Below are 120,185 nucleotides of genomic sequence, written 5' to 3' on the forward strand. Positions count from 1 at the left end.
TCAGCGTTAACAACACTTGTTGGAGAGATATTGCAAATCCTAATCGCCCATCGTCTTATCTTTAGCTTGTAGTTTCCTTGTTTCTTCTAGTGACATGCTCAGAATAATTGTTGATTAAGGCCCATTAAACTGAAAAATATTGGAAAGGAAAAATACTTCTAACATGAATCTGTTCCCATACAATAGTCAGAAATTCTTGACGATATCTAGCTGGAACAACCTGCTCTTCCTGAATACCTTGATTCAAGGATAAAGAATTTCCTGCTGCTATCATATAATATTCATCTCTATTTGGTTCTCTCTTTTTTTTCTTTTGCTTTCTCAGCAGATATTTCATAAAACGGACTCTCTACAGATCCCCACAAGTGATCAATTTTCGCATGAATTGCTAGGCCCATTTGGCGCTCGGACCGACCCCGGTTTTCGCCGGTTTACATGAAAATCGCCAGTCTGACCGGAGAAATTCCGGTTCACTTGCCCGCCCGGTCCAATGCGCTTAAGAGACTTGCCAGGCCTCCGGTTCTGGTTTTTTCCTGTTCAACCACCGGTCCGGTCCGGTTTTCAAAACTAGGGGTCCAACACCCGCATCTCCTGCCGGTGTGGGGAAGCACAATGCCTGGGTCTCACCCTATCGCGTAGAGTCTTGCACAACCATGGACATGTTAGGGTTTCACACCCCACGATTATCTTGCGCTCCAGCCGACGGCTTGCGAGTTGCGACGAAACACCAGAAACAGGAGGGTCTCAGGGAGGTTGCTGACGAAGAGAGAGAGGATAGAGCGAGGGGGAAGAGAAGGGAAAGGAGTTGGGGGAGAAGTTGTCAGATGGAAAGGGAAACGAGGAAGCGGGGAAGACGTTCTCAGAAGTCGTCCGATTGGCATGAACGCTGTTAGAAGTGATTTTGGTTATTTTTCTAAACTTGGACATATGTGAGTTAAAGTTTCCGAGGACAACGTCGCAGCTCGGGCAACATTGAAGTGAGAGAGAGAGAAGGAAAGTTGTTGAGCCCCGAAGAAGCCACCGCACCCGCATGTTGCTTTTGCATGCCGCGTGTCCGCACCCAGGACACTTGTCTTCTCCCCATAAACACACCAGCAAGCGGACCTAAGAAACCACATGGAAAGTGCGGAGAAGGAGCATCGAGAATAGAACGATAAGTACTGTACTCTGGAAGCCTCCTCCGTTCCCCAACACTCCTTGCCAGGCTTCCCGGCCCTTCTTAACCCCGTCGCCCAAGGAGAGACGCGCTGCCTCATTCACAAGAGCCCGGCCACCGACTCGATCGCTGAGGTATACCATCCCTCTCCTCCTCCCCCCCCCCCCTTGAGTCGGTCCTTGTTGGAGAAGACCGCTGCGGTTTCCAGATTTGTATATACTTTTTCCGTAAGTTAAGTTCTTGCAATTCTTATTAGTTTCCCAATCTGGGCCAGAGATTAGACGGTTTCTATTTATATACTGCTTGATTGGGTTGTGATTTGTATCGGATGCTTTCCGTTCCCTGGTGATGCCACCTCCGGCCTTCCCTTTCTGTGGGCGTCACGGTGCCAGTTGGTATGAAACTTTGAGTCTTTATTGCTGCATTCCTATAAATCGTTCTTGAAGCAATACTTGTGGTCTGAGCTGTTGAGACTTGGGATTTGGGGGAAGAAAAGCTTGTGCTGATTTCTTGTTCGGCTAGTGGCATTCTAGTTTTTCGTGCCTTACCGTGTTGAAGTGAGTTCGATCTTGTGTTTTTAGTTTGCAAGGATGAAATGTTTGTACTTGGTTGGAACTTCCCGGGTATTCTTCCTTTTCAGTTTAAATCATTTGCCATATTTCTGTCTAGCAATGCTATAGGCACATAGACCATCATTCTTTTCTTTGTTCCTTTGACTTGATGAGTAAAAGGCCAAAGCTGAAACTTCTTTGAACTTTTTCTCTCTGCTCCTGTCACCATTTGTTTGGTCTGTATGATCTGATAAGCGAAAAAACAATTTGTCTGACCGTTTTAGGGACAGGCTTCCCTCGTCTTGGGTGGTTGGGAAGGAGGAAACTAGTAGTGCTCAAGAGCAAGCCATGGAGGACTGCACCGATCGGAACCTTGCACAGAGGAGGATTATCCCCACTGGATTCTTCGGGGTCCCTGGCCTCTTCGTGAGGCTAAGCAGCAAAGGCCTGAATGAAGTGGACCCTAATTCAGTCTGCATCCCAACCTCTCCACTGGATTTCAAAAACCTGCCATCAAATAATGCGGTGCGCACCAATCTCAAGCCCCCTCGATTGCAGGGTATCGAGGCTGATCTAAAGCTCAGAATGAGCCCCCCGAGAGTAGGCCTCGGCCTTGTCAATGCACTCACAGCCCATGAGAGCAAGTTGCACTCCGGATTCAAGAACCCCTTTCTTGCGCTTGGGTTGCCAAGGGTGACCACTGATGCATCACCCCAGAATAATGGCTCCATTGGTATCACCATGAACGGGATTATAGACTTTGCTCTGTCTGAAGAGTACACCTGTGTCATCCACCACGGTCCGAACCCAAAGACGACGCACATTCTCGGAGGCGAGACTCTGGAGGTGTACAAGGGTGTCCAGGATGGTTCCAAGAGGCCTATTTTCACCATCAAGCCCACTGGTGAGCAGTCATGGCTGCCCTCGCTGGCTGGAGTTGCTTCTGGTTTGTGCTCCTGCTGCCGGAAGAGGCTGCGAAAGGACAGGGACATATACATGCATGTGTGAGTACTCAACTTACCTATGTGTTACATGAATGTTGTGTTCAGTCCTTGAGTTCTGTGTTGCTTCTTGGAATGCAGGGGTGAGAAGACGTTCTGCAGCAACGAGTGCAGGAAGACTGAGGAGGCGAAGCTGACGTACGCTGGATGCTGGCAGCTCCTGTGCTCTTTATTGGTGAAGCTTGTAGTGGTTGCAAGGAAATGTTTCCCACAAGTGTATCGTCTTGTTTTGTTTGGCCTAAAAGGCTGAAACTTGGGACCCAGTAGGAAGGAAGGAGAGCACTTCCTGTTCTAGTTTTATCTGAATGGAGGAGAGGTTTTGAGTTAGCCAGTTTCAGTCATAGCGCTATGGCTAAACCATTTTCATGGATTGTTGGCCTTTTTGGCTGTAAGACTAAATATGCTGTGCCAGCAATATATGATCCCATTATATTATAAGTTGTTTTTAACTCATTTCCCCTGATTTTGAATTTTTGATCTGTTCTAAATCTTCATCAGACCTGCTTACGATTATCCATCATACCAACTCGGCCGATACTAGTGAAATGGGTACCAGTTGCTCCAGAGTGGTAATAAGCTCTGCTGCTCAGAAGCAAATGCTCTTCCGAAAAGGTCAAAAGAAAACTACGATGCTCTGATGAATCGCCTGAGGCACTAACAGCAGCAATGCAATTATGAACTCCATTCCTTTGTGCTGTAGCTTGCCGAGACCCTGTTGAGCTACAGTAGCATGTAACCCTAGCTTCCGAACCAAGGCTTATTTGACCAAGACTTTGACCATGATTAGTTTATTAGTGTTTTTTATGAAACAACCATCAACAGATTAGTATGTGATTTAAATTGATATCATTATATCTTATTCATGTACAGAAGTACTTCCTTACTATTATGATTTGGATTGTCCCATGTTGATAAGAGTAATTTTTGTCAATAGGCCTTACGTCGAAGGAGTTTGCATGAACGCACTGCTAGATCAGCGTTAGGCACTCGGGTCAAGGATATCCAATGTGGAGAGGAGGCACTTCCTGCTCTTGCTCGATTGATCAATCGCGAGTGCTGAGGATGACCGTTGCACCAGTGTTTAGATGGTGCTCTCGTCTCCCAGATCAGACAATATTTCTTAGTTCGTAATTCTTTTTCTAGATTCTATGAATGCTAACTCCAAGCTAGTGTTTTTTTTTCTCAGCGTTTATCTTTTGTAAAAAAAGACACTGACACCTATCGGATAAAAGAACAAAACCAAGAAATCAAACCGCGCGCTCGCAAATTTTCGCTTTAGCATCATACCCAGTTTACCTCTTCACCCACTTCGAGCACATGGATCAATTTAGCAAAACCGTCTATAAATTGTGTTCGTGGTAAAGCGGAGGTCTTTTTGACGTCTACACCTATCAATGTATTTCTACTTGTGTTATTTAATAATTTTAGAAAAAAGGTACTGATAGATAAAAATGTAAGAACATTTTAAAATTCGTGCAAAATTATGGTTCAGTGTACAGTAAAAAGAACAAATTAATGGTATTATCCCGTTAACAAATAGTACTCCTTCCGTTCCGTATTAAATGACTCAAATTTGTCCAAATATGGACGCACTTATATATTAAAATACGTTTAGATACATGTAATATTTCAGCACTTAATATGGGACAAAGAGAGTATGCATTTTGTTTTTCTATGGGATGATGTAATGTTAAATTTACAAAAAAAAAATCATGCACTTTTATATTCACATGTTATACTGCTATCGTGGTATAATGTTAGAGCAACTAGCACATATACCATATTTTGTATGATGCTTTTCTATCTATCAGTAAACCGGAGATAGAAAGGTCTCAGCGGTGTACATACTAGTAACCATGCTTTGTCAATGCTAAAAAATAAAACTGGAGAACTCTGATAGCCGGTTTGGCTTCCACCATTTGACCCTAGAATGCGACAACTTGTTTTGGATATAAAAAAACCAACTTGCTTGGCTGGCATGAAATTGGGTACCACAATTCAATCTGAAATTTAATGTGATCACATCTATACTTAACCCCAATTCTTCTAGAGAAGACACCATTTCTCTGAATTTGTCTCTCGTTCTACAAATCCGTGTGGCAGACTGCAGACAAACATGATTTTTGAGCCCTTAATTCAAATTTGACCAATTGAAATCTTATCAAAAATCAGACTTCGATGTAAGGATGGTTGGCAAACGAGCTGTAACACGATCATACCAAATTACCATGAGAATACGCAGGGCTTGAATCGACTCAGGAGAGGGTTACACTTTGAACAATAGAAGAAACGGGGCAAAAAGACCCCGGAGACACAACCAAGAACAACAGCTAATAATAGAGAGCACAGACGAAAAATCTAGGGATCCGTGGCACACAATCCCAGTGAATTCCTACTGCCGGAGAGCCCTCAGCAACCTCAAGAAAGGTAACATAGGTGCCAGCTGCAGAACGTCAATCCTCTCGAGGCTTCACTACTTCAAATTTGCCGGGTGTTGTATGACTTGCAATTCTGGCACTTATGCGCAATCAAGTGGAACTGCACTTCTGATACTGCCCCACAATCATTGCATAATATACGGACCTACAACAGGGAGAGTTTAATAACTAGCGACCAACAAATTTAGCACTTAAGCAGTGAGGACAGATTAACAGGACCAATATCGTGTCGAAAAACTAAGTATATTGCCCCAGTTGGTGTTTGACGCATTAGAACAAGAGAATACAACAGTTGGAGAAATGCTGACGATGCTCTAAGCCTCTAACATCCCAAGTGTGTCACGCCTATTTTTACTGACATCGCCGTTGTTACTAATCATCTGAGACTAGAGTCATACCAGTAAATAACACACAAAGAAGAGAACATTACCATTTTATTGTCACAGGAGTCTGACAGGCTCGCTAGTTCCATGTCTAGTCTCTCCCATGCCTTTGACATGTCACACACTGACTTGGAGCAGAGCGGGCATGAAAACCTAAAATTCATATTTAGGCATATCTTTCATAAGGCTAGTACTGCATATGATAAACATGTATACAAAAAGGCAAATTTAACTTACTGGCAATGTTCCTCCATTTCTTTCAAGCAGTTTTCATGAATCGTGTGACCGCACGGCAAGACAGATACATCATTTGTCGACTCAAATAAGTACTGACAATCATGACAAAGGATCAAGATAATTTGAAATCAGAATTTAAAGGACATTATCCTCAATATGCTGCAGATCGAAAAGAGCAACTGAACACCAACCTCAAAGCAGATTGGACAGTCATGATGCATCGCTCCTTCAACACATGAATGACTATTCTTTAACACTGTAGAATAACAGCATCCTACATGAGAGTTAAACAAAGGAGAGTTAAACCAATCAAACAAATGACAAGTGATTATAGTTAACAAAACTATTTTATAATCATAAAAATAACCGAAGTTTAGTTAAAGTGAGGTTTTCTAAAACAGTAATACCAAATAGTACATTGTACACTAAAATGTACTCCCTCCGTTCCATAATTCTTGTCTCAAATTTGCCCCAAAATGGATATATCTATTTCTAAAAAGCGTCTAGATACATGTAATATTTCGACAAGAATTATGGAACGGAGGTAGTAGCTCAGAATGATGAAGACTCGAGAAGTAGACCCTTGAATTTTTTAAATTTTTTTGTAGATTTTGGAGTTGAAACTACTAGAGAGTATTATTGTCCAGAAATTTACAAATTATAACAGAATGGAAAGTGTATCTTAGAAAGCACTATTCCTATTTTCTAGCACAAGTCACCTGCAAGCCACGCATCATGGTATAGCCTAAGAAGAAAAATACTTGTCCAAACATCTTGCAGCAAGCCCAAATGACATCATACTAGTATACTACATTATACTTTAATACTGCAAATTTTAGACACAAGAGTGACGCATTACCACATTTTGAGCAGTGAAAAAAATTCTCCCTGCCACCAATTCTGTAAAGATAAGATTAAAAATTTAAATACTATTGCAATAAAAACCAGACTTCAAAGAGATCATGTCCATACAATTCCCAGATTGGAAAACTTCACAAGAAGAATTGTTTACCTACATATTCCACAACCATGGCAGTGGTACTGCTGTTTTGAGACCTGAAATCGCAAAGTGTTAGCACTATTCCTACATAATATACTTGATACAAGCAGACAAGATCATGGAACTGTAAACTCTGCCTACTCACATCATCATCAAAGAGTTTGCAAACTTCGCAGAAATACTTCCCCATGCATACACCACAATTGATGCATATTTGCCGTACCTGGCAGCAGACAAGTAGAAGGCACCATTGGTGACACTAGACAGGAAAAAACATACTGCTATAAAGCAATGAAATCATTCCAGTGCACGAACCTCTTGTTCAGTGCCACACAGGGAGCATATGACCTGCTTACAGATCAATGGCACACTTTAAACTCAGTAGAACTGCCAAAGTAACTCAGATGGCAAAGTAGTGGAAGACCTAGACAAAACTAACCTGCTGCACTTCATGGCGTGGAATTTCATGTCGCCTCATTGTATCAATTCCAATCGAATTCTGTCAATGCACAGTATATAAGTTTTCCACATTTCAATAAATCGTTCCTGGACAAAAATGAGCGCCGGTACAATAACAGTGTGCGAAAAATTGTGTTTATGAAAACCCTCTCTATGTGATATAAACCAAAGTACAAAGGTATATGCATCCAAATACAAACAAGCACCAAGAAACAGAACAAGGGTTGACCTTTTTTAGGAAAAGATTTTGACTACTCCCTCCGTCCAACAAAAGATGTCTCAAGTTTATCAAAATTTGGATGTATCTAGACATGACTTAGTGTATAGATGCATTCAAATTTGGTCAAAGTTGAGACATCCTTTATTGAACGGAGGGAGTACATGATTTGTCATTCTTAAACGTGAAGGGTGCCTGACATATCACAGGAAATTTCAGCCGCTAGCATGCAATTAGTATGAACTGGCACGGTGTTCCACGCAATTGTGCGTGAAACATCTTGAATCATCTTTACTATTTCATCACACATAGATATGTATTGATATACTATTTGAAAGAAAACCAAATCAATGATAAGCGTGTGTCATTTATAAGTGATATTAAACATATATAAGAAATTAAAACTCAGGTCACACCAGGCCTCTTGGCCGTTTGTAAGAGCTGACACAAGTGTTTTTACATGATTTTAGAGCAATAAACTCAAATAAAAATTGGATCAAGAGCATGATTAGTAGTTCAAAAGGCATAATGAATCAACCCTACTACACCTAGAAAATTAAAACTAACTGATCCCACTATATCTGGAAGTACAAAAGTATATCGAGTCAAGTAATGCTTTGAACATGAGTCGACCTTTCATCTGTATGCCATTTAAGATCATAATACAGAATCAAATTTCAGATCGAGCGTCTGATCGATAAATGTTTGCATCGGAACTGAATGATCGTTTGTAGGTGATATTAGCTTATTATCTAAAATTAAAGTTCAGATCACCTGCCAGCCGTTGATTTCTACCTGAGACAACTAATCATGCATGATACGTCATCATAATACAAGATTAAAGTTTTAAGTGATTATTCCATTGATACTCAGTTCAAAGTTTAGATCGCGAGCTAGTTGTTTGTTTTTGACTTCTTAGCGATATCTGGTCAGTGTGTGTTTGGTTCGCTAGCCAGTCGATCGCTTGTACATGATGTCGAACTACTTAATATTCTCATGAATTGTGAAGAAAAGGAACGAGGTAGTGACATACTGATCACCTAATGGAGTATGTTGCATTTGGCAGCATGCGAACAAATAATACCTTACCACTAACCCTAACATGTTGCCCTATGTGGGCCTCAAACCGATGTTTCCCAATTAACCATCAAATATATCTCTTCATTACATCTTGACTGTTTAAGATATAATGGTCTAAATAATTTGGATGATGTGGATTGATGTGATATCTTGTCTTGTTAACCTGTATTGTGCTTGTTAGTACATGTTGAATACATTGTGCCCTGGTATCAGCTCTTAAGTCTTAACAAGTAGTAAATCAGATTATTGTTTCAAATAAGATGGCAACTGATTAGAGATTTTGGTCAGAATTAATATGTGCGACAGACATGAATAAACTTATGATGAACAGCATATTGCAGAGAGCAAGCTAGTGGTCCAGAGCTAACAAAAACTATGTCCCCTCTTTCACAACCCAACTATCTATAGCTTCTTTAAAATTGTATCCAACTGTCAAACAAATGACTGCAACATCCCAAGTAAAACAGTTCTGCGTTGTCTATTTCTTCTAGGCATGGAGAAATACTGTGTGCCGTGGTGGGTAAAGCACGAGGTAACAAGTTTGAGCCCTACCAAACTATCTTGATTAAGAATAGGGTCATTAAAGAAATCTAGAATTTTTATGCTTGTAAGATTCAAACATCAGTGTTAAACAAAACCCCATCTAAAACTTATCACCAGTTCTAGTTTCTGTATTAAAAATCACTGAGAACAAAAATTCTGAAATTGTACCTTCGCTTCATTGTGGCAGTGACGGCAATCAAAAATCTCATTACAGCATGGTGCCCGTATACGGCATCTCCTTCGGTAATGCGCACACCTGCAGTAGCACATACTTGTTAGTTCTTACAACAAGAGTTATCACGAAATCCATTACAATCAGGTGATTTTGAGAGGAAAGTAACTCAAAAGCTAACAGAAGGACATACCCATACTTCATTGATCCTTTCTCAAACCTCTCACGATCATCAGTGTTAAAACCATTGATCTTCTGTGCTGTATGATTCCCGTCGAATAACAAAGAGCCTTGGGCAAGTACCTCCACATTTAGCTTAGCAACAGACTCAAGCTGCACGTCCATGGCACCCATGCACAATGTTTTGTACTGCTAAATATATCACGTCGCGGACACAACAGAAATACCTGCAAGCAGTATGCATTTAGCAGGATGGTTCTCAATACAGAATGCAGCCACAGCTCCTATAAAAGGAGGAAACCACTGCATGCAGTTCTGAGTTGCTGTATACTGCTGAAGATCAGGTGTATCAACACAAGACCATAGCAACGCCGAACAGCTCCAATCAGCAAAATCCCCATAGTTTGATCACCAAACAATAACAGGTAGCACAAACTAGCTGGACAGTGAGCTGTGAAAAAAGAAAGTACACAACTGATATCCATCCAGAGAAGAGTTTCCAAGCAATTTGTACACAGTGATCCATCTGCATCAACTCTACAGTGGTGCCGGCCCCCATTCTGTGGCAAGAGGAACACGTAATAGGATCAAATGCCAGGAAACAAAGGTGAAAGGGGTGGGATGGTTTCGTGATAAGGTTTTGACGTGTTAGCTAGTACCGTCCGTGTATGTTTTATAAAACTGAAAGGTTCCTTAAGACGTTAGATTACAAGGAAGCCTACCTCCAGCGGCAACTGGCTTCATCTTCAGTAGAAGAAACTTGTCCAGACTTTGGTTAAAACAATATCCATAAATAAATCCATAAATAAACTAAACTTCCTTTAATTCCCCAATCAGGAACATCTGGAGAAAGCCAGTGTTCTACTTAAGACTTCACTGGTTTGTACCTGAAATGTAGCCAAACCTACCTACACTTTCCTTATGAACAAGGATCGTCTCAGTCTCGAACTAGTGACGTGAGACCCTTGACAGAACCTGCATAAGAGAAACACTTCCACAACTCTATGCTAAGGAGTAAAGAAGATTAGTAACCAACGAGCGCAACCAATAAATTTCTGTCTTCTCCAATCTCCCCTCTGTAGCTAGGATGCCTAAAGGTACTTGTCAGGACGAGTGATGATTTTCCTACAGTACGCTGTCACAATATATCCATTGTTTTCTTTAATTCGGAAGAAAATTCCTTCTCTGCCTTTGGCACAATAAGAGTTGAATCAAAACGGGGGCACCGTTTCTGGCACAAGGAGACGAAGCAAATGCAGTGTATTCAGTGTCCAGAGCAGTTTTGATTAGTCAGGAAAGCACAGAATGTGATGAAGAGGGGCATAAGTTGCGAGAAACAGATGACGTATGAACAGGGAAATCCAGAAATAACATGAGCCCATTGCACAGTGAATGCTTCCTCATCGTCCGGATGTATATAGACCACTGATATGGTTTGTTGAAATGATGATCCCCATGCTTCAGTAACTGGAACCGAGGAAACATCACAACTAGAAAGGGAGATGCAACTCTAACCCCTAAAACAGGGCTTGAATCAAATACATGCAGCACTTGAATCGAATTGTGGATATTGAAATCCTCTAGTTTCCCCTATCAAACAGTAACCACCAGTCTACCAATTGACGAGCAAGCCAAACTGAACCAAAAAATTACGTCACCACAACCAAATCAAGCAATTGGTCGACACAACCAAACAAGGCAATCAATCAACATAACCAAAATCAAAGCGGTTAGTAATAATCATCATATGCGTACACGCGTAACCAACCAGAAGAACCCACATACCTACACAGATCGAGCGAGCTAACTAAGATTTAGAGTGGTAAACGGGGCACAGGAAAACAGAACATGAACGAAAAATCACGAGGCGTATGACGAACTTCCTAGCGCACACACGACCGAATCGAGTGAGCAGCACGAGCGGCGCGGCGCGGCGCGGTCGCCTTGGCGAGCCGTTCGCCGATCGAATCGAGGCTGAATCCTTGAATGCGGCTGTGGATTTGGGAATTGGGAATGGGCGGAGGGACTTCGGACGGGACGAAAGCTGCGAGAGGTCTTTTTTGTGGTGTGTTGTGTGTGCCTGTGCGGGGAGGATATTTAAACAGCTTCCGTAGACACACGGTTTCCAGACAATTCGGGTGACGTGGACGGTGGATTTGGACCGCAGACCCCGCCGTAGGTTTTGGCCTTATCCTTCGTCGTGCGTTTTGTGTGAGCCAACGAAATACGGAGTATACCTTAAAAAAACTTTTGTGTTAGCCCACAAAATATATCTTAAAAAAACTAGTACAAGTTGTACTAAGTCTGAAATATTTATTATGTTTTGGAGGGAGTACTCCGTATTACATTGCAGCTTTGTGCCAGTTTTACCAACTAACAATATATTATGATGGATTTGATAAAACTAATTTAGAATCGTAAGTGCTAGAGTATGATTAGGACAACTTTTTATATTTACGGACAAAAGAAGTAGTATCAAGCACATAAGTTTATTTGAACAATAAAAGGGTTAAGACGTATAATCATGTGAAAACCATAAAGAACCGTACAAAAAGAGGTAAACAACACTTGAGAAAAAGTTGTTTTAAAGATTTGCATGAAGGACCGTGTGAAAAAAAAGTACCCATTATCATTGCCCGCAAACAATCTTTGGCGCCATCTAAAAAAAAAACTTTGGCCCTAGGGGAAACTGATCTTCGCTACTAACATCTCTCGAGGACTCTCCTAACATAGGACTAGACCTACTCAACGAGCCAGCTGAATCTATTCGATAAACACCAATGTGTCAACTCATGGAGTGTACAATGACCTAATAAGGTCAGCATATGTGCCCAACTAACACCTCAAAACCTGGGGAATTAACCCTAACTCAAGTGTTGTTAGAGAACGACAATAATTAAGAACAATAAAAAAGTATGGTAAAGAGATGTATACAACAGAGAACAATAAAAGAATTTGAGTAGGCAACTACACATACCACAGATACAAAAGGTCACGTAAGGATATCCACATGGGAATAAGTTTTGAAGACCTTGTTGCAGCAAAGACAACAGTAAAAATGGATTTTGATTTGGACGCTCATGGCAACCTTGAACTTTGATTCGGTTCAAATTACCAACAAACTCTAAAAACCATTCACGGTCACTCCAATTTCTCTCTCTGTGTGCTCTCGGCCAAGTTCACGCTTTTCTCTTTCCTCACACCTGAACTAAAACAACATATTTCTATGGAACTGTATGTCAATTTAATATAAAAATATACCAAATTGGTGCTGGATTTTCTTTAAAAAAATGTGTTACTCCTATTTGAATTCTGAATTGAACTTGAAACTAAATCTGCATAGGAAAATTCAAGCAGCATATTTTTTAATAAACCCCCCTGTAAATCAAGAATAGTTTAGTGACCATCTTGGTAAGAATTTACACGCCCCTAGAAGACCTAGCTTTTCCCTTCCACATAAATTACACGGCCAAGAAATCTCGTTCTGTAAGACCGAACGTTAGGAAGTTAGCTTTTCCCTAAATACGAACGTAGGAAATATCAAGAAAAATGCCACGCACTCTCAGGTCTCCCCGGGCACGCCGGGATCGAGGAGCAGTACCGTGCCGTCACGCGAGGAACTGGCCGACCTGACCAACTCGAAGAGTGTTGAATCCGACCAACGTCACCAAGCGTGGACTGGATACCCGTTTCCAAGAATGCAAAAGAGAAGATGACAGGATACGTGGATATATATTCGTTCGTCCCTATCTCCACTCGGGCGGCGTTGTGTTTAGATCGATGCATGATGTGCACGGGAGGAGGATGACGCGTCGACGCACGCACGTCGGCACGCGACCGGCGGGCGCGGTCAAACCAAATTCTGCTCATCAATCCACCGCCGGCAAACTGCGAGGGGCCTCCATTTGGGTCGTGACGTGTTCCCTGTGGTCCTGTGTGGAACACCAGAACATGAGATACGTGTATGGGAGCGAGTGCATGTACGTACACCGTTGCTGCGTGCGGATTTGTATTCTGGGAAATGATTGCTGCTAATGGTTCCGGCCCAGCGTACAATCTAATCCAGCTAACGTGTTTGACTCGGCTACATCGGCGATCGGATCAGCTCGGCACGTAATTGATATCTGAGTGTTCGAGTGTTCGAGTCACGTGGATTATTTGATGGATTCGGCTTTTCGTGTCTAGATGAGCATTTTCGATGCCATGCCAACTTGCCAACACACAACACTGTAATTTGACGTGAGCAAAATCATTGGTCTCCGTCATTAATGGAGGGCTTTGATTGCTGCCTTTTCTGTTCCTAATTAATTGACGCCTTTACTGTCAAAAAAATTTGACGCCAGCCTTTTTGAGAAACTTCTGTAAATCTTCGAAATAAATCTACCGTCCGAGCTGAATTCAACAGATAATCTAGGAAGGAAATAAAAAAGAATTCGGAGGCGATGCCCTCGCCGGAGCCCGAGCCCGGAAGCTTCGAGGCAATTGGGAATTGGGGTTTCGAGTTTGATTCGGGATCGCCGGATTGGGGTTTTCTCTTGCCTGGGAAACGAACGGGCACGGTCGTGGAGAGGAGAGGACCGGGACGGAAGGAGGCGCGGCGAGAGGTCGATCAGTTTCAGCGTGTATCGATTCGCCAATCGCCAGGAGAGAGAGAACCAAGCCCAACCATCCAGGCCCAAATAACAGTTCGACTAAGAGGCCCAGGAAAAGAGAAGGGGAGACAAACGTGCTGTGGGCTATGGCCCAGGCCGGACAGAAAAATCTGTTCGGCAGTTCGGCGTCTTCGGGGGCACAGCAGGTTCCAGAGCGCTCCGGCCTTCGCCATAGCTCACCGGAGCTCCGGCAGAGGCGGCGCAGAGCCCTGGCACGTGCCCGTTGTGCCCCCACCCCCACGGTGGCTCCGCTCCTGAATAAGCGTAAACAAGATTTACTTAGTTATTGCAACCGCACTTGATTTTAGCCATCAGTTTCACCTTCCAAGCCCATGCGTTACAGATGCAGGTGTATACAGTAAACAGCACACTAGGAAACAGAGTCGCGTTCTCCTGCACTGCAGGCGGCATGTAAGCATGATATTCTCTGTACTTTGACTACTAGTCAAGACACAACACTCAGCACGTACTCATTGTTAAAGCTAGCTGTAAATGTTGAGTTAAGTATGAAATCTTTTTGTATGGGTGATTGAATTCGTGATGAGTTAGGTAGTAGAATATTTCAGTACTTTGCCGGCTCTGACTTCTGACGTACATATTATTCCCAGCAACTAAAGAAGCAAAATAAAAGGTTGAACTTATTATGGAAATCGACCGACTGGTCAAATTCACGTGCGTGTCCAGAGAATTTGGTCCCGGATCGCACAGTTCGCTTTATAACTGTGTCTGTATCTATCTGGCTGGACAAAGCGCAATACATGGATTAGGAAACTCAAGCTGCAACCATTTTTTTTTTCTCAAACACGGCGAGCAGTTTTATTAAGAAGAAGGCGCACGAAGCACAAATATAAACGGGCAACAAAGGAGCCCAAGGGGGCTCGAAAACAAGAAAGAAAAAAAATGAAAAAAACAAGGCAAAAAACTACTATACAGAGAGGGCGATAAAGGCAACATTGGGGGACGCACATGAAGAGGGTCAAGCTGCAACTATTAATAGTTGAGCTAATAGTTTGGTTCTGCGGTTTAGAAGTGGCATGTTTAAAAAGCAGCAAATCATCAATTAGACATGTGTGTACCAAGCACGGTGCTTCGGCAGAGAGAGATTTCGCTAAACTTATCCATCCCAAGTCGATCGTCAACATATACGTGTCGTCATGCATGACCGATGAAAAGGGTATTTACAGCCTCGTGTGGTCTTCACAAACTTCAGACCTTCAGTTCGTTCACCTGAGGAAGGTATCATTCACAGCGGTGGCTGATGACTATACATTGCACTACTAGACATGTGAAAAATCCAACTCTCGGGTGTCTTCATGGACCGAGTAAGTCAGATTCGAGGTAAAGTGCAGCCTCTCTTTTGGCATGATTGGCTCGATCCTCCTGCTGGAGAAGACGAATCCACCCGTGTGTTTCAGAATTCCTCCTTATTCGGCACGGTTGTTAGAAAGCAGGAGTAGGAAGTCGCAAATCGTGAATGTTTGTAACAATAGCTAGTTTAGTAAGATTTGGTGGAAAGTAAAAAAGAGATTCTGAACTCTATCATCAACGTAGAGTCTCCTCCCAATATTAAGTTGGAATATGTAACATGTATTTCAGGACTTGGATGAGATGGAGATTTGAGAACAGAATTCTGGTATATCGTCAATAATACTAGAGCGTACCACTGGAGGATCTGGAAAGAGAGGAACTCTAGAGTTTTTCAGCAGGAAGCTAACTCATCGACGACCTACAGGTCTGGAGAACAGCAGGCTGCATCACCTCTCCGTGAGTTTGCTATGGATGTTATCCTCTGTACTGTGGTCTCTTTGCGTTAACATGTGGGCTTGTTTTATTTCTCCTGGCACTGCCTGTGCCTTGTAACCTCCTTCTTGTACTCTCTTTTTCTATCTTAATAAAGTTCGGCCACCGGCCCTTCGAATACTAGAGCGTACCCAGCAGAATGTATATTCTAGCCAACACTTGATGCATTTAAAAGTAAGTGCATGTCATGAACATTTTCTGTCAATGAAATGTGTCGCAGTGGCACCAACACGCATACCTTTTTGTTGGTGTTCTTCGTAGTGTTGCATGACGAGCGAAATCGCGTAGGGAAAAGAAACTATTTGGCAAGTACTAAATGACTCTATTTGGCATGAGAGGACACGACAAAAGAAACTGGGCATCCTTTCCATTCGGTTTGCCAGCTCCTTGCCCCTCCGAAGAGTTTGTTCTCCCGTCGTAAACAATGACTTTACGTGGCACGAGAGGTCAGATTATTCAGGTTTATGTCCCACAAGAAAGAAAATTATTCAGGTTGATGAGGAATGCCATTATGTGATGAAGATTCAGGAGGATATTACACGTGCTTATTTTCTACTTCTAGACATATAGTGCGCACTACAACGGCAGTGGTCAAGTTGAGACTCTGTTTCCCTGGATTAATCTGAACATAATTGGGGTTCAGCAGTGAAAATTCTGACGACATTCTTCAAAATAGGACAGTCATGCAGTTAGTGCAGTGCATGCCAATAATTCATGTATGCTTCGTAGCACATGCATGCGTGGATGAGTCATGACATCTGGATTGTGACTAGAAGTTGGACGTATGTGCTTCGCGCGAGCGGCAATGAAGAACCTAATTTTGTCCTGAAAGAACCATTGGCAGTTATGTTCATTATTTAAAGTCGGAAACGCCGGAGCACGTACATCAATGGCTTGCTGAAATGGCCTGATTGAAAACTGCACACGGTTGATCTGATGTCCGAACCACGTAGCTCTCCAGCGTCCTCTTTCGGATGTGATGTGTGTAGGCAGGGGCAAGAACCATCACAGCTAACATGGCTGCATGGACTCCTCCGCTCCAATTCATCAGCCTTCCACGATCCACCATCGTATTCAATTCTGTCGCCAAATCCGTATTGATTAAGCCAGGATACATTTAGATTGGGGACTCGGGATATCCTTCTTGTTCACCACGCGGTAAAAGCGAAGATCGAATTGATGGATTTGTGTCCGTGTATGCACCATGCATCGATGGTGATATGTCGTAGTCGAACGTGGCTTTGGCTTTGGTGTACACCGTGCGCAGGCTGAGGCCTGCCTCTGTAAATCACTTCCCCGGATACGGGCGCTATCGTGGTGGCATTGGCGTAGCAGCCGGTGTGGGCAGTACGTGGTGCCGACGTGCCGCGCCCGTGCATTTGGTGGTGCTGGTGGTGGCTGGTGGGGCTGTGGAGCCCGAATCCAACACGGCCAAGAGCCCAGCGCCTTTACGACTCGCCCCTGCCCACGTAAGTGCCTACTAGCCCGACCCGGGACATGCATGCCATGCTCGATCTTTGGCTGGTTCCAGTCTTCCAGACAGGTTTATATGTTTTGCTATCCGGATGTTCCCAAAGCAGTCGATGCGCGCCATGCATCCTGCAGTACCTATTGCGCATTTCATCTTGTCGCTGTAGAAGATGAGCAGGCAGCAGCGCTGGAAAGGAGCTCCATTGGTACACGACGGGTTCAAGGAATCTAATTTTAGGAGGCACGTACGTGCATAAGAGGGAGGTCAAGACGGATTTTTCCTGGCTAATCTCTTGCAACTTTGGAAGGCACCTTTCGACGAAACACGAAATGGATAGGCACCTCTGGCTACATATATACGGAGCAGAGCTAGCACACGTACGTCCGGACTCCGGACTGAAAGGCACCTTTCATTTCGTCGCAAATCGAAATGCGGGGTTCTTAATTTCCTGGTACATTACCAGAGAGTTGGAATTGTGTTGGGATCTAACAACTGATCAGTAACGAATGCCATTATCCAGCAAATTTATCACCTTTATTTCGTTGTCAGCGTACGCTAAGAGTTCCGAGCATAGGTATCCAGCTACTGATGCATCCTGTTGCCGACAAAAAGAACTTGAACGTGCAAGCATGAAAATGGAACGACACGTAACCTTTTCAGCTGAACCATGCATTATACTGGAATCACACATAACTCAAGTTTTTCAGTTGCATGCAGTTTGTTCACTTTGGACCACCTTTAAGAGAAAGAGTGTGTAACATATTGATTTTAAATCATGTTTTCTGAAATCAATAACGACCATATGTATCTGCACGGAAAAAAAAAGCACGCATGCTGAGTTTGAAATGTATGTTTGTTTGGTTTTATACTTTTTGATCAAAATCTAAAAAGTCTGACTTAAGGCAAACCTAGAACATTCTACAGTAAAAAACGGAGGTCTTCCACGATTTCTCATCCATTTTGTTTTCATTTTATCTTTCTACGAAGAATTAAAATTCAAACATTCATGGCTTGCACGCTAAACATAATGCATTGTTCCGCCCACATCATCATTAGCGGTATTGCAGTTGTGTTTTTCTATTTACACACCTTGACAAGACTGGACACTACCACTAATAAGAGTTTTGACAGCAGCCACAAATAAGAGTTGGGCTCTAGCAGACGTACTCCTCTGTCCCCACATTTGGTTCATCGAAACGAAGATCCGTGCGTCCATCGCAAACCTGGTACACGCGCACATGCGGAAAATTCTTGGTGTACGTTCGTGGGTGTAACACCGGCCGTGTCAGCATCAGCAGTCGCTTTTCGGTTTTTGCACAGTTACTTGCACAACTTGTTTTTTTACTGGAAATCAAATGGGGTGGTCCATTGGGTAAAAAAAAAACTTGTTTTTTAAACAAAAAGACCTGCTGCAACACATATGCGTGATTGCTAAAAAAAATAATACATATACGTGCGCACCACCGTATGCCTGCATTAACACATCAACTTAACAAAATTATCATATTATCATGGGTAAATTTCACAAAACCATAATTTTTGGACCAATCGTGTCACTGAACCACAGTTAACTAAAAACCGTCCGCAAAATCACATTTGTTAAGTCAGGTTGTCTCAGTTAACTCGAAAGCGGGTGTTTATAGGCGGTTTTACTTGAAATCTTTATAGGTGGGGCTCACCCGTCGGACGCCACGTCAGACCTGAAAACTTGCGGGAGTGAGAAGGAGGCTGTAAGGTTTAATCGCGGGCTAACAGGGCAGATCGGGTTGAGGCCGACGTGGTGTCCGACAGGTGGGCCCCACTTCTTAGAAATCAGGCAAAAACAACCACTCGCTTTCAGGCTGACTGAGTCAACTTGATTCAAGAAGTGTGGTTCTGCGGACGGTTTTCCGTTAACTGTGGTTCAACGACATGACCGCCCTAAAAACTATGGTTTCGTGAAATTTACTATATGTATTATCAGCCACGATATTAAACCTTTGGGGTGTGCCTATTTTTTGGTTGCCTGATGTTTTGTCAAAAATGTATTAAGTCTAAGTTGACAAATCAGATCCGTTGAATTAAGATATCAGGGTCATCCCTTTCTCCTCTCCCACATGACATCGTTGGATTAATATCCGACGGTCGAGCACGTCGACTGATCTCTAATTAAGAATCAGTCAACTTCTACATAGCAAAACCGTAAACCTTGAGGTAAAGGGTCTAGAATTTGAACAAATTATGGATTTTTGGTTGTTTTGGAGGAAGCAATTTTCTTTGCACCGGATCCAAATAAATTCATATTCGGTTAAAGATCATCATAATCTCATGAAATCTTTAAAATGGTTGGGAAACATTTTCCAGATTTGTCGTACCAGTGGGCCACGGGGTCCCACTGATACGGGACGCGTGGGTCGCCAGTGACGAAACCCCATCAGGAAGGACTCCCGGGAAGCGACGAGCCCGGGAAACCTGCCTCGAGGAGACGACCCCTAGTGAAGCTAAATCTAAGGGCCGAGTACAAGATGCTCCTGGGAACCCCGGTCCCGAAAAGCCGAAAGAACGCCTCCCGGCAACTAGCCGGTGCGCTAGCCGGGAAGGTGCACCCCAGCAACCCGCGCTCGGGCATGCAGGCGGGACCCGCAGAACAGTGAAGACAGGACAAGACGGCGGGCGCAGTGCATTTAATGCACCGACAGGACTTATCGGCAGACCTAGTCTTGCTTAGCAAGGCTAGAGCGGCTACCCTAAGAACCATTTTTTCTACCGTGTAGGGTGGACCGGGCGCTGCATGGCGTCTAGCATGGATGAGCAAAAGTGTATTCCGTGTGGCTGTGACACGCGTCTAGGCAACGTGTCACGCTGCATGCATTGGCATCTGTGGTATCCCCTTGTCTATAAAAGGAGGGCCATTGCCACCGGTCAAAGGGTTCAGCTCAGTTCGAACCCGAGTAAGTAGAACATAGCACAACGTTCACCTAAGTAGCCAACCCGGGAACTCCCCGGGTGATCTGTACGCACTCAAACTTGTGAATACAACTCAAAGCAGGACGTAGGGTATTACACCTCCGGGTGGCCCAAACCTGGGTAAAACTCTTGTGTGTACACTTCGTGTCTATCGCCACGCCGGCGATCGCCGGAGCGATCACCTCGCCCTCCACCAAACCAAAAAGGGGGTGCCCGGCATCCCCGGTGCCGGAGACCGTGCTCCGACATCTGGTGCGCCAGGGAGGGGGGGCGTGCAGAAACTTCGGTTGACCACCGGCGTCATTGTCATCCACACCGGCTTCTTGGTCCGCGACATCTTCAACGACTAGCTCGCCATGTCGCCCAAAAAGGCAGACGAGCCTCGGGTCGACTTGCGCGACACTGTCGCCATGCGCACTCGGTCCCATGACGCCGTGCGCGCGTCACAAGCACAAGGCGATCAGGGGTCTCCTCCACGGCAGCAGCAGCAGTCACAGCTGCCACCTCCACCTCCTCGGCCGTCGGTAGACAATCGGCCGACTGGGCCTGCGGCCACAATGCCGCACCCACCAGCCAGCGAGTCCACCCGCGGGCCGAAGACGCGCAGCGGTAGCTATGCCATGAGCACAGCGCGTCGCGTGCGACGCTGACGGAGTCTCGCCCCACTCACCTGAGGGCACCGGGTGACAGGGCAGAGGGCAGCCTCCCGCCCAGACCCCGGCGGAAGCCATCATAGCCACGCGTGTCATGGTGCGTTATGAGCCACCGCAAGGCACACCGGCGCACGAAGCATGGAGTGCGGAGCTAGACGCGCTCCTTGCACTCGCCACCCAGCAGCCGCAAGGCGAGGGTGCCCCGGCTGGTTCATGCCGGAAGCAGAACCCGAGACGCGGAGACGCGCCCCGCGTCTCAAGGCACGGAGAACACCCTCCCCCACTGGGAGGGCAAAGAGGCGAGGATCCCGTGGGATCCTTGGATTCGTCACCGACCGTTACACGGGGTGACGCGCGAGGCATCTTGAACGTCCGCCAGCAGGAAGACCTCCGCCAGCGCTTGGAGCATCGGCACCGGCATGAGGTAGAACGCCCGCGCCCAGAGGAGCAGGAGGATGCTCCGTGGGCGCCGAGGACGGCTGCGCCGCGTTTACTCGTGAGCTGCGCCGGGTGATGTGGCCCCGCAAGTTCCGAGCGCCGACGCTCGGGACGTACAACGGGACCGTGAACCCCAAGGATTTTCTCCTGACCTACACGTTGGGCATGCACGCCATTGGCACCGACGACAAGATCAGGGCCAACTGATTCCCGATGGTCCTTAAAGGATCAGCGAGGACTTGGTTGCTCAACCTGCCTACCGGGTCCATAGCCTCCTGGGCTGATCTGTGCGAGCAGTTCGTGAACGTGTTCCAGGGCGGCTACAAGTGCCCGGAAACCATGGCAGAACTGCACACGGTCGTGCAGAAATCGGGGGAGACATTGCGGGACTTCACCAACAGGTTCTTCAACCTCTCCTACTCCATCCCTGAGGCGGAAGCGGCCGCGATCATCAACACGTACGCCATCAACGTCCGCGACCCGAAGGTGCGTGAGAAGCTCAACACGCACCGGATCCGGACCACAAGGGATCTCTACGCTCTCGCACACAAGTGCGCGATGGCCGAGGAAGGGCGCTTGGCACCCGAGCTTGCCGCCAAAGCAGCGGCAAAACCACCGGAGGGCTTCGGGAAGAAGAGCTCCCAGAAACGCGGCGGGAAGCAAGTGCTTGCCGCGGAGCCGGGCGCTCCCCCGAGGCCCGCCAAGAAGGCGGCGTCGGCAGGCGCATCGCACCGCAAGACGGCAACGGCCGCGCGCTGCCCCATCCACACCAACGCCACCCACGACGCACAGGACTGCCGCACTCTCCAGACCATCAAGGAGAAGCGCGAGCAGCGACACGAGGAGCGCCGCGCTGCCGGGGCTTGCTTCAACTGCGGGGACATCGGGCACCTCTCCCAGGACTGCCCGAACAACCCCCGCGGTGGAGCAGGCCGGGGCGCAGCCGGTGGCGACAAAGGAGAACTCGCGGGGGGTCGCGGTCAGGCCCGCAGCGGCAAGGACCGGCCTCCCTGGGGACGCGACAAGCCTCGCGCTGAGCAGCACGGGGATGTCTGCAACGACGACGACGTCGACGATCCCGGCTTCCAGGAGCCTCGCAACATCGCCTGCATCCACGGGGGAAGCGTATGTTCTCACGTCTCACGCCGCCCTGAAGCGGCTCACGCGTGAGGTCTGCGCCCTCCTCCCTAGCGTGGAGGCGCAGCGGCCGTTGAGGTGGTCGCATGTGCCGATCACCTTCAACTCGGACGATCATCCGATCCGTCCCTTGGGTTCAGGGGTGCTCCCCCTCGTAGTGTCGTCGATCATAAACAACGTGACGGTGACCAAGGTACTGGTGGACAGCGGGGCAAGCCTCAACCTACTGTCCGCCAAGCTGGTGGAAAAGTTTCAGCTCTCCCTGGAGCAGATGAAGCCCACCGACCCGTTCCGTGGGATCAACCCCGGCGTGGTGCAGCCCATGGGGCGAATCACGCTCCCGGTGACCTTCGGTTCTCGGGAAGCGTTCCGGACTGAGCACATCATTTTCGATGTGGCTCACACCCTGTTGCCGTACAACGGGATCATTGGTCGGCCAGCGCTGATCAAGTTCATGACGGCAACGCATTGCGCCTACGGCGTGATGAAGATGCCTCAACATACAGAGTTCTCTCCATCAAGTGCGACCTGAAGGATGCTGCTTGGTGCGTGGGCGAGGTCGTGAAGACCTCCGCAGTGGCGGATCCCGGCGATTACGACGTTGCCGGGAGTGAGGATCCACTTGTGGGTGAACAACCCGCACAGAAGAAGGCGCGAGCCGCTCCCGGGCAGGATGCCAGGGGCAGCTCCAGCTCCAGCCCGTGCGTAAGCAAGGGTACGAAGCTGAAGGAGGAGGGCACCAAGGTCAAGAAGGTGCCCCTGCATGTCGGCAACGAGGCACGCACCGTCTCCATCGGTGCGAGCCTCGGCGACAAATAGGAAAGCGCCCTCGTCGCCTTCCTCTGGGAGAACTCTAACGTGTTCGCTTGGGAGCCGTCAGATCTTCCCGGAATCCTTATGGAGGTGATCGAGTATCGGCTGGCAGTGCGGCCAGACGCGCGGCCCGTCAAGCAGAAGGCTTGCCAGCAAGCACAAGAACGCAAGGACTTCATCCAGCAGGAAGTGCAGAAGCTCAAGAACGCCGAGGCGATCAGGGAAGTGTTGTACTCTACTTGGTTAGCAAACCCTGTTGTAATCCCTAAAGCTGGAAATAAATTGCGCATGTGTGTAGATTTTACTGATCTTAACCGTGCATGTCCTAAGGACCCCTTCCATGTACCCCGTATTGATCAAATAGTAGATTCTACAGCGGGTTGCGAGTCTTTGTGCTTCCCCAGACGCCTTCTCCGGCTACCATCAGATCAAGATGGCATTCGAAGATGAGGAGAAAACAACGTTCATCACTCCGGTTGGCTGCTACTGTTACACGTGCATGCCTTTCGGGTTGAAGAAGGCGGGCTCGACATTTCAGCGCGCCCTGCGCGAGTGTCTGGGACCCCAGCTAGGCCGGAACATCGAGGCCTACATGGACAATATCGTCGTCAAGTCGCGACGTAGGGACTCGCTCGTCGGCGACCTGCAGGAGACATTTGACAACCTCCACAGGATCAAGCTCAAGCTTAACCCCGAAAAGTGCACGTTCAGCGTGGACTCGAGACACTTGATGGGCTTCTTGGTCTCTCACAGGGGAATCGAAGTCAACCCACAGAAGATCGAAGCGATCGAAAAGATGGAGACACCCCGCAAGGTTAGAGACGTCCAGCGGCTCAACGGGTGCGTTGCGGCGCTCGGGCGTTTCATCTCAAGGTTGGGCGAGCAAGCCATGCCTTTCTTCAAGGTGATGAAGAAGAAGGGTCCAATCAATTGGACTCTCGAGGCGGAAGCGGCGTTCCAGGACTTGAAAAGGTACCTGAAGTAGCCGCCGATCCTCATCGCCCCCAAGTCGGGAGAGCCGTTGCTGTTGTACCTGGCAGCGACGGACCAGGTGGTGAACTCCGTGCTTGTTGCCGAAAGAGAAGAGCAAGTTCCGGGGGCTGAGAAGGAAGGGCCAGGGGCTCCCGGCGAGCCGGAGGAACCCCCAGCTACCTCCTCTGCCCCTGGATCCGGGGGACAGCCCCCGGAGGCTGCCCCCCGCAAGTGGCTAGTACAGCATCCCGTGTACTTCGTTAGCACGGTGCTGCGCGATGTCCGGGTATGGTACCCGCAGGTCCAGAAGCTTCTGCTTGGGATCCTGCTCGCTTCAAGGAAGCTGTGCCACTACTTTCAGGCGCACAACATCACGGTGGTGTCGGGGTTCTGCTTGGAGAGGGCCCTCACCAACCATGAAGCCACCGGAAGTGTGGCCGAGCGGAGAATGGAGCTGGCGGAGTTCGGGCTGCGTTTCGCAAACACCAAGAGCATCAAAAGCACTGCTCTCGCTGACTTCGTCGTGGAGTGAACGTCGACAGGCATAGGGGAAGAAGAGCCGGAAGCAAGCCTTCCCGGTAGATTGGACGAAGGGTATTGGGTCATGTACTTCGACGGCGCCTTCTGCTTGAAGGGCACCGGCGCCGGAGTGGTGATCAAGTCGCCCACTGGAGACTAGCTCAAGTTTGTGATACAGCTCGACTTCACCAACTCCACCAACAACACGGCATAGTACGAGGAACTACTTGTCGGGCTACGCGCGGTGATCGCCCTCGACATCAAGCGCTTGGTTGTTCGCGGAAACTCTCAACTCGTGATCAACCAGGTAAACAAGGATTATGACTGCCCCCACATGGCAGCGTACGTGGAGGAAGTGCGAAAATTGGAGTCCAAGTTCGAAGGACTTCGATTTGAGCACGTAAAGTGCAAGGACAACTTTGTTGCGGATGAATTGTCCAAGTGGGCAGCGGAACGCTGCAAGGTGCCTCCTGGGGTGTTCGTGCAGAGGCAGTCGAAGCCTCTGTCGACCCCAAGGCAGTTGCCGGGGAAGCCCCTCCGGTAACTCAAGGTGACTCTGCAGTTGTAGGGGACTATGCCGCCAAATTGGTGGCATATACTAGCCGGGAGCCACCACCTTGGGGGACGGATATTATTCGCTACCTCAAGGACGGGACTCTCCTGGAGGAAGACATTGCCGCGGAGCGAGTAGCCCGGCAAACTAAAATGTACGCCCTGGTGGACGAAAAACTCTAACGGAGTTATGCTCCTCTGCGTGCCCCAGGAGGAAGGGCGCGCGTTGCTGGAAGATATACATCGAGGCACATGCTCACCCTATGTGGCCTCCAGGGCACTAGCTGGGAAAGCATTCCGGCACGGCTTCTACTGGCCGAGAGCACTAGGCGATGCCGAACAATTAGTCAAGACCTGTGAAGCATGCCAGTTTCACGCCAAGAAGAGCAACCAACCAGCGCAAGCCCTGCAAGTCATCCCGTCATCGTGGCCGTTCGCGGTCTGGGGGCTGGACATCGTCGGCAAACTACCGAGAGCTGTTGGCGGCTACGAGTACCTACTTGTGGCCATCGACAAGTTCTCGAAGTGGGTCGAGGTGGAGCCTGTCCAAGCCGTCATGGCGCAGGCAGCCATCAAGTTCTTCAAGGGCCTTGTGTGCCGGTTTGGTGTGCCTAACGGCATCATCACCGACGACGGCACACAATTCACTAGTGCGGTGTTCCGAGCTTACTACGAGGACATGGGCACTAAGATTCACTTTGCCTCTGTTGCTCATTCGAGGAGCAATGGGCAAGTTCAGCGAGCCAACGCAGAGGTGCTGCGGGGGCTCAAGACGAGAACCTTTGACAAGCTCAAAGGCCACGGGAAACATTGGGTTGAAGAACTCCAGCCCGTGCTGTGGTCACTGCGGACCACGCCGAGTCGGGCGACGGGTCAAACTCCATTTGCCCTCGTCTACGGGGCAGAAGCTGTGCTGCCCCTCGAGCTCAAGTATGGGTCACCTCGGGTACGTGCGTACGGCGACAAGAGCCAACACACGCAGAGGATTGATGACCTTACCTTCATCGAGGAGATTCGATGCCGGACTGCTGTACGAGCTGCAAGCTACTAGCAGGGACTCTGTCGTTATCATGACAGGAGAGTCCGTCCCCGGGGGCTCGAGGTTGGAGACCTCGTCCTGCGCCGGATACAAGGAACGAAGGCCGGGAACAAGTTGACTCCAATCTAGGAAGGCCCTTTCTGGCTGGTGCAGGTGACCAGACCGGGGGCTGTCCGGCTAGAAACCGAAGAAGACTTGCCGGTGCCCAATAGTTGGAACATTGAGCACCTACGCAAGTTCTACTCGTGAAACGGTGACGCCTTACCAACGGGTGACGCTGCTGCAGCGTGCCTCTTTAAGCTAGTGTAGCCGGGCAAGGCCCGATTGTAATCCGCTAGCACAAAGTTGAATAAAGATAAGTGTTGCATTGGTAAATATTGTGCTTTGCTGTCTGCGAATGCTTCTGTCTCCTGCTCCAGGTGCACAGAATTGTCTCCTCATCCTTGGCTGTGAGTAGGGGGTTGCCGGAACCCCGAAAACCAAGCTCGTTGCCGGGACGCCCCGGAACAAGGCCTAGCAGTTGCCGGACCCGTCCGCTGCTACGTGCTAGAGAGGCACCGTGGAAATGTAGAGATGCTCACACCTAGGTCTGAGGTCGACTCTTCTGTGCCCGGGGGTTGGGAGGCAGGAGGTTCTCCAGCTTATATTGTTTTTCGTACATTTCGAATTTTTTTGCTATGTACTTTGGGCACTGCAGGAATCTGACATGCAGGATAGGGATGAGGCGAAGGCACAGTATGACGCTCGTGGGGCGGTCACGAGTGTCGTCGTCTTGCGAGTAAGTTGTACATATATGGCAATTACTTCGAGGCTTGGTGCAGGAAACCGAGACAGGGCCAGTGCCTCCACGCGGCGACTGGTGGTCCCGGGCGTGTGGAGGCAAGAACAGCGCTTTGGCTATTTAAGGAGACCAGGTCAAGTGCAACACTAGCAATGGGCAAGAAAACAAGAGATGTCACAGAGAGGCGATGGTGGTGCATCCCTCTGCGCTTGTCGCTGAGGGTGTTCCCACGATCGCGGCCCAGCCGCATCTGTTATGGAGCGACACCAGAAATGGCGATGCAGTGGGCGAGGGGCGTCGCGAAGACGCTGTGGTGGTGCATGTCTCCGTGCATGTCGCTGGAGGGTGCACTGCCACAGCGTCCTTGCCACGGCTCTCAGCAAGGTGCTACAAGTCCAAAGGGAATGGGAAGCTAAGTATCTCATTTTGGGTCCTTGGTTTTTCCCCTTTAGTAACGTTGGCTTGCTGAGGTAAGCTCGGTCCCCGTGTAGCCGGAGTGTAGGAAGGACGCATGCGGGGGGCATCCCCCCGCACGTGGCGCATGGGTCCGTCTCGGAGGCGTGCGCGCTGGGGTAGTTAACCCGCAGGCGGAGTGATTAGCCGTTGTTGTTTGGTCCTAGGTCGGCACCGCGGGTCCGTCCCGGGTCCCTAGTCTGGCCAAGCATGAGGTTGGAGAGTCCCCGGCTACGCAAGGCTAAAACACGAGAAAGACAGAGGCCCTCCCCGACAAGCTAGTCTTAGGCAAAGAAGCCAGTAAAAGTAGCATTGGATATATATCAAAGCTTGGGCAAAACAAATTGACGAGTAACACTGATAATGACAAGGGAAAGCTAACATAAAAAGTTCTGAAGCGCCACGCGCCATTTGCACTTGCAGGGAAATTAAAAACAAAAGAGAAGGAAGGGAACTACGCGGGAGGTGCTCCCGGGGCGGCTGCGTTGGTGTCAGGGGCATCCTCGGCATCGGGGGCTTCTCCGGCAACCTCCTCAGCAACGGCTTCGTCTTCGTCGGCCTTGCCCTGCATTCGGCCACCATCTCGTCCACGACGCCCTACACCGCCTCCCGGTGGGTCTTGGCCTCTTCCTCGTTCGACCAGGCGTCGAAGACCGACTCGAACGGAAAGTCGGGGTGGGCGGAGTGGACCCGGGTGAGAATCTGCCCAACGAGGCCGACTTGCCGGTCCCCAAAGGCCGTGACACAGCTCTGTAGGCCGCTCAGCCGGCCGACGAAGTCTGTGAAGAACGAAGTGAAGCTCCCCATGTCTGCCCCATCGAAGGAAGTCACAGGGATGTCGAACCCCTGCCGCGCCTCCACCGCCGAGTCGGCTAGCTTCTTTAGCCTGTCCACCTCCCCTGTCCTGCGGGCCCGCAGCTCAGTGCACGCACCGCGAGCCTCCTGGGGCTGCTGCTTGTGCTCGTGGCACTCGGACTTCAGCCTACCGATCTCCGACGCCTTCTTGGTGTTGTCGTCGTCGATCAGCTGGAGTTCCTGCCGCACCATGTCGAGCTCACCCTGAAGGGACGAGCTTGCATCTTGGGCGGCCTTGAGCTGCCCCGCAAGCTCGCGCTCCCAAGAGAGGGCCTGGTCCTGCAGCTCCTTCTGTTGCTATTGCGGCCGCCGTCTCCAGCTCTCCGACCTCGCGGCGGAGGCGCTGCATCTCCAGGGAGTAGATGGATAGTAAGTCCGTCTTCTCCCGAAGACGCCCTTGGAACGAGTCCAGAGCCGCCTGGTGCTCCTCCTCACTCTTGGCGTGTGTGGCCTTCACCAGCTCGAGCTCCCGTTGGTGCTCTTGCTGGAGATCCCACAGCTGCTGGACGACCTGCGCCTCCGGCACCCCTTGCACAGCAGGCGTTGCCTCAGCTTGCCGCGCCTGCTGGAGCTCTTCCCGGAGCCGTTGCAGCTCGGTGCGCCGCTCCTTCGCCTCCCGTCGCGCTACGCCCAGTTCCGCCACGACACGGGCGTGGTGCTGCTGGGACACGCTGGGGTCGAAGGCTGTCCGGCGAGCTCCCCTGCTCCCAGGCTGAAGGCGGCTCCGGCGGAGGAGGAGGACCCCGCCGCGACCGTCTACGACCCCGAGGGCGCGTCGGGATTTGATGGCGCGCCCCCGGCATGGCCGAGCCCCGCTGCGCCCTGCTCATCCGAAGGGGTGAGCTGGGGGCTCAGGGGCTTCTCCAGGGCACCATCGCCCGCCCCGGCTGGCGGAGGCTGCTCTGTGTCACCCGCCTCAGATGGCGCCCCTAGCGTGGCGTCACCTGTGGCAGCAGTCACGGCCCCGGCAGGCGCCTTGACCGATTGCTGAAGGGCTCCGACGGAGGCAACCTCCACCGGAGCATCATCGTCGACCTCGCCAGTAAGGTCGATGACCTGCACATCTGTAGGCGCGGGTGCAACCGGAGCTGCCCCTCCGGCAGCTGCACGAACGGCACCTGCGTCAAGCATGGGGATTGGTGCGAACAGGTAAAGGAAGTGTTCGAACTTGCACGTACCTGCCGCCGGGCCGGTCCCTAAGGGCCGCTGCCGTCGTCGCAACCGCTGCGTCAGCAGCGTCTTGGTCGCCGCCGCCCGATGCCGGGCGAGGCTTCTTGGTTGGCGCTGCCGGCGACACGCCGGCCTTCCCCCTCTTCCTCGACGAACTGGAAAACACAAAAATGGATTAGTTAGGCAGAAAATAGTTTCGCGAAATCAAAGCTGTTCTGGACAACATTGGACTTACCCCGCCGGCTTGAGCTTGAGCACCCTGTCCGCCAGGATGCTCCTCGCCGGAGGGCCGCTTCACGCGGGGGGAGCTGTCGGAGTTGTCGGGATGGTCGGGGCGGCTGCTGCAGCCGCGCCACTGTCGTCGGAGGCCCCAGCCCCCACGTCACCATGTGGCTCCTGGAGCTGTGGGCTGGCCTCCCGCTTGCCCGCCCGCTCCGCCTCGGACCGCCTCACCAGGGGGACGTCATCTTCCTCGTCGTCCTCCTCTGGCACGACTTCGCCAGCTACCGGGGGAACGTCGTCGTCGCCGTCGTCATCGTTGAGGTCTCTTCCGACGCCCAGTGAGGAGTCGTCGGAGTCCGAGCCCTCCGCCTTGACGGAGGCCTGGCCTTGGCCCCCTTTCCCCGAGTCGGCAGCCGGCTCCTTGCCCTTTCGGGACCTGGGCTGCGGGGCTGAGGGTTGCGCCGAGGGGTCCTCCACGATCCCCCACTCGTCGCAGAGTGGGAGATCCCGGGCTCCCGGGTTCGGGATCCCGGCGTGGAGCGAGTGCGCTCTAGGCGGGAGCAGCTGGTAAGGTTCGTCCTCGCCGGTGATACTCTTCACCCAGAACTACACTTCCCCCGGGAGGAGGTCCGTGCGCGGCAGCCGGGTCCGGTCGCCGGCCCCGGTGTACATCCACGCCGGATGCGAGCGCCGCTGCAGCGGGGCCCCGCGCCTCCCGATGAAGTGGCGCGCCACATCCGTGTCGTCCTTGATCTTCGCACAGATTGGGGCCAGCTCCTCGTCCTTCTGGTCGCGGAGCGTCTAGTCGTCAGAGCCCTTCGGAGGTCCGAGGGGCTCCTCGTGGAACTCCTGGAGCTCGTCGGTGTCCCAGCACCAGTCGCGGCATCACTCGTGCTCGATCTTTTTCTTCCCCAGCTCAATGAATTCCGATTTGATCCTTTCGCAGAATCGGAACACTACCCCCGAGGACAGGGGAGCCTTCTTCTCCACCCTCGGGTAGTAGTAGTGGCGGAATAGCGCCACCGACGACATCACCCCCACGAATGCTTCATAGAGGTGTTGGAAAACAGCCAATGTGAAGAACAATGTGGGGTGAAGCTGCGCCATGATGAACCCGTAGGTCTCCATGATGGCTGAGAGGAAGTAGGCGTGCGGAGGCACGAACCTGGCAAGGATGAACCTCCCGAAGATCCGGAAGTAGTGCCCGTCGTGCTCCGCGCCGACGGGGAGGACCCGCGTTGGCCCGTGCTCGTTGTGCTTGGTGGCCAACGCCAGGACCAGCTTGTCGACTCCCTCGCTGTTGTACCCGGAGGAGAAGAAAGCGAACTTGGCTCGCATTTCGTCATCCTTTCGGGCTCTGTCCGATAGCTCCTTCTTGCCGGTCTTTTCGCGCTTTTCCCCTTTGCTGGTGCTCCCCTTGGGACGGTTTTGGCCCTTGGAAGACATCGGCGGAGGTGGGGAGGAGATTTGGTCGGAGTTGGGGCGGGAGGAGGCAATGGCAGGAGTGAGAGACAATGGGGAATGTCCGCCGCCGGCCTTGAGTATTTATCGGGGCTGGCGGACTGCAACGGACACCCCCACGATCGGCAATAAAGAGCCTTGAAAATCGGAGATTAAGAGGGGGGTGCGCGACATGGCCTTAACTCTCTGGTGATTAAGGGGGATAAGGCATGAAATCGTACGCCCGACCGTTTCGCTCGGAGAAGTGGAACTATAAATGCGGTCCACGAGACCAGGTGCCAGAAGGTTCCCCTTGGGACCCACGCGTCGGATAGGGCGTAGCCCGGTAACCGACCGAGGATAGCACTTGTTCGAAGCTTCAAGGCTGCCGGCCCACACTTGGAGGCTACTGTCGTACCAGTGGCCCACGGGGTCCCACTGATACGGGACGCGTGGGTCGCCAGTGACGAAGCCCCATTTGGAAGGACTCCCGGGAAGCGACGAGCCCGGGAAGTCTGCTTCGAGGAGACGACCCCTAGTGAAACTAAAGCTAAGGGCCGAGTACAAGATGCTCCCGGGAACCCTGGTCCCGGGAAGCCGAAGGAACGCCTCCCGGTAATTAATCGGTGCGCTAGCCGGGAAGGTGCACCCAGCAACCCGCGCTCGGGCATGCAGGCAGGACCCGCAAAACAGTGAAGACAGGACAAGACGGCAGGCGCAGTGCATTTAATGCACCGACAGGAGTCTTATCGGCAGGCCTAGTCTTGCTTAGCAAGGATAGAGCGGCTACCCTGAGAACCATTTTTTCTGCCGTGTACGGTGGACCGGGCGCTGCATGGCCTCCAGCATGGATGAGCAAAAGTGTATTCCGTGTGGCTGTGTCACGCGTTTAGGCAACGTGTCACGCTGCATGCATTGGCATCTGTGGTATCCTCTTGTCTATAAAAGGAGGGCCATTGCCACCGGTCAAAGGGTTCAGCTCAGTTCGAACCCGAGTGGGTAGAACATAGCACAACGTTCACCTAAATAGCCAATCCGGGAACTCTCCGGGTGATCTGTACACACTCAAACTTGTGAATACAACTCAAAGCAGGACATAGGGTAGTACATCTCCGGATGGCCCGAACCTGGGTAAAAGTTCTTGTGTCTACACTTTGTGTCTATCGTTACGCCGGCGATCGCCGGAGCGATCACCTAGTCCTTCATGGAACCAAAAAAGGGGTGTTCGGCATCCCCGGTGCCAGGACCGTGCTCCGACAAGATTCTATTCATTTCAGTGAAGAGCAAAGTTTTTTGTTTCGAATATTTTGGCAGCCTTGATTCGAATCTGGTCGGTAGGAGATGTAAACTACTCCGGACAATCCACTCAACTTCTCGCCTGGGCTACTTCTACAAGATGAATAGCCTTGACCGTACACCTCGGATTTGAATCTGTTTTTTTGTTTTGTTTCAGTAACGCCTAAACGGATAATAGAAGTATGTGTCCTCGTATGCACGCCACCAGATTGCACTCCAGCGTCAGCAATCTCGTCACATTCACGCCTCACCGCCCTATGTGCCGGTCCCCTATGTGCCGGCCCCCTATGTGCCAGGTACAGCAGTTCCATTCCATCCAACCGCCCCTACAAAACTGCCGCGCGCATCCCACGTCTTGGGTACGTCTTCTCTCGCTACTAGGACCGCGATCCGTCGTCTATATATATGCCGCAATGCGCTCGACGAGTCGATCCTGACACGCTGCACAACCGCCCGCGCGCGCACACGCACTCACTCGATCGTCTTCGTCTGCTTGCCCCGCCGCTAACACAAGCCATAATTAGGCTTGAGAAGATATTAACCACACAAAGCCAAGAGCACTGCGCCCGAGTCGATCGCGTCTGGTTCCCCATCGTCCTCGATCGGCAACTGACTGCTGCTTTGCAACCGGGCGAATCCTCCGGCCGGCCGGATCGAGAATTCGAGATCATCTATCTATCGGGTACGTTGTTCCATGGGGTCGGCGGCCGGCGACGGCGACCGCCAGTACGCGATGCACCACGGCTCCGCGGCGGCGGATCAGCGGGTGAACCTCGCGGCGCGGCGGCCGTTCGTCGAGGCGCTGCGCTCGGGCCTCGCGGAGACCTTCTTCCCCGACGACCCGTTTCGCGGCTTCGGGGCGCTCCCGCCGGCGAAGCGGGCGTGGGGCGCGCTCAAGTACTTCGTGCCGGCGCTGGAGTGGGCGCCGCAGTACGGGCTCGGCAAGTTCAAGTACGACCTCCTCGCCGGCATCACCATCGCCAGCCTCGCCATCCCGCAGGGCATCAGCTACGCGCGCCTCGCCAACCTCCCGCCCATCATCGGCCTCTGTACGTTCTCTCCTTGTTTCTTCGATCCATCGTTTCTTCGCTGGTTTGGAATTTTTGGATTCGCGTGCATGCGCAACGGCCGGCATATTAATCATCCCCGACTCTGGATTTGTGTTCCCAGATTCGAGCTTCGTGCCGCCGCTGCTGTACGCGGTGTTCGGGAGCTCCAACAACCTGGCCGTGGGCACCGTGGCGGCGGCGTCGCTGATGCTGGCGTCCATCGTCGAGGACGAGGTGAATCCGGACGACAACCCGGAGCTGTACCTCCGGCTCTTCTACACCTCCGCCTTCTTCACCGGCATTTTCCAGACCGCCTTAGGCGTCTTCAGGTATGTATTAATTTTAATTGAACTCCCTTCTCTCTGATCCGTTTTAAATTGATCCCACATCATTAGTAAAAATTATGTTTCCTCTCGCCGTTATGATTTTGGTTAACATTGGCAAGTCTTGTTGTTTTTTACTAACTCTGGATTTTGGTTGGTGAAGATTAGGGCTGATAGTTGATTTCCTGTCGCGGTCGACGATCACCGGGTTCATGGGCGGCACGGCCATGATCATCATAATGCAGCAGCTCAAGGGGATGCTGGGGATGAAGCACTTCACCCCCAAGACTGATGTCATCTCCGTCGTCGGCTCCATCTTCCGTTACAGACATGAGGTGCCTATTACCGCCCCCTTTTTTTTTGCGCATCTTCCTCTGCTGGCATGCAGTGGTACTGGACAACGATGACTACTCGTTCTTTGCATCTCCACTATTTCTCCTGCTTTACTGGCGCCGTTCTAGATTTTCTGTTCCAGTTTTACCGCTCATGTTTCTTGATGCCCAATGAATCTATTAACTGCTATGAGTAGCATGCAACCGCACGACACAGAAACTTGGAAGGTGAAAGGAGTTACCGTAACTGCTCCTACCACTTCTCTGAAGAATCCAAGGAATAACCGTCTAGGAAGAATGAAAATTTTCACCCCACATATATTTTCCTCTAGCAAAGGTGAAAGGACTTGATTTATTTTGAGCTTCTCTTCCAGCAAAGACTTTTTTTGTATTGAAATAGCTGGATCGTCCGAGAGTCAATTAACATATTGGGAACAAAACAGGTGTCATGACATACGTTTTTTCCTTTCTGTTTTGACTGAAAGGTGACAAACATACAAATAGTGCTTTGCGTCACTGTATTTTGTCGGTATAATAAAAGACCCACCTGTTAGTGGGGACTTTACTTATGCGGCTACAAGTTGTGTACGTAGGACGTAAGTTGCATATGCGTCATCAAGGAAATGTCGTTTCAGTTTGGACAGACCTGTGACTGTTCAAGGTCGTCACAGGTACTGTGATCCATGCCGTTTGTGCTTGTGCACATGAGAATACGACGTGTAGCAGCAGTACTGCATCTTAATTTTGATATGAAACGATTTCTGATGGTAATTACAGTGAAATTCTTTATAAAATGGAGGTCTAATCATTGCAGTGGTGATATTCTGAACACTATGTGTCTCCCTTTTCGCAGTGGAAATGGCAGAGTGCGATTCTCGGCATATGCTTCGTTTTGTTCTTGCTCTCAAGTAAGCACCTGGTAAGTGGTAAATTTATTAACGAGCGAATCTAGTCAAATTACATGAGACTCCATTCCTGATTTATTTTTTCAAGTTTTATGGGTAATAGCTGATTTGCAAAACTTTCAGAGGAAGAAAATGCCAAATTTGTTCTGGGTGTCGGCCATTGCGCCTTTCATGGTTGTCATCATCGGAGGCGTCTTCGCTTTCCTTGTCAAGGGAGATGAGCATGGCATTCCAATTGTAAGCGAAACCCATCTCCCCCTGTCAAGATGTCCATTTACTTTTGTGGTCTTCACACTTCGGAGCCACGTTTAATACTAGTTCCTGACCACATGTTGTCGTTTGCTGCATGCAACAGGTTGGTGACCTGAAGAAAGGGCTTAATCCTCTCTCCATTTCACAGTTAACTTTCGAGGCTAAGCACGTAGAGATAGCTGTGAAAGCAGGTCTCATGTCTGGGATCCTAGCACTCGCTGTACGGCCGGGGTTTCGGCTCTCCTCTCATCACGATTTTTTTTTTCAGTCTTTCTCATCGCGTGGCAAGCGTTCCTCATGACGTGCATGTATATATGTGTCGATTGTCCTTGTCAGGAAGGAATAGCCGTGGGACGAAGCTTGGCCATGATCAAGAACGAACAGATCGACGGTAACAAGGAGATGATTGCGTTCGGTATGATGAACATCATCGGCTCTTTCACCTCCTGTTACCTCACAACAGGTATACAGATAAACTGCAGATTTTGTTAAATAAAGTCTTTTCCTATCTTTGATGGCTGGCATTTTAACGCGCGCTGGCTTTATGTTTCAGGGCCGTTCTCAAAATCGGCAGTGAACTTCCACGCCGGTTGCAAGACGCCTATGTCGAACGTGGTGATGTCCGTGTGCATCATGCTAGTGCTGCTGTTCCTGGCTCCTCTCTTCAAGTACACCCCGCTAGTGGCGCTCTCTTCCATCATCGTCGTCGCCATGATCGGGCTGATCAAGGTGAAGGAGTTCATCCACCTCTACAAGATCGACAAGTTCGACTTCTGCATCTGCATGGTCGCTTTCTTGGGCGTCGTCTTCTTCACCATGGTCATAGGCCTAAGCGCATCAGTAAGCATCTCGCATATATTGACGTTTAAGCTATAGTGTCCATGTTTCTATGGGGAATGTTCATGTGCGAAATTTCCACGCGTTTACAGGTAGGTTTGTCAGTACTCAGGACATTGTTGTACGTGGCCAGGCCGGCAACTTGCAAGCTCGGAAGCATAGCCGGGACAGAGATCTTCCGCGATGTAAAGCAATACCCATATGCCAAGAGCTTCCTCAACATCCTCGTCTTGCAGCTGGGTTCTCCCATTTATTTCATCAACGCAGGCTACTTGCGAGAAAGGTTAGCACCAAAACGTGCTGTTACCGCAATTCATTTGCCACCAATCTGAATCATGAGATGCTAATTACTACATTGCTTTATACGGCCGGAGTAGGATTTTGAGATGGGTGGAAGATGAGGAAAACATTTGCAAGGTGCACGGGCAAGATTTGCAGCACCTGATTCTTGATCTTGGTGGTAATTCCAAATTAATCTTTAGCCCTCCCTTTTCAGCTCTTTTCTTCAGTCTCGTGACTGGTTCGATGGAGTCCAGTTCACCAATCCTTAACTACATATATGTGACCAATGTAGGTGTGACTTCAATTGACAACACGGGGATCGGGATGCTAGTAGAAATTCACAAGAGTTTGGACAGGAAAGGCATAAGGGTAAACCAATCTATCGACATGACAGAATTTGACATATCTGAACTACTCATTTCTCAATGTTTATCTGCAGAATTTGACCCCGTGTCGTTTATCATTTCAGATAGTCCTGGCAAACCCCAGGCTACAGGTGACAGAGAAGCTGGTCCTATCTGGGTACATCAAGGACACCGTAGGGGAGGAGAGCGTGTTCCTGACCGTCAAGGACGCCATCGCGTCGTGCCGGTACGCGCTGCAGACGTCCAGAAGCAAGGAGGGAGAAAGTGAAGTATAGCGATTTCCTGTTTAGGAGGCATGGGAGGATGTAGATATCGTGGTGTGGCAGGCAGGAAGAAGATGCATGCGCGTCCCACTTAGCGACATGTAGAAGATTCATCAGAGCTGCAAACAATGAAAGACGATTCGGTCGCACAGATTGGGTTGGATGCCTGGATGGTCTCTGCATGTGCTGAACTGTATCAGGATTAATTAAGGGTAGTTTTCAGGATCCTTGTAAGGGGAAGGAAATAGCGGTGCAGGCAAAAGTAATGTTCTCTTGTGTATAACAGTTTAGATATTGTTATTTTTCTGGGGTCATAGTGAACCTTACAGATTTGCTTGTATCAGGTTGACGTTATAGAATGCGTAAGAACAATGCTCAGTTGCTGGATGAATAAAGCGTATTCATCTGCAAATGATAAGAGTATTTTTACTGCATCAACGTGAGAAACTAAATTCTTGTTGTTGTTTTACTTCAAATTAGGATCTTGTTGTTTTACTTCAAATTAGGATCGGAGGTAGATTTCTGTGTATTCCTCCGATCCTAAACTCTTGTGGTGGTTTTAGTTCAAATTTATACTAAAACAATTACAAGAATTTAGGATTGGAGGGAGTATAATTTTGTTGGTTTCGTTTATAGCTACCGTTGTTTGTTTTCGGTTCGTAAAAATGGGTGTGGCTATTTTCCAGTCACCTGTTTTTAAGGAAAAGCTCTTAAATCTCAGTCTACATACTTCCTCCGTCCAACAAAAGGTGTCTCAAGTTTGTTAAAATTTGGATGTATGTAGATGTGATTTAGTGTATAGATGCATTTAAATTTAATCAAAGTTGAGACATCATTTGTTGGACGGAGAGAGTATCAGTTTCGTTGGATTGAGATCTGACGCTCAACTTTACTCTCTCATTTCTCTTGTGCTATCATTAGACTAAGATCGGACGATGAAACGCGTGACAGATCTCTATTTAAAATACAGTCGACTTCTCAATAACAAAATAGTAAAAATAAAGTAATATACAATATTTACGTGCACATACGAAACCAAGTACACGGATGACATGTAATAGGACTGACAGAACCCATGTGCAAATTTCTTACCATGGGCCTGCGGCCCACATGTCGGCCTCCTGACGACCTAGGATTTGAACAACCCCAGTGGTTTTGCATAGTGGCGTTGCTAATGATCTCCTCTTTCCCCAGACAAAAGAAGCTGATCGAGCCAGTGCGCGGAACCAGAACAGCACGGAGGTCGAGAAGGCTCTGCGAAGCTGCCTCTCAAACCTCCCGAATTCCCTCAAACCCTAGCTTAAGCCCTAGCATTCGCTCCCAATTGGGGCGGAAACTCATCTCGGTGGCACCCATGGCTGAAAAGGAGAAGGCGGCGGCGGAAGCGGAGGAGGAGTACGCGAGCGACGTCGACGACGCGCCTCTCCCGGCGGTGAGGCGTCGCGCGATGATGACGAGGAGGAAGAGGACGGCGGCGGTGGTGGCGCGGGTTCGCCGCTACCGTCGAGGGTGGTTGGGTCCGATTTCGACTCCGACAGACAGGGCGGCGCCGAGGTGTACGACGAAGATGAGGGTTCTGAGGAACGCGAGGTGGTGCACAAGGAGTTCGACGCAGCAGGTTGTGGTGGTGGAGAGGCCAAGGAAGTGGCGTATGAGGCTCAATAGTATAGCTCTCAGTGGCAGTACACGCTAGTTAGCGAAGATGTGCTTCAGATTTCTCATTCAGTTGTAGCCAAGATTTTCAATCAAATTAACCCTCTTACGTAAAAATGGTGAAGTATCATAGTGGAGCACCTATATGTAGTAGAGTAAGTGAGTTTGTTTAGGACTGAAGAGAAGAATGTAACTCTATCAAGAAAAGAAAAGAATGTAGAATAAGGCGTGTACTCAGAGGGAACTTTCTGTAACACTGTATAGCTGGAACATGGATATTAAAAAGGACTCCTTGAACAGATAAACTTCAATATTTGTATCTAGTTCCATTGTTATTCACTGTCATCGACTGCTTCACTAGTACAGTTTCCCAAGAATTGGCAGAGTTTGAAGTTTGCTCTGTTATCTACACCTATTTTTATCTATATTCACCACCAATTTTGGCTCATCTTTAGTGCATGCCTCATGTATCCATGTTATTAATGTAGGGAGTTTTTCAGTGGCCAAAAGTTATGGTATCCTAAAGATGATCGAGTATGGATGCATGACCGATTTGATGAGATCAGTATCCATAATGTTCAGCATGACAATGTGAGTATTACACCTCTGTTCCCCTATGGTTTTAGGTGTCTATTATAGTTTCTCTCTGACTTTCTTGCTTTGCTTTGCACTGATGTTGTACTTTTAGACACGGAGGCCAATAGGCCCATTTGGAGCATGGGCTGGCGGTTGAACTCATGGTGCTGACCATGGTTATCTAGAACGAACCAAGTCCACATCATACTATCATGATGACAGAGCAGACTATAAAACCCCATCATACTATCATGATAACGCAACAGAGTACAAGTATACCCCACCGGAGTTCTTTACTCACTATAGTACCAAAAACTACCATCGTTTTCCAAGAGAACCCAACACTTCCTATGACAATGCCAAGAACTACAGAAATGTTCCAAGAAGATTCCAATCTTACTATGATGACAAGAACTTCAGTAATGCCCGAAGAGAATCTCGTATCCATCATTGCAATTCTAAAGATTACAACGGTGCACCAAATGTTTACAGAGGGAAACCCTCTAGGCCCTACCAATCTCACTGGAACAATACTTCTGACGTCTCTTCAGTGCACAATGGGTAAGTCGTAAGTGGGAATCTATTTTCTCCATTTGCAGATATTGCTAGCTGAATTTACCACTAACGATGTTGTTGCCTATGCTTCATAGAACATATTACAGATCACAGAATGAAGATGCTCGTCGGCATGAACAAGAGTTTCCTAGGAGGCAAGAACTCCCCTTTATTCAAAGAAGGAAAGTGCGGCCTGATATCTTTAGTAAACTTTTCTCGTCCTCCGTTCGTATGGCACATAGTTCTATGAAACCCCAATCTCGTCCCATATCAAGAGTGAAGGGTCTTTTTCCATTCTCTAGGCATAGAAATGTTGTTGATTCTCTTACTACAGTTTATAAAGAGGGCATGCACAGGCATGGTTTGCATTCATCTCTATCAACATCGAACCATTCCGATCAATATTCAAAATCCAGGGATCAAGGAAGAGGTCTCAAAATTAACGAGCCCACAAAAAACAAACCTTCTTCAACTAGTCAAGCAACTAGATCTTATACTGAGTCCAATCATGCAATCTGTCAGCAAAGATCAATTCAACAACCTCTCCTGTCAACACCAAGGGCATCTACTCAGATATTTCATCAAACAATTTCCAGCACCGACAAAATTGAATCTGATCCACAAACTACAGAGACAATTCCAACTGAAGATGAAGAGACCAGTCCACCTCCTGGATCAAACAATTATGTAGCACCGTGTGTGGTAATAGGGAAAAATGATAAGGAGGAACGAGTGAATGCCTCTTTTTTTCATGGTGGAGGTCTTGTTCTTGGTGTTTCAGGAGCAATAGGCCTTGCTCTTGGTGACCAAGGTTTTGCTTGCACTCCAGCAGTTCTGCCAGGTGTGCATTTACTTAGGATACACGAGTTTAATCATAATATGCATTCAGTAGAGCAATCAAACAATTTATGAAGGTTTTTTCTTACACGGTACATAAACTTTTCATCGAGGGGAGAAATAGCAATGAGATTCGTATTATTCTGTCTGTCAGTGGAGCATGTCTATCAATGAAGAAACTTCTTAAACATTCGAACATCAATTTGATAACTCAATATTTCTTTTGATTTCGAACTCTAGAAGTGGATGTGTGCCAAGTTAATTGCCCCTAGCGTAGTTATAAAGAACTTCAGGGGAATATTACTTTATGGTCATCCAGAATCAAAATAAGGATTAGATCTAGGTGCCATGGTACTTGCAGAGTTGCAGGGTCATACCGAGTCTTGGTTTTTGTTGTGCGGTATTATCCTCTCTTTGTTTTCTCATTGTCTGCACTGTTATACGAAATATATATAATTCCATAGTCTCCTTTACTTGTCCTTTTCTTCTGATGAAGTGTGTGTATTACTCTTTGGCACATCCTTTTTTTCTGATGCAGTATGTGTATTTGAGGCTGTAGCCCTGCATATTCTAAGTTACCCTAACTTCTCATTGTGTTTCCTCTATAGTTGTGCAGTTCAGTGGCCAGCGCCAACATCTTAGAGGACCTCATAACCCTTTCCCTTCCCATGGCATGGCATTGCCAGGAACTTTGATTCACCACCCCGGCGGCAATTCTGAGATTAGTCAAATGATTTGGTATGTACGGAGTTGGACTTAATTTTCTTATAAAGCTTTTGGGATAAATATTTCTTCCTTGTTCTGATTGGTATCTTTAAAGGACATTGAAGAGTGTACTCCATTTTGAAATTCGCATGAAAATTATGCTAATTTCTTCATGAGCACTATAACTAGTTTGATTCTTGTTGCTAGTGGTGCACTCAGCAGGGTGCAAAAAGATGTTGCGTGCTTAGTACTGTTATATGGGCCAAGCTTCTGCACAACATGTCCTCGACGTGTCCATACCATGCCCTAAATGGATTTTTTTGCTCACACTGATATAATCTGACACTGACACACAGCCAATACTTATCCCTATAGAACTGATTGATTCTAGGGTGGTTATGGGATAGCTAGTGAATCTGAAATTAGTGTGATCACTTTGTAGGATCCTCACAGGTGTTGTTAAGATTGGTAGAATGTATTTGGTGGCACTATTATGTTGTCATCTGACTTGATCATTTCCTTCACACAATTCTCTGAAGTTTACCCAGTCCAAAAAAGTGGGAGTATATAAAACTGTGCATGTCTGATCTACAATGTGATAGCACCAGGTATGGTGTCTTATCTGCAGTTGGCCAGTGTTTTATTCAGGATAAAATCTGTTGCATGAAATGTAACTTCTGGGCACTTCCTGTCCATTTTGCCCAAAATGAGGTTACGTTTTGGGGTACTGATATTGAAGACCACCATATTTTGACGTGCCACATTCCTCTTGTGTAGGTGACGTGGCGTGAGTGTGGCAATCGTGGCTGTGTGCATCGACCTTGTATTCTCTGAACCCGTATTTGATCCCCATATTGGTGCTTTCTAGATCCCTTGTACTGGAGCTAGACCTGCATTTGATCCTGATTTGACTCTTTTTTTAATGAAATTAGGCTGCCAATATTGACTGCTGCAACTGGGGCTCTTGGGGCAACATTCAGTCCTCATTTAGACAGTTATGATCCCCAACCTTCTGAACTTCCATCTTCATCAGTATCCCCAAGGTAAAATTCAAGCTTCGTTTTCATTTATATTACAGGGTTTTAGATTTCATATTGGAGAAAAGGCTTTTTTTCCCAGCTTGTATTGAAAGCCATATCACAAGTTGCTGAGGTTAGACCATTCACAGTGCCGAACTGATTCAAAGAAAAATTTGGCAGGGTTTGGAATCTCTTCCATTTCACTCTAGTGTTGAAAAATTGTAATCACTTTCCATGTGGAGTTGCAACTTATTCATGTACCATCCAGCCTTAGTTTTCTCTTTCCATATGGGCCAACCATCTTTACTCTTGAGTCCTGACACATTGATTTGTCTGAACCAAAGCAACAATTTAGTTTGCTTCCTGCTTTGACACACTAATTCATCAATCTCCAATGAACCGACTCAAGCAAGGCTTCAAACCACTTCTCCACCACACTGTGAATGGTCTTACCAGTTAGCAGCTTGAAATTTTGGTAGCATAATGCCTGTAAACTTGGATCTAAATAAGTCACAAGCAAGCAAAATATGCATATAGCTTCCGAAGGAGAGCAATATCACCCCAGAGCCCCCCTCACCCCCATAGAGCCAAGCCTCAGCTCAGTCCTCATCATCACAACATCGATCCTACTGCAAACCAAGATTCAAATGAATCTTAGCCAGTAAATGGTACAATTGCCACATATAACATTGAAACTGTATAGGTGAAGGTCTCAAGAGCTCGCCTGCTGTTTCCCTTCCTCGGGATTACCTCACTTCTAGTCATCTACTTCGCGATGAGAAAATCTAGACAGTAGTTGTAGTTACATCAGATTGTTTCTAAAGATTTTGGCTGTTTTCAGTGCAATCAGGATAACAATATTTTGGATTATTGATGCACCTAAACACCTTAGGGCCTCTTTGATTCGCATGATTTTGAAAATGTAGGAATAGGAAAAACACAGGAATATGATAGGAATGCATGTGCAAAACAGAGGATCGAAAAACACAGGGATTTTATAGACTTTGATGTTTGATTCACAGGAATAGGAAAAACACAGGAATCCTAATAAACATGGTCAATTTAGGTCAAACCATTAACAAAAGTAAATGATTAGTGTTCATATCCCACTAAATACCATTGTCCTGTTGTTTGTGCAAAGGAATTCAAAAAAGAGGTCTAGGTGGATTGTAGAAGTCCTGTGTTTTTCCTTTGAAAATGGGGTGAACGGAAACTTTTCCAGTGTTTTTCCTATACTAATTCCTTTGAATCAAATGGTGAATACTCTCACTAAAGGAAAACTTTCCTATTCCTGTGGTTTTCCTATGAATCAAAGAGGCCTTTAACCTTAGAGCTAAGTTTTTCTATTTATTTTTCACAAAAAAAGACGTCAATTCTTTTGGTTACACTTAATTTAATGGCTGGTTTAAAAACTTACAAGTTTCTTAACTAGTCTTTCTATGTACTTCTGTGTTCCCTGTGCAAGTCTTAGTCTTGCTTTAGCTGTCTTCTTGGGAACTCTAGTACTCGTATAATAGTCTTTTGACTGTCAAAAGATGTTTACGCATGCACAGTGAGTATACTGTTGCCTGGATAATGGAGGCAGGACGTGCAAGGTTTTTTCCTTGTTTTACCACTTGTTCCATTGATTTTTATATGCGTCAACTCAACGCCTTGCACTCATGAATTTGTGCAAATTTATAATTATGTTTCTGGGTGTGTATTTCCTTTCTTGATTCTAGCTAGTTCGTTTCAGATTCTAGTTTTTCTATCCATGTGGCCAACGGTCTAACTATTTAAATTTAGATTCTATGACTTTTTTTTGCGGCGAATATTCTTTGACTTGTTGCTTGTTGAACTTGCATTGTTCTTGCTCTCTTTACAAACAATAACTATTGTGCAGTAGGACAAAGGTTATCCATTGATTTATCTTAATTCTTTGTTTCCCTGCAGAAACCTGGGTGCAACTGAAGTTCCTCGCTGAACTCCGAAGAAATACCAGGTGAAACCACTACTCAATTACTTTTGTGTTTTTTTTTCTTTTAGTGTTGACTGATTTTTAAATGGTTTTCATTTCCCTGATATTATTCTAAAAGTATACGAGTTATTTGTGTTATTTTTCATACCTTTTTGGCCGAGGTTGTAGGTCATGAATTTGGTCAGCGCAAGAACAGAACTCGCAGGTAAGTTCAGACCGTGGGGATTCATTAGGTCTATGCTTTGTGTGTTGAAGTATATGCATTGACATCAGTTACATTTTTGGTTAGATACTCGGAGATGAACTTTACTTCATCATGATGAGTTTGGTCACTGACAAAGTGGACTCGTGGAACCAGCTTTCAGTCTCTACAGAACTAGCACAATCTATTGTTAGAGTGGTCAATTATATTGGCGTACATGTCAGTACTTTCTTAAGACCCAAGTCCTGAGCCCCTGTATTTTGCTCTGAAACATTCCATTCAGCAGGTATGCACATTTCTTTTGCAGTTTTCGAGTAGTTGTGATCGTAGAATCCGATACTCGTACCTTCTCCATTATTTACTGCAGTTGCCTTGATTGCATTGAGATGTGAATCTGTACGGTTTTGTTATAGTACTCGTATTCTCTAGCAGTTCAGCAATCACTAGGAATGCTAACCAATCTGTATTCCGAAGTATATGTATTGCGATCGTGCATTGTTTCTTCAGCTATTTACTCCCGTGTATGCTTGATGTAATGCCCGAAATCAGTGGATAGGTTCACCAGTGTAAATCTGTAATATCGCTGCTCATTGCACCCTTGCCAGGTTGGACTTTTCAAGTAATACAAGACCTTGCTGTAGTCATGGGTGCTGGCCTGCGGCCTGCCTCTTCTTCCGGGCTTCGGGTTGTTAGGTAAGATCTCTGTGGTATATACGATAAGCTATGTTGATTTTTCATGGGCTTGCTTTTATTGATTGCTTATGACCTTAGCAGTTGTCTCGCCATGAACATGAAGAACCAAGGTGGCAGTTACGATTGGTAAACTCTTGCTCATGGTCAAGAGGAGAGCCTTTGTTTCTGCTCTGCTCTTGTCTTCTACAGTAAAATTTTAGTTGATCTGGTCGTTTTCTCAGCACAGTCCATGTTTGATATTTCATATAATCAGAACCTTGCACGGGCCACGCAATATATACCATATCGTTTGTCACTAGCAATTACAGTAGCATGCTTGGCTCATAGTTACCTGTTATCAGCGCGCATACGTCATTGTTTCGAGTCTTTTGGCGAAAAACATGTCAACTTATTTGTACCTGATGCTTATGCTTTCTTTGTTTCTGACATAGCTCGTGGAAGTCCAGTCTCCAGGTCAGGGAAAAGAAGTTGCCCGCTGTGACCGCTGTCCGCTGGCAACCAAAATCTTTTGGCTAGCCAAATTTCTGGTGAGACAGGCTTAGGCTAAAACTAAACAGACCCTTGATACAAATCATTTGCTGCCCCACCCACAGGCCACAGCAACTACAAACACGGACACGTCGTATCTGGCCTAGGACATGGCAAAGAGCGGTGCCTACTTCCTAGCTGGACATCTCTGCTGCAATTGGTGCTCACTTGACAATGGCGGCAACGAATCCAGGGCACCATCATGCTTATCTCGGAGCTCACATCTGGTTATGGTTGCCCCACCTGATTGCTTGAAGAGACGGAACGATGGCTTTTCCCGTGATTATGATGGATACTCCCCCAACAAAAAACTCACCAGATAGTGCCACTCAAGTGGCCCTACTTTTTTAATGCCCTCTTCTCCTCCTCAGGTAAGTACACGTGTTGGGATCCTAGCCGTTCACAGACCACAAGACACAGATGCTCGCATAGTCGCACTGTCTTAGCTCATCGCGTGCCGTTCCGGACTTCCGGTGTACCAAGACTGACTTCTTGCATCTATCTGTTATATGCTAAAAACAATACGTTGATCCACGTCACATCAATTATTCTAGCCATTGGATCTTACATCTAACGGTTCAGATTTAATGAGTGGGTATATTTGATGGGCAACTCTAAACATTAAAGTGGTTTCAGGCCCAAGTAGGCCCACTTTGTAGAATTAGCGATAATTAGAGGTATATCGGATGGGCTATAATAAACATTAAAATGATTTCAGGCCCAAATAGACACAATATGTTATAATCGGTGGTAGTTAAGTTAAATTTGTTTTTTAAGGTGCCCAATTAAACATAACATACTTGTTACGCGACGACATTTCAACATTATTTTTCATTGTTTTTCTTCACGGGTCATGAAAATATTTAACAATAAAATAAGTATATTAGTCATAATCTATATCTATATTTTTTCAAGATAATTTAACCGTTGGATGACATCTAATGGCCCTTATTTAATGAGAGGGTATATTTGATGGGCTACCAATAAACAATAAAGTGATTTCAGGTCAAGTAGGCCCAATTTGTGAGCTACTAACAAAACATTAAAATATATTAAAATCCACTAAGGTCCAATACGAATTAATATGTGTCCAATATGGACACACGATTATTGATTCCTGGACCTCTCATTGGTTTCCTCTGCCGTATGATACAAAACAAATAAATCAGATGGTTCGGTTAAGAAAAAGAATCCCTTAAAAATAGATTAAGAAAAAAATTAGGGAACCGAGGGAATACGCCACATTGATCCACATCACCTGAATTATATATATTGGCCATCGGATCTTATATTTAACGGTTAAGATTTAATGAGAAGAATATGTTGTTTGGGCTACGAACTTGTTATATACTAAAAACAATATGAGGGGTACCGAGGAAGGCCTCATGTTGATCCACATCACCTCAATTATTTTGATCGTTGGATCTGAGAGTTGTTGACACATGATCGTTAGATCTACGTCCATGATGAAAAATGTCTCCGAGTGATCGTCGAGGCCACGTCCATGATGAAAAATTTCTATGGATTTGCCTGAACAAGGTTGCGTTGCAGTAATTCATCAAGACCAAATAAACAAATTAGTACTATTGCAAAGTCTTATGCACTTTTAGTGTCTTATCATTATTAACTGATTTTTTTTACATTCGGTGGTAATTAGCAATTTAACGAAGTGGCATCTAAGAGTTTGGTGGTAATTAGTGGTCTAATCTTCGCCTCCACGCTGGCGACCGATGCAAGTTCTTGAAGCGTTGCCGCACGGCAGCCTTGCAGCTTGCACGCTCGCTGTGATCAGCCGTCCCAGCGCCATCGGTCGCTGCTGCCGTAATCCGTCGTCGTCGAGACACCATTAGGTCCCTCGTGCTGTGATCCACGGCTGCCACAACGCTCCATCAGCCGCCGTCGGACGCCACCTTGCTCACTCGTTGCACTGCGTGCTCGCTCGCAAGGAATCCGTCCAAAATAATAATTTAATACTAAAATATATAAGTCTGTGATCGACATCTAAAAGAAATTTTACAAATTATATAAAATAATATCGCACAAAGTAAAATGTAGCAAACACATAAGTTCCTTATTCAAGGTCAATGCTTTTATATTGCGGATAATGTTAATAAAATACAAATCTGTTGCTAAAAAATATAATGACAACCTAATCTATAATATAATGTGTTATTGAATCAATCTAATGATGCAGAATATTCCATCTTATCATTTCAGAAGATTTGTCTTCACAGAAAACATATGAAAAAGCTATACATATTTTTGTTAAGTAAAATATATAAGAAACCGAAAAAATTGATTATACAAGTCTAACCGCGCAATCTGCACGGGTCACCCAATTATTTCCTGCCGTTAGATATGAGATATCTGAGTCCTACAAGCAATATGAGGGGTGCCGAAGGAGCCTCCATGTTGATCCAGATCACCCCAATTATTTCTAACCGTTAGATAGATCTATGAGTCCTAAAAATCATTCTTTTGATGTTATGTTCAGCTGAACCTCTAAAAAGGAACATCGAGTCCAAACTAACAGTAGGAAGCGGTGGCGGGAGACGCCAAGAAGAGCAGCAACGGAGCGACAGACAAGGGTGGGAGTACTATGGCGACTGTGGTCTTGGCACCTAGGGGATTTGGGGAATGAGAGGCTCACGGGAGGGATTTCACAATTTAGGTACGGAACTATATCACTTAGATCCTTCACATTGGCGCTGGACAACGGGGGAGGTAGTGCAGGGGTGCGCGTGGAGGGGTGGAGGCGCTGTTGAGCGAGCGCAGCGTAGGGGCAGTAGCGGAGACGGTGCAGGGCATGCGTAGGAGGGGCGGAGGTGGTGCAGAGCGCGCGAGATGGAGGAGCAGGGCAGGGCCGCGAGCGGAGGTGGTGAAGTGGGGCGCTGGCGGAGTTGGGGTCTGAGGATTTGATGGAAAAGTGAGGTTGGGGAAGAAGAAAAGATAAGGGAAATAAGTAATTCTTTCTTTCTTTTGTGGCTCCCATCTACGTGCAGGTTTGACATTATCTGCACTGCATGAAAACTAAAATTTAGCATCAAATTTGGTTTCACCGGAGAATAAGAAGTTTGGCTTTTGGACCTATGTGGCAAATTTGGATTTTGACACGTCATGAAAGCCCTTAGGTATACAAATTTCATGTCTTCGATTTTAGAATTAAAAACATGATGAATAGGCACGTATCGGACAAAATCTAATATCAGTGAATTATACTCGCTCCATCCGGATTTATAAGACCTGCATTGAATTTTGTGCCAAACTTTGACGAACAAATATACAGAAAATGTAGGTATATAAACGTTATACTGTTTATTGGGTTTTCCAATACAGATACAACGATATCTCTTTTGTGTCGCAATAACGTCGTATTATCAAGTAATGTTTCGTCAAAATCCGTTATAAAATCCCGTGCGTGCCTTATAAGCCCGACTAGAGAGAATATATTAGTGTGACAGGAATCAAAAGAGGTACAAAGTAAAAAAAATCATCAGCACACGTAAAAAAAAAATACAACAACGGTCTTGCCTTAAAGAAAAGACTTGCATTTCATTTCGCACGAAACATATGGGCATGGCTCACAATCGCAAAGAGTGTTGGTGGCCCTGAAAGACCTGGCAGAAGATACTGAAACTTGTCATGGATTGTGTTTGTGTTTGCTTCATAAATTGAGGGATCGAAACACGGTACAACCAGTCCCTCTCGAGCAAGCGTACGGCCTTACCTGCTCTACCTGGACAGCCAATAATTCCGTGCCGTGAGGGGCCTGAGGCCCCGCCGGTCATGTACCCCTCGGGCCAATGGCCACCACCCATGAACCTTTCAGATAGTAGATGCACACATTAGCGTGTCAAAAAAATCGCGGTGGCCCACCAATAGATTCCGTCCGGCCACCGTTCACCGAAGATGGAAGCGATTAGCTACGGACATGACGGATTAATCAATCAATTGCAGTTCCCATGTCCTAACCGGATGGACCCCTATCGGGATCTTGTCAAACCTAGTCGATGCGCATTATGCTAGCTTTCGGCAAGTAGAAAGGTGACGACAACACACGATGGTAGCGATGGTAGTTTTACTTTTTAGTTTCATGCACTAGCCTGAAGCTGGCAAGGAAATGTGAACTTGCGAAGCATCTGCAGACTGGGATTTTCATTTGGAGAATGTCGAAGGATTATTTTGTAAAGTCTTTTTTTATCATAGGATTCAAATCTACAGGTTCCTATGAAATGCATTCCTTCACCCTCAGTTTCACATGGGAACTCAACATGAGCTCAAAAACTCATTTTATGTTGCGAAATTAGGTGTTGGACACTCCAACATCATCGCAGATAATACTCCCCGTTCGGTAATAGATAATGATGAGACGATGTTAATGACGGAGCTCGACCGAAGCCTACATCTCCGGGAGCCGTTGTTCCTCCCTTTTGTATTAAATCAACATAATACAAGCACATCAACAAATCCGCCGAGGACTCTAACAACGTCTCTGCGATCGTGCCTCGTAGCGCCGGTCTACATGAGCAAACTGATATATGATTTGTCAAATTTGCATAGGTATAGAATTATACATGCAATTGGCAAGGGTTCGGTCCTAAAAGGACGAGAGCCGCTGTGGCAAGCGTCAATTGAAGGTGACCTGAGCGCGTTTTATATTAATTCTCTAGCCTTGTTTAAACATTGAGTTGTCCTTTCGTCGGCGCAAGGGAAAAGCTAACGGATATGGTTTTATATGGTAATAATAGTCGCCGCCTTGCTTGTATACGCCATTCTCCAGCTTACGTTGACACACACACATATTCCCCACCGGAGGAAAAGGAATGAATATGTACCGGTCACTGTTGTACACAAGTGAAGACACGTATATGTGGCAATCTGTAAATCTTGTCGTCTATCTTGCCACTTTTCCATGTTTTGAGTTGCTTGTATATGCATACTAGTTAAGCACTAACCAAAGGCCGGCCTCTGGTTGGCATGTATGATTGGTTGTGTTCTATTCTATGGTTATGCTTTCAGCTCAAGGTGTGTGTATCCATCCATGCATGGCCATCGCGATGTGTGTTATCAACTGAATGATTCCACGAGGGCTGGCACCAATAGGCAAGCACATTGTCACATGGAGAGCTTACCAGCTTATTGTCTCCTTGTCAAACCGGTGCATGACTCTGTCTTGCACCCAAACAAAAGCTACAATTGTATTTCTCGGGAGTTGCTTCAGACTTTTGAGCAATAGCTAGCTCACTTCAATACTATATATTCTCCTCCGTTGCCTCATTCCAAGTGCTTTTGGTAGGTCTATTAGCTCACCTCGCGTACTTGTCTCTTCTCACGCAAAGCTAAAAGGTAGCGCCTTCCTTTTCCATATGCTCTTCTTCTTGAAAGGGTGTTTGCACTTTGCAGTGTGCTTTTAATCTTCAGAGGACCTTCACTTCAGAGTTCAGAGAGTGTCCAGAGAGTCCAGAGGGAGTTCAGAGGGACATGGGGAGGATGCTAGGCCTGGACAAGGTCCTGGATTGCTTCCCCCTTGCCCTGTGTGCGAACACTTGTGTGTGCATACATTCCGTTGAAGATGAGGATGAGGAGAACGAGGGCAGGGCCTTGGTGAGCGCTCAGCTGGATGAGCTGGTGAAGCTCAAGGATTTCGCCGGTGGGGCCAAGACTCTTGCCTTCCATCTAGAGCCAAAGGTAAATATAATTAACACCCGTTAATTCTCTGCGAGACCTCTGGCAAGGCTGCGGAACATGTGGGCACACTGTTACCCGGCCACTCCCATAATATCCATCTCTGTTGAATCGTGATGCAGACAGTGGAGCTCAGGGTGTCCATGCACTGTTATGGGTGTGCCAGGAAAGTTCAGAAACACATCTCCAAGATGGAAGGTACGTACGTATGAGAACCGATCCTTCCTTTAAATCCTTTTGGGGGCGGTGTTCAGATTCTTTTGATAGTGCCTAGTGCTAAAAGTATACGTACAATCATGCTGCGCCACTGGTTATCATGATAAAGTTCATGTTCTTTTACTGCCAAGCATCAAATTGCATCACTTATCCTTTCCTTGATTATCTCATTCTATTGCTTGTGAACTCAGACGAAACACAACAATTCTTCTTCTTATTCTAGGCTAGAACAACAATAGTTCTTCTTACCTTAGTACAGTATATAGTTTTCTCTGGGGTTGCGGGATATGGTACTGACGGGAAAAGCTGAAATGGTGGTTCTTTCTTCTCTTCAGCATCTCCTCAACCTGTTAATACTTCACGCATATCCAAGTTTGCATTTCTTATTAATTATTTATACAGAAAACAGGGAGTCTGTATTCCTTACTGTGTTATAGTTAAGCGGAGCATTAGTATCTCTAGGATCTCGAAGTGATCAACGACTGTCAAGTGGCACGAATCTATGGAATGGATAATTTTTCAACGTAGAGTAGAGTAGCCACCACATGCGCGTCCTCCTGGGGATGCGAGCATCGCATCGTCTCAGAGAGGCCAGAAAGTCCAGAAGCATTTGGAGCAGAGATAAGACACGCCCTGTCACTCTGTCAGACATAGGAAGAAAAAAAAAATGCGCCAAGGCATGTTGACCTCTGCGCACCCCCGACCATTTTCAAAGTTTCAGTATACTCACCCCCAAAGACCTGTACTGCTAGCTCTTGTACCCTCGTTGCTGGGTTAATGTCGATCAGTAAACGCGGCCACGGAGTATTACTGTTGTGCCGGCATCTTACAGGTCATTGTAGCAGCGCCGGTGGGCATCGATCCTGAATTCCTGATCTGCTCTTGTGAGTTGGCTCTCGTGTCGTTTTGGTCCCGCTGGTAGGCAACCAGCTGAAGCTGATACATGGATCGCATTCTCGTTTTTGCATGCATGCTTCGGCACATCCGCACATGTTCGTACCGAGCACATGTGCAGGGGCAAGGGCTGCCTGCCTTTTCTGGAAACATGTTTAGGTGGCATAGCCAGTCGGTGGCCAAGATTTGGTCGATAATTGAGTTTGCCGAGCATTAGTACCACCACATTCATCTTACGTACGGCGCATTGTCGCAGCAAGAAAAGGAGCAAAAGAAAATGATTTCGTTGCACTGTTACTCCCAGTGGTAGGGCGCTCCCACATGCAACGAACACAGATTTGAGCGTTTCTTAGAAAATGTCATCCACACACACTCTCCTCTGGCTTGCTCTATTACTACTCTTAGAGCAAGCTAGAAAATTGAGTAGCGAGTAACTATACTAGCTTAGAGAGCACAACTTCTGCATGGCGCATTTGCCATTTTTCTCCAAGTAATTAGTTCAGTGACAATTCTTCTAACCCAGGAGTCGTGCAATCATCATAATCCTTTATTTCTTTCTTGTGTGTGTGCAGGCGTTTTGTCGTTCGAGGTAGATTTGGAGAACAAGAAGGTGGTTGTGACCGGGGACATCACGCCCTACGAGGTGCTGCAGAGCGTCTCCAAGGTGACCAAGTTTGCAGAGCTGCTGGTGGCTCCCAAATCCTCCCCAACTCCAAGTAGATGATGGCAGGCCGATTGTTGATAGGTGGATGACATCTCCCCAACTCCGGCTGCTGATTGGGGTCTTGGATCACGCGCAAGGCAGACATGCCTAGCTAGCGGCATCACAAGCACGGGAAGGGAAAAAACTGCAACTAGTGGGAAGCAGGGGAGGGAGATCGAAGGGATGGATGGCTGTCTAGTCTGTCGTTCAGCCTGCCCATCTATACGTGCGTGCGTGCAAATACGATAGATCGAGTATGGGGCCGGTATGTTTTGACGCTTGTACTAGTACACAACCAAACATGTCACCTTGGATTCTCATTCTATGCGGAGATCAGTCAAACAAAGTGTACGGCGAATAAAATACACGCACGGTCCCTTAACTTGAAGACCACGTGCCATTTGGTTCTCGAACTTAGATTTTGTGTGTTTTCAGGAACTAAAGTACCTTAAGTGACTACTATACGATCCTTTTATACACCTATACGCGTGCTAAGGGGTATCTTTTAATCTGAACCATCAATTAACCAACGGCTTAGATCTGCCCGTGCTTCTTTCTCTCTGACAGCCGGGGCCCACCTGTCAGTCGTCTTCCACCTCCAACATCCAGTAGCGTGTCTTCTATGCCTCCTGTGCGTGGAGCCATGGAGAGCGGTGGTTTGGTTCGGTTCGGCAAAGAGGAGTGGAGTGGCTGGAGAAGAAGGCTGCGACCATCCCAGGCATCGTCGGCAAAGAGGAGGCATCCCAGGCACACGGGCGGCCAGAGGCGCGGCCAGAGACGCGGGTGGCCAGGGGCGCGGGCGGCGGCGCGTGGCCAGAGACGCGGGAAGCTAGGGGCGCAAGCGGGCGGCGCCGCGCGGCTAGGGGCGTGCAGCCACAGGCGCGGGTGGGCGGCCACCATGGAGTCCGACGAGCTCCGGCTAGGGCCGGAGGGGGCGCGGGAGAAGGGATGGCCACGGGCGGGCGGCGGCGAGCGGCCAGGGGCGCGGGCTAGCGGGGGCGAGCGGCGGCGTGGCCTGTGGAGGTCGGCCAGGGCTCGGCCAAGAGGAAGGGCGGCCTCCTGACAGGCGGACCCCGTGTGTCAGAGAGAGAAACGCAGGCAGATCTAAACCGTTGGTTAATTGACGGTCCAGATTAGAAGATACCACTTCGCGCAGGGTATAGAGGTAACTTTAATTCCTAAAAACGTCCAAAATCTAAGTTAGAGGACCAAATAGCACATGCTCTTCAAGTTAAAGGACCGCGGATGCATTTTACTCGTGTATGGTGCCCGAACACAGAGAGCTGGTGGGGCCAGCAACCTTCGTGCTCACGACAAATCGCGCCCATCCTGGTATAGAGCGACGCACAGCCCACGAAGCCCAGTTGATCCGTTCGAGCATGCGAAAGAAGCTCGTGCGTCTGCATCGGGTTCTTTCGCTTCATTGGTGTGAGTTCGCTCGCTGCCTGATATGGACATGATCACCATGGATACGACCATTACAACCCTAATTGTTGGAGTATTCAATAACAATTATAATCAGGTGAATTCAATTATTAAATGTGTTCAATATATTATTTGCAAAGAGGCGGAGCTACTATCTTGTTTGATCTTATTATGTAGGCATCTTAATGAACTCTAAAGTCCAAAGTGAAAATGAAGTGTGATAGCCTGCAAAGAGAGATTCAAAGGGAAGCCTATCAAGTCTACTTTCCAACAAATTGAAGCGACCGCCCCCGTACACGGGTTCGATCTCTATGCTTTTAGTGCTAGTCCTTGGATCAACTCGCTAGCACACACGGTTTCAAGATGTAATATTATAGAACAAAGGTCTCAATATTACAACGCATCATCCAGAAATTAAAAGTACTTACAAACTCGCATAACCTCATGGGTTAGCTGGAAATAAAACAATTGTTTAGCAGCGGAAAACGGAAGATACAAGGGCTACATCAACACCACAGTGAGAGCGTGTTGGAATATAGGTCCGTAACCCAAACAAGCAGAACGTACTCTTACTCTTCGTTGGAGCTTCCTGCATCATTAAACGATGCAGCCACTAGGGTCAATATATTGAATGTATTGGCAAGATCACTAGGAGTTATATCAGAAACTACCAAGTATATGCATAATGTGGCATAGTGGGGTTCAAGGCTATTTGCATATAAGCTTAATTGTTTAATCCTATCTTTTAATCAAATAGAATTTTATTACTATTGGACATGGGGTAGACACACCCATACTCCTATTAAACTAAGGACATTAGTAGACACATCAATGTTCCTAAACCCAAGTTTAAACCATTCATTTTATTAAGAAATTAGAATGATTGAGACTTTCCTTACAGCTCCACATCCGGTTGCTCAAAATTTGTCCATTACCGGGGACACGGCTAAGTACTTAGTTTTGAAACTCTCGAAAGTTTGTACACATTCCCCACACGAAACCGACAGGTTAATCCCTTGCTGTCCTCAGGTTAGAGTAGCAACAGCGTCGATTACGAGATTTCCAGAGGTAATTCCCTAAACCACGAGAGAATCACGCTTCCCCTACACATTCTACCTCAGTACAATTTCTCAGGTCTAGGTTCATACAACTTACTCTTGTCTCGCCAGAGCCCATATAGCATTGTGGTTGTACTGGAAGCTACTAAATAGGAAATTAGTCCAGTCTCGGTTACCCCAGGTGGCATTCCACAGTTGCAACGTAGGCGCTCCCCGAATCCACGGGAGAGACGTCCATGGACGATCCCTTCCCGAATCCACGGAAAGTCGACTCAGAGGGACCCATAGAAATGGACCTGACGCCGCTAATCCTCAAAATCCTCAAAGCAGCCCACTCAGGATGGTTCATTGAATTAATTGTTTTGCCTTATTTTAATAAAACATTTCATATCTCCATAGGCATAACAATAACATAATGTAGTAATTTCCCCCACGATACTACCATAGCCTAGCATTCAACTACAATCGATGGCAATTTGGTAGCAAGGTAATGGAGAGGGTAAACTATACTGCCTGGGATTTTATAGCTAGCATAGAGGTACGAGTAATATTCCTAATGCATCTAATAAAACAACTAGTGCATAGTAAAAATTATTTGGGAAATGATCAAAGTGAACTTGCCTTGTCCAAGGTTGTGGTTGTTCTCGCACTCTTCGCAACAACAAGGTTCACAATCCAAACAGTCTAAAATAAAAAAATGCACACACACAATAAACATGCCATTCAATACAAAAACATGCTATGAAAAGCTTCTCAAAATATTTGTTTAGTTTCTGTCTTGAAAAGCTTCTCAAAATATTTGGACAGATTAATCCAATAATAAGGAGGTAATTACTATGCATGAAACAAGAATGGGCTTTAATTAAAAACCTATTTGATTTTTTGTAAAGCATAGAGCAAGGTTAAATTTGTGTGGCATTATCATTTGCAAAATAATTTCCCTTCTGGTCCAATGGACAGAGAGCATACTCAAATAATTTTTCAGCAAGCTAACATGCTCAAAACTAGTTTGAAATAATTCGTTTGAATAATAAACCATAATTAAGCATTCTGTAATTTTCTTCTGGTTAAGTTGTTCAAAGTTAAAATTAAACTATGCCAAAAGATTCTACAGGTTGCGAGGATTTCATAAAGGTATAAAACTTCAAATTTGGTCAAACGGTTTAAAAGATATGATGGTTTGAAGTTTCAGGGGCTTTTCTGCAAAGTTGCTTTTTAATTCGGCCGAGAAATATGATTAAAATTTATTTGACACGTGGCAAGATCTCATAGGACGGTACCAGTTCGTTAGGGTTTTAACGTGGGCCGTTGGATTGAGATCCGACGGTGAAGAGAGGGGAGGGCTCACTGGCGGTGCACTCACCTGAGATGAGGAAGATGGCGGCGGCGGCGGCTCGGGCGGCTTCGGCGCGGCGGCGACGGAGCTTGGTTCGGCTCGGGGAAGAAGGGAATCGGGGCGGCTCGGCGAGGCGCTTCCGGCGCTGGCGGCGGCTTCTCCCGGGGACGCGCGGACACGTGGCTAGGACGAGGTTGAGCGGCGGCCGGCGACGACGGGCTCGGGCGGCGACGGCGTCCGGTCTGCGGTCGTCCAAAACCGAAAGCAAGCGTGTCACAAGGTGCGGGAGAGAGAGAGAGAGAGAGAGAGAGAGAGAGGAGGATGCGGGGGTCGGTGGCGCGAGAATCTCACCGGAGCGGCGGCAGAAACCGATTCCGGCGAGATGGATGCGAAATCGGGCGTGGATGTTGGGGAAAAAGAGAGAGAGAGGGGTATGGGTTTCGGGGTGATGCGCTCAAGTGCGAGAGTGGGGCTTCATGCGCGGAGAAATCGCGAGGAATTCGTGGCCGTTTCGGACGCGCGCGTGGCCGGAAGAAACGGGGCAGTTGTTGAGGAAGACGATGACTGACAATGCGGGGCCCGCATGGCAGAGACAGGGCGACTCGAGCGCGCGGCCGGGCTGGCTCGGTCCGGTTCGGTCGCGCGGCCGGTTAACAGCCCGGTTCGGCCCATTTGGCCGGGCCGGCCTGGGTTCTTTTTTTCTTCTTTTCCTTTTTCTTTTTCCATTTTCTGTTTTTGAACACCAAAATTGATTCAAAGTTCCAAATCACTCCAAATAAATTTTCACAAAAATTGTAAAATCATATTTTCATATGATCTATATTTTGGGACAAGAATTCTCTCAAAATAAAATATTTAAAAATACCTTTACCTATAAAATTATCCTTTAAGGCCTTTTAGACTATCAAAATAATTTGTTTTTTCAAAACAATTTTAAAAGCCAAATTATGGGATAGCTATATATATGCATTAAATCCCTTTTTATGCCAAAACCCTCATGGGTCAAAATGCAATTTACCAAAAGCAAGAAAAGAGCCAGATTCAAATAAAGCACTTTTGCTAAAGGGGTTTCTAGGTTAACTTTAGGGTTTTAAGTGTAATTAAATGCAAGGATGGCACGATGATTATGAAATGCAATACACATGGAGAGTTTGAAAATTTGAAATGTTACGCAAATCAAACGACACATGATTCGGAGCTTGCTAGAGAAACATATCACGAATTAAAGTTGAATCCGATTCGGGTCCGAGCTGTCAGGAGACCCGAATTTGTTTTAATCACCCAGGCCGCATCCAGAGTCTAAATCAAGCAAATAAGTACTTGTTGGAAAGGTAATTATAATACCTTTCCAACGGATCCGGCCCCACAAGGATATTCGACGCGTGCTGACCGTGACGGACAAAACAAACTGACGGATCTGTTTTTCTGTTTCCTAAAGAGTTGTAGTTTGTTAGGAAAGTTAGAAATAGAGTTGGATTTCGGCCTCCTTACTTAAGGTGGAAGAAAATCTCTCTCCCTACTCCTTTATATACCCCACGAGCCCCCCCTAAGGAGCCTTGGGTTTTGTTTAGTTAAAAGTTAGCCATCTCTGCAACTTCGTGTAATCGTGTGTGTTGGCTAGACCACCTGCTTTACCGCTTTCGGAACCCCAACTTATCGTCCCGTTGAGACATTGGTTCGATATAGTATATTCGCAATTTTAGATTGCATCTGCTATTTATCTTGTTCTTACTTGTTCTTCGATCGCTTGCAGAAATAAGGACCTTCGTGGTCAGGTTGATCGTGCCCCCGCGTGATCAATAACCCTCTGAAGTTGGTGTATCGATTGTTAAGGCGCTGCCTCCTAGGCCGTAGTCGGATCGTCAACGTCATCTCGTACCCAAATCGAGAGTTACCAATCTCATCGAAAGATCGGACCACCCCGGACTCATATCACCGCCATTGTGCAGAAAAAAGCTCGCATTTTTCCCTAAAAAAGACTATTATTTTAGTTTAACCAAATAAAGAACGTCAGCTCGTTATAATTTAGGTAAAACCTATGGGCTAGATAACGGGCAGCTGTCAGATCCAACCAGTGAGTGAAGACCAAATCGTATGTTTTCACCCTAAACAAAATGGTGTTCAAGCTGCATGCCATCCACCGCATGACTCATGGTCCAGCTTGGAACCCCCCACAGTGTCCTTCAGAACTAGCCACCTATGGCCATCTTCGAAACTCATCCCGAGTATGCACCAACGCATGCAAGTTCAACCTCCGATCGTACAAGATCGATGGTCTTTCACCTCGCGAGAGTTACGTGCCACGGGCTGCCATCGGGATCCATTGATCGGGATTTACTCGTGGACGCACCATCAACGTGTCGTGGGTCGCTAAGAGCAATTCCAAGAGACCCCTAAATTTCATCCCCAAATCTCAACTCTTTTTAGCAGATTTCTCAAATCCAGGCTCGTACACCGGCCAGCAGGGGCAGGCTGGTCGACGGAACAGGCCCCCCCCAAAATACTTAAGTACTAGGAATACTAATAGTTTCCTTAATTAATTTCTCTCCTTAATACTCCACTGAATGAATAGAAGGCCCAATGGCTCATGTAAGCAGGCAGGAAAAGAAAAATGGTCACACGACAGATCAATTAGCCCACTACATGTATTGCACGCTCCTAGCCTTGTAGTATGTATGCTGGCGCCCGACGTTTCGGTTCCAACTTCTGTGCTCCCAATCCAAGGCAATCGCCAATTGATTCATCTCCTTCCTGGTGTCTAACCTCTTCCGCTGCTTGCGAGCAGTACTACTCCGTAGTATATGGTTTAGTACTAACTGTCGCAATAAGTAGTAGCATATCTGGAAGTCGTATAATTAAATGAAAATTCATTTTTTTGTTATCGGTAAACAAAATTTTAGGGCCTCATTTTAGATTTCGCACAGGGGCCTCAATCTAGGTGTGGCCCTGCCCAAATCTCATCCTCTATAATTCACTTGTCTATATTATATTCATATCTTCCAGCCGATTTCCTAAACTTAAAAATATTTCAAATGAGTTGATTTGAAATCGTATATTTGAAACGCATATAATTGAAATAAAAATGTTTTATTTTATTCATAATTAATTATTTAAGTACACAAATAACATAAATAGTATACAAATATGATTAATGCAATTTCATCAATGGTATACAAATATCATTTCTATTTGTACAGAATTTTGCTGCAATTTGCAATGTCATATGCAAGAATGATAAAAATTGCACTGCATTCTCATCTCTTCGTCTCATTTTCCCAATCCCAACACGGCCGCACCACCTATTTCTCACAATCCCCTGCCCGAGCACCATGCCCAGTCTCCAGCGCCGCCGGGCACCTGCGCCCCCCTTGCGCACTGCCTCTGGCCGACCCGGGCACCCGGTCGACTCCTCCCCTCTGCATCCCGGCCGGCCACCTGCGCCCCTCTTCCCTCCTCCCCTGCGCCTCTCTCCGCCATGCCCAGCACTCAGCGCCGCTGCTCGCCCCAGCCCAACACCCCGTCGCCAGCCCCCACTCGCCCCAGCCAGCGCCGCCGGCCCCTTCCCACTTCTCTCAGATCCGGGTGCCTCTCCACTCGTGCAAAGCAGACAGAGGAGGCGGAGGAAGAAGATGGCGCATGTACATGGACGGAGGGGACGAATGCAGGGGACGGAGATCTCCGGCTCGGTAGTTGGGGATGGGAGAAGTCAAATGTTTTGATATTTTACAAAGGTCATAAAAAAAAATGCTAATATCTATAATATCAAAATAATACGAAGATATATATATAATGATGATTCAATAAAGCTTATTTGAAGTTGCAGACAATTAGTAGGATAAATTTTCAGGGACTGGTAATTGCACGCGCCCGTCTCTACGCGTGAAATGGGAGAAATCTGTGCGGGAGCCGGGAGAAGCCAGTGAGAGAGACGCAAAGGGATCTCTCATCTCTCTGCGTGTGAGCGTTCCTGCCGTGAGTGCCCCGTGCGGCCGTGCCAGCAGGGAGTGGACACCCGCCGCGGAAGAGGACCCTCGAAGATTTTCCAGCTGCTTTGTAATAATACAGGAGCCTACCCGTCAGTGTGCAGTGTTTACTGCTCTCCGACTAATCCTTAAATCCACGAGGCAACCAAATCCACACAACCAACGGCCCAAAACGACCACTCCCTTGCACACGCCCCTCGCCGGCGGAGAAGGCGGCAATGCGGACCCTCCACGCCGCGCCCGCCTCCTTCATCGTGCCGCCCGCTCACCACCTCGTCTCCTCGACTCCAACCCCAAGAGGTCGCTCTCCTTTCCCGTGGTTCGATGGATGGTGTCTAGGTTCTGGCGAAGCGTACCCGGTCGAGCTCTCGTGGGTGGGCAGCTAACTCTATCCCGTTCTTCCATGCAGGTGCGCTGCCTTCTGCCGAGGCGACTATCCAGTCCCATGCCCGGTTCCCCTTGTCGCCCCGCGTGGCACGGCGCCGGCGGTGCGCGAGAGCCGCGTTGCCCAGCGGTAACTCCAAATCCTCCCGCGAATTCATGTTCAGCACTCAGCAGCGTCAGAAACTCAGAATCCATGGGGACTATGAATTTATGGACCGCCCTGTGCTTATTGCTGGGTCTAATTATGATTGCTGCCATAGTAACTATGTGTGTGTTTGTGTGTTGCCGTCTGTTAATTTCCCTAGCTGGTACGGCGGCGGCGACAGTGGACGATGCAAAGAGGGACGTGCTCATAGCGCTCTCCCAGATTATCGATCCTGACTTCGGGACAGACATCGTCTCGTGTGGGTTTGTCAAGGATTTGGAGATCAGCGAGGCGTTAGAGGAGGTACGTAAAGGCTAGCACTTGATCGAATGAGATGCGATCCAGATTAACTGCCATTGCCTGAATTTTATCATTACTTGGACTGTGCCTCAGGTCTCGTTTCGTCTGGAACTGACGACCCCTGCGTGCCCAGTCAAGGACATGGTGAGCGCTGTTACTCTGTTCAGTTATCTCTGCAGAATTATTTGCTCTCTGATCATTTTATGGCAAGAGAGGAGCTTAAAAGTTTTTCCTAGATGAGAGCTAAAAAGATTTAACAATACTCATGTAAGCTATGCTTCTATTGCGATGGATCATGGATGGGTAGAGGTGGAATTTTTAAAAAAAAACTGTGTATCTGTTATCTAAAAGCATTGTGCTCTACAATTACAAACAAGATCTTTTGTTGTTGCGTGTAACAACATTGATTGCATTATCATTTCCAACCAGTGACTTTGGCAACACCCTGAATTTCTGTTGTGCAGTTTGAAGAAAAGGCAAATGAGGTTGTTGCAGCCCTTCCATGGGTCAAGAAGGTCAATGTTACAATGTCTGCACAACCCGCACAACCGGTATATGCAGGGGATCTCCCAGAAGGACTACAGAAAATTTCAAACATCATAGCAGTTTCAAGCTGCAAGGCAAGACTTGATACTCATGTACATGTATCACAGGATATTTAAGTCCTTTTAGGTACTAACTTTACATTTCTAGGGAGGAGTTGGAAAATCTACAGTTGCTGTAAATCTTGCTTATACCTTAGCTGGTATGGGGGCCAGGGTTGGAATTTTCGATGCTGATGTCTTCGGTCCAAGCTTGCCAACTATGGTTTCTCCTGAGAATCGGCTGCTAGTGGTGGTAAGCCTGGTTGATGAATCTTATGTTAACATGGAATTTAGTGTTTGCACTAATAATGGTAAACAGACTTACCCTTTAGAACCCAGAAAGCAAAAGTATTCTTCCGACCGAGTATTTGGGCGTCAAATTGGTGTCCTTTGGCTTTGCCGGGCAAGGAAGAGCGATCATGCGGGGTCCAATGGTTTCAGGAGTCATTAATCAGCTGTTGACCACCACTGACTGGTATGTGGTATGCAAAGCTAATAGTTGATGCCTGTCTAAAGCCATCAGATGCACATAATAAGATGGCATGTTAATCAGTTACAACTATATTCCCAATAGTTTTCTTGCTTATCTGGTGATAAAAGAGCTTGACATGTTGTTTATTGCGTAAAGGGGTGAACTGGACTACCTTGTCATTGATATGCCTCCTGGAACAGGGGATATACACTTAACACTCTGTCAGGTGGTTCTTCTTTGCTGTGCAATGTAAAGTGAATCATACTTGAAATTTGAAAGCATCTCAAAGTATAACATGTCTGAAACACCAGGTAGCTCCGCTGACTGCAGCTGTAATTGTTACCACCCCTCAGAAGCTGGCTTTCATTGATGTTGCAAAGGGTGTCAGGATGTTTTCCAAGCTGAAGGTGTATAGTCTTGCACAAGATGATACATGAATTGTCTAATCTGCCAGAGTGCCAAGTCTTCTTGTATCGACTTATTTATGTGTACTCTTTTGTTGTCAAGGTTCCATGTGTTGCAGTTGTTGAGAACATGTGCTACTTTGATGCTGACGAAAAACGCTACTACCCATTTGGGCAAGGTTCTGGAGCTCAGGCAAGAAAAAAATCACATTTTTCGCATTGACTAATATTTTATAGAAAATTTCTCTTGGATAGCTATTGAGTTTCAAGGATGCAATCACACTCTCAGGTTGTGCAGCAGTTTGGAATACCTCACCTCTTTGATTTGCCAATAAGGCCAACTGTAAGTTAAAAAAAAATCCTATCTGCTTACACTTTGCTAAACACAGAGTGGAAATTACAGTTTGGTAGTTTTACAGCTTTCAGCTTCTGGAGATACTGGAATTCCTGAAGTAGTGGCTGATCCCCAAGGAGATGTTGCCAAGACATTTCAGAATCTTGGAGTATGTGTTGTTCAACAATGTGCTAAAATTAGGCAACAAGGTAGTTAACAGCTCCCAACTTATAGCCTAAACTTCTATAAAAAAAACTTATAGCCGGAAAGATGAAAGAAGTATTTGGAAGTGAAATAATATACTCATGTATTTGCACTAACTTGACATGGAAAAGAAAGCATAAGAAATTGTTGGTGCAGCTTTGTTCTGCATATACATTGCAGAAAAAACATGTTTCTCCTTTAGTAGTGCTAAAATTCTTGTTTTCCTTTTGTCAGTTTCAACAGCAGTGTCCTACGATAGATCAATTAGAGCAATCAGAGTGAAAGTACCAGATTCCGAGGAAGAGTTCTTGTTGCACCCAGCAACAGTCAGACGGAACGACCGATCTGCTCAAAGTGTGGTGTGTATTCCTTTCATTATGCAATATGTAGATATATAGTTCTAACACCAGTTCTTAAGTATCTCAATCAAAGTGTCTGTGTATTCATGTCATGAATGGTACCTACTTGTAAGCTTGACCATTGTTCACAGAACGATGACTCAGAGTCCATTGTTCTCTTTTCAGAAAACTAAGTCATGCATGGCGTTTTTCTTCTCCTCCGGAGACCTTTTTCCCATGCATACTAAGTAGTTCTTGTCTGCAGGACGAATGGACTGGTGAGCAGAAAGTACAATATGGCGATATACCAGAAGACATCGAGCCGGAAGAGATACGGCCGATGGGAAATTATGCAGTTTCTATAACTTGGCCTGATGGATTTAGTCAGGTATTCTGACACAATAATGTAGATTCATCCCCTCTTAATGCTACACTGAAAATACAAGATTCATCTAGATGATACTTAACATATTTCTGAAGAAAATGGCAAACATGCAAGACCTAAAATGCATATGCATCTGATGCTTTGCAGATAGCACCTTATGATCAACTGGATATGCTTGAGCGGTTAGTGGATGTTCCTCGTCCAGCAACACCTGCAGTAGTCTCTTCATGATACAAGTAGAGGTAATGTTCGCCATCAAGGAACAAGAAAAAAGGACTTCAGACACAATATGCTGAAGGAGTTTCTAGGCCTACAGAGAATTTTGTGTGATTACTGTAACAATGTACAAAGTGCAAGGGTTATTCAAATAAACACACTTCTTCTTACCTTCAGATCACTTGTGTGCTCTGAAATCTCAAACAATGTGTTCAACATATGCTGCTCTGTCCATTACAGTTCTTTTTTCCTTGGTAAGGAAATGCAGGACCGCTCACTACTTTTTAAACTAGTAAATAAAGTTTGGCCAAGGGCCAAGACCACTAAAACCCAATCAACATGCAGACTAATCCCAAAAACACGACCCTGAGCTGTCTGCCAACACCAGGTTAAAAATAAAAAGTTCGGCACCTCCTTGTAGGTTAGTCCGTTTTCCCGTGAAGACGAAGCGGTTTCTCTCCTTTCAAATGTTTCCACACAACTTAGATTAAGTGGCCGCTATGGAAGTGAGGTGTGACATTGGAAGACAAAGGACGGGGTGTTAGAATATGCAATACTTTTACTTTGACACATTATCATCTCTCTCAGCTCTCGATCCAGAGCTTTTAAAAGAAGAAACAATGATTTAGCACATCATTATGTGACCACCAGCACCTTTCAAGACCTTCGAACAGTATGAGTTCTAAAAGGAATCGAAGCTGTAAATCCTCATGGTTATTGTAAGGGAAATGTAAACAATAGAGGATAGAAAGTAGAAACAATGATGACAAAGGATAGAAGGGGAAATAAAAAGGTGTCATCACCGCCCTCACCAATGTGTGTGCGCGTGATTGTGAGCGTTTGCGTCTGGACTGTGTTTCCTAAAAAGTAAATAAAAATGTGCAGTTATTTTGCTTCACGAAAACATTAATTGTTCACCGTCAGCAAGATGTCTCTTCCCATAATTTGAGTATTTCTTAAAATAACCAGTCCAAAAATTTGCAGCCTACCATTAATTGTACTCACATAAATGAGGCGCAAGCTATGCGAAAACATTAATTGTAGTACTCACCTACTTGCTGTTTCAGGGATAATAAGACGCAAATGAAGCTAATGTTGTGCAAATCTGCGTGAGATGTAGTGTGTGCCTTATTATTTAAGCAACTTGTACTACGACCCCCCGTACAGAGGGAAAGACTTCATGCTCCTCCTCAGGTCTTCTCCCCACCTCTTCTTCAAGTGCCATTTCTTAACTTCTCCAGCCTGAGTCAGCCACAACAAAAATATTACCCAGATCCTGCAGCTGTAGCGACCATCGGTTAGATGCTCAAGTTTATCGCCCAATCAATCTTTTTAAACTATTTCAGAATCTTATTCCTTCTTTGCAGACTTGAAAGTTGTATGTTGACGTTGACAAATTTGGCTAATTGCAGCAGTATGACAGAGTATGAAATCCATTTCAGAGTGCAAAGTGCAATAAGGAAGAGGGTGTCACAGAGCAGGATCTGATGTTGAAGAATAGCGAAATATGTTGAAGAAGGAATTTCTTTGGTAATCTTCTAGCTCCTTCCATTTTGACACCGTTTCTCACACTTTGGTTCCACTGAAATCTGTTTGCTGTATCATGGATTCATGTCGCACTTTCAAATCTCGGATCCAGTGTTGACCATGAGACATGAGTTGACGGTTTACATGCATATTTCTCCAATTTGTTGTGTAGAGCAACCTTCTGGCAGATTAATCGCGGGACAGGGAAAAAAGATGGGCAAAATGTCGTCACAGAAGGACCTCTTTGAGGTTTCAGGACCAAACTATTTGACATATGTGAACTGGTAAGTTATCGACTCATCTTTCTAGTTGATTTGAATCTAGAATTCTCTGTACCGATTGGCACTCAGATTAGTTTTCCACTTTCTGATTTCTATTCCATGGCTGAAAGCAACTAGGCATAAAAGGTTCATGATTTTGCTATGGTTTATGAGACGAGCCAATCAAGAGAAAACGGGAACCAGCAGTGACAATTGGAACTGATCACTACCTTTGCTGTTTGATGCTTTGCTCCGGGCAGGAACTGCCCGCACCACCGGCGATCCGTCATGGCGAGCCTAGTCCAAGGCGTCTACGTCCTGGAGCGCGACCGGCAGTGGAACCGGCAGGGCCCCGACGCCCGCGCGCCGGCATGGTGGAAGTTCTTCCACTTCGAGCTGCGGGAGGCGCTCGTGGACGCCGCCGATTCCTCCATCTTCGGCGCGGTCTACGCGTTCCAGCCGCCGTACCACCTCGCCGACCCCGCGGCGACGGCCGGCGCGCCGCACTACGTCGTCGCCTTTCGAGGAACCATCACCAAGAAGGGGTCGGCGTACAGGGACCTCGAGCTCGACCTCCAGCTCGTCCGCAACGGCCTCGAGCACACCTCCCGCTTCCGCGCCGCGATGCAGACCATCCACAACGTCGTGGCGTGGGCGGGCGCTGGGCATGGCCGGGTCTGGCTTGCCGGCCACTCGTTGGGGTCCGCCATCTCGACCCTCGGCGGCAAGGCCATGGCCAGGGCAGGCGTCGTCCTCACCACGTTCCTCTTCAACGCGCCGTTCCTGTCGGCGCCGGTGGAGAAGATCCCGCACAAGGGGATGAAGCAGGGGATCCGCATCGCGAAAAGCTTCGTGACCGCCGGGGTGGCCACCGTCCTGCAGAAGGGGACCGGCGGCGGCGAGGACGCCTTCGCGGCGTTGGCGCGGTGGGTGCCGCACGTGCTGGTGAACCCAGCGGATCCCATCAGCGCGGAGTACGTGGGGTACTTTGGCCACCGGAAGAAGATGGAGGACATCGGCGCGGGCGCCGTCGGGAGGCTGGCGACGAGGAACTCGGTCAGGGACCTGCTGCTGGGCATCGGCAAGGCGGGTGGCTGCGAGCCGCTCCACCTATTCCCTTCGGCCGTCCTGACGGTGAACCGCGGCCCGTCGCCGGACTTCAAGACGGCGCATGGGATCCACCAGTGGTGGAGTCCGGACTTGGCCCTGGAGTGCAGCGCCTATTCCTACGCTTGATCAGTAGATCATCGATATGGGGTGGAACGGCGAAAATTCTTTTCAGGTCTCGTGGAACGCTCGAACTTAGGTATCCAAATAATTGCTTGCCAAGATCTTAATAGAAGTAGAGAAAATATCTTAATTAAATATTTCACATTTCTGTTTTATTAAATACAGTTTTGATATATCTATTTTTTCTGATTTTTAGTTAAAACTAAGTTGATTTCTCAATCATCGGATTTGGTTTGTGTTTTAAGATTCCGGACAGATGATGAAAATAGGGAGACTGAGACGCTAATCGGGAAAGTGTAGGGAGCGGACGTTCGATCCTTAGACTTACGACGCGACGGAGCAAAGTTGCCACCCTCGTAGAACTAAAGTTGTTGTCGCCGCCACCGATTAAAGTTGTTATCCTCGTAGAACTAAAGTTGTTACTTAAAAAGGGATAAGTTGCCATTGCTGCTCCATTAAAGTTACGTGCGGAACATGGTTATTACGATTATATATATGTCACCATGTTTTATGAGAGATGTTACCGATGAACACATGCCTCATTTACCGACATTGAAAAACTTATGCATTTTTTCTTCGAAATACTGTAAAGGAAACTCTTACAACATAATTGTGATCATCAGGATTTGAACCCTGATGGATGGAGTCATACACTCACAACTCCACCATCACACCAAGAGATGTATGTCAAAAAAAAACTTATGCAATTGCAAGTTTGTAACCTCGTGTTTTGTTCTTCTAAGATTGCTTAAGCGGAACTACCATCAACCTATATAACCTTGAGTCACCCCTTGAGAAAACATTGTCGTCTATAATTATCTACATTTGGAGGCAAACAAAATTTTAACTTGCTAGTGGACGTCATCAGGTCAGGTAAATTATAGCCTAACCAGTTGAGTCAAGACATCATCCTATATAATCTACCATGGTCCCTCGAAAAGAAATCCACTATCTTCCGGTCATCATGCCATATACACTATTAGGGTGACACTGTCACACCGAAGTTCATATCCCTGTCGTTGCAACGATGTGAAACACATGTGTGATGAAAGGAGAGACAAAACCGAGTGTTGGCAACTAGGTGTCGTGTGAATTAGTTCTATGATGCAAGGACCATGGTCGGTTTATGTGTCGTTGGTGCTTTGTCACGGTTCAGGCCCAACGGCGTGGCATGCATGTGAGTTTAAGAGGTTGTGTCTTGGGGCGGTCTTCAGATTTAGATGTTGGGTGGTGATGTGCGGTCAGGACATACAACCCTGATAATGACTACTCATTCATCAGCTTGTAGGTATATTGTGATGGCTTCTGGTCGTTTGATCGATGTATTCGGTTTATCAGACTTTTTGAATAATGAATAAATTGATAAAAAATATTATGTGCATTATGTTGATGCAGAGGCCAGGGTTTCAAACTTTTTTCCGAAACAACACTTTTACTAACGGAATTAGTAAAACAGATTAGGTACACACTTGGTTCTGTCTACACCTATCGCCGTACGCATATTTATAGTACCCAAATAGTTCTAAAAGAAAATCATGATATAGTTCAAAACTGAGACACTTGTAAGATATACTCCCTCCGTTCTTTGCACTAAAACCATGACAAGTATTGAGGTGCACTAAAATCATGACAAGTATTTAGGAACGGAGAGAGTAGAAGTTATTTCTTTTATTTTAAAAACAGCATACGGCAAATAACTAATTTTCTCCTCTGGAGAGGAATAACCCATCTTTCTCTCTGCTCTGCTCTGCTTTCGCCGTTTCGCGTCTCCTTTCTTCTATCCCACACCCCTCCTGAAACCCACCCAACACCGGGAGCTCCCAACCCGATCCCCTTGCTGCTTGCTCTCCCTGGGATCGGGTTTGCCACACGCCGCCGACGCGTCGGTCCCCGCCGCCACCCCGCCCCCGTGCGCACTTTCCCGCGGTCGACTGTGACCAATGACTTGTGAGGTACGAGGTTGTTTTTATCCCGCGATTAGCTAGTTAAATCCAACCTTCACAATTTCTTCTGCGCGGCTAGTTCAGTGCTTCCTCTGGTTGATTTCCGATTGGGGAGCGTGGAATAGCAGCCGGTTGTCTGATATTTTATACTAGTTAACTCTAACAAAAAGTTGTTGTTATTCTTTACTACGGAATATGCTTAAACTCTATTGATCCAGAGTTAAATTAGTTGAAACTTTGCAGATTTATTTTATACAGAGATGCAAATACAAATTCACGCAAACAAATGTACATCTAACAAAGATTTAATAATTTGTCTTAGAATTAATTTGAATAGCTAACAATTTGATGCATGGTTACAATACCTAACATGAGTTACAGTACCTAACATGAGTTTGTCATTCTTTCGTCTATCATGTATTTCTTAAATAATATCACTAATCCCAGTTTAATACATTGTTCTTGCGTTTTATAAACTTGTGGACCAGGGTTCAAAAAAGCACTAAGCGAGCGGTGAGGCACCGCTGAGAGGAATTGAATCTTAAGCGTTCCGTACAGACTCTGTTTCTGAGAAGTTGGCGGGGTTCTTGGAGAAATTCAAGGGGAATTGGAGAATTTGAGAGACATTGTTGCTCGCTCAGGAAAAATTGGCGGGATTCTGTTGCTCGCCTAAATTGACGGAATCCTTAGAGGAAAAAGACGAATTGGAAAAATTGGAGAGATTCTTGGAGGAAATCAGGCGGGAGAGAGAGAGAAGCCGTCCCTGCCGGCTGAACGAGCCTTATCAATCATGAAGTAGTCGCTTAGGGCCTAAGGTCCTGTTTGGTTGGGTTTAAAACTGTTTTTTTTTCTTTTGGCTTATAAGTCACGGAAACACCTATTTAGGTGTTTTTCCTATTTAGGTGATTTTGACTTGGTTTTTACTTATACTATCGTCTAAAAATATTAAGTAAAATGTGAAAACCCAAAACATAGATACTTTTGTGGCTTAAAAATCAAAAGTCAAAAAACGGTTTTAAGTCCAACCAAATAAGATCTAAGCGATGCGTTTTCCGACCGATGAGAACTTTTGCGCGCTTAAGTGATGCTTATAAACCACGTTCATGCTGTGGACTGAACTGTTAATTTACGTTTACTCCTTCCTCTGGCCCTCTGCCTCGTCGGTAGTTGGCTGCTGTACCCCTCGGCCCCTCCCTCCCTCTGCCGAGCGATCCAGTCCCCTCGCTCCTGGATGTTCTTCCTCCTCGGCCGAGCGCCGCCACCCATCACGCTGCCGAGCGCCCATCGTCTTCCTCCTCGCGCGAGCGCCTCCACCGCAGGTTGATCTCCCCTTCGATTCTCTCGCTCCCGACCGTTTCTCCTCCCATCACACCACGAACGGATTCCGCCCTTTAGCTCCCCGTTTCATAATCTTCCCCAATCCGTAACTGAGGCAAAAATCAAGGTAGGGCAGCCGCCCTACCTTGCCCTACTGGGTCCTCCGCCCATGCAAAGCGCACCTTCGAATCATCGTAGTGCTGACGGAGGTTTCCCATTGGCTGCAAGCATGAGATCTCTACTGTGTCTAGAAGATGTTAGATTAATCCAGAAAGCGTCGTTTCAGCAGCTGTAATTCAGGTTAAGAGATGACTAGGCATGACATTTTTTTTTCAAAGAACTGTGAGGTCAAGATATTATGGCTAAAAGAAGGATAAGAAATATTTCAGTGATCGTGATTCCGTAACTCAAAAGAACATCTTTTAACCACTATTTATGATATTATGATGTGTTGGAATCCTTTTTTACACGTGTTAAAAAAATTCAACGCGAAGATGGGTTCTTAATGTATGTATTGACAATTTTAGCCTTTGATAGATCATTTTTATGTAACGAATTGAAAGAAGGAGTACAGAGAAGAAAAGAAGAAAAAGGGACACCTAGGAAGCTGTCTATCCTTGGTGGAGATCAATCGATCCGCGGAACAGTAAAAGGGTAGACTTGTCTTTTTATAAGGTTATTTGCTCCGTATATTTAAAAAGACCTTTGGAAATATATCATCAAACTGGACAATTGACTTAAAGTATATTGTGAAAGGATCACCATCTTTGGATATTACCAAAGACTAACCAACTTATTTTCTCTAGATTTTTCAGAGGCAGAATTGGTAAAGCTCTCCTTCTTACTTACAAGTTTAGTTAATGACATGCTTATAGATTACACGTTGAGAAAAGTCCAAAACCTTCTGTTATGCCTATTGAAACGGATAATCATTGTAAAGTGTAAACTTGTTTCAAAGCTTCTCAATTTGGTGTTAATTCTATAGTAGCGGTAGCAACTATTAAGGTTGAGAGAATCTTTTCTCTAATGAATTATAGAACAAGCTATGAAACAAAACAGGGGAACAATACTTTGATGGTTGCGTGGTTACAATGTTTTGAGTGAGATTTCCTTGTGCAAATAAAGGGTGATGATACCATTTCTCGCTTCCAAGTCATGGTGAACTATAATTGTGCGTTGTAAATTTCTTCATATTTTGTAATTTCTCTATATTATTCGACACATTGTCACTATTATGATAATTTGTACATTATTTTTTACTGCATCTAGCTCTTGTGCGTCTCCGTGCTTTTTAGTCAGGTATTCTCATTTGTTGCTGTTATTTCTAATCTATAGGGTTCATTTGTGGGCTCTTCTGTGACCAAAAGCTAAGCTTCTGCCTCTGATCAGTGATGTCGATGCAAATGGATGCTGATGTCCAACCAATTGGAGAGCAGGAAGAGATGGATAATCTGGTATTGCATCCATTCCCTTTGCACAGCGAAGCTTGATCCATTGCTTTAATATTTTGTCTTTATTGTTGTGCTAAAATCAAGTACTTTCTGGTACTATTACTAATTGAGTTGAGGGAATGAAACTCAACGCAATGATGCATCAAAGATACTCGTGATCTGGAAGTTTCTGTACCCTCTTTCATACATAATTTTTTAACAGTTATTTCTTGCATGGCCTGGTCCTATGGTAGTCTTGAAGTAAGTAACGATAGTGCTCCTGTGGTTACACCTCTTCGCATATAGTAGGATAAACCTTTTGAATTATTAGAAATTTCCCAAATTTCTTAGTTAGAAATGGTTTTCGAGAGATGAGAATAGGAAGACACTGATAATGGAGGTTTCTTATTACATGGGATTCCATTTTCCTCCTGTCTTCCCATCTCTGTGCTATAATATGATTTTTTTTCCGTTCACCAACTTTGCTAGATGGGTGTGATGTCAAGTGGTGTTGTTTAGGTGGGATTCATAGTCATAAGTAGATACTAACTGCTTGAACTTAAAAGAAAGATCCTATTACCGAATTGTAGTCAAGCATAACAAAGTATCTTTTCAGTAGTAAAGAATAATTACATAAAATCAGTATAGTAGTTATGTGTGTTTGTCTTTTATTTTTTGTGATGATAGCACCTCTAGTCCTTGTTTCCTAGCATAATTATGTTTGTCCTTTAATTTTCTGTACGAACTGCATTTTGCAGGAAAAATATGCATCTGCTATTGAAGTTTGCGGCATTTGTAGAGATATTGTCATCAATAGAGGAGTTTTGGATTGTTGCCAACACTGGTAGGGGTTCGAATCATGGATCTATAACTATCCAGCATTTCTGAATTTGTTCCATCACTTCCCTAACATTTGTGCAGAACTGCATATTTCATTAAGGTCTTGAGGGTCAAACTTGTGCGTCTAGGGAATTTCCTTGGTTACAATATGTATATTTCTAATTTCTTGTAAGTATGTTTACTAAGCCTTTGAAGTGTGAATGCATATAGCTTTAAAACACAGTCAAAGTCATCCTCACGATAACTTGATACTCTAGTCCATCATTACTTGCGTATTCACTGCAAATGATTTTCACAGGTTACTGCTTGATTTGTTCAAAACTCTGACTTGATAAATACATAATTGGGTTCCATATAACAGGTTTTGCTATACATGCATAGACAACTGGGCTGCCATCACAAATCGCTGCCCTCTCTGCAAATGTGAATTTCAACATATAACATCAACTCCAGTAAGTACAGCATATCTTTAGTGCTGGCAATCTTGAAAAAATCACTTGTGGCAGAAATTCAATGGAAAAGCCTTGGCTCAATGCCTCTAGAGGTAAAAATGCATTGGAGTATAATAGTTTATTTTGTGTTTGTACTGAAGGTATATGATGACACTGGAGCTAGTACTGAAGACGAATACCCTTTAACCAGGTAAGGTCACAAGACCATTTGCTCTCAGTTTGTACCATATGGTTTGTACGTATCTCAGCTCAAGATTTCTGTGCGGTTATTTGTTTATGTTGTTTACTCTCATACTCTGTAATGCCCGCGTTTCCTCGTGAGGTAAATTCTTGAATTCTTGTTACCATCAGTTTGGGGCCTTTCATCTTCTGAGTTGTATATCCATTGTCAGCTTAAGTAGAGAAATACTCTTGGTCATTAAATCATAGTGCCTCTGAAAGCCCTTTTTTTCGGTCAGGCATACTAAGCAAAAGCTGATAATTGGATCATCTGACCACGTTGGGCAGGAAATGTTGCTGCTGTACTTGTATGCTTGTGCACAATCATTTATTTGCCTGTAAAAGTATGTGCCATATATTTGGTCTGTGAATATTATGATCATGCATTTCTTCTCTTACACTCCCTTTAATTAGATTTAAATTTATGTTGCACAAAGAAGTAAATAAAATGAAGAACAATATCATCACTTCTCCTGTTGTGTTTCTTATTGTGCAGTGGTGATGATGATTGGTATTCGCAAGGGGAAAACAGCACACTTTCTTTCCCATCATTTTATATTGATGCAGAAGTAATAATATTCATATAGCACTCATCATTTCCTTTCCAAACCATCATACTCCCTCCGATCCATAATAAGTGTCTCAGACTTGTTCAATTTTGTACTAAGTTAGTACAAAATCTGAGACACTTATTATGGATCGGAGGGAGTACTTCACTATCTCCTGAAGTTGATCTGTTGCTTGCTAATTTCCCAGGCCGTAGTTTGTTTGGATGGTGGTGATTGCATGATTCGGAGTGGAATTGTGGCACCTGAGGATGATTTGACTTTAGATACATCGATTGCTTGTGATTCCTGTGATCTATGGTATTTATAACTGTACTATTATGCTATATGAAATTGTCAACTGTTAGTTGAGACTCGGAAACGATTTGTGTTTTCTGATTACTATGATCCTTAAGCCAGGTATCATGCTATATGTGTGGGTTTTAATCCAGAAATGACATCTGAAGATTCATGGTTGTGCCCAAGGTAATTTGATAGTTCCTAACTCTTCTCTTTGATCAGTCCTTGCTAGCAGGACTGTAGTATGCATGTTTTTTTTTGCTCTGTGTTTGCGACTATGAAATTATCGATTTCATTTTGTAGGTGTGTATCTACTGAAGTAAAAAACAAGTCAGATGTTATCTTGAAGCAAAACTTCAGTGGGGATTGCGTAACTGATTCTGATAGGACAACTGCTGATGCATCATTTTCTGAAAGAGTGTCAGTATCTGTTGCCGATGACGGTGAAACTGCCATTGTTGTCTCAATGGTTGGTGTAAATTCTCGTTTTTCAGAAGGTTCACTAGGCTCAGAGACAGGGCAAGCGTACAGCAATTCATATCCAAGTTATTCCAAAGATGATTCATCACATGATGCTGTTGCAAACGCACATATCCTGAGGGACAAAGATAATTCCTGTGGATCACCTAATAAATCTTCAGGAATTAATCTTGTTCACATGGTTTCTTCTGAGCCAACACAAAGGTCATCAGAACTTTCACCAATACGTGAGTCAGCAACTACCTTATTTAGCTCAGAGCATGGTAACATTTCAAATGAACAATTGGAAGAACCACAAGATGTGTCATCTTATTTCTTATTACATAGAAGTAAGGAGGCTGGAAATACAGGAGAGGAGAATGCGGTCCCTAGAAACAATAATGAAACATTTCCTGCCATCAAATCTCCACAACTTTTTTCAGCAGGTATGTTGGGCAATTTGCATATTCCAGCATACTACTTGAAAGCCTCATACTTCTAGCTTATTAGAGATTAGTATGTTTTCAATGCCTGCCTGTTCTTCAATCAGCATATCGAATGTTCAGTACATCATCTGCTGTTTTAGTTGTATATATCTGGAAGTTTGTTGAATTATTTTTTAGCACTGCAAGTTTGTTGATTTAATAGTGTGAAAAGGATATTGCTACGTACTGCAGATCATGTATATTTAAATAGCTTAGTTTACATGGATATGCGATGTTTATGATCACTGTGTTGCCTATTGCTTTTCATACGGGCTCTGTCTTGTTCAATTATACTGCATTAGTTTCTGTTCACAGGGTCTTGTGGTCATCACATTATGCACCCAGCATGACTTCTTCCCTTTTTATAAATGCAGCTAGTAAGACGGCAATATCGAGTGACATTAATATGACCAACACAGATGCAGTTCAGCAGATGAAAAGTGATGACGACACGCAGTTGCCACCCATGTGAGAATCTTTCACTTAATACTCGCTTGCAAGAACTACTCGTAGTCACACACTCACATGGGAGTTGCATAGATGCACAATTTCATTTCAGTAATCATGGTTTTTTTCAGGCAGGGTGAACATAATACTAATGACATGGAATCAGGAAATGAAACTGGCCATCCTGCGAAGAAAGCAAAATTGGGAGTACCAGATCACGAAATGCATCTCATTACAAACTCTGGTGTTTCTTCAACTGACTGTCATACTACTATTGCAGCCAAAGTTGTTGTCAGTGATACGGCAAAAATTGTCGAACAGAATAAACATGTTCCTGATATAATGAGTATAGTTGAAGGAGAGGGCTATATGAGAGATCCTGGCAGGGAGCTGGCAAAGCCTGTAGGAAGAAGATCAGGAGATAAGCCTGGTCTTCGAATGAAGAAGATTTTCCACAAGGAAGGAAAACAATCATCTGTCGTAGTTCAAAAGTTACAACAAGAGATAAGGGATGTAGTTAGAGATAATGGTGTTAGTATACTCGAGAAGGATAACGCTTTTGATGAAAAACTTTTGACTGCATTCCGTGCAGCAATTGGGAAGTCAATGGATGGACCAGCCAAAAGAACTAACCTCTCACTAAGTACAAGGAAGTCATTGCTTCAAAAGGGCAAGATACGTGAGAATCTGACCAAAAAGTTGTACGGAACATCCACAGGAAGGAGACGAAGTGCATGGCACCGTGATTGGGAAGTTGACTTCTGGAAACATCGTTGCTCCCCAGGGATAAATCCTGAAAAGATCGAGACACTGCAATCAGTACTTCAGCTACTCAAGAAATCCTCAGACACTGGCATGCGCAAAGAAAGTGCTGAAGAGAAAAAGGCCTTCTTGTCGAGGTTATATTTGGCTGATGCATCAGTTGTTCCCAGAAAGGATGATATAAAACCTCTCTCTGCCCTCAAAGGATTCCCACTAGTAGATAAAAATAGCCAAATTAAAGCTAAGGATAGCAAATCAACTAGCATACCTGCACCAGGGACTGAGACAAGCAAAACCAATTCGCCCAACAGCATATCGAGTTCTTCGAGTCTGAATAAAGAAGCATCAAGCAGAAGAGAAAACATAAATGGTCAGCCACCACTGAATCAACAAAATCAATCTGATGGTGATATCAAGCATGACAAAAGAAAATGGGCTCTTGAGGTTCTAGCAAGAAAAAATGCCAGCTCTCTTGCAAGCAAGGATAAAAATGAAGGCACTGATGATCTCAATGGGAACTACCCTCTATTAGTACGTGCCAGCTTATTAAAAATAATAATCCAAAAAGATGTTCATTGATGACTCCTCTATAAACACTAACATCTTTGGTTTTCTTAGGCCAAACTTCCTGTGGATATGAGGCCGCAGCTCACAACTGACCGCCATAATAAAGTTCCCATGTCTGTTAGGCAGGTAATCAATCACCCAGCGAGTCCTTTATTGTGCTCAAACATTGCTGTTCTCATTATTTCTTAATCGGCCCCATTTCAACATATTCTAATTATAGATTGCAAGTATAACTGTACTTGTCTTATCCAATGTTCAATTTATCAACCAAACTTATGTATCTCAGGCACAACTTTATCGCATCGCTGAGCACTATCTGCAGAAAGCAAATTTGGATGTCATTCGCAGATGTGCAGATACTGAATTGGCTATTGCTGATGCTGTCAATGTAGAAAAGGATATTTACGGGAAGTCCAGTAGCAAGTCAGTTTATGTGAATCTTTGCTCCCAGGCTACTCGCCAGCCTGCCAAGGCAAAATCTGAGAATAATGCTTCAACTCTAGGCGAAAAGACTGAATTAGGCAGTGATTTGATAATGCAGCAGGTTAGAACTGAAAATACCAACACTAGTAGCAGTGATGTGGAAGAAGCTATAAGCAGTGCGTGCCTTTTGGATCTTCCTGTTACCACACGAAAAACTGAAAAGGGTGAACTAGGTGGTGTGCCCGAGCAAAATGCAAATGAACATGTTGTTAGTTTCAACAGTGTGGAAGAAGCACTAAAAAGGGCAGGCCTCTTTGATTCCCCTCCTAATAGTCCCGAGAGAAAAACTACCACAACTGAATATAATCCCAGTACAGTTTCCAGTTTTCCAAAAATTTCACAACAAAAATGTGCTAGTGTAAAGGATACTTCGTTGGTGAATGCAGGAGAACACTGCCATAGTTTGCCGTCAACTTCTGATTCTAGGATGAGGGATGCATCCACACTTAAAGATGACGTTGATTTATCCGTACAAGTTGATCTTGCTGATGCAAATAGTCAAATCCTCTATACGGGAATGTCTTGTGAGCAACCAAAATGTAATTCAGAGGAGGATCAGAAATTGGTACACAACAATAAAACTACAGATTCAACAGAAAATAAAACGTTCTCAGTGAACTTGACCGAAGATGACAGATATTCTGTGCAATGCAAAAATACAGGTGGGGCCGATAAGGAAATTGTAGTTGACACGCCTGATGAAGTTACTTGGCATGTGGGGGACACAAAAGAAATGGACATAGCAGCAAGCGTTGTGCACAATCAATCTTGTCATGGGAATACTTTGTTGAAAGAAGGTGAAGTAACCAGCAAACCAAAAAAAATGGAGTCCACTAGAGAGAAATCTTCCAGTGACAATCATGGGTTGAGCAGCAAACATTCTAAAGGAGACAGTTTGTCCCCCCATCCAGCAGCAAGGGCAGACAATTTAAAGAAAGATCCAGGCAACAACAACACATCAGATTCATCCAGTTCTGTATACAAGAAGGTAATTCACCTCTATGTTCCACTGGACTTCTGTTTTAATTTCTATCTCCCTGTATCTCTCATTCGTTGTACATGTATAGCTAGCCTGATTAAACTGCTAAGATTCTGAATACATCTAGGTGTTGCACGGGTGTGTTACGTACACCCATCTGAGCCTTTTTGTTTCAATGTCTGTAGGTTGAAGTGTTTGTGAAAGAGAACATCAGGCCACTTTGCAAGAGTGGTGTAATAACCACCGAGCAATACAGGTGGGCTGTCGCCAAAACAGCAGAAAAGGTTATGAAGCACCACTCTGAGGCTAAAAATGCAAACTTTCTGATCAAGGAGGGGGACAAGGTGAAAAGGCTTGCTCTGCAGTATGTTGAGGCAGCTCAGCAAAAGATTAATTGACTCGGAAGAAGTCTGGTCATCGTTGGAATGCTGATGCAATATATACGCCAGGTGTGCTGGCTCTATGGTCATGCTGACCATTCCTGGCAGGTCTAAGTTTTTTCTCAAAAGAGCTTTTATTTCAGAACTTTGGTCCTGAATGTGGGTTTTTGCGAAGTACGCTGCCACTTCATGACGGTCCAAAAGTCCAACAATTTTCATCCTTGAGTTTACGTATATGATTGGGAAGGAGACAAATTTTCATCCTTGAGTAGTATGCTTTTTTTTTGTAAACTTCCTGCATATATTAATTCATGGTAAGATCAAACGATCTTACAGCAAAGATACAGGCTACATTCTGGACTATCAGAAGAAACACAAAGATTACATCATAGTCCTTGGAGAAGTCCAAGATTACTGCACAGACCCTTGGAGATACAACTTTTACATCAAGGTCCTTAGACACATGTAGAGCAGAAGCTGTGAGCGTGTCGATTCTCACCGCTTGGACCACGAAGCTTCTCGGCCTTGTCTCTGCCAACCACCGGAATTCAAGCCGGCATCTCTGCAAACTGAGCTCCGGGCACCACTGAAGAAGCAGAGGAGTCACCGAGATGATGGCCTCCGAGCGATCATAAGATCCGGAGGAAAAGATCCACGCCGATGCCAACAAATAATGGAGGAGACCACACATCGGAGTGAAGAACCAAACCTGGAACGGATGGTGATGGTACTGAACTCGCCGTTCCGGTCGAATAAGGGCCCTAGAGATGGCCGGAGCTGTCAGAGCAGGCAAGGAATTGTCCTTGACTTTGACAAAAAAAAATTGCTTTCTGAGACCGCAAAGCGGGCCTCCGCAGTGGAGGTTGAAGGGAAGAACAACATCTCCTCGTCGAAATCTTGGACGGAAATCAGCCTCAAGAAGATGCATAAGATGTCCTAAAGAAAACACATCTCCCCAAGAGAGATCCGGAGCCAACGAATTGAAAAAGAAAGCATGCTCCAGATCCAAACTGACCCTCCTGTCTAGTCCTTGAGCTGGATTAGAATAAACTCTAATAGATCGTCGTTTATTGAACATGTAGTTGAAGCACATCAACGAATCAGATCTAACCATAACCAAGATGCAGGATTTATTAGGATAAGTAGGGGGGAGGCAAGTTGTCCCAGCAAGAACAAAATCCAACACCCTTCCCAGAAATTTCACTACCGTCAAGGAGTGAGAGATCCCGGAAGAGCTTGGATCAGCGGAGGAGACAACAGCCAAGAGAAAAACCAGAAAAAGATACGGCATAACGCCAAAGGCCTCTAAGGCAACTAACCTAGCGTAATATACATAAGGGGGCCGAACCCTCCTCCCTTTCCCACTCCTGCCGGCAGTGCCGGTGGAGAAGAAAGGGAGGAGAGCCGGAGACACAAAGGAAAAGAAGACTGTCAGGAGGAAGAAGACGGGGTGTGGAAGGAGAGAAAGGAGTCTCACTTGAGTAGGATGCGGAGTGTGATGACCTTTTTCGAAAGATAGTATGCAGAGCACGAGGAAATGAGCTCAGGCTTACATTTGTTACGTTAGTCTAGTATGACCGCGGAAACCCATTTTGGCTTCCGAGATCCAGTGCTCCCTGTAGTTCAAACTTCATGAAAATCAGTTTCAAAAAAATCTGAATTTTTATTGTAGTGTTAGCATAGATGTCGGAAACCCACTTTGACTCCTGAGATCCAGTGCTTTCTATAGTTCAAACTTCATGAAAATCAATTTCAACAAAAATCTGTACGTCTTATACTACTCACTCCGTCCCTAACTGACCGAGACGGAGGGAGTAGTTTTGTAGTGGTTGCATTTAACACCTGAATCAAACCCGATAAACAACTTATGGCCGCAGATTTACACTCTCGATCTCGATCGATCGTGCGTGAGGATAAAACAAACTGTATTGCTCGTGCTTGAGATCAAATAATTCAGCAGCCGTTCGGCTCGAATCCGACTCGTTCATTCTCGACGTCAAACACGACACGAAACCGCTGCTGCAGGACGTTGCCGATGACGCTGAGCCCGTCGTGGCCCGCCGCCTCCAGCGCGAAGCAGTGGTACCTCCCGCTTTCCTCGGGGACGAGGTAGTTCTCCGGCGGCAGCGCCACGTCCGCGCCGCCGGCGAAGTGCAGCACGACCCCTGGCGCGTCTGCAACGGCGACGCCCCGGAGGTCGTAGCACGCGTCGAACACCGAGATGCCCCTGCCCACCTTCCGCATCCCTACCTTTGCCGCGCGCGCGTCGAAGGCGTCCCGCAGCGCCCCGTAGGCGTCCCTGGCGAACCGCGTGATGGACGTGCCGGAGTCCACCACGACGCCGCCACGCCCGGTCGCCGGGTCGAGCGAGAGGCTGGCGTTGGAGAACCCGGTGACCGGCTCGCCGCCCACGCTGAACCCAACCATGTCCACGTAGTAGAGGCTCGGGCGCCGCGGGTTGGACCGCAGCGGGGTGAACACCGAGGACGGCGGCTCCGGCGCCGTGCGGCCGAAGACGAGGTACGACGAGCTGCTGCCGCTCCGCGTGCGGTCGCCGAGGCAGTAGGCGAAGTATCGGCCGTAGGAGTCGGCCACCTGCGTGGCGAAGGAGTTGTTGCCCCGGGCGACGCCGAGCAGACCGGCAGCCGACCCGAACAGCCCCTCGTTGTCGTGGCCGCACCCGAGGGTGACGTTGCCGACGGACGTGTCGTTGGAGAAGACGAGACGGTCGGTGGCGAGGTTGCCGCTGGTGGAGGAGGCGTCGCCGTAGACGATCCTGTACCCGCAGCCTCCGGTGGTGCCGTCGCAGGTCTGGGGGTTGCGGCACTGCGGCGGCGAGCAAGGGGTCTGCGCGTAGGTGCTGGAGCCTCTCGGGTCGTAGAGCGGGCTCAGCTGGCGGTAGCAGTGCACGCAGGGCTTGCACTGGAGCCACACGACGTCGCTCCCGGTGTCGATGACCAGCAGCGCCGGGGTGGGCGGGGTGCCGACGCCCACGGACGCGAAGTACTCGCCGCTCGCGAAGGGGAGCCCGGAGATGACGGGGGAATGGAGATGGTCGTCGTCGTGCGCGGTCAAGCTGCCGATGATCAGGGACGCCACGAGCGCCGCGTAGCGTGCGGCGTCGGCGGCGAGGCGGCGGCTTAGGAGGCTTACACACTTGACGTCGTCAGGCGGTGGCGGGAAGACCGTGTCGCGGTGGAAGACGGGGACGTGGAGAGTTGTTGGTGGCTGCAGTGTGGCATGGGAGGAGGAGAAGACGAGGAGCCCGAGGAGGGCGAGAGCATGTTTGAGATGTGCCATGGTACGCATGGGCGGAGGACCGGCCGCCCTACGTTGATTTTTGCCTCGGTTTCGAACTCGGGGGAGATTCATGGCTTCGGTTACGAATTGGGGGAATTAAGGAGATGAAACGAGGAACTAGAGAGCAGAATCGGTTCGTGGGGTGATGGGAAATAATTTTGATGCTTCAATTTAGGGAGAAACGGTCGGGAGCGAGAGATTTGGAGATGAACCGGCTGCGGTGGCGCTTGCGCTGCTGGAGTCCAGGGTGCGCGAGGAGAAAGACGAGCCAAGGGGGCTTGGGCGCTCGGCAAGGGAGAGGGGTCTGCGTGCCCAGAAAGGGAAAAAAATAACGCGAGGGGTTACGGACTTGCGGTTCTGGCACGGTGGTCTGTGCGTCGAACTGTCCGATCCATGTAAGCATGCAAAGACTTCAAAACAAAAAAAAGTCGATTACAAATATAAGTGAAATGCCCAATTGCACTTTGAAGAAATCCTTACACAACGAAGTTTATCAAGGTATATTACAATATGTAAAGCAAAACCAGTTCCAGCACTGGTCTGTCCATTGATCTGGAACCAACAAGTACACGAGCCCCATGCTCAACAGGACAACCCGCCCGGGTATACATCCTCCCAGGCACAACAGTAAGTTATGTAAATCCGAGCACAAGGCCCTTCTTATTCCAGTTGACGAGCAGGTAGAAAACAAAACAATATCATTTGTCATAACAAGCAAGAATAGAAATAGCACTTCACTTGGTCCACCAGTGAAGGAAATCCTTGCGCCTGTTTATCTTCTTTTGGAGCTGGAGAACACCATACAGTAGGGCTTCGGCAGTTGGGGGGCATCCAGGGACGTAGATGTCCACAGGAACAATACGGTCGCATCCACGCACAACAGAGTAGGAGTAGTGGTAGTATCCACCACCGTTGGCACAGCTACCCATCGAAATGACCCATCGGGGCTCAGGCATCTGGTCATAAACCCTGCAGAGGAAGTTATCAATGACAGGAGAATTAGAGAACAATGGGCTATTAAGAAAGATTCCAAGATCTTAAACCAAATCATTTCCAAATATCAACTAGTGCAGTCAAACAATATTCATAAGTTCTATACATGTCTCCAAAAAGAAAAGAAAACCATTACAGAAGCAACCAAGCTTATGGCAGATCACTATAACCCATTCTTCTTCACTGAGGATAAACCACAGTGTTTTCGTAACAAAGCCAGTCACAAATCACAGCGATATTAAGTATAGAACTTGCAATGTGTTGCAACAGCACATCAGTCAGCCATAAAAGTAATCCAAACTGTACTCTTTTTTATGTTCCTATCTTGACTGAGCAAATTCATGCCTATGCAAAGCAGGCACTGCATATTTTCATGGTTTTCTACCATTGTGTGGGCATATAGCACTTTATGGATATATGGAGCACTACATTATTCAATGAAATATGACATCGAAACTTAGCAAGCCTAAGTAACCTATGTAAGTATACACTCTAATTAACATTTTAGCAAATCCTTCTCCACTTGTACGATTGGGTAATCAAAGTGCAAGAGATATCAAAGTATCTTCTGAAATCCCTTCTTTTTTTCTGGAAGGTCTGAAATCCCTTCAGTCATACAGGAAAGTACGCAAATTATGGTGCTCCTGGTGGGCTTTGCAGTTTTGGTGATATGCATTCATAATGAACATGCTTTCAATGATTCCAGAAAGCCTCCTACACAGCTAACCACATGGTGCAGTCGAACCGCAGAACACGTCCCAGAGGACCCCACCAAGCAAGCGGTCTGATCTGTTTCCATGAATCGATTACCACCTATCTCTTCTGTCTCCAAGAATATCTCTCGTCCTCATACATATCCTCTCCATCGAAGAATCACCATAGCGCCTGGCCACCGCTGATGCACACTTGGCATTGGGGTCATCGCCGCTGCACCTTGGGTTGGGAGCCGCCACCAATGCGTCGAAAGGAGAATATCGCACTATCGCGCCGGTTGTAGGAAGCCGCTGTTTATGCTCGTGCTGGACAGTGGAGGCTGCATTACGACAGCTGTGGGAGGCTGCATTGTGCTATCACGGGAAGCTGCGTCAAGGGAGGTTGTGGTTGCTGTTTGTGACTTTGTGTTGCCACCCACCCACGTAGGCTACGGCTGCAGCTGCTGCAGGGCCTCTGCCGTCTCTGTTGCAGCACGCCACACCCATTTTTTATTTTTCCCGTTTTTTGTCAATTTTGAAAGCTGGTGAAATTTTCCAAATATTTTTCCCATACGAATTGGTTTAGTTTAAAAAATTGAACCCAAAAAAAGGGGAAGTTCATCAGTTTTTTGAAAGTTCAGCAAAACAAAAGGAAGTTCATTAAAAAAAATCAAAAGTTCATCCCATTTTTTTGGCAAAGCATAATAGAACTATTTTTTCTTCTGAAATTGGTAGTTCAGAGCAGAAAAGTGAAAGTTTATGTGAGAAAAGTCATAAGTTCATGGGGCAAAACATGAGAGGTGACAAAGGAGGTTGAGCAGTCATCCCTACATATGCCTCTGACAGGGGATAATGGGCTGGTTGGAATTCGTCCGTCCGTGAACTAGCACTCCCCCAATGATTCAATCATGATTAATTGGTACTAGTAGTACTTAGCATTATGGATCCTGGAATGTATAGGGAATTTCTGTGTTTCAGCCCCTGTAGTGATCCATGTATGCTACCTATACATTTCAAAGATTATAGTTCGTGGTGTTTGCAGCAGACCTTCTAAACAAATACTCCCTCCGATCCATAATAAGTGTCTCAAATTTAGTACAAAGTTGCACCAAGTCTGAGACACTTATTATGGATCTGAGGAAGTACATAAATGGGGTATTGTAAGAGCTGATGTTGGATTTGTGGCAGGTCTTGGCATTAAATTTAAAAAATGGGAAATAAGAACTTCGCACACCATTTTTACCATAGCCTAACAACATATTGGATGTCTGTGCCGGTGGGAAGACCCCTACAAACAGCAATTTCAACCAAAACTGAAGCAAAAACTTCTGACCCAAACCGATTGCTTCATACCTAGATCCTTTCCGAGATCTAAGCAGGCTCTACACCTAATTGCCAAACGGGATACACACTTGCAAAATCTGAGCAGTAACAGAGGAGGGAGTTGGTACCGACTTGCGGAGGGCGGGCGCCATCTTGTTGGTGAGCGTTCCGGCGACGATCATGCAGTCGGATTGGCGGGGGGATGGGCGGAAGATGACGCCGAAGCGGTCGAAGTCGTAACGAGCCGCGCCGGCGTGCATCATCTCGACAGCGCAGCAGGCGAGCCCGAAAGTCATCGGCCAGATCGACCCCCGGCGCGCCCAGTTCATGAGATCGTCTACCTTGGAGACCACGAATTCCGCCGCCTTCGACCCCGCCGCCGGTGGAGGCACGCCCCCGTACGGCGCGGGTGGAGCCGGCGAGGCGCCTGCGGCCGCCGCAGCGGAGTAGGTCCGCGGCGCGGAGAGGAGGGCCAGGCGCGCCGTGCGCGGGAGCAACGCCATGGTCGTGGTGCCGGTCGCTAGCGCTAGGGTTTCCTTACCTCGTGGAGGGGGAGGTAGAAGCGTGGGCGATTGGGCGTTGGCTTCTCCTAGCTCTGGGCAGGCGGAAGCGCCTCGCGGGGTCGGGGTTCGTGCCGGGCACACGATTGGAGTGTGGATCGCCCAAGCCCAACTCCTTGACGACCGTGGGCCAGTAGTTGTTTTACCTATGTATTCTCTTGTTAGACAACGCGAAGGCCCAGTGGTAAGGTTCCGAGCCCATTAATGCTACATCGTCCATATTTCACCCTTAACATTAGGTCGGTAAACAAATAACCTGTCTGAACATATCTGATTTAAAAAAACTCTAAATACATATTTGTTTGATCTTGAGTTTGAAATCTCTTAAGACCGGGTAAAACCTCTTGAGTAGTTTTAGCACTTGTGGGGCAGATTGACGAAGTTTTTGATGCTGATTAGGCGGCGGACCAAATTTTGACTGATTGATTTGGTGAGATGGTAGTATCTTCAAATGGCGGTGACAGCACAACAAGTAACCCTCACTCTTCCCTCGATTTTTAGCTTTGCCAATTTAGGGATTGGGGATTTTGGCATACGATTTGGTGAAGCTGAAGAACTGAACATGGCCTACAATCAAGTTCGCTACCGTCGATGGATGAAATATCGTTGCCTTGTAACGGTAAGGTAGTTGTGTGTGATTTGTATAGATGTGTGGATATACTAGTGTATCGACGGATCTAACACTCTTGCCTGATTGTATCATATCGGGATCACAAGGTACAACGCCTTTTACAACAGGGATACCCAATAAGTTAGGAGAACTCGATGGGTTAGGTTTTGTGTCTGCCGTAGGCTTCTATAATCATCTGATTGCTTCTCCTCTCATGTGAACCCTTGGCCACCTTTATATCCACGTGGTATGGCAGTTGTATACCCGACTCCAAGCAGAACTCCATGAAGCGTCGGGCTGGTGTCCTGGTTGTGTAACGGGTAGAACCTATGTTACTCCTTTTCCAAACAACCCGCAAGATTTCCTTCGAAAACCCGGGATATCTCCGTATAGGTTGTAGAACCCCCGATGGGTCCCGTTTAGGGTATGTGTATCCGCATGGCCACTAAGCCTGCTTACACGGCACATTCTTCGACACTCACCGACTCTTGTTTTCATTCGTTGATGCAGGTAGCGTGATTTGGAATAAGCACATGAAGGTGACGTTTTGGAGGACAACAAGATTGGAGCATCTTTTCATGGTTTTTTTTTTTGACGGCAAGCATCAGTGAAGAGGACGAATTTTGATGCACTTGTCCTTAGCGGTAACAGCTTCGGAGCTCGCGACTCATAATTGGGCAAGCGAGCGTGCCACGACGGCGTAGAGACACTTGGCTACGGCATCGGGCATGTATGGCAAGACGGTCAAATGTTGTAACTTTGATGTCTTCCTCGATGGCGTTGAAGATGTTCTCTGTTCAAAAATAGCAATGCATATTTGAGAATATTTTGAAACACTCTGAATAATTGGAGAGTGTTGGGAATTAGTTATGCATATTTGAGAAGATTTTAGAATACTTTGGATAATTGGAGGAGAAGATATTTACAAGAAGCCTTCTAGTGAATATGAGAAGATTGGAATATTCTAGAAGGCTTGAGAGGTTGCTTGAAGAGGGTTGCTATTTACCATGTAAAGGTCTTAGGGTAACTTTCAAGAATAAGTGGAAATTCTCTAGAACTAAGTACATGTAGAGTATTCTAGAGAATTGTAGTAAGATGTACCACATGCTCTTGTAGAACTATAAATAAGGGTGATCCCCCTCCCCATGAGTTGTACCACAAGCATCACAACAAGTAGTGTACCACATTAAGAAAAGTGTGAGTTACCAATAAAAAGTAGTATGGTTGTGTAGTAATAAGATAGCCACTAAATTAAGGAGTGTTGTACCAATATTATGAGAGTAAATAAAGTTTTGGGTTCCCTTCTAGTGAGTGTGGTATCCCAAGTAGCGTAGGTGTGCAAAGGTCCTAAGAGTGGGTGTTAGGGTCCCCGCCCATAAAATCTCTGCAGTTGGTATCAAAGCAGGTTGGTTGGGACCATTTGGGGAGGAGTCATCAGCCGGTGCAGTGGTAAGCGTAGGGTGCTTACATAGCTCAGTGTGTCACTGAGAGGCGCTAAGGGAGATTCTGCCGGAGCACAGTCTGGGACTGTGGAGATCACTGGTCTGGGACCAAGTGAAGTGGACGCAGGGCGTCAATCGAGATGGCGGATCTCATGATCGCAGGAAATGGCATGTGGAGGCTTAAAAGGCATAGTTTAACTATGGCTATTGGCAGACCTGCATGGAGTCCTATCTTCAAGGTCATGACCTATGGAAGGTCATTGCGGGCACCGAGACAACTTCTCCGGAGAATGCAGAAGCTTTGCAGAAGTGGCGCATCAAGGTAGGCAAAGCTATGTTCGTGCTGAAGACAACGATTGAGGAGGACCTAGTGGAGCACATCAGAGATGCAAAGACACCGAAGGAGGCTTGGGACACATTGGCGAAGCTGTTCTCAAGGAAGAACGAAGCACGACTTCACCTCCTAGAAAATGAGCTTACAGGTATCTCACAAGGCACTTTAACTATTGGACAATACTTTACAAAAGTGAAAAATATTTGTCATGAGATATCCCAACTTGCCCCGGATGAGAAGGTGAGTGAGGCTCGGATGAGGAGAATCATCATCCATGGTCTTATACCGAATACAATGGGTTCATGGCTGCGGTGATGGGATGGCCTACTCAACCTTCAGTAGTGGAGCTGGAGAATTTATTGGCTAATCAAGAGGAGCTAGCCAAGCAGATGGGCAGTATCACCTTTAAAGAAAGAGATGGAGAGGATGCCAAGAATCGGTGAAGGAGAAGTGGACGAAAGATGAGAAGTGGTGCCCAAGGGAGAGCAGCTATTTAGGGGGAGCTCAAAGAAGAAAAGAAGATCAGCGGGAGCTGATATATGAAAGGAGAAAGAAAGGTGAGTGTTTTAATTGTGGCAAGAGTGGTCATCTTGCTAGGGATTGTCAGAGTCCAAAGAAGCACTCGGAGAAAGAAGTGGTGACTATGGCGGATGTGGTCTTAGAAGAGGAAGAGTGGGATGCTCAAGAAGGATTAAGCATGATGGAAGACGGAGTCTATTTTGTTGAAGACCTAACTGAACGTAAGCATCCATCAATCCAAGGTGTGGCTCTAGAAGAATTTAGAGAGGAAGAGAATGAGGAGGAAGAGGAATGGGATGCTGAAGGTGGCTCCTTCATAGAGGATCTAGAAAAATCCAGAGAAGAGAATGATAAAGAAGAAGAATGGAATGCTGAAGGTGGCTTCTTCATGGAGGATCTAGAAGAATCCAGAGAAGAGGAGAATGATGATGATGAAGAATGTGATATAGAAAATGGCTTTTCCACCGATGTGAGAAATCTAGAACCCATGCATGAGCTTCCAGTGTTTGGATATGACAGTGACGATGGAGACTTGGAGGATCATGAGGATAAGCCAAAGAAATCTAAGTATAACGGAGATGGTGATGGAGCATTAGTCTTGCAAGATGATCCATCAATGAAGGTAATGGAGAAAAATTGTATGGATCAACATAGAGTCAAGGAACCCCAACGGAGTCAACAGGAGGTCAAGAAACATGAAGTATGGAGGACAAAGCTACCAGATCTGAGGTATGTCCGTGGTTCCCTTTCTCAAGTTTCTTCATACATGGAAATAGCAAAAGAAAATAGCAAAAGGTCAAGTTTGGATAAGGACAAAGAAGAGAACTGAGCTGCGAAAATGCAATGAGGTTAAGAAGAACTCAATGCAAGAAGAAAAGAAGAAAGTTCGCAATGGAAGAGCTCAGAAGATCCAAGGACATTATTAAAGAGATGATTGGGAGTCAAGTATGCATTGAGGGGGAGTGTTCAGAAATAGCAATGCATACTTGAGAATATTCTGGAACACTTTGGATAATTGGAGAGTGTTGGGAATTAGTTATGCATATTTGAGAAGATTTTAGAATACTTTGGATAATTGGAGAAGAAGATATTTACAAGGAGCCTTCTAGTGAATATGAGAATATTGGAATATTCTAGAAGGCTTGAGAGGTTGCTTGAAGAGGGTTGCTATTTACCATGTAAAGGTCTTAGGGTAACTTTCAAGAATAAGTGGGAATTCTTTAGAACTAAGTACATGTAGAGTATTCTAGAAAATTGTAGTAAGATGTACCACATGCTCTTGTAGAACTATAAATAAGGGTGATCCCCCTCCCCATGAGTTGTACCACAAGCACCACAACAAGTAGTGTACCACACTAAGAAAAGTGTGAGTTACCAAGAAGAAGTAGTATGGTTCTGTAGTAATAAGGTAGCCACTAAATTAAGAAGTGTTGTACCAATATTATGAGAGTAAATAAAGTTTTGGGTTCCCTTCTAGTGAGTGTGGTATCCCAAGTAGCGTAGGTGTGCAAAGGTCCTAATAGTGGGTGTTAGGGTCCCCGCCCATAAAATCTCTACATTCTCCTCATATCTAGGAAAGAACCAACCAAATTGTCCATAGGTGACTGCTTGTGTCGTGGACTCGTGGGTAACATCTAGATGGCCCATCAAACTCATTTTATCGGTTAACCCCCGTCAAAAGTCTACCATAGTCATGCAAGCATCATCGATTTAACCACAACTTGCCACGTCTCCTAGTCAAAAGTCGGTCTACATAGCCTAGTCATCATAAAAACGCATTAAATCTAGCACATCAGTATTGACACCACTCATGAGGTGATTTGCCCAGTTTTAGAGATTTTACGGTCAAAGTCAGACCAAAATTGAGTTCATAGTGTTATTTATCCACGGGCTTAAACTTTTAGTGTCAAATATGTAGTTAAAAAAAGTAGAGTTGAAGCCGAACCAAACTTTAATTTGGACTAGTGGGCTTCATTGTGGACTCGTGGTCGCCAACAGTCCCCTGACAGTCAGAACCAACGTGTTTACACGACCACCTTGCAGTTTGTGCCTCCATTGGAATAGCTTTCCGGACTTTCCCCTGGAACCTTTGGATGGACGAGACGCCAGAGTGTGCGTGAGAGAGGGATATGTGCCTAAATTTCGGTGAAACGCAACCTGCGTGAACTTGCCCAACTTGCTGTGGCCATGCGATAGCGTCATTTCCCAAAACGAGATTTGTAACAGGCGCGGTGTCGATTGGCGAGCCAGCCTTTCAAATTGTGGGAGAAAACACCATGGTTGCTTGAAAGTCTGAAACGATGGACGTGAACTGTGCATTGAAGGATGTTTTGAACTGTGCACGGAAGTGAACAGTTCTGTATCCATGTGTATAAATAGACATGTTGTAGTAAAATAAAACCCTTATATGGGCCGGGCAGTAAATCCTACGTGACGACGACCAAGTCAACATTTCGCAAGCACGAGTCAAAGATGTCTATGTGGCGCGATCAATCCTACGTGGCAAAGGAAGACTAGTCAAGGGTAGCCTTGGTCTTTTGTCATGGACCCCTAGGCTATAAATAACCCCCCATGGGGGCATGTATCATTCACTCTCAACTTGAATAAACTCAAGTGGAGAGAGCCAGAGTCTCTTGCAAAGAGCTCTAGTTTCGAGATCCGGGAAGACGCGTTCAGCCTCGGGCCAGACTCGAAGGGGAAGGGGTTGGGTTAGAGTTCCGAGGGTATCCTAACCTCGATACTTCGAAAGACGCGTTCGGTCCAAGTACGAGGCGGCCCCGACGAACCTCTCGCCAAAAGGTGTCTTGGGAAGATCCGCTCGGCCCAAGCCCTTGGCTAACAGCCTCCTCGAAACCTTTCCTAACATAGGATTAAGTCGCACCCGCAGGATCGACCGAACCTATTCAAAAAATATCGATGTGTCAACTTGTCCAAGTGTACGACGACTTTCGCTATAAGGCCGGCGTACACGCCCTACATTTATACCCGTACTTGTGCCATCGAGCATTGACACCCCTTATTTTAATTGTTGTCGATAACAACAACAAGACAGATATAAATATGCAAATCTACGAAATAAATTACGCTTTTGCTAATGGACAGGCGCCTGCTTTTCTGTTGAAAACCAGGCGATTGGTGGACCGTCCATCCATGCTTCAAGATTCGTATTAACTTTTCCTTGGCAGTCTTCTTTTCTTTTTCCTCTGACTGCTCCCTCGAAGGCTCGCACTGGTTTTCTCCCCATTTTGCTCGTCGGTCGCACGGCGCGACGGCGCGGACGAGCGGGGCGCACCGGCCCACGGGGAGACACGCAGCAGCGGGGATCGTCTCCGGCTCGAGACCGCGGGCGTCGGGGCGTGCTTCTTCTCCGATCTGCAAGCTCTCGCGGTGAACCTCCTCAGCGGCGAGGATTTCTGGGCGAGGAGGAGAGAGCAAGTGCCCGCACTCGATCCTCCTGAGCGGCGTCGATTTCTGGGCGAGGGGGCAGCAGTGGGGCGGACTCTGTGCTCCCATCACCGTGGCCACGATGTGTCAAGGCGAAGGCAGCAGAGGCGGGTGCCTCGGCTTGTCTGGGGCGGAGTTGCTTGCTTCCTCTCGGTGAATCCCTTCCCCTTTTATTTTTGTCGATTTTATGATGATATCGTGGTGCTTTCGCTGCTGATTTCCGTGGGATTTGGTTGTCCGTGGGCCTTGTGTTTGTAGTTTTAGGTGGTGATTTTTACTGTCTTCATCGTTGGAATGAGCTAGGTTGGGGGCGTTTTTGAGGTAGTACTCGAATATAAATTGATGCAAAAAATCACAGTGAAATGGATCTCGTTTTTGCTGTTCATAGGCCCAAAGTTAAGTGTGGTATATGCCCAATGTAATTGCAACTGTAGATGTTTTTTTTTAATATCTTTTCCTTTTCTTTTTGGTATTTGCCTCACCACACTCTAACCTGATGTTGATGTCTTATGATGTTAGATGTATGGTGGCAACATCTTGTGTGAGCTTGCTCGAGATGATGCCGATTTTGAGTTTTTTGGTCATTGAATCTTTGCCAATTGTGCCGTCCCACGAAATTTGGTGAGTTTTTGCTCTGTGATTACGCTTTTTGATTAACTCAATTTAGATGCTGGGCATGGTAACTGCAGGTGTTGTTTTGTTAGTTTAGTTGTTCAGCATTTCAGTTGTTGATTTGCTCGCGTTTTGCCACTGATTTTGCTTCCATTTTTTCTTAGGATGTGGGTAGGCGAAGACAGCAAGGGCAAGGGCAAGGCCAAGGCCATCTCCATCTGCTATCCTTTGGCGGTGTGGTCTCGCTTCGTGGCATGTGGTGAGTTGTTCCCATCAAAATGGTTACGCTAGTTTGTTGTACTTGCGGGCTGCGCTGATTTTTGCTCGGCCTTTTTGTTCGGCGCAAATGTGGCTACATTTTCAGTTTCAGTGAGTGTTTGTCCTTAATCTTTAGCCTTAATTTTCAGTTTTCAGTCATTTCTTTGTCCGATTAAAAAGAATAGTGAATTCTTTGTCCTTAATCTTCAGTCTTATGTTTTATCAGTCGTTTGTTTGTCCGATTAAGGCGCAGGGAGCCGCAGCAGCAGGTGAGATTGCTACTTCTGGCTACTATTATTGAACTAGAATCACTCTATTGTATTGTGTTGGGCTGTGATTGTGTTTTTGTGTATCACCACTATATGGCTTGAGTGATGCAAATGTCAATTCAGTCAAGACAAGATTTTCAAAATTTGTGAGCTGAAGCGTAGCTCAGTTTTGTGATCAGTTTGGGAATTACAAGTGCTTGTTTGTAGTATTTTTTCCTTGATGTATGTATCGGTGTATAACTGGATCGTGCCTTTTGTTTACACTCTGCTTCAAACAGGAAAGTAAATTATTCAGTTTGGTGGCCCATCTGGTTTCTGCTTCTGTTGCCGCTCATTTTCTGAATAACATTCTGTTGTAGTAGTCTTGCAGGTGATGACCAACCACTGAAAAAATTTAGTTGTTATGTTATGTTTGGACTGCCAACTTGCTATATTGTACGTCTTTAAAATTAGCAGAAGCTTTGCCATTTTCAGTTACTGTTGGGATAGAGTTTCATATGTACAACCTTCCATTGGACAGGGCCATTAAGGCAGTAGTATGGATAGGATTTTGAATGGACTATCAGCTCATTGTTCTGAAGATTATATGCCATGTCATTATCAGTATACAATACATCTCATTTTAAGTCTCAGTTTAAAGTTGTAGTAGTCGAAGTTTAGATTAGTCTAAGTTCCAATATTTGATTTTTGTAATGTGTTTTGTTCCCAATAAACATCTGTATAACAGGTTTAATTTTTTTGTTCCCAATAAACCATAGGTACTTGCCATAGCATAATTTGCTGCTACTTTGTTCTATTTTTTCTGAATAAATATTTTTTCCATTATTACAATTTTGTACCGTAATATGACTGGACTTTGCTGCTATCTCCTTGAACTAAGGCTTGCCCTCTCTTATCTGCTCCCCCAAAGCTTGCCATCATTATCTTCTCCTGGAGCTTCTCCTCTCTTATCTTATTATAAAGCTTGTGCTCTCTTATCTCTTGCTAATTCTCTGCTCAAATCTCATTTCATTGCTGCTTGATTCCTAGCTGCAAACAAAAAATGTCCATTTAATCTTTACACTAGTAGGAGATAAGAACTAACATGATGACACATACTATGATGCTGGTTGTTCCAACTGTACATGACTCTGTCTTCTTGCGGATGAGTCATTTGTTCTTTATCCCTGAAATTAATAGAAGCATTGACATCTAGGTTTCTCTTTTGTCCCGCGTCTTGAGATATTTGCTGAGCCTGGGGTGTGTTGGGAGAGCAAGGTTCCAACACAAGGGCAAATAGGAGAGTGAACTGCGAAGACCAACCTTGGTGCACATCGATCCAGGTTAGCATTCATGCTCTCATCAACCTTTTTCTCCTTTATCTCTCTTAATCTGGGGTTTAATCTTACTTTTGGGTGGGTTTTGATTGACCGATCAGTTGGATTTGCTTCCTCTCTTCCCCATTTCAGTCGTCATGACTCATGAGACATTAACCACACATTAATCCCATCTCGAGTTCTCATAAATTCAAGTTTAGAAACCCATCTCCTCATCTGACGTCCCACCTAATGAGTCTGTGGCCTGTCCACGATGCTATACTCTGTCCCATACTTACTTTTTTCAAATTTTGTTGAAATTGATATTCTGTGGTGTGTTATGTGAGGTGGCTCTTTTTTCTCAATCCAATTGCACTGATTTGTAGTTGTAGATGCACTTAAACTATAAACTTATTTGCACTCCTTTTTGCAGTTAATTGCAGTTACTCTTTTTCTTTGTGGTCAGTGCAATTTTTCTAGTGACCTGCTGCAGTTGTGTAGTATCCTAATTATGATAAAGTTTTTCAGTCCAATTGCACCTCTTACTGCTGTTAGTTGCAGTTGCAATTTTTCTTTTAACCAGCTGCAATTGCACCTCTTAATGCAGTCAGTTGCATTTGCAAATTTTAATTGCATTCCAGTTTGTTGTTCCTTACCCGTTGATTCTGAATTTTGCTAACAAGATAGCTACAAAGGTCAATTGCATGTAATTTAATTGGTGCAATCTTGCATATAATCAAATGCAATTGCAGTTGTTCCCTTTTTGAATTGCATTCCAGTGTTCCTTACCTGTAGATTATGAATTTTGTTCAGAACAAAGATGCAAATTAATGTCAATTGTATGTATTTTACTTTGCGCAATCTGGCGTATAATCAAATGCAATTGCACGCGCTGGTGTGCGTCGGCGAGGAGTACGGGCCCGTAGAGGCTGGGCGGGTCAGTTTGCTTGTCGGCGTCGGAGTTTGCTCGCTCCCTTCCGGTGAATGTTTACCCCCTATTCTGCTTTGGTTAGCCTTGTTTCTTCAAGATTTTGCCTCTGATTTTTGCTAATCTTAATGTGGCTAGGAGAATTCAGGAAGGGCAAGACCATCTCTATCCTCTTCGGCATGTGTTTTTGGTTGCTTCCTTTGTACCCTTGCCGAAATGGGTGCTTTGGTTGCTGTAGTGATGTGTGTTGTACTCTTGTACTAGGTGTGATTGTGTGTTTTGAAGGCTGGCTTAGATGCAGTAGTGTAAATTTTAGGTTAGATTCATGTTTGCTGCTGAATTTGTTAAAGTCTGTCCAATCTGGACTGCCTTTCAATTTAAATTTGCACCCTTCAGTGCTGCTTCTTTGTGTACTGATTTTAATTTAATTGCAGTGCTCTTAATATAGATTGCACCCTCTAAAAATACTGCAATTCTAGGGTCCATGCATTGCAATTGAATTGAATTCATGCTCTTTTGTTAGCTACTGAAATTTTTGAATATGTCCAAACTGGACTACCTTTTTCAATAACAATTTGTACACACTAGTGCATCTTTAAATTCAACTATAGCCTTTTCATAATTGGAAAATGCACCGTCTAGTTCCTGTAGCACCTCGGTATACCTTCTGTTTTTGTCTATTTGTCGTTATCTCAATTGGTTCATCTTGTTTCAAAGAATGTCTCTCTTTTGAATTTTTGGTTTCTCATTTCCGTCACAGGTTCAATATTTTGATTCTGTCTAATTTGGTGAGCTTACCCCTGAAAATCCTGTCAAAGGGTCTTGCAATTTTATAGTGACAGCTGAAAATATCGATACCCACCGTGATTTAAATGCCCCAGCTGCCTCGGTGGCCTCTACAGGGTTCCATACTGAAATTAACACATGTAAGACCCACTTTAGTTAACTCTCTTTTCAATCCCTTTTAAAATTGCACAGTTTCACTTGTGCAATTCCAGCACCCTAGTTAACTTCTTTTCGAAGTTTTTTGCACGCCCTGGCTAGTTTTTTTTGCATGTTTTGCAAAGGGGTAATTATATCATGCAGTTAGTGTAATTTTCAGCTTTTAGTCATTTTCTATTGTCTCAGTTTTAGTATTCGTAGTAGTCATTGATCTCAGTCGTTTGCTTTTGCCTTTCTCAGTTTTCTCGGTTGATTATCAGTAAAATTCCCAGTTTATCTCAGGAGTTGTGTCCCTATTTTTGCCTTGCTGTTAGTTTCAGTCTCGAGACACATAAGATTTTTCAGTGGTCATTTTTCAGCCTTTTGATTTACTCAGAGCCATGTCTTTAGTATCAGCATCTAATTTTGATCTACCTCCAGCCACAAGTATGCAGAATTTTGAGTCTCAGCCATTATCAATCTCAGGCCTCAGCTCTGTGTTTTTCGTCTAATTTCTTTTGTCTTATTTATAATCATTAATGTCTCTATGTGGGCTTCCTGTCCAATCCAGAAGAATTACTGTAGAGTTAGTATCAGTTTTCTAAATTTTTGGTCATAGGAAGTGTGGGTTAGGAAATGTATAAACTACAGCCTTCTATGCCGAGGGTCATGCGCCTGTAACTTGTACTAATTTCCCTGTTCCAATTGTAGCTATACACAATTTGCATTTACATATCGATCTGCTATATGGGATCGTTTCTTCTAGATTTTTCTGACCGATACCCTTTTCTGATAGTTCTGTGCAATCAGACGGTAGCCCAGTGCAAAAGAGTACCAGAAGCAGGCCCAGAACAAAGTCACAGGAACAGAAGTTCTAAATTTCTGGAGGGAAATACACAATAGTCTTGGCTCTATTTCTGTCCCCTAGATGTAAGATGCGACGCATACAAAAAAGTGACTGCTTTTTTGTCTCAAACCAGACGACTGGATTTTACATAAATAACAGGCGACCGATTTAAAGCCCAAAACCAGGCGTCGCTAGACAGACCCAATAAATTATAGCAGCTGGAATAAAACGCACAAGTTCTCCGTTGACCGAGACGACGACAAGTTATTGCTTTTGTTGCAAATTCCAATCCGTTCCACGTTCTAAGAGAAGGCTGGTAGTACGATGTTTAATTGCATACTGTATATATATCAAGGAAAGAAATACAGATGGTGCACAGGAGTACTCCGTACGACGCGCTTGTTCGGGAAGCTAGACACTTTCAATCGGTTGGAAAATGACTTTCGTCACACAAACTCATGTATTCTTTTCGTCAATAGGAGTAAGATCGATGAGATACAACGAGCCTTTACCGACTGCTAGGATCCATCCACAACGACACACAATGTCACACACAAATTAGTCAATATTACTGCAAGCCTCGCACATTATTCGACCTCGCCATTGGCGCTCGAACAGAACACCTCAACTCGATACTTGTTTCCTCCGACATCCTACGAAACAAACTCATACACACCACCAGATCGAGGACGGCAAGCAAATCAGATCAATTAGAGAATGAATCCCCACCAAATTTATCAGCATAATAGACCGACGATGGATATCAGACGTTCTTGACGCCGAGCGGCATGGGCATGCCGTCCTGGACGGCGGCGACCGGCAGCGACTCGAGCTTGCAGCAGTCGAGCGGCAACAGCCTGCTCTCCTCGACGAGCACCTTCCTGACGAGCCGCAGCAGCGTCTCCTCCATGTCCCCGCCGTCGCTCCATGGGTGCACCTCCGCCTGCAGCAGGCCCGGGTTCTCGCAGATGAGGTCCCACACGGGGAACCCCCTGCGCGGCATCACGAAGTCGTCCCTCCCGAGCCGCAGCGACGGGCAGTAGTCCCCGCGCCCGTCGCCCAGGTAGATGACCCGCTTGCCGACAGACGAGGCGCGGATGCGGTCGAGCACCTGGCCCTTGCACATGTTGGGCGGGCACGTGCCGACGCCGCACCCGTGGGGCGTCGCGTGGTACGGGCCGATCCGGAGGCGGCCGTCGGCGTCCACGAGGCTCGGGTTGGTGTTGATCTCGGAGAAGCAGCCGCGGAGGCCGTGGTGGTCGAGGATGGTCTCGATGAAGAAGCCGTTGGCGTCGCTGAGGACCCGGAGGTCGCAGCCGAGGCCGTAGGCGGCCTTGATGGCGGCCCCGACGCGCGGGTCGATCGGGGCCGACCTGAGCACCTCGGCCACGTCGTGGACGGTCTTGCCACGCGCGTGGAGCTCCCCCATCATCGTGTCGATGAGGGCGTTCCACGGCATGGTGGGGAGGAGCCGGTCGAACAGCTCCGTGGCGCCGAGGCTGTCGACGACCCAGTTGTCGCTGTCCACGTCGATGATCGTCTTGTCGAAGTCGAACACCACCACGACGCCGGCCATCTCGTCGATCGGGTGTGTGCAGACGGATTTGCAGTGGGTTTTGTGTCTGTGTGTGTGCGCACGAGAACGGTGTCTGAGCTCCTGACGAGGAAACGATCTGGGCACGGGGGGGTGTTTATATCTGCGTGCCCCGGGAGGCCGGAAGATGCCGAGGGAATATTACGAGACGATGCCTAACAATAGTAGTAGGCGTCGGAATTACTGTGCGCGTTTCGGCGCGTTGGGAGATCCCATCTTAATTAGCTGCCTTTTTCCGGAAGCCGCGCGACGAATCGGTTTTGATTTCGGGCTCCGGTTTTTGATGCCTTCGCATATGCGGGCGGGGGGTTGTGTTGCCTCGCGACGCATCGCACCAGTGGGTCGGCTAGCCTAGCACCGTGTGCCTCGCGCGGGGAGAATACGCGAGGAAGGAAGGAAGGACGGATCCGGAGGGGTTTCTGCATGTGCGAGGGGAATATCCTCTCTCGTGCCGTAGTGGAGTCACTTTCGCCGCGCGCATCCGGCTGCTGCTAGTCTCGCTCGTCCACACGCACCGAGGAATACTCCTTGCCGCGCATATCGGATATTGCTCTGATTCGAACGCGCAGTCTTTGCTTTGCTTGGTTGTGTGCTAGTTCCAGAGAGTTAATGAGCAATATGCACGATAATTTCGCTGTTGTTTTTCTAAAAGAATAAGAACAGGACAGGGAGTTCTGCAGCAATGGGTGGTACCAAATGACATGTGACAAAAAGACTGATAGATTTCGTACGTGGGGCATCTCCCTAGTGGATATTCGATGGATGCGGAGAATCTCCCGTGAGGAGGCCAGCAACCATTGGGGCGGCCCGCCCTGCTCCTTCCTGCCACTTTTGAACCACCATAAACGTGACTACGTGATGGAGTTTTCTTTTGCTCTTCGTCTTCTGGTTTCGTGGTCAATTTCACACACTGTTTTCGTTCATCACAAAAAAATGAGACGAGTTATCCGATTATCTTATGTGGGTCTAGCCCCTATTGCCCAGCGGCGTGACCGCGCGAGCCATATATATGTTCACAGTTATTTTATTCTCGTATAAAATAATCTCTAATTGTACTGACAGGACAATGAGCAAGTACAAAAGTACACTACTTTTACACTGAACATCGTAGACAGACGAGGTGCTGCCATCAACTCCAGAAACTAAGGAATTAAAGGTATCAAATGCTCCACCGTTCATAATAAGTGTCGCTGATCTGGTACGTATAAAGTTGTACTTTCTCTGTCCGTTTTAGCACACGTATAATTTTTTGCACATTTCTCAAAAGGACCCACGACAGCCTACTCACGTGACATGCGGCCGCGGCCAGTCGATACAACCCGGGCAGAGTGGCTTGCCATTTGGGCCAGTAAAGTTCCGCCCCTAGAAAAAAAACGGACAGAGGGAGTACTACTAAATCTTATCATGAATTAGAAGGAATAATTTTTATATTTTTGGCCTTTGGCTCCCTACCTTACAAAAGCAGCATTGTTCGTCAGGGAAAAAAAACCGAAGTTGTACTTCCTCCGTTCAACAAAAGATGTCTCAGGTTTGCCAAAATTTGGATGTATCTAGACATGACTTAGAGTAAAGATGCATTCAAATTTAATCAAAGTTGAGATATTGTTGGACGGAGAAAGTACTAGGAATGATGTCGCTGTCTAGAGCAGGCGCTGTCATCCAAGCGTAACACGAGAAAACCACCATGTCCGCCTAAATTCTACTCTCGTCCAAAAAAAATATAAGGCCACTTTGCTTTGCTGAGTAATTTGCTGGAGCAGTATATATTTTCATGCATCCCTGTCACGAAAAATTCATATCTCAATTGTTGATTTATGTGCACACATTGATAACTTAGTTACTTCTAGTTTTACAAGAGAAATTCTCACGATTCTCTTGGCTAAACCAGAAATCTAAAATATCCTAAGGGCAACTCCAGCCACGCGACCCATTTGGGGCGGATGGGTCTGTTCGGACCGAAACAAACAAAACACGCCCCCAGCGGGGCAACCCATTTTGGCCACCATCCGCTTTTCGGTCCGTCGCGACCCATTTCCGACCCAAATTTTGTCCAGGTTTGGATCGGTCGGACAACATCTTTGCACTGTGTTTGTCCTCCCTTTGATCATTTTTTCTCTCTAGCCCCGCATGTCTATGACCAATAAAACGGACCAAATGGGTGGCCGCGTTTGGGACAATGATTGACCCAAACGGACGATTTTGGCCACGGATTTGGGTCGCGTGGCTGGAATTGCCCTAACTACCACACGCTACTTAGGATTTTTTTTAATTGTTTTCATGATTCTCTGAATAGGCTTTACAGTTTGGATGGTGGGATGTGAAAAAAAAGGACACTCCGAAGAAGAAGAAAACTAGAAAATTGAATAAAAATATGAAATTGAGAAAAAAATGTTTCGCTATAATAATTGTCACCTCCCTCTTAGCGGGTAGTATTCGATCGCCTGATTCTGCATTTGGAATTCTTGGTTTTCACAATTCTTCTGTTGTGGTAATTCAAATACTACTCTCTCTGTTTTCCCATATATCTTTACATTTGGACTCTCTAAGCATATGATTAATCACTGTTGAATCAACTATATGTGTATTTTTTTTCTAGTCAAACAATTTTAATGTTGTCATTGTATTGGGTTAAGAAAGGTGGAGACGACAAGAGATTGGAGGAGTGTAAATGAATGATAAAATTAATTGCGCAAGGAATGTAGGAAGACTAAACGCCAGTTTGTTCCTCTAACGGTCTAACCTATTTGGTCTGAAAAAAAGTTGCATGTGCAAATATTAAGAAGTGGATGGAGTACATTTGATATTTTGGCTGAGTGACTACAAATGACATGATAGTAATCAGGCGACTTGTTTGAAAAATCACTGGTAATAAGATCTAACATAAGACAAAATAAATGAAGGCAATAGAAGACGATTAAAATAACTGGAGAAAACAATGTATTGTGATTTTCCATTGGTTCTCTTGACTAGAACCACAAAAAGGAAGTGTAAATTATAATTGCAATGTTTTGTTACACTAATCTTACACATGAGGAGATTCACTATGTTCACGGACGTATATATTTAAACTCGCCCACACAGAAAAAGAGTGCACTGTATCAGACACCAACTTATTACAAGATATGTATATTTTGAGATCTGCTTCGATGTTTGACATCTGTATATTGAAAAATTGAGTCTTGTGGAGAAGCCTGCCTGTTGCAGAGTCCGGATTTTTGGAACCTAGGATCATGTGATCCCTAATTTTCAAAAATTAAAATATCATATTTTTTTCCATACAACAAAAGATGTCTTTAATAAATTTGAATGCATCTATACACTAATTCATGTCTAGATACATTCAAATTTTGACAAACTTGAGACATCTTTTGTTGGACGAAGAGAGTATTTCAGTTTTAAAAATGAAAATGTAAATTTGGGAGAGAAAAGTTTTGCATGCCAGGTTTCATGAGACCCGAGATCCAGAGTGAGTTTCCAAACTGTTGCGTCCTTGTCATCCTACTCTATCAGGTTATGGAAAGAATAAATTCTCATCCCTATACTATGTACCAAATTGATACCATGCACAGGAATAAGAAGAGAATAATGCGAGCATTAGCATAAGACAATTAGAAAATCCATATGATTCTTTTTACATAGTATAAATGCATAAGAAAGTAACAATATCATAAGCACACATGTTTGAAAGAAAATCCATGCATGGCCTGAATTTCCAAAATTGCAATAGTTGCAAAACCGTGTCTTCAATTCCTTGACATGAGTAACCACAGACTGATAGACGTGTTGTCCACTGATGAGGCCACGAATAAAAACCTATATGTCCCAAATTGATGGAGGTTTAAAGAAAAAACACGAAGGTTCGTCAGTATGATTAGATGCTTTTCATGTTGGTGGACAGACCAGCCAGATACGATCGAGGAATATGTCGGTGCATACACGATGCCCCGTGAGGCCGTGAGGTAGTGGCGAACCTGTCGTGGTAAGATTCGTGTTCTTTGTCACTTCCACACAGGCACACATGAACCCTATCTGTATGGATATGGTACAATATATACGACGCATGTTATGTTGCGACAGAATAAAACCCGTGAAGTGAGCTTCACACTGATTCCCTTGGACTCTTTTCTTCTTTCTTTTTTCTGCGACCGAATAAGGAGCTTATTGATAAATCGAAGACGAATTACAATCGCTAGCTAATGAGCTTTGCTATGCCCGGAGGCGACTCGAACCGCGACACCGCATCTCTACACCTCGCTTAATTTGCTAACTGGGCAAGCTCATGTGCTGCCCGACAGTCCCTGTCCAAATGTTGTTGTTGAACAGAATTCCTTCGAAATAGGATTTTTACGACAACCTCTAAAACCTGCAGGACCACCGAGTATACTCTCTCTGTCCACAAATAAGTGTACATATAGTTTTGTCTTAAGTCAAACTTTTCAAGGTTTGATCAAATTTTTTGAAAAGAGAAGCAATACATATGACATCAAATTGGTATATTATGAAACTACATGTCAGAATGGATCTAATGATACTAGTTTGGTGTCATAAGTATTGTTACGTTTTTCTATAAAATCGGTCAAACTTTAATATTCTTGACTTAGGACAAATCTAAAAGTACGCTTATTTGCGGACGAGGAAGGAGTAGGTTTTTATATGTCAGGTACAAGATGAAGAAAATATCTAAGAGCATGGGTAACCAAGAAGCACAGGCCTTAAGATTGTAAATCTGGTAAAGTTGCATGCAGTCATACTGTATTTGGGAAGAATAATCTCCACGACTCCACCAGATATCCCTTTCGGTGTAGAGCCTTGCCAAGGCCAGTAACTACATCTGCCAGACCACCAACTTGAAGAACCATGTTGTGAAGAAAAATGAAATGAGAGCATAGTATTTGAAATTTTGGGCAAGACTCAAATCCGGGCAGCACAGTACAGAACAATTTGCAACAATATTTCAGCAAATGTTTCTCATTTCGATAGACTCAGGTAATAGATGTCCTGATTTCAGCTTCCCGTCGCTGGTTTAGTACAAATTTGCACTAAAACAGTGGCAAGAATTTATGAACGGAGGGAATACCATTCTCCAGACCCATTCAGGCTTCAGAAAAGATCATTCTGTACAGAAATTCAATCATTTTCAGAACTAGCACTAGGACTATGAGCGATTTCGAGAGGAACATGACATCTCTGTTTCATCCTCTTCAATTGAACTCAAACTGTTGTCTTCTTTAACGTAAGCCAATCTTAACATGTCAGAGAACAGCAAGAAAGAACCGAGGAACAAAATTCATGCATCTGATGTTGAATAATAAAAATTTATTGATTAGAAAATTACGAACAAAAAGAGATGTTTTTCAAACCCGTGATAACTCGTTGCGCACCAATCACCTCCCTCAAACATAACTATGTCTCCAATTTAACTGCAAATTGTCACTGAATTGCAAATGCTATAGGCTAATAGCCACATGAGCCGGCCATCTTGTGGTTGGGTATACACCGTAATGGACTGTGTGGGGAACTAAACAAACACGACACGTCTCCAATTGTCATGGGACTAAATTCCTTTGTGATCTACTTCCCAATGTTATCTTAGTCAGCATTAAATTAAATTTCACTTAAAAATGTCAAAAGGGAATAGTAGTTGAATTTGAAAGCTAACTAATCCATATGAGCTTTAAGAGAAAAAAATTATTAAAATTTTTGTGAGTATTCGTGTTGATTTCTTCAACTATGTAATGCAGGTTCCTAACAATCAGTGGATTTTCTATCGAACCCTGTAAAGTAGAAACATTACAATACGTTAAAAATACCGTGCACCTCATAGAAAAGAAGACTAAATATTATTCATATGGAACACAACTATTTTTTCTGTTCTTTTTGAAATGAAGGCATAAGTTTTGTGGAAGCCACCTGGGTCTTCCATCCCAGCCAAAACCATGCCCTCAGCCACAACAACGCTCCACACGGTCACCAGCCGTGCCAACTCCGGCAAGGGGCACAAAGAGCCCCCTGCAAGCAGCTGCACTCGTGTAACTATTTTTCTCTTTAATACATAATTATGCCAGTATATTGGCCATTAAGACTGGATGATTCACCAATGCAATCAAGTGAGCTTGATGGAAGATTGGAAGTATCAAGTATGAACTAATGTCCAGGATCACCTTAGCGACATGAGCCATCTCTGCTGCTATGTGGACAATGTGCAAGCTGGAACTGCATTGATGATTGTATATTATCAGTATTCTATAAAACAAAATAATTCACATATGCTCATTTGCTAATCATCCATGACCATTTCTTATGTGATTTGTGAGATAAAATCTGTACCTATTTCAAGACAATGTTAGCTTTAGGAATTTTTCAATAAAATCCCTCTCTTTGATATCACTGCAAGCTAAGGTTTTTTTAGATAATGGAAGCTTTATTACCTCCGGCCTCTGCATTCAGAATGCATCCAAACCGGAAAATAAACTCCTGGTGATCCACTCTAGTCGCTTGGCGCCAGACTCCATCGGTTCGTTGTGCTGCACCTTCTGTAGCAACGCCCATAATCGCAGCCAATTGGTACATAAGAGCAAAACCTGCATACATGAGTGTATTTTCTTTTTATAAAAAACAATGTCATTAAGGCATAACCAAATAGACCAGAAAACTGCCGCCGCCCCTACTAAAATGAGAGGATGCAAAGTCTTGTCAATGCCCTGCAGCCATGCCCCCAAAATATGGGCCATATTATTTGGAGGCGAAATATTAAATGCCGAATGAACTGTTGTCCACGTAAGCCTAGCCATTGCACAATCAAAAAAGAGATGTTGAATCGATTCGTGCTGAGAAAAGGCACAACGTGTATCCCCTGTAGGCTTTACAAATACAATCAGCTCTCTTCCATGCCATTTTTCTTAACATATTTGCATCACTGTAGGATATTTTTTGCTCAAGGAACCAGCTATCAATCATGAGCAGGAGAAGACTCCAGAATTCTGATGGCATATCATTTGCAGAATGCTCTACTGATAGTCTAAAACTTTCCTCTGTTATTTTGCCAAGGATCTCCTGAAAATCCTCAATTAACTGCCGATACACTTGAACTTGAGTGTATATTTCTTGATGGCATGCTTGGAGGTGATCTTTTCCTGCTGTCAACTTCTGTTGCAAAAGTTCGACAATGTATGGAGAAAACTCAGAGGTGCTCTTGTTTGCTAGTGAGGCTTCTAGTATACATGATTTGCCAAACACACAAGAATGCCTTACAAGTTTTCTTCTTTCTCCATCCAAAAACTCAAGGTGTGGTTTTGAAAATTGACTTTGAAAAGGCTTACGACAAGGTGAACTGGCAGTTTTTGATGCAATGTATCCAAATGAAAAAATTTAGTCCTTTGTGGCAAAAATGGTTCAGGTCTGTTATTGAGGGTGGTACTTTATGTGTTAAACTTAATGATTCAATGGGGAAGAATTTTGGAAGCTTTAAAGGGGTTAGACAGGGGGATCCTTTGTCTCCTTTCCTGTTTAACCTAGCTGCTGAGTGCTTAGCTAAAATGGTTCATGCTGCTCAGAGCAATGGTTCTCTCACTGGTTTGGTGCCTCACTTAGTACCAAATGGAGTAGCAATTATGCAGTATGCAGATGATACTATTCTTCTGCTGGAAGATAATATGGAAATGGCTAGACACCTTAAACTGATACTATATCTTTTTGAACTTATGTCTGGTCTCAAAATCAACTTCCTGAAGAGTGAGATTACTATGATCCTGGATGATGACTCTAAGGCACATCTGTATGCTGACCTTTTTAAATGTCAGATTGGGTACTGGCCAATGAAATACTTAGGGATGTCCTGATAGAATCACTGTCAAGGATTGGAATATTCTGGAAGATAAAATGCAAAAAAGACTTGATTTGGAAGGGTGGTGTGATGTCTATTGGGGGAAGGGTTACTTTACTTAATGCATGCTTGACAAGTAGTCCTACCTATCACCTGTCTATGCATGTGCTTCCTAAAACTGTACTTGAAAAGCTTGATAAGATTAGAAGGAGGTTTTTGTGGCAGGGGGGATCTATGAAGAGAAAATATCACTTAGTTCAGTGAAAACTTGTGTGTACTCCTAAATCAAAAGGGGGTTTGGGTGTGAAGAACTTACTTCGATTTAATCTTGCTCTCATGGGAAAGTGGTGGTGGAGGTTAGAAAATGAGAAGGGGCTATGGTAGGATTTAATTTACCAGAAATATTTGAGAGGGGTTGGGGTGTTTCAGGCAAGCAGAAGGCCAGGTGCTTCTGCCTGCTGGTCTGACTTACAGTACTTAAAGGAAATCTATTTACAAGGACTTTGCATTATCATTGGCAATGGGAGAACTACTGATTTCTGGGGTGATGCTTGGTGTGGACACACTCCGCTCTGCCAATTGTTCCCTGGTCTTTTTGCTATATCTAATAATGTAGGTTGTTCTGTTAGAACATTATATGACACTAGATGGAGGCTGACCTTTAGACGTTGGTTAGATCCTGCGTTGCAAGAAGAACGACGAGGTTTGAGAGATATCCTTACAGGCGTAGCTTTGAATGAGGAAAGGGATAGACCTAAATGGAAATGGGCTAAGTCTGGAATCTTCACTGTGAAATCTATGTATGAACATCTGTCTAGTAGGGGGAGAGACCTTTCGTTTCGACACCTCTGGAAAGCCAAAATTCCTTTGAAACTCAAAGTCTGGCTGTGGCTCATTTGGCATAATGACATTGCCACTAAAGACAACATGCTTCGCAGGAACTGGAGAGGAGATAGTAAATGCAGGTTTTGTGATGAGCTTGAGACCGTTCACCACTTATTCTTTGATTGTGCTGCTGCCAAATATGTTTGGGGGGTGGTTAGTCTAACCATAGGGGCTGATACAAGACCTGGGATGTTTTCCCAATACTTCTAGTGGGTGTCTAGATACTTACCTATCTCAATAAATCTATAGATCATTGGGGTGGCGGCCATCTGTTGGGCAATATGGAAGATTCACAATAAAACTTGCTTTGAAAAGAAACTCATTCGATCTCTTGCTGAGATCGTTTGTTATGCTTGCGCTTTCCTCCGATACTGGGCTAGGTTGCAAAATGAATCTAAACGTAATAACTTGTTAGCAGGTGCAGCTGCTTTACAGGCGGAGGCGTTGCGGCATCATGAAGGCCAAGCACGCGTGGACAAGAGGAAGCTGAAGGAGCATGCTGATGATGCTGGGGGAGACAAGAAGCAGAAGATGGATGACGAGGCAGTCTGACTTCCAGATCATGAATATTGCGGTGCAAAAACGAAGGAGATACAAAAACTTTTTTGGGCAGGATCCTGGCCCTGTGTGCCAGTTTTGTTATCTAGTTTCTGTATGGTTGGACATGTTGTTTCTACTCCAGGAACCAATTATGGTCCTGTTGGTGTGTGTTCTTGTTAGCCTTCGGGAGACAAGTTTGTGAGAACTCTGTGTGGGGTGAACAATGTTGTTTTGTTATCTGCTGATAGTGGAACACGATCATATGATCGTTTAAAAAAAATCCAAGAATCATATTGCTAAAAAGTTAATTTCCAGATAACAGTTTGAGCAACCATAAATTTAGACTCCAGCTTTCTAATGGTAGCATCTAACAGTGATCATACTTTCTCCAATTTGAATAAACGCTCCTCTGTCTCGGCGAGCTCAGCAAGCTTTGTTTTAAGAAACTGTGCATCCACCTTCAGTAGCTTCTTTTAGAACTTTGAGCTCCATAACAAGCAGACTCACTAAGATGCAAAGGACTCCCTCCAAATAATGCACTTCCAATGACACTTTTTTTCTAAATTTCTCCACATTGGCATTGGGGCTTTCAGTATTTATGTTTCCTTCAGGTGCAAATGTCTTTGACAACTTCATTTCTAGAATGTTAACTGCCTTTTGCAAAGCTTCCTTTTGATCAAGAATTATGTTAACTTCTTCAATTTCCTGTAGACGAGCTTGATTTAGGAGCAGATTACCTAACCATGTAAGATTTCAAGGAAAAAAAACATGACTTCCATCGCATGATACATGTGTAAACGTACAAGTACATTTTAAAGGAAAGCATCTCTTACTGTTTTCCATGCTTTTTATAATGCCACCTAAATCTGCAAGTCCAAAGTTTGATTTGAAATCTCCATCCTCGGATGCCTAGGTAAATATTTGTTAGCAGAGAAATGATTAAAATCCTCGATTAGATGTTGCATAGTTCCACCAGGTATGAATTTCTCAAACAAAGGAAAACATTATAGTATAAAGATGATTGGGAGATCTCAGGTGGTTACAGCACGTACTAAGATGAGTGGAAAACAACATGACAATCTTCTTTTGAGATTTGAGCAGGACATAGGCCGCAGCATACACGGCCTTCATCATGCAGGATCAAGTGCCAACATGGGTGTTCTACTTCTACAGCTGCATCAATCAAGGATGATGAGTGACCTTGTCTACAGCTCCAAAGTACTCCAATTAAGTGTTGTTTCCATAAGACAGAAAATTGCAGCAAGCCAGCCACACAAGTACTGTAACAACTGTACGAAGCAAGCACGGCCACGAATGCAGTCAGCAGTTGACAGAGTACTAACGGTTGCTCAGCTTGAGACTAATTGTAAACACAGCAACAGCATGTCAGGACCAATACTAGGAGCATCCAATGATGCGAGTGATCGGTGCAACTGCAAGCAACTGCCGCGAGCTGTCTCAAATGTGCTCCTCAGCAATTCGTCGAACGCATTGCAGGCCCCCGCCAAACGGCGTTCAGGAGATCAAGGTGGGTCATCTACGTACCGGAGGTTGCGGCGGCGAGTGGCGCAGGATATGGTGAAACAGCGGTGGGTGGCCGGGTGCCCGGCTCGACACGACAAGATGGGAAGGTCGCCGCGGCCGCATCGAATAGGCCCATGGCAGGAGGAGGAAGGGTGGTGCGAACTGGGAAGGCTTCCTGGCTCGGGGAGGGACGGGATCATGGGAGGGTTTAAGCGGCATGGATAGGAGTGGACTGGCCGCAGCCCGCAGGAGTAAAGCAGAGCGGGAGGGAAGGGAGCACGAACCCGTAGGTCGTGCCCTGCAGTTACCGGTTGGGATGCCGATACAATGCAAGGTGCTTCTACATGAGTGATTGAATTAGGCAGCCTATGCCGGTGCTTAAATTACACGGTCGTCTGATTAGCACTGCCCCAATCACCTGCCGTGTTCAATGCAAACCGTAGAAAACAAAGCCACCACTAGCTCAGTTCCATGGCACATGCATGCGCAAACGAAGCACCTGGTAAAGCACTGCACTAAGCATGGGCGGACCCAGGAAATTAATTTAGAGGGGTAAAAAATTGTAATTACTTAAAGATATACATCAAAAGTAGAGAAGTGGGGGCAAATGATTAAGCTAAGTGCAATAGTGGGGCAGCTGCCCCCACACCTCTTAACCTGGGTCCGCCCATGGCACTAATCACTGTACATGAAAAAAGACGGTTACTTTCTGAAGCATCGGAGAGTAGGTCTGGTAATGGGTCAAAATCCGCCCCATATCCAGACCAAACCATGCAAGCATACGTGAATTAACCAAACCAAGCCAGACCAAAATTCATTCTTAGAATCCAAACTGCATCGATCCGTCCTTGTTTTCTCTCCAGACCACACCAAACCATTTTGTGCCGATCTCCTCTTCCCTGCTCGCCGACCTTCTGTTTTTCCCGTCGATCTCCTCTGCCCGTCGCCTCCCCCTCTCTTACCAATAGGATCTCCTATTCCTTGCTATCCTCTCTTCCCTTATATTCTCTGCCTAGCAGCGGCTGGGATCTTCTATCCCCACCGGCAGCGACCCAAGTCCACCGTCCCCTTCGATGCCCGATCAAGAGGGAAGAACGAGAGAGAGAGAGAGAGAGCTGGACAGCTAGGGAGAAGGGGCTTCTCTAGTTTAAAATTAAAGTCATAGGCGTAAATTATGCTATACTCCTATCTCGATTATTAACCGAAAAATATATTCTCTCCGATCTATATTACATATCGTAAGCGTGTATCTGCACGATGAAACGTGTCTTCATCTATCTAAAAAAACTGAGACAACTAATATGAAACGCGTCTACACTCAAGTAATTTCTACCGCTTTCTCGTCCGTATTAGAGCATCTTCAATGCAGGTGCTTAAGGAAAAAAAAAACTCGGTTGTTTTCTCACTCGATGCCTGGAAAGGAAGACTAGTGCCTGGATTTGCGTCGATGCCTCTCCGATATATATATATACACGCGTTCAGTAGGATACATATGCTCACGGCTTGTGTCAGCTCGTTGACTGTCACGTGCAGTCGTGCATGCCCAATTGCCGATGCTTCAGCTAGGTGTTTGTATCACGAAGTTATATTATCGTCGCGGCTTCAAATTGTGTCGCCGGGCTAGACGGCCCTTCCCTGCACACCCAGGCCTGGTTTTCTTTGTTTGTTTTCTGCCACGTGGTACGGTATATGCGTCTTCTTTCTCCTTGCGTTTATCGAGAAAAAAAACTGGTGCTTTTGCGGTGCACAATAGTGTCTGGTCCACCGCGCGAGGGGACGTGGCTGCACACGGCCCGCGCCTATACATTCGTTCCGCGGCGGCACGGGAGTCACGGCGTCCTCACATCCCACGCGCGACCAACAACGGCGATTACACACACACACCCCCACCCCAGGCGGGCGACGATGACGGCCGGCCAGCCCCTCCGCGCGGATCCCCAGCAGCGCCGCCACGGCACGCCGGCGCTCCACCCGTCCGTGGTTCCGGCCTACCCGCCCCCGGAGTCGGACAGCGAGGAGTCCTGGGTCTGGTCCCAGATCAAGGCCGAGGCGCGGCGCGACGCGGACGCGGAGCCGGCGCTCGCCTCCTTCCTCTACGCCACCGTGCTCTCGCACCCGTCCCTGGAGCGCTCCCTCTCCTTCCACCTCGCCAACAAGCTCTGCTCCTCCACCCTCCTCTCCACGCTCCTCTACGACCTCTTCCTCGCCTCCCTCGCGTCCCACCCCACCGTCCGCGCCGCCGCCGTCGCCGACCTCCTCGCCGTGCGCTCAAGGGACCCCGCCTGCGCGGGCTTCTCCCACTGCCTCCTCAACTACAAGGGATTCCTCGCCGTCCAGGCCCACCGCGTCGCGCACGTGCTCTGGGCGCAGAACCGCCGCGCTCTCGCGCTCGCGCTCCAGTCCCGGGTCGCCGAGGTGTTCGCCGTCGACATCCACCCGGCCGCCGCCATCGGCAAGGGCGTCCTCCTCGACCACGCCACCGGCGTCGTCATCGGCGAGACCGCCGTCGTGGGCGACAACGTCTCCATCCTCCACCACGTCACGCTCGGCGGGACGGGAAAGGCGGTGGGGGACCGGCACCCCAAGATCGGGGACGGCGTGCTCATCGGCGCCGGGGCCACGATTCTTGGCAACGTGCTCATTGGCGCCGGCGCCAAGATCGGTGCCGGGTCCGTGGTGCTCATCGACGTGCCCCCGAGGAGCACGGCGGTGGGGAACCCCGCCAGGCTCATCGGCGGGAGAAAGGGCGATGACATGCCGGGGGAGTCCATGGACCATACCTCCTTCATACAGCAATGGTCGGACTACACCATTTGATTTGAACCATTGATTTGAGCCGAGCAAGAGGAAGGTGCCCCTCCCGTCCTCTGCATCCTGTGGCACTAATGCCCACTCATGTCCCTTTCTCTCGAGGCGTGAACAACTAGTATACCAATCCAGTGTTCTTATCTTCGTTTTGTAATTGTGTTTGCCTGGATTGGCTGTTATATCTGCCTCCGGGGAGGAGATGCTGAACCGTACTGCACGTTGCCGTGCTTGTCTGCGGACAAATGTACTGAAAGCTCATCCTGTATCTGTAATTTTGCGAAGATATCGTGGAGTGAAATAGACATTACTCAAATTGGGATCTTGGAGTTATTGGAGGCTTCGTGTGCTCGCGTTACCGCGTAGATAGTTGAGAAAAAAACAGACACAAATTATTGCTGCTAACTCATACGTTTGCTCCTTGCGGTGCAGGGGGGGCCAAGAGCTCTTTGCAAGTTATTATTCTCTCATGATCTCATCGCAGATGAGTATCGCATCAGTAATTCTGTAGAATGGACAGTGCAGATGATATTGATCAATGTAATGTTTTCTGACTTTGTCTTTCAGAAAACAGCTAGTGCTAGTCGTTGATGGGGTCGAGACTAGCTAGTGGCATTAGATTTGTTGCGTTACCTTGCAGTGTTTTTCTTGACTTGTTGTAATCTTCTTTAGTTGCTGCAAGATACTATTGCCCGTCAGCCGAAGGCACGTTGCTTTCATCAGAGCTGTGCCTGTGCTTGCATGACTTCGCCAGTTGATTGCACAGGCACCAACGGACGGCGGGGGCAACCCGACGTCGAAAGAGGAGTATCTTACAACAACGGGTGCTTCCATTGTTGGTCGATCTTGCTTTTAGCAAGATTTCTTTTGTTACATTTCAGCAAATCCATGACCTTTGACTTGGCTTCCGTTTGCTATGGCATAACACGACAATCTAGTTTGCTAAACAAACTTGGGTCTATTTTACCGTTTAGCTACGGAAATTATTTTGTTTTCATGTCTAGTTTTTTTGGGATGTACGGAATCAAAATTATGTATTCACCGATGTTGTGCCAAATAAAACAATCTCGTACAGTATTACATAAAGTCAACTCCTACCTCCGTCCGGATTTCATAAGACACACGTTGCAACTTTACACGATTGTACATTCCTAATTCTAGAGTTGCACATGTAATATATCTGTAATTATGGTCTTTGGGACGCCAATGCCCATCTGCCTTAGAGGAGGTCAGGAGGAGAACAAAACTGCGTCAACATTGATGAAAACAAAACCGAGCGGAGGAGGAGCTCCGGTGTCCACCCGCGTTTCCAGTGTCCACCCACGTAGCCGGTGGTCGAAAAGATGAAGTTCAATCACATAAATATAGGTCGTTACAAGTTTTGTAATTCTAAAAACCTTTTCTCTGCATTCGTTGACTTGATACACTCATGGACTTGCATTGCTGGAAGCCGTCCGGTTGAAACCAGCGGTGGATTCTAGGGGTATGGCGCACCGTGCCCTGCCAGACGCTGGTTTCCAGTCCCCTCATCCTCCCTGTTGCGCTTGCCCGCGGCTGGTTTTCCGGGCAGTAGGGTCGCCGGCCGAAGCCAGGAAAACTAGTTGCCGTGTCAAAACGGACCAGTAATAATAATTACCCATAGCATGTAATATTTAGAAAATTACTCGTAACTGAAATTTGGTGGAGGATTGGACTGTTGTCAGCGCCCGCATGCCTTCCGGCACGGAGGCTGCGCCGCTGCCCGCCGTCCAGCCCTACTTCTGGTACTTCGGTGTGCGGGACGGGGAGGAGACTCGCTCGGGTGCTCGACGCCGTCTGCTTGACCCCTGCCGCATCGCGCCACCCCCTGTCCGCCGGGACGATGCCGGCGACGACAACGACCACGACCGCTGTCAGCATCGCGACCCCGCCCCGACGCGCGGCCTCGTCGGCAAGTCCGTCGTCTCGGCTCCCACTGGCCTGGGAGGCTCACGCCGCCGCAGCCGCTCCCCGGTCAGCCATCGTCGTCGCGACAACGCCGACTCCGCGCCATCGGTCCCGCTCGCTTTCTGCGAGGCCCTGCCACCGCCGCCTCCGCTTCCAGCATGGCCCCCTGCCACAATGTCTGGACCTGGCCGCGGTGACCTCGGCGCTGCTGCCACCTCCTCCGACTGCGCCCGTTCTGCCTCCCGCGTCGCCAGCCAAGTCCACGTCGCAGTCCAGCGAAGACCCTCTAACAGAGCTGATGGCCTCAGAGCAGCTCGCTGACATCTGCTGGCCCCTGCACGACATCGACCCCATGGCCTACGAGGTCGACGCGTTCTGCGACAAGGTGATGGCCTCGCCGCTTGCCTTCCCCGCGCTGGAGGCGGGAAAGCGTCGCCTCGGCCCGGGTAGGGCCTTCAGTCCCTCCCCGCTCGGTCTCCCCTCGCCGGGTCCTGCTCGTGCTGACGTAGCCACCGTCGTCACCGCGACCCCGGACCCGATGGCCTTCGACGACCTAGTTCGCTCCCTGTTCTCGGCTCCGCAGGCCTTGATCCTTGGGGCGTCTCCTCCTGCGGCGGCTTCTGCGGTGGCCTCGGCCACCCCGCGGCGCAGCGCTCGTCAGGCCAGCAAGGCGTCGTCGACCCCGGTGGCTCAACGTGCTACGATCCGCCTCGCCAAGGAGCTCTCTGCCATCAACCAGAACGAGAAGGGCGCGGACGCTGCGGCTGCCGCGCTTGTGCAGCGCTTCCGCGAGCTTCTCTCCGCCGTCGACATTGACGGGCTTGCTGTCCTCACCAAGGTCGACCGCGACGCACTCCACCGCGCCGCCACCAAGGCCTCAGCCGTCAGCGCCGCCACTACGGCGACTTAGTTTCCCATGTTTAGTTATCCTACTGTAGTTCGGCGACGCCCGGCCTTCTGCCGGCTAGTACGTGTGTTATGCTGGGATGTGTGGTCCGTTCTTCTCCGACGATCTTTTTGTGGCTGTTTGTTTAGGGATCATCTCCTCATGTATGACTGGATGGAGTTACGTATTAGCTATTCTGCTCGTCGTCGATTTATTCAGAGTTCTTTTCTGTTTGCCAATGAGTGACAACATTTGCCCAATTTTATGTTGGAATGTTCGCGGCCTGAACAATGTTGCTCGTCGTGCTGCCGTGTGTGAGATCGTGTCCGCATCAAATGCAGGCATCCTCTGTCTTCAGGGAACAAAGCTGGCTGCCTTCACCGACACCTTCGCCTGCGAGACTGCCGGCCCTTCTCGTCGTTCGTGCATTTGCCTGCCGGCTGATGGCACAAGAGGGGGCGTTGCCCTTCTCTGGAACCCCAACATTGTGGCCATCTCCAACCCGATGGTTCTTCACTTTTCGATTACCGCAACTGTCACCCTCCTCCACTCCGGGATCGCCTTCATTCTCCCCACCATGTACGAACCGACAGACGACGCCCTCAAGCCTGCTTTCCTCCAGGAGATGAAGGATATCTCCCCACGCCATCAGGAGCCCTGGATCGTCCCGGTGATTTCAACCTTATCTACGAGGCTCGCGACAAAAATAACCTCAATTTGTGCCGTCGCCTTATGGGCCAGTTTCGTGCGGCCATTGAACAGACGGAAATTTTCGAGCTGCGCTGTGTCAACCGTTCTTTCTCGTGGAGTAGCAAGCAGGAGCAGCCAACCTTAGTTAAGCACGATCGTATTTTTTGCAACGCCGCCTGGGATGTTCTGTTCTCGCCATGTGCCGTCCACGCTGTGCCCATTGCGCACTCTGACCATTGCCCGCTCCTCCTCGCCAACTTCAGCATGCTGCCACGCAAGGCACGCTTCCGCTTCGAGAACTTCTGGCCCCAGCATTTTGGCTTCGGCGACGTCGTGCTTGCCGCCTGGAGCGAGGATGTGCAATCGATCAACCCTCTTCGCCGCCTCCAAGTCAAACTGGGGCGGGCTGCCCGTGCACTGCGGTCTTGGAGCAAAGGCATCTTCAGCGACTCCCGATTCCAGTTGCACCTCGCGATGGAAATCGTTCACCAATTAGACATAGCTCAAGACTACCGTCCTCTTTCGTCACTTGAGTCCCATCTTGGGCGTGCCCACAAGGTGAGGATGCTGGGTCTCGCTGCCGTCGAGCGTGCCCGCAGAAGGCAGGCATCTCGTCAGGTTTGGCTTAAAGAGGGCGACACCAATACCAAGTTTTTTCACATTAAGATCAATGCTAGACGTCGGAAAAAAATTCTGCGTCAAATTGCCTCCGACTCCGGTCTTCACATCTCCCACCACGACAAGGAGCTCACCCTGCACCAACACTTCTCTTCTGTTCTGGGCTCCGACGATTGCCGCTCCCGCTCTATTGTGTGGGATGAGCTTCATATGCCGATGCTCGCTCCGACAGGTATCGACAATCCGTTCACCTTGGCTGAAATCTGGGAGGCCGTCAAAGCCTCCCCTGCGGAGAAAGCTCCTGGCCCGGACGGCTTCACCGGCACCTTCTACCGCTCTTGTTGGGACATCATCAAGTTGGATATCCTTGCCGCCTTCAACCACCTCTTCCGACTTGCAGGGGGGAACTTTGCAACCCTCAACTCGGCCTTCATCTGTCTGATTCCAAAGAAAGCACAGGTTCAGACGGTGCACGACCTACGGCCGATTAGCTTAATTCACTCTTTCGCCAAGTTGTTCTCCAAAGTGCTTGCCCTTCGCCTGGTGCCTCTCATGGGCGATCTCGTCTCCACCTCTCAGAGCGCCTTCCTTAAGTCCCGATGCATCCATGATAACTTCTTGTTCGTTAGAAACGCGGCACGGGCTCTTCACCGAAAAAATAAGCCGTCTCTCCTTGTAAAGCTCGACTTCGCCAAGGCCTTCGACTCCGTCTCTTGGGGTTACCTCCTCGAGCTCCTTCAGCGCATTGGCTTCCCTGCGCGCTGGCGAGACTGGATCTCACTTCTTCTGTCTACGGCTTCCTCCTCCGTGCTTCTCAACGGCACCACCGGTCCCTCGATCCCTCACCGGCGTGGGCTCCGACAAGGAGACCCCTTGTCGCCGCTCCTCTTCATTCTCGCAATTGATCCCCTACAGCGCCTCCTCCATTGCGCCACGGAGCTGGGGATGCTCTCACCCCTGCCACTGCGCGAGGTCTCCCCTCGCTCTAGCCTATACGCCGATGACGCCATCATCTTCATCAACCCCATCCGCGATGAGATTGCTACTCTTCTGCGTATCCTCTCTGAGTTTGGCCTCGCTACGGGCCTCCGCATCAACGCCAACAAGTGCTCCATCGCCGCAATTAGATGTAGCGGCATCGACATGGACCATGTCCTCCATCCTTTCTCCGGCAAGCGGTCTTCTTTCCCGATTCGCTACCTCGGTCTTCCTCTGTCCCTTGGTCGAACAGGGTTAGCTCACCTGCAGCATATCATTGATCGTGCCCGGGCTCGCCTCGCGGGATGGCGTGGCAGATGGATCAACGCCGGCGGCCGCAGAGCGCTCTGCTCTTCTGTGCTCAGCGCCCTCCCCACTTACGCCATGACCGCGCTCAAACTTCCGGAAAAATTCATCGTTTCTCTGGACAAGATCAGGCACCGCTTCATCTGGGGAATAGAGAAGAATGATTTGGTGGGCAGCAAGTGCAAGATTAGCTGGAAAAAAGTTTGTTCTCCGCTTGACCATGGTGGGCTTGGCTTATTAAACCTCGAAGCCTTTGGTCGCGCCCTTCGCCTCCGATGGCTCTGGCTCGAATGGCATGCTCCAGAGCGGCCTTGGGTGGGCATGCAAACGCCTTGCGATGCCACGGACCATGACCTCTTCGCTGCGGCTACTCGTGTCTCCATCGGTGATGGCAACACGGCTAAGTTCTGGCACTCCAACTGGCTTGGCGGACGCCCCCTCCGTCTGTCCTTTCCCCTGCTGTTTGCGCATGAAGGGGCGCGTAGAGATAAACAAAAAAACTTTTCCTACGCGAACTCCCAAGATCTAGCCGAGGTAGAAGGCCACGAGGATTACCACTAGACGCGCAGTTGCGGATTATTGATGCGGCGCCTTGATGCAGTGCAGTCCCTCGATCCGATCCAACCGATCCAATCCCGCGATCGTCAAAGTGCTGAACGTACAGCACCTCTGCCGGTATCCACACGTGCGAGGAGGAGCTCCGGCGGCGGACTGCTAGGTCCGGTGCGACGGTTGAACTGAATCGGGCTAGGGTTCTCAACGCATGAGAGTGGAAAATCCGTGCCCCTTAGGCATCCCACGCCCCTGCTTATATATCGAGTGGAAGTGGGCTCCAAGCCTTGTGGCCCATCCACCCTGCGAGTCCAACTCGCATTGTCAGCCCAATTCCAGTTCGGGTCCAACCCGACCAAATACTTGCTCCCGCTCTTAAGTGTGTGACCCCGCAGGCTCATGGCGACTTGGACACGATTGGAGTCCGACTCACAATCGATCAATCGGTAGCGGCTCCTAGCAGAACGTGCCGACTCCCAAGTACCATCGAGTCATGACGACGTACCTTCCAATGTGACATACGTCTTAGTCCCTTTTGCCTCACGATATACCTTGTCGAACTATAGGCGATTAATCGTCATCCCTTTAATAGTTCAACTCTCTTCTCGATCTGTGATATACGATTCATCCGACTAACTCTTAGTCGATCGACCCGGTTAACAGTTAACCAAGTCGCGCATGGCCATGCTTCCCGAATCATATCACTCGAGAGGGCCCAGAGAATATCTCTCCAGTCGGAGGGGCAAAATCCCATCTTGGTTATCCACATCACACAGCTTGATTCTCAGTCAACCCGAACTCTGCCTTTATAACTGCCCTGTTACGGAACAACGTTTGACAGAACCTAAGTTGGTGATCCACAACTCGGATTGTGCGATAACCTCAGGTCTAAGGATTACATTGATTGAGACATGCAAATGACGACCTACTCGTTGCATCTCAATATGGGTCAGTCCGACTCGCTAAACTCTTTAGCCGAGTCCGTGTAAGCTGAAATGACATCACCATGCCCATGACAAGTGGAACCAAGTCATCAGCCAACTTTCACATTAGTCTAGGTTA

General features: G+C 46.6%; 13 protein-coding genes and 3 long non-coding RNA genes across 49 annotated transcripts; 9 read left to right on the plus strand and 7 right to left on the minus strand.

The window, feature by feature from the left end:
* The first annotated feature begins 1,343 nt into the window (after positions 1-1,343).
* Positions 1,344-5,018, plus strand: LOC100826964. The gene is made up of 2 exons (XM_010233943.3): positions 1,344-2,711; positions 2,790-5,018. The coding sequence occupies exons 1-2, from the start codon at positions 2,056-2,058 to the stop codon at positions 2,956-2,958; spliced, it is 825 nt and encodes a 274-aa protein (XP_010232245.2). The 5' UTR covers positions 1,344-2,055; the 3' UTR covers positions 2,959-5,018.
* LOC100826237 (probable E3 ubiquitin-protein ligase RZFP34) lies at positions 4,905-11,499 on the minus strand. 3 transcript variants are annotated; one of them, XM_010233945.3, is made up of 12 exons: positions 10,140-11,498; positions 9,431-9,977; positions 9,234-9,321; positions 7,206-7,265; positions 7,082-7,117; positions 6,912-6,989; positions 6,779-6,822; positions 6,626-6,666; positions 5,958-6,040; positions 5,767-5,858; positions 5,577-5,682; positions 4,909-5,291 (listed from the first exon to the last, which is right to left on the minus strand). In XM_010233945.3, the coding sequence occupies exons 2-12, from the start codon at positions 9,589-9,591 to the stop codon at positions 5,187-5,189; spliced, it is 894 nt and encodes a 297-aa protein (XP_010232247.1). In that variant the 5' UTR covers positions 9,592-9,977; positions 10,140-11,498; the 3' UTR covers positions 4,909-5,186. The 3 variants fall into 3 exon arrangements, with proteins under 3 accessions (XP_010232248.1, XP_010232247.1, XP_003569693.1); XM_010233946.3 differs by having other exon boundaries at positions 4,905-5,291; positions 5,958-6,022; positions 9,431-11,499; XM_003569645.4 differs by having other exon boundaries at positions 4,912-5,291; positions 7,082-7,114; positions 9,431-11,498.
* Positions 11,500-15,180: 3,681 nt separating this feature from the next.
* On the plus strand, positions 15,181-15,989 carry LOC112270996. Its single transcript, XR_002963751.1, has 2 exons — positions 15,181-15,407; positions 15,666-15,989. It is a non-coding gene; the product is annotated as an uncharacterized LOC112270996 (long non-coding RNA).
* A 17,039-nt stretch (positions 15,990-33,028) lies between these two features.
* Positions 33,029-37,668, plus strand: LOC100826861 (probable sulfate transporter 3.5). 2 transcript variants are annotated; one of them, XM_003569647.3, is made up of 12 exons: positions 33,037-33,675; positions 33,797-34,004; positions 34,162-34,333; positions 35,184-35,249; positions 35,359-35,472; positions 35,591-35,707; positions 35,824-35,950; positions 36,041-36,327; positions 36,417-36,607; positions 36,702-36,784; positions 36,899-36,975; positions 37,076-37,668. In XM_003569647.3, the coding sequence occupies exons 1-12, from the start codon at positions 33,321-33,323 to the stop codon at positions 37,244-37,246; spliced, it is 1,968 nt and encodes a 655-aa protein (XP_003569695.1). In that variant the 5' UTR covers positions 33,037-33,320; the 3' UTR covers positions 37,247-37,668. The 2 variants fall into 2 exon arrangements, 1 of the variants encoding a protein (XP_003569695.1); XR_002964177.1 differs by lacking the exon at positions 37,076-37,668 and having other exon boundaries at positions 33,029-33,675; positions 36,458-36,607; positions 36,899-36,979.
* A 13,400-nt stretch (positions 37,669-51,068) lies between these two features.
* Positions 51,069-53,845, plus strand: LOC100827164 (heavy metal-associated isoprenylated plant protein 9). 3 transcript variants are annotated; one of them, XM_024460162.1, is made up of 4 exons: positions 51,069-51,305; positions 51,397-51,647; positions 51,767-51,842; positions 53,327-53,845. In XM_024460162.1, the coding sequence occupies exons 2-4, from the start codon at positions 51,441-51,443 to the stop codon at positions 53,476-53,478; spliced, it is 435 nt and encodes a 144-aa protein (XP_024315930.1). In that variant the 5' UTR covers positions 51,069-51,305; positions 51,397-51,440; the 3' UTR covers positions 53,479-53,845. The 3 variants fall into 3 exon arrangements, with proteins under 3 accessions (XP_024315930.1, XP_010232249.1, XP_003569696.1); XM_010233947.3 differs by having other exon boundaries at positions 51,069-51,251; positions 51,363-51,647; XM_003569648.4 differs by having other exon boundaries at positions 51,069-51,647.
* A 2,719-nt stretch (positions 53,846-56,564) lies between these two features.
* Positions 56,565-57,839, minus strand: LOC106866101. The gene is made up of 3 exons (XR_001406032.2): positions 57,628-57,839; positions 57,304-57,518; positions 56,565-56,624 (listed from the first exon to the last, which is right to left on the minus strand). It is a non-coding gene; the product is annotated as an uncharacterized LOC106866101 (long non-coding RNA).
* A 3,551-nt stretch (positions 57,840-61,390) lies between these two features.
* On the plus strand, positions 61,391-65,245 carry LOC100827268 (fe-S cluster assembly factor HCF101, chloroplastic). Its single transcript, XM_010233949.3, has 15 exons — positions 61,391-61,559; positions 61,669-61,773; positions 61,949-62,091; positions 62,182-62,232; positions 62,553-62,708; positions 62,782-62,925; positions 63,005-63,147; positions 63,301-63,370; positions 63,456-63,551; positions 63,652-63,741; positions 63,838-63,891; positions 63,968-64,091; positions 64,321-64,445; positions 64,690-64,812; positions 64,957-65,245. The coding sequence occupies exons 1-15, from the start codon at positions 61,478-61,480 to the stop codon at positions 65,038-65,040; spliced, it is 1,590 nt and encodes a 529-aa protein (XP_010232251.1). The 5' UTR covers positions 61,391-61,477; the 3' UTR covers positions 65,041-65,245.
* LOC112270925 lies at positions 64,985-67,197 on the minus strand. The gene is made up of 3 exons (XR_002963564.1): positions 67,043-67,197; positions 66,077-66,307; positions 64,985-65,885 (listed from the first exon to the last, which is right to left on the minus strand). It is a non-coding gene; the product is annotated as an uncharacterized LOC112270925 (long non-coding RNA).
* Positions 66,194-68,261, plus strand: LOC100827478 (GDSL esterase/lipase At4g10955). Of its 7 annotated transcripts, none has more exons than XM_014898755.2 (4): positions 66,194-66,322; positions 66,438-66,555; positions 66,725-66,836; positions 67,073-68,261. In XM_014898755.2, the coding sequence occupies exons 3-4, from the start codon at positions 66,766-66,768 to the stop codon at positions 68,046-68,048; spliced, it is 1,047 nt and encodes a 348-aa protein (XP_014754241.1). In that variant the 5' UTR covers positions 66,194-66,322; positions 66,438-66,555; positions 66,725-66,765; the 3' UTR covers positions 68,049-68,261. The 7 variants fall into 7 exon arrangements, with proteins under 7 accessions (XP_014754241.1, XP_014754239.1, XP_014754242.1 ...); XM_014898756.2 differs by having other exon boundaries at positions 66,197-66,322; positions 66,468-66,555; XM_024459588.1 differs by having other exon boundaries at positions 66,198-66,322; positions 66,441-66,555.
* Positions 68,262-69,794: 1,533 nt separating this feature from the next.
* LOC100827572 (uncharacterized protein At4g10930) lies at positions 69,795-79,990 on the plus strand. Of its 5 annotated transcripts, none has more exons than XM_014898748.2 (14): positions 69,795-69,994; positions 72,638-72,756; positions 73,491-73,576; positions 73,934-74,024; positions 74,165-74,214; positions 74,740-74,812; positions 75,000-75,109; positions 75,209-75,274; positions 75,392-75,993; positions 76,407-76,500; positions 76,611-77,772; positions 77,860-77,934; positions 78,095-79,279; positions 79,456-79,905. In XM_014898748.2, exons 2-14 carry the CDS (start codon positions 72,694-72,696, stop codon positions 79,666-79,668), a joined length of 3,870 nt encoding a protein of 1,289 aa, XP_014754234.1. In that variant the 5' UTR covers positions 69,795-69,994; positions 72,638-72,693; the 3' UTR covers positions 79,669-79,905. The 5 variants fall into 5 exon arrangements, with proteins under 5 accessions (XP_014754234.1, XP_010232252.1, XP_014754235.1 ...); XM_010233950.3 differs by lacking the exon at positions 69,795-69,994 and adding an exon at positions 71,121-71,304 and having other exon boundaries at positions 79,456-79,990; XM_014898749.2 differs by lacking the exon at positions 69,795-69,994 and adding an exon at positions 71,404-71,602.
* Positions 79,991-81,341: 1,351 nt separating this feature from the next.
* On the minus strand, positions 81,342-83,401 carry LOC100827880 (aspartyl protease family protein 2). Its single transcript, XM_003567008.3, has one exon. The coding sequence runs from the start codon at positions 83,020-83,022 to the stop codon at positions 81,604-81,606; it is 1,419 nt and encodes a 472-aa protein (XP_003567056.2). The 5' UTR covers positions 83,023-83,401; the 3' UTR covers positions 81,342-81,603.
* A 6-nt stretch (positions 83,402-83,407) lies between these two features.
* Positions 83,408-86,572, minus strand: LOC100827781 (NADH-quinone oxidoreductase subunit B 1). Its single transcript, XM_003569650.4, has 2 exons — positions 86,091-86,572; positions 83,408-83,919 (listed from the first exon to the last, which is right to left on the minus strand). Exons 1-2 carry the CDS (start codon positions 86,459-86,461, stop codon positions 83,685-83,687), a joined length of 606 nt encoding a protein of 201 aa, XP_003569698.1. The 5' UTR covers positions 86,462-86,572; the 3' UTR covers positions 83,408-83,684.
* A 6,059-nt stretch (positions 86,573-92,631) lies between these two features.
* Positions 92,632-98,178, plus strand: LOC104582858. Of its 18 annotated transcripts, none has more exons than XR_001406373.2 (6): positions 92,644-93,020; positions 93,387-93,488; positions 93,644-93,738; positions 93,964-94,006; positions 94,285-96,281; positions 96,368-96,694. XR_001406373.2 is itself a non-coding variant. In XM_014899681.2 (5 exons), the coding sequence occupies exons 1-4, from the start codon at positions 92,950-92,952 to the stop codon at positions 95,291-95,293; spliced, it is 360 nt and encodes a 119-aa protein (XP_014755167.1). In that variant the 5' UTR covers positions 92,632-92,949; the 3' UTR covers positions 95,294-95,328; positions 97,947-98,178. The 18 variants fall into 18 exon arrangements, 1 of the variants encoding a protein (XP_014755167.1); XR_001406374.2 differs by having other exon boundaries at positions 92,646-93,020; positions 93,644-94,006; positions 94,285-94,376; positions 95,202-96,281; XR_002963899.1 differs by having other exon boundaries at positions 92,646-93,020; positions 93,644-94,006; positions 94,285-94,376; positions 95,228-96,281.
* A 246-nt stretch (positions 98,179-98,424) lies between these two features.
* LOC100828291 (inorganic pyrophosphatase 1) lies at positions 98,425-99,821 on the minus strand. The gene has a single exon (XM_003569651.4). It carries the CDS (start codon positions 99,571-99,573, stop codon positions 98,761-98,763), a length of 813 nt encoding a protein of 270 aa, XP_003569699.1. The 5' UTR covers positions 99,574-99,821; the 3' UTR covers positions 98,425-98,760.
* Positions 99,822-109,096: 9,275 nt separating this feature from the next.
* LOC112271082 lies at positions 109,097-110,697 on the minus strand. 2 transcript variants are annotated; one of them, XR_002963903.1, is made up of 3 exons: positions 109,891-110,697; positions 109,672-109,747; positions 109,097-109,575 (listed from the first exon to the last, which is right to left on the minus strand). XR_002963903.1 is itself a non-coding variant. In XM_024460015.1 (3 exons), the coding sequence occupies exons 1-3, from the start codon at positions 110,579-110,581 to the stop codon at positions 109,277-109,279; spliced, it is 573 nt and encodes a 190-aa protein (XP_024315783.1). In that variant the 5' UTR covers positions 110,582-110,697; the 3' UTR covers positions 109,097-109,276. The 2 variants fall into 2 exon arrangements, 1 of the variants encoding a protein (XP_024315783.1); XM_024460015.1 differs by having other exon boundaries at positions 110,384-110,697.
* A 1,461-nt stretch (positions 110,698-112,158) lies between these two features.
* LOC100828794 (probable serine acetyltransferase 1) lies at positions 112,159-113,500 on the plus strand. The gene has a single exon (XM_003569653.4). It carries the CDS (start codon positions 112,268-112,270, stop codon positions 113,177-113,179), a length of 912 nt encoding a protein of 303 aa, XP_003569701.3. The 5' UTR covers positions 112,159-112,267; the 3' UTR covers positions 113,180-113,500.
* Positions 113,501-120,185: the final 6,685 nt, after the last annotated feature.

This window comes from Brachypodium distachyon, chromosome 2 (genome assembly GCF_000005505.3).
Source record: "Brachypodium distachyon strain Bd21 chromosome 2, Brachypodium_distachyon_v3.0, whole genome shotgun sequence".
Classification (NCBI taxonomy): Eukaryota; Viridiplantae; Streptophyta; class Magnoliopsida; order Poales; family Poaceae; genus Brachypodium; species Brachypodium distachyon.

Bases quoted from the DNA above. Each gene is read 5' to 3' on its own strand.
- LOC100826964 (XM_010233943.3), top strand. From the start codon at position 2,056: ATGGAGGACTGCACCGATCGGAACCTTGCACAGAGGAGGATTATCCCC. The intron at 2,712-2,789 runs GTGAGTACTCAA...CTTGGAATGCAG, and splicing joins AGGGACATATACATGCATGT to GGGTGAGAAGACGTTCTGCA.
- LOC100826237 (XM_010233945.3), bottom strand. From the start codon at position 9,591: ATGGGTGCCATGGACGTGCAGCTTGAGTCTGTTGCTAAGCTAAATGTG. The intron at 7,266-9,233 runs GTACAATTTCAG...GTGCATTGACAG, and splicing joins ACTGCCACAATGAAGCGAAG to AATTCGATTGGAATTGATAC. The intron at 5,292-5,576 runs GTAATGTTCTCT...TCCCTGTTGTAG, and splicing joins ACTCCTGTGACAATAAAATG to GTCCGTATATTATGCAATGA.
- LOC100826861 (XM_003569647.3), top strand. From the start codon at position 33,321: ATGGGGTCGGCGGCCGGCGACGGCGACCGCCAGTACGCGATGCACCAC. The intron at 35,473-35,590 runs GTAAGCGAAACC...TGCATGCAACAG, and splicing joins ATGAGCATGGCATTCCAATT to GTTGGTGACCTGAAGAAAGG. The intron at 36,608-36,701 runs GTTAGCACCAAA...CGGCCGGAGTAG, and splicing joins GCAGGCTACTTGCGAGAAAG to GATTTTGAGATGGGTGGAAG.
- LOC100827164 (XM_003569648.4), top strand. From the start codon at position 51,441: ATGGGGAGGATGCTAGGCCTGGACAAGGTCCTGGATTGCTTCCCCCTT. The intron at 51,648-51,766 runs GTAAATATAATT...ATCGTGATGCAG, and splicing joins CCTTCCATCTAGAGCCAAAG to ACAGTGGAGCTCAGGGTGTC. The intron at 51,843-53,326 runs GTACGTACGTAT...GTGTGTGTGCAG, and splicing joins ACACATCTCCAAGATGGAAG to GCGTTTTGTCGTTCGAGGTA.
- LOC100827268 (XM_010233949.3), top strand. From the start codon at position 61,478: ATGCGGACCCTCCACGCCGCGCCCGCCTCCTTCATCGTGCCGCCCGCT. The intron at 63,892-63,967 runs GTAAGTTAAAAA...GTAGTTTTACAG, and splicing joins ATTTGCCAATAAGGCCAACT to CTTTCAGCTTCTGGAGATAC. The intron at 64,813-64,956 runs GTATTCTGACAC...GATGCTTTGCAG, and splicing joins GGCCTGATGGATTTAGTCAG to ATAGCACCTTATGATCAACT.
- LOC100827478 (XM_014898753.2), top strand. From the start codon at position 66,637: ATGTCGCACTTTCAAATCTCGGATCCAGTGTTGACCATGAGACATGAG. The intron at 66,837-67,072 runs GTAAGTTATCGA...TGCTCCGGGCAG, and splicing joins TATTTGACATATGTGAACTG to GAACTGCCCGCACCACCGGC.
- LOC100827572 (XM_014898748.2), top strand. From the start codon at position 72,694: ATGTCGATGCAAATGGATGCTGATGTCCAACCAATTGGAGAGCAGGAA. The intron at 74,215-74,739 runs GTAAGGTCACAA...CTTATTGTGCAG, and splicing joins GACGAATACCCTTTAACCAG to TGGTGATGATGATTGGTATT. The intron at 75,994-76,406 runs GTATGTTGGGCA...TTATAAATGCAG, and splicing joins TCCACAACTTTTTTCAGCAG to CTAGTAAGACGGCAATATCG.
- LOC100827880 (XM_003567008.3), bottom strand. From the start codon at position 83,022: ATGAATCTCCCCCGAGTTCGAAACCGAGGCAAAAATCAACGTAGGGCG.
- LOC100827781 (XM_003569650.4), bottom strand. From the start codon at position 86,461: ATGGCGTTGCTCCCGCGCACGGCGCGCCTGGCCCTCCTCTCCGCGCCG. The intron at 83,920-86,090 runs GTCGGTACCAAC...CTTCCTCTGCAG, and splicing joins ATGGCGCCCGCCCTCCGCAA to GGTTTATGACCAGATGCCTG.
- LOC104582858 (XM_014899681.2), top strand. From the start codon at position 92,950: ATGTGTCAAGGCGAAGGCAGCAGAGGCGGGTGCCTCGGCTTGTCTGGG. The intron at 93,021-93,386 runs GTGAATCCCTTC...TTATGATGTTAG, and splicing joins GAGTTGCTTGCTTCCTCTCG to ATGTATGGTGGCAACATCTT. The intron at 93,489-93,643 runs GTGAGTTTTTGC...ATTTTTTCTTAG, and splicing joins GTGCCGTCCCACGAAATTTG to GATGTGGGTAGGCGAAGACA.
- LOC100828291 (XM_003569651.4), bottom strand. From the start codon at position 99,573: ATGGCCGGCGTCGTGGTGGTGTTCGACTTCGACAAGACGATCATCGAC.
- LOC112271082 (XM_024460015.1), bottom strand. From the start codon at position 110,581: ATGCCGCTTAAACCCTCCCATGATCCCGTCCCTCCCCGAGCCAGGAAG. The intron at 109,748-110,383 runs GTACGTAGATGA...ATATTTACCTAG, and splicing joins ACTCGCCGCCGCAACCTCCG to GCATCCGAGGATGGAGATTT. The intron at 109,576-109,671 runs GTAAGAGATGCT...TTACATGGTTAG, and splicing joins TATAAAAAGCATGGAAAACA to GTAATCTGCTCCTAAATCAA.
- LOC100828794 (XM_003569653.4), top strand. From the start codon at position 112,268: ATGACGGCCGGCCAGCCCCTCCGCGCGGATCCCCAGCAGCGCCGCCAC.